Here is a 144,179-nt window from a genome sequence, read left to right as displayed (position 1 = left end):
ATCTCGGGGTGCTGCCTGATCTCGGGGTGCTGCCTGATCTCGGGGTGCTGTCTGATCTCGGGGTGCTGCCTGATCTCGGGGTGCTGTCTGATCTCGGGGTGCTGTCTGATCTTGGGGTGCTGCCTGATCTCAGGGTGCTGTCTGATATCAGGGTGCTGTCTGATCTCAGGGTGCTGTCTGATCTCAGGGTGCTGTCTGATATCGGGGAGCTGTCTGATCTCAGGGTGCTGTCTGATCTCAGGGTGCTGTCTGATATCGGGGTGCTGTCTGATCTCGGGGTGCTGCCTGATCTCGGGGTGCTGACTGATCTCGGGGTGCTGCCTGATCTCGGGGTGCTGCCTGATCTCGGGGTGCTGCCTGATCTCGGGGTGCTGTCTGATCTCGGGGTGCAGTCTGATCTCGGGGTGCAGTCTGATCTCGCGGTGCTGCCTGATCTCGGGGTACAGTCTCTGTAGAGTCTTGGGGTGCTGTCTGATCTCGGGGTGCTGTCTGATCTCGGGGTGCTGCCTGATCTCGGGGTGCTGTCTGATCCCGGGGTGCTGCCTGATCTCGGGGTACAGTCTCTGTAGAGTCTCGGGGTGCTGTCTGATCTCGGGGTGCTGCCTGATCTCGGGGTGTTGTCTGATCTCGGGGTGCTGCCTGATCTCGGGGTGCTGTCTGATCTCGGGGTGCTGCCTGATCTCGGGGTGCTGCCTGATCTCGGGGTGCTGCCTGATCTCGGGGTACAGTCTCTATAGAGTCTCGGGGTGCTGTCTGATCTCGGGGTGCTGCCTGATCTCGGGGTGCTGCCTGATCTCGGGGTGCTGCCTGATCTCGGGGTGCTGTCTGAGCTCGGGGAGCTGTCTGATCTCGGGGTGCTGCCTGATCTCGGGTGCTGCCTGATCTCGGGGTGCTGTCTGATCTCGTGGTACAGTCCATGTAGAGTCTCGGGGTGCTGTCTGATCTCGTGGTGCTGTCTGATCTCGGGGTGCTGTCTGTTCTCGGGATACAGTCTATGTAGAGTCTCGGGGTGCTGCCTGATCTCGGGGTGCTGCCTGATCTCGGGGTGTTGTCTGATCTCGGGGTACAGTCTCTGTAGAGTCTCTGGGTGCTGTCTGATCTCGGGGTACAGTCTCTGTAGAGTCTCGGGGTGCTGCAAGATCTCGGGGTACAGTCTCTGTAGAGTCTCGTGGTGCTGCCTGATCTCGGGGTGCTGCCTGATCTCGGGGTGCTGCCTGATCTCGGGGTACTGTCTGATCCCGGGGTGCTGCCTGATCTCGGGGTAGTCTCTGTAGAGTCTCGGGGTGTTGTCTGATCTCGGGGTGCTCTGTGATCTCGGGGTGCTGCCTGATCTCGGGGTACAGTCTCTGTAGAGTCTCGGGGTGCTGTCTGATCTCGGGGTACAGTCTCTGTAGAGTCTCGGGGTGCTGTCTGATCTCGGGGTGCTGCCTGATCTCGGGGTGCTGTCTGATCTCGGGGTGCTGCCTGATCTCAGGGTGCTGTCTGATCTCGGGGTGCTGTGTGATCTCGGGGTATAGTCTCTGTAGAGTCTCAGGGTGCTGCCTGATCTCGGGGTGCTGCCTGATCTCGGGGTGCTGCCTGATCTCGGGGTGCTGCCTGATCTCGGGATGCTGTCTGATCTCGGGGTACAGTCTCTGTAGAGTCTCGGGGTGCTGCCTGATCTCGGGGTGCTGCCTGAACTCGGGGTGCTGCCTGATCTCGGGGTGCTGCCTGATCTCGGGGTACAGTCTCTGTAGAGTCTCGGAGTGCTGCCTGATCTCGGGGTGCTGCCTGATCTCGGGGTACAGTCTCTGTAGAGTCTCGGGGTGCTGCCTGATCTCGGGGTGCTGCCTGATCTCGGGGTGCTGCCTGATCTCATGGCGCTGCCTGATCTCGGGGTGCTGCCTGATCTCGGGGTACAGTCTCTGTAGAGTCTCGGGGTTCTGCCTGATTTCGGGGTGCTGCCTGATCTCGGGGTACAGTCTCTGTAGAGTCTCGGGGTGCTGCCTGATCTCGGGGTGCTGCCTGATCTCGGGGTGCTGCCTGATCTCGTGGCGCTGCCTGATCTCGGGGCGCTGCCTGATCTCGGGGTGCTGCCTGATCTCGGGGTGCTGCCTGATCTCGGGGTACAGTCTCTGTAGAGTCTCGGGGTGCTGCCTGATCTCGGGGTGCTGCCTGATCTCGGGGTACAGTCTCTGTAGAGTCTCGGGGTGCTGCCTGATCTCGGGGTGCTGCCTGATCTCGGGGTGCTGTCTGATCTCGGGGTGCTGTCTGATCTCAGGGTACAGTCTCTGTAGAGTCTCGGGGTGCTGCCTGATCTCGGGGTGCTGTCTGATCTCGGGATGCTGTCTGATCTCGGGTTGCTGCCTGATCTCGGGGTGCTGCCTGATCTCGGGGTGCTGTCTGATCTCGGGGTACAGTCTCTGTAGAGTCTCGGGGTGCTGCCTGATCTCGGGGTGCTGCCTGATCTCGGGGCGCTGCCTGATCTCGGGGTGCTGCCTGATCTCGGGGTACAGTCTCTGTAGAGTCTCGGGGTGCTGCCTGATCTCGTGACGCTGCCTGATCTCGGGGTGCTGCCTGATCTCGGGGTGCTGCCTGATCTCGGGGTGCTGTCTGATCTCGGGGTACAGTCTCTGTAGAGTCTCGGGGTGCTGCCTGATCTCGGGGTGCTGCCTGATCTCGGGGTGCTGCCTGATCTCGGGGTGCTGCCTGATCTCGGGGTACAGTCTCTGTAGAGTCTTGGGGTGCTGCCTGATCTCGGGGTACAGTCTCTGTAGAGTCTCGGGGTGCTGCCTGATCTCGGGGTACAGTCTCTGTAGAGTCTCGGGGTGCTGCCTGATCTCGGGGTGCTGCCTGATCTCGGGGTGCTGTCTGATCTCGGGGTACAGTCTCTGTAGAGTCTCGGGGTGCTGCCTGATCTCGGGGTACAGTCTCTGTAGAGTCTCGGGGTGCTGCCTGATCTCGGGGTACAGTCTCTGTAGAGTCTCGGGGTGCTGCCTGATCTCGGGGTGCTGCCTGATCTCGGGGTGCTGCCTGATCTCTGGGTGCTGCCTGATCTCGGAGTACAGTCTCTGTAGAGTCTCGGGGTGCTGCCTGATCTCGGGGTGCTGCCTGATCTCGGGGTGCTGCCTGATCTCGGGGTGCTGTCTGATCTCGGGGTACAGTCTCTGTAGAGTCTCGGGGTGCTGCCTGATCTCGGGGTACAGTCTCTGTAGAGTCTCGGGGTGCTGCATGATCTCGGGGTACAGTCTCTGTAGAGTCTCGGGGTGCTGCCTGATCTCGGGGTGCTGCCTGATCTCGGGGTGCTGCCTGATCTCGGGGTTCTGCCTGATCTCGGGGTGCTGTCTGATCCCGGGGTGCTGCCTGATCTCGGGGTAGTCTCTGTAGAGTCTCAGGGTGCTGTCTGATCTCGGGGTGCTGTGTGATCTCGGGGTGCTGCCTGATCTCGGGGTACAGTCTCTGTAGAGTCTCGGGGTGCTGTCTGATCTCGGGGTACAGTCTCTGTAGAGTCTCGGGGTGCTGTCTGATCTCGGGGTGCTGCCTGATCTCGGGGTGCTGTCTAATCTCGGGGTGCTGCCTGATCTCAGGGTGCTGTCTGATCTCGGGGTGCTGTCTGATCTCGGGGTGCTGCCTGATCTCAGGGTGCTGTCTGATCTCGGGGTGCTGTCTGATCTCGGGGTGCTGTCTGATCTCGGGGTGCTGCCTGATCTCGGGGTGCTGCCTGATCTCGGGGTACAGTCTCTGTAGAGTCTCGGGGTGCTGTCTGATCTCGGGGTGCTGTCTGATCTCGGGGTGCTGTCTGATCTCGGGGTGCTGCCTGATCTCGGGGTGCTGCCTGATCTCGGGGTACTGTCTGATATCGGGGTGCTGCCTGATCTCGGGGTGCTGCCTGATCTCGGGGTGCTGCCTGATCTCGGGGTGCTGCCTGATCTCGGGGTACAGTCTCTGTAGAGTCTCGGGGTGCTGTCTGATCTCGGGGTGCTGCCTGATCTCAGGGTGCTGCCTGATCTCAGGGTGCTGTCTGATCTCGGGGTGCTGTCTGATCTCGGGGTATAGTCTCTGTAGAGTCTCGGGGTGCTGCCTGATCTCGGGGTGCTGCCTGATCTCGGGGTGCTGCCTGATCTCGGGATGCTGTCTGATCTCGGGGTACAGTCTCTGTAGAGTCTCGGGGTGCTGCCTGATCTCGGGGTGCTGCCTGATCTCGGGGGCGCTGTCTGATCTCGGGGTGCTGTCTGATCTCGGGGTACAGTCTCTGTAGAGTCTCGGGGTGCTGCCTGATCTCGGGGTGCTGCCTGATCTCGGGGTACAGTCTCTGTAGAGTCTCGGGGTGCTGCCTGATCTCGGGGTGCTGCCTGATCTCGGGGTGCTGCCTGATCTCGTGGCGCTGCCTGATCTCGGGGTGCTGCCTGATCTCGGGGTACAGTCTCTGTAGAGTCTCGGGGTTCTGCCTGATCTCGGGGTGCTGCCTGATCTCGGGGTACAGTCTCTGTAGAGTCTCGGGGTGCTGCCTGATCTCGGGGTGCTGCCTGATCTCGGGGTGCTGCCTGATCTCGTGGCGCTGCCTGATCTCGGGGTGCTGCCTGATCTCGGGGTGCTGTCTGATCTCGGGATGCTGCCTGATCTCGGGATGCTGCCTGATCTCGGGATGCTGTCTGATCTCGGGGTACAGTCTCTGTAGAGTCTCGGGGTGCTGCTTGATCTCGGGGTGCTGCCTGATCTCGGGGTGCTGTCTGATCTCGGGGTGCTGTCTGATCTCGGGGTACAGTCTCTGTAGAGTCTCGGGGTGCTGCCTGATCTCGGGGTGCTGCCTGATCTCGGGGTGCTGCCTGATCTCGTGGCGCTGCCTGATCTCAGGGTGCTGCCTGATCTCGGGGTACAGTCTCTGTAGAGTCTCGGGGTGCTGCCTGATCTCGTGGCGCTGCCTGATCTCGGGGTGCTGCCTGATCTCGGGGTGCTGCCTGATCTCGGGGTACAGTCTCTGTAGAGTCCTGGGGTGCTGCCTGATCTCGGGGTGCTGCCTGATCTCGGGGTACAGTCTCTGTAGAGTCTCGGGGTGCTGCCTGATCTCGGGGTGCTGCCTGATCTCGGGGTGCTGCCTGATCTCGTGGCGCTGCCTGATCTCGGGGTGCTGCCTGATCTCGGGGTACAGTCTCTGTAGAGTCTCGGGGTTCTGCCTGATCTCGGGGTGCTGCCTGATCTCGGGGTACAGTCTCTGTAGAGTCTCGGGGTGCTGCCTGATCTTGGGGTGCTGCCTGATCTCGGGGTGCTGCCTGATCTCGTGGCGCTGCCTGATCTCGGGGTGCTGCCTGATCTCGGGGTGCTGCCTGATCTCGGGGTGCTGTCTGATCTCGGGGTACAGTCTCTGCAGAGTCTCGGGGTGCTGCCTGATCTCGGGGTGCTGCCTGATCTCGGGGTACAGTCTCTGTAGAGTCTCGGGGTGCTGCCTGATCTCGGGGTGCTGCCTGATCTCGGGGTGCTGTCTGATCTCGGGGTGCTGTCTGATCTCAGGATACAGTCTCTGTAGAGTCTCGGGGTGCTGCCTGATCTCGGGGTGCTGCCTGATCTCGGGGTACAGTCTCTGTAGAGTCTAGGGGTGCTGCCTGATCTCGGGGTGCTGCCTGATCTCGGGGTGCTGCCTGATCTCAGGGTACAGTCTCTGTAGAGTCTCGGGGTGCTGCCTGATCTCGGGGTGCTGTCTGATCTCGGGATGCTGTCTGATCTCGGGGTGCTGCCTGATCTCGGGGTGCTGCCTGATCTCGGGATGCTGCCTGATCTCGGGGTACAGTCTCTGTAGAGTCTCGGGGTGCTGCTTGATCTCGGGGTGCTGCCTGATCTCGGGGTGCTGTCTGATCTCGGGGTGCTGTCTGATCTCGGGGTACAGTCTCTGTAGAGTCTCGGGGTGCTGCCTGATCTCGGGGTGCTGCCTGATCTCGGGGTGCTGCCTGATCTCGTGGCGCTGCCTGATCTCGGGGTGCTGCCTGATCTCGGGGTACAGTCTCTGTAAAGTCTCGGGGTGCTGCCTGATCTCGTGGCGCTGCCTGATCTCGGGGTGCTGCCTGATCTTGGGGTACAGTCTCTGTAGAGGCTCGGGGTGCTGCCTGAACTCGGGGTGCTGCCTGATCTCAGGGTACAGTCTCTGTAGAGTCTCGGGGTGCTGCCTGATCTCGGGGTGCTGCCTGATCTCGTGGTGCTGCCTGATCTCGGGGTGCTGCCTGATCTCGGGGTACAGTCTCTGTAGAGTCTCGGGGTGCTGCCTGATCTCGGGGTACAGTCTCTGTAGAGTCTCGGGGTGCTGCCTGATCTCGGGGTACAGTCTCTGTAGAGTCTCGGGGTGCTGCCTGATCTCGGGGTGCTGCCTGATCTCGGGGTGCTGTCTGATCTCGGGGTACAGTCTCTGTAGAGTCTCGGGGTGCTGCCTGATCTCGGGGTACAGTCTCTGTAGAGTCTCGGGGTGCTGCCTGATCTCGGGGTACAGTCTCTGTAGAGTCTCGGGGTGCTGCCTGATCTCGGGGTGCTGCCTGATCTCGGGGTGCTGCCTGATCTCTGGGTGCTGCCTGATCTCGGAGTACAGTCTCTGTAGAGTCTCGGGGTGCTGCCTGATCTCGGGGTGCTGCCTGATCTCGGGGTGCTGCCTGATCTCGGGGTACAGTCTCTGTAGAGTCTCGGGGTGCTGCCTGATCTCGGGGTGCTGCCTGATCTCGGGGTGCTGCCTGATCTCGGGGTTCTGCCTGATCTCGGGGTGCTGTCTGATCCCGGGGTGCTGCCTGATCTCGGGGTAGTCTCTGTAGAGTCTCGGGGTGCTGTCTGATCTCGGGGTGCTGTGTGATCTCGGGGTGCTGCCTGATCTTGGGGTACAGTCTCTGTAGAGTCTCGGGGTGCTGTCTGATCTCGGGGTACAGTCTCTGTAGAGTCTCGGGGTGCTGTCTGATCTCGGGGTGCTGCCTGATCTCGGGGTGCTGCCTGATCTCGGGGTGCTGCCTGATCTCGGGGTACAGTCTCTGTAGAGTCTCGGGGTGCTTTCTGATCTCGGGGTGCTGCCTGATCTCGGGGTGCTGCCTGATCTCGGGGTGCTGCCTGATATCGGGGTGCTGCCTGATCTCGGGGTGCTGCCTGATCTCGGGGTGCTGCCTGATCTCGGGGTGCTGCCTGATCTCGGGGTACAGTCTCTGTAGAGTCTCAGGGTGCTGTCTGATCTCGGGGTACAGTCTCTGTAGAGTCTCGGGGTGCTGCCTGATCTCGGGGTACAGTCTCTGTAGAGTCTCGGGGTGCTGCATGATCTCGGGGTACAGTCTCTGTAGAGTCTCGGGGTGCTGCCTGATCTCGGGGTGCTGCCTGATCTCGGGGTGCTGCCTGATCTCGGGGTTCTGCCTGATCTCGGGGTGCTGTCTGATCCCGGGGTGCTGCCTGATCTCGGGGTAGTCTCTGTAGAGTCTCGGGGTGCTGTCTGATCTCGGGGTGCTGTGTGATCTCGGGGTGCTGCCTGATCTCGGGGTACAGTCTCTGTAGAGTCTCGGGGTGCTGTCTGATCTCGGGGTACAGTCTCTGTAGAGTCTCGGGGTGCTGTCTGATCTCGGGGTGCTGCCTGATCTCGGGGTGCTGTCTGATCTCGGGGTGCTGCCTGATCTCGGGGTGCTGCCTGATCTCGGGGTGCTGCCTGATCTCGGGGTACAGTCTCTGTAGAGTCTCGGGGTGCTGTCTGATCTCGGGGTGCTGTCTGATCTCGGGGTGCTGCCTGATCTCGGGGTGCTGCCTGATCTCGGGGTACTGTCTGATATCGGGGTGCTGCCTGATCTCGGGGTGCTGCCTGATCTCGGGGTGCTGCCTGATCTCGGGGTGCTGCCTGATCTCGGGGTACAGTCTCTGTAGAGTCTCGGGGTGCTGTCTGATCTCGGGGTGCTGCCTGATCTCAGGGTGCTGTCTGATCTCGGGGTGCTGTCTGATCTCGGGGTATAGTCTCTGTAGAGTCTCGGGGTGCTGCCTGATCTCGGGGTGCTGCCTGATCTCGGGGTGCTGCCTGATCTCGGGATGCTGTCTGATCTCGGGGTACAGTCTCTGTAGAGTCTCGGGGTGCTGCCTGATCTCGGGGTGCTGCCTGATCTCGGGGTGCTGTCTGATCTCGGGGTGCTGTCTGATCTCGGGGTACAGTCTCTGTAGAGTCTCGGGGTGCTGCCTGATCTCGGGGTGCTGCTTGATCTCGGGGTACAGTCTCTGTAGAGTCTCGGGGTGCTGCCTGATCTCGGGGTGCTGCCTGATCTCGGGGTGCTGCCTGATCTCGTGGCGCTGCCTGATCTCGGGGTGCTGCCTGATCTCGGGGTACAGTCTCTGTAGAGTCTCGGGGTTCTGCCTGATCTCGGGGTGCTGCCTGATCTCGGGGTACAGTCTCTGTAGAGTCTCGGGGTGCTGCCTGATCTCGGGGTGCTGCCTGATCTCGGGGTGCTGCCTGATCTCGTGGCGCTGCCTGATCTCGGGGTGCTGCCTGATCTCGGGGTGCTGCCTGATCTCGGGGTGCTGTCTGATCTCGGGATGCTGTCTGATCTCGGGATGCTGCCTGATCTCGGGATGCTGCCTGATCTCGGGATGCTGCCTGATCTCGGGGTACAGTCTCTGTAGAGTCTCGGGGTGATGCTTGATCTCGGGGTGCTGCCTGATCTCGGGGTGCTGTCTGATCTCGGGGTGCTGTCTGATCTCGGGGTACAGTCTCTGTAGAGTCTCGGGGTGCTGCCTGATCTCGGGGTGCTGCCTGATCTCGTGGCGCTGCCAGATCTCAGGGTGCTGCCTGATCTCGGGGTACAGTCTCTGTAGAGTCTCGGGGTGCTGCCTGATCTCGTGGCGCTGCCTGATCTCGGGGTGCTGCCTGATCTCGGGCTGCTGCCTGATCTCGGGGTACAGTCTCTGTAGAGTCCTGGGGTGCTGCCTGATCTCGGGGTGTTGCCTGATCTCGGGGTACAGTCTCTGTAGAGTCTCGGGGTGCTGCCTGATCTCGGGGTGCTGCCTGATCTCGGGGTGCTGCCTGATCTCGTGGCGCTGCCTGATCTCGGGGTGCTGCCTGATCTCGGGGTACAGTCTCTGTAGAGTCTCGGGGATCTGCCTGATCTCGGGGTGCTGCCTGATCTCGGGGTACAGTCTCTGTAGAGTCTCGGGGTGCTGCCTGATCTCGGGGTGCTGCCTGATCTCGGGGTGCTGCCTGATCTCGTGGCGCTGCCTGATCTCGGGGTGCTGCCTGATCTCGGGGTGCTGCCTGATCTCGGGGTGCTGTCTGATCTCGGGGTACAGTCTCTGTAGAGTCTCGGGGTGCTGCCTGATCTCGGGGTGCTGCCTGATCTCGGGGTGCTGCCTGATCTCAGGGTACAGTCTCTGTAGAGTCTCGGGGTGCTGCCTGATCTCGGGTTGCTGTCTGATCTCGGGATGCTGTCTGATCTCGGGGTGCTGCCTGATCTCGGGGTGCTGCCTGATCTCGGGATGCTGCCTGATCTCGGGGTACAGTCTCTGTAGAGTCTCGGGGTGCTGCTTGATCTCGGGGTGCTGCCTGATCTCGGGGTGCTGTCTGATCTCGGGGTGCTGTCTGATCTCGGGGTACAGTCTCTGTAGAGTCTCGGGGTGCTGCCTGATCTCGGGGTGCTGCCTGATCTCGGGGTGCTGCCTGATCTCGTGGCGCTGCCTGATCTCGGGGTGCTGCCTGATCTCGGGGTACAGTCTCTGTAAAGTCTCGGGGTGCTGCCTGATCTCGTGGCGCTGCCTGATCTCGGGGTGCTGCCTGATCTTGGGGTACAGTCTCTGTAGAGTCTCGGGGTGCTGCCTGAACTCGGGGTGCTGCCTGATCTCAGGGTACAGTCTCTGTAGAGTCTCGGGGTGCTGCCTGATCTCGTGGCGCTGCCTGATCTCGGGTTGCTGCCTGATCTCGTGGCGCTGCCTGATCTCGGGGTGCTGCCTGATCTCGGGGTACAGTCTCTGTAGAGTCTCGGGGTGCTGCCTGAGCTCGGGGTACAGTCTCTGTAGAGTCTCGGGGTGCTGCCTGATCTCGGGGTGCTGCCTGATCTCGGGGTACAGTCTCTGTAGAGTCTCGGGGTGCTGCCTGATCTCGTGGCGCTGCCTGATCTCGGGGTGCTGCCTGATCTCGGGGTGCTGCCTGATCTCGGGGTACAGTCTCTGTAGAGTCCTGGGGTGCTGCCTGATCTCGTGGAGCTGCCTGATCTCGGGGTACACTCTCTGTAGAGTCTCGGGGTGCTGCCTGATCTCGGGGTGCTGCCTGATCTCGGGGTGCTGCCTGATCTCGTGGCGCTGCCTGATCTCGGGGTGCTGCCTGATCTCGGGGTACAGTCTCTGTAGAGTCTCGGGGTTCTGCCTGATCTCGGGGTGCTGCCTGATCTCGGGGTACAGTCTCTGTAGAGTCTCGGGGTGCTGCCTGATCTCGGGGTGCTGCCTGATCTCGGGGTGCTGCCTGATCTCGTGGCGCTGCCTGATCTCGGGGTGCTGCCTGATCTCGGGGTGCTGCCTGATCTCGGGGTGCTGTCTGATCTCGGGGTACAGTCTCTGTAGAGTCTCGGGGTGCTGCCTGATCTCGGGGTGCTGCCTGATCTCGGGGTACAGTCTCTGTAGAGTCTCGGGGTGCTGCCTGATCTCGGGGTGCTGCCTGATCTCGGGGTGCTGTCTGATCTCGGGGTACAGTCTCTGTAGAGTCTCGGGGTGCTGCCTGATCTCGGGTTGCTGTCTGATCTCGGGATGCTGTCTGATCTCGGGGTGCTGCCTGATCTCGGGGTGCTGCCTGATCTCGGGGTGCTGCCTGATCTCGGGGTACAGTCTCTGTAGAGTCTCGGGGTGCTGCTTGATCTCGGGGTGCTGCCTGATCTCGGGGTGCTGTCTGATCTCGGGGTGCTGTCTGATCTCGGGGTACAGTCTCTGTAGAGTCTCGGGGTGCTGCCTGATCTCGGGGTGCTGCCTGATCTCGGGGTGCTGCCTGATCTCGTGGCGCTGCCTGATCTCGGGGTGCTGCCTGATCTCGGGGTACAGTCTCTGTAAAGTCTCGGGGTGCTGCCTGATCTCGTGGCGCTGCCTGATCTCGGGGTGCTGCCTGATCTTGGGGTACAGTCTCTGTAGAGTCTCGGGGTGCTGCCTGAACTCGGGGTGCTGCCTGATCTCAGGGTACAGTCTCTGTAGAGTCTCGGGGTGCTGCCTGATCTCGTGGCGCTGCCTGATCTCGGGTTGCTGCCTGATCTCGTGGCGCTGCCTGATCTCGGGGTGCTGCCTGATCTCGGGGTACAGTCTCTGTAGAGTCTCGGGGTGCTGCCTGAGCTCGGGGTACAGTCTCTGTAGAGTCTCGGGGTGCTGCCTGATCTCGGGGTGCTGCCTGATCTCGGGGTACAGTCTCTGTAGAGTCTCGGGGTGCTGCCTGATCTCGTGGCGCTGCCTGATCTCGGGGTGCTGCCTGATCTCGGGGTGCTGCCTGATCTCGGGGTACAGTCTCTGTAGAGTCCTGGGGTGCTGCCTGATCTCGGGGAGCTGCCTGATCTCGGGGTACAGTCTCTGTAGAGTCTTGGGGTGCTGCCTGATCTCGGGGTGCTGCCTGATCTCGGGGTGCTGCCTGATCTCGTGGCGCTGCCTGATCTCGGGGTGCTGCCTGATCTCGGGGTACAGTCTCTGTAGAGTCTCGGGGTTCTGCCTGATCTCGGGGTGCTGCCTGATCTCGGGGTACAGTCTCTGTAGAGTCTCGGGGTGCTGCCTGATCTCGGGGTGCTGCCTGATCTCGGGGTGCTGCCTGATCTCGTGGCGCTGCCTGATCTCGGGGTGCTGCCTGATCTCGGGGTGCTGCCTGATCTCGGGGTGCTGTCTGATCTCGGGGTACAGTCTCTGTAGAGTCTCAGGGTGCTGCCTGATCTCGGGGTACAGTCTCTGTAGAGTCTCGGGGTGCTGCCTGATCTCGGGGTACAGTCTCTGTAAAGTCTCGGGGTGCTGCCTGATCTCGTGGCGCTGCCTGATCTCGGGGTGCTGCCTGATCTTGGGGTACAGTCTCTGTAGAGTCTCGGGGTGCTGCCTGATCTCGGGGTGCTGCCTGATCTCAGGGTACAGTCTCTGTAGAGTCTCGGGGTGCTGCCTGATCTCGTGGCGCTGCCTGATCTCGGGGTGCTGCCTGATCTCGTGGCGCTGCCTGATCTCGGGGTGCTGCCTGATCTCAGGGTACAGTCTCTGTAGAGTCTCGGGGTGCTGCCTGAGCTCGGGGTACAGTCTCTGTAGAGTCTCGGGGTGCTGCCTGATCTCGTGGCGCTGCCTGATCTCGGGGTGCTGCCTGATCTCGGGGTACAGTCTCTGTAGAGTCTCGGGGTGCTGCCTGATCTCGGGGTACAGTCTCTGTAGAGTCTCGGAGTGCTGCCTGATCTCGGGGTGCTGCCTGATCTCGGGGTGCTGCCTGATCTCGGGGTACAGTCTCTGTAGAGTCTCGGGGTGCTGCCTGATCTCGGGGTACAGTCTCTGTAGAGTCTCGGGGTGCTGCCTGATCTCGGGGTACAGTCTCTGTAGAGTCTCGGGGTGCTGCCTGATCTCGGGGTGCTGTCTGATCTCGGGGTACAGTCTCTGTAGAGTCTCGGGGTGCTGCCTGATCTCGGGGTGCTGCCTGATCTCGGGGTGCTGTCTGATCTCGGGGTGCTGTCTGATCTCAGGGTATATTCTCTGTAGAGTCTCGGGGTGCTGCCTGATCTCGGGGTGCTGCCTGATCTCGGGGTGCTGCCTGATCTCGGGGTACAGTCTCTGTAGAGTCTCGGGGTGCTGCCTGATCTCGGGGTACAGTCTCTGTAGAGTCTCGGGGTGCTGCCTGATCTCGGGGTGCTGCCTGATCTCGGGGTGCTGCCTGATCTCGGGGTGCTGCCTGATCTCGGGGTACAGTCTCTGTAGAGTCTCGGGGTGCTGCTTGATCTCGGGGTGCTGCCTGATCTCGGGGTACAGTCTCTGTAGAGTCTCGGGGTGCTGCCTGATCTCGGGGTGCTGCCTGATCTCAGGGTACAGTCTCTGTAGAGTCTCGGGGTGCTGCCTGATCTCGGGGTGCTGCCGGATCTCGGGATGCTGTATGATCTCGGGGTGCTGCCTGATCTCGGGGTGCTGCCTGATCTCGGGGTACAGTCTCTGTAGAGTCTCGGGGTGCTGCCTGATCTCGGGGTGCTGCCTGATCTCGGGATGCTGTCTGATCTCGGGGTACAGTCTCTGTAGAGTCTCGGGGTGCTGCCTGATCTCGGGGTACAGTCTCTGTAGAGTCTCGGGGTGCTGCCTGATCTCGGAGTGCTGCCTGATCTCGGGGTGCTGTCTGATCTCGGGGTGCTGTCTGATCTCGGGGAACAGTCTCTGTAGAGTCTCGGGGTGCTGCCTGATCTCGGGGTGCTGCCTGATCTCGGGGTACAGTCTCTGTAGAGTCTCGGGGTGCTGCCTGATCTCGGGGTACAGTCTCTGTAGAGTCTCGGGGTGCTGCCTGATCTCGGGGTACAGTCTCTGTAGAGTCTCGGGGTGCTGCCTGATCTCGGGGTGCTGTCTGATCTCGGGGTACAGTCTCTGTAGAGTCTCGGGGTGCTGCCTGATCTCGGGGTACAGTCTCTGTAGAGTCTCGGGGTGCTGCCTGATCTCGGGGTGCTGCCTGATCTCGGGGTGCTGTCTGATCTCGGGGTGCTGTCTGATCTCGGGGTACAGTCTCTGTAGAGTCTCGGGGTGCTGCCTGATCTCGGGGTGCTGCCTGATCTCGGGGTGCTGCCTGATCTCGGGGTACAGTCTCTGTAGAGTCTTGGGGTGCTGCCTGATCTCGGGGTGCTGCCTGATCTCGGGGTACAGTCTCTGTAGAGTCTCGGGGTGCTGCCTGATCTCGGGGTGCTGCCTCATCTCGGGGTACAGTCTCTGTAGAGTCTCGGGGTGCTGCCTGATCTCGGGGTGCTGCCTGATCTCGGGGTACAGTCTCTGTAGAGTCTCGGGGTGCTGCCTGATCTCGGGGTGCTGCCTGATCTCGGGATGCTGTCTGATCTCGGGGTACAGTCTCTGTAGAGTCTCGGGGTGCTGCCTGATCTCGGGGTGCTGCCTGATCTCGGGGTACAGTCTCTGTAGAGTCTCGGGGTGCTGCCTGATCTCGGGGTGCTGCCTGATCTCGGGGTGCTGCCTGATCTCGGGGTGGTGTCTGATCTCGGGGTACAGTCTCTGTAGAGTCTCGGGGTGCTGCCTGATCTCGGGGTGCTGCCTGATCTCGGGGTACACTCTCTGTAGAGTCTCGGGGTGCTGCCTGATCTCGGGGTGCTGCCTGATCTCGGGGTGCTGCCTGATCTCGGGGTGCTGTCTGATCTCGGAGTGCTGCCTGATCTCGGGGTGCTGTCTGATCTCGGGGTGTTGCCTGATCTCGGGGTGCAGTCTGATCTCGGGGTGTTGCCTGATCTCGGGGTGCTGTCCGATCTCGGGGTGCTGCCTTATCTCGGGGTGCTGTCTGATCTCGGGGTGCTGCCTGATCTCGGGGTGCTGCCTGATCTCGGGGTGCTGCCTGATCTCGGGGTACAGTCTCTGTAGAGTCTCGGGGTGCTTCCTGATCTCGGGGTACAGTCTCTGTAGAGTCTCGGGGTGCTGCCTGATCTCGGGGTGCTGCCTGATCTCGGGGTGCTGCCTGATCTCGGGGTACAGTCTCTGTAGAGTCTCGGGGTGCTGCCTGATCTCGGGGTGCTGCCTGATCTCGGGGTACAGTCTCTGTAGAGTCTCGGGGTGCTGCCTGATCTCGCGGTGCTGCCTGATCTCGGGATGCTGTCTGATCTCGGGGTACAGTCTCTGTAGAGTCTCGGGGTGCTGCCTGATCTCGGGGTGCTGCCTGATTTCGGGGTGCTGCCTGATCTCGGGGTGCTGCCTGATCTCGGGGTACAGTCTCTGTAGAGTCTCGGGGTGCTGCTTGATCTCGGGGTGCTGCCTAATCTCGGGGTACAGTCTCTGTAGAGTCTCGGGGTGCTGCCTGATCTCGGGGTGCTGCCTGATCTCAGGGTACAGTCTCTGTAGAGTCTCGGGGTGCTGCCTGATCTCGGGGTGCTGCCTGATCTCGGGATGCTGTATGATCTCGGGGTGCTGCCTGATCTCGGGGTGCTGCCTGATCTCGGGGTACAGTCTCTGTAGAGTCTCGGGGTGCTGCCTGATCTCGGGGTGCTGCCTGATCTCGGGATGCTGTCTGATCTCGGGGTACAGTCTCTGTAGAGTCTCGGGGTGCTGCCTGATCTCGGGGTACAGTCTCTGTAGAGTCTCGGGGTGCTGCCTGATCTCGGGGTGCTGCCTGATCTCGGGGTGCTGTCTGATCTCGGGGTGCTGTCTGATCTCGGGGTACAGTCTCTGTAGAGTCTCGGGGTGCTGCCTGATCTCGGGGTGCTGCCTGATCTCGGGGTACAGTCTCTGTAGAGTCTCGGGGTGCTGCCTGATCTCGGGGTACAGTCTCTGTAGAGTCTCGGGGTGCTGCCTGATCTCGGGGTACAGTCTCTGTAGAGTCTCGGGGTGCTGCCTGATCTCGGGGTGCTGTCTGATCTCGGGGTACAGTCTCTGTAGAGTCTCGGGGTGCTGCCTGATCTCGGGGTACAGTCTCTGTAGAGTCTCGGGGTGCTGCCTGATCTCGGGGTGCTGCCTGATCTCGGGGTGCTGTCTGATCTCGGGGTGCTGTCTGATCTCGGGGTACAGTCTCTGTAGAGTCTCGGGGTGCTGCCTGATCTCGGGGTGCTGCCTGATCTCGGGGTGCTGCCTGATCTCGGGGTACAGTCTCTGTAGAGTCTCGGGGTGCTGCCTGATCTCGGGGTGCTGCCTGATCTCGGGGTGCTGCCTGATCTCGGGGTACAGTCTCTGTAGAGTCTCGGGGTGCTGCCTGATCTCGGGGTGCTGCCTCATCTCGGGGTACAGTCTCTGTAGAGTCTCGGGGTGCTGCCTGATCTCGGGGTGCTGCCTGATCTCGGGGTACAGTCTCTGTAGAGTCTCGGGGTGCTGCCTGATCTCGGGGTGCTGCCTGATCTCGGGATGCTGTCTGATCTCGGGGTACAGTCTCTGTAGAGTCTCGGGGTGCTGCCTGATCTCGGGGTGCTGCCTGATCTCGGGGTACAGTCTCTGTAGAGTCTCGGGGTGCTGCCTGATCTCGGGGTGCTGCCTGATCTCGGGGTGCTGCCTGATCTCGGGGTGGTGTCTGATCTCGGGGTACAGTCTCTGTAGAGTCTCGGGGTGCTGCCTGATCTCGGGGTGCTGCCTGATCTCGGGGTACAGTCTCTGTAGAGTCTCGGGGTGCTGCCTGATCTCGGGGTGCTGCCTGATCTCGGGGTGCTGCCTGATCTCGGGGTGCTGTCTGATCTCGGGGTGCTGCCTGATCTCGGGTGCTGTCTGATCTCGGGGTGTTGCCTGATCTCGGGGTGCAGTCTGATCTCGGGGTGTTGCCTGATCTCGGGGTGCTGTCCGATCTCGGGGTGCTGCCTTATCTCGGGGTGCTGTCTGATCTCGGGGTGCTGCCTGATCTCGGGGTGCTGCCTGATCTCGGGGTGCTGCCTGATCTCGGGGTACAGTCTCTGTAGAGTCTCGGGGTGCTTCCTGATCTCGGGGTACAGTCTCTGTAGAGTCTCGGGGTGCTGCCTGATCTCGGGGTGCTGCCTGATCTCGGGGTGCTGCCTGATCTCGGGGTACAGTCTCTGTAGAGTCTCGGGGTGCTGCCTGATCTCGGGGTGCTGCCTGATCTCGGGGTACAGTCTCTGTAGAGTCTCGGGGTGCTGCCTGATCTCTCGGTGCTGCCTGATCTCGGGATGCTGTCTGATCTCGGGGTACAGTCTCTGTAGAGTCTCGGGGTGCTGCCTGATCTCGGGGTGCTGCCTGATCTCGGGGTGCTGCCTGATCTCGGGGTGCTGCCTGATCTCGGGGTACAGTCTCTGTAGAGTCTCGGGGTGCTGCCTGATCTCGGGGTGCTGTCTGATCTCGGGGTACAGTCTCTGTAGAGTCTCGGGGTGCTGTCTGATCTCGGGGTACAGTCTCTGTAGAGTCTCGGGGTGCTGCCTGATCTCGGGGTGCTGCCTGATCTCGGGGTGCTGTCCGATATCGGGGTGCTGTCCGATATCGGGGTGCTGTCTGATCTCGGGGTGTTGCCTGATCTCGGGGTGCTGCCTTATCTCGGGGTGCTGTCTGATCTCGGGGTGCTGCCTTATCTCGGGGTGCTGTCTGATCTCGGGGTGCTGCCTGATCTCGGGGTGCTGCCTGATCTCGGGGTGCTGTCCGATCTCGGGGTGCTGTCTGATCTCGGGGTGCTGCCTGATCTCGGGGTCTTGCCTGATCTCGGGGTGCTGCCTTATCTCGGGGTGCTGCCTGATCTCGGGGTGCTGCCTGATCTCGGGGTGCTGCCTGATCTCGGGGTACAGTCTCTGTAGAGTCTCGGGGTGCTGCCTGATCTCGGGGTGCTGGCTGATCTCGGGGTGCTGTCCGATCTCGGGGTGCTGTCTGATCTCGGGGTGTTGCCTGATCTCGGGGTGCTGCCTTATCTCGGGGTGCTGTCTGATCTCGGGGTGCTGCCTGATCTCGGGGTGCTGTCCGATCTCGGGGTGCTGCCTGATCTCGGGGTGCTGTCTGATCTCGGGGTTCTGTCTGATCTCGGGGTGCTGTCCGATCTCGGGATGCTGTATGATCTCGGGGTGCTGCCTGATCTCGGGGTGCTGCCTGATCTCGGGGTACAGTCTCTGTAGAGTCTCGGGGTGCTGCCTGATCTCGGGGTGCTGCCTGATCTCGGGATGCTGTCTGATCTCGGGGTACAGTCTCTGTAGAGTCTCGGGGTGCTGCCTGATCTCGGGGTACAGTCTCTGTAGAGTCTCGGGGTGCTGCCTGATCTCGGGGTGCTGCCTGATCTCGGGGTGCTGTCTGATCTCGGGGTGCTGTCTGATCTCGGGGTACAGTCTCTGTAGAGTCTCGGGGTGCTGCCTGATCTCGGGGTGCTGCCTGATCTCGGGGTACAGTCTCTGTAGAGTCTCGGGGTGCTGCCTGATCTCGGGGTACAGTCTCTGTAGAGTCTCGGGGTGCTGCCTGATCTCGGGGTACAGTCTCTGTAGAGTCTCGGGGTGCTGCCTGATCTCGGGGTGCTGTCTGATCTCGGGGTACAGTCTCTGTAGAGTCTCGGGGTGCTGCCTGATCTCGGGGTACAGTCTCTGTAGAGTCTCGGGGTGCTGCCTGATCTCGGGGTGCTGCCTGATCTCGGGGTGCTGTCTGATCTCGGGGTGCTGTCTGATCTCGGGGTACAGTCTCTGTAGAGTCTCGGGGTGCTGCCTGATCTCGGGGTGCTGCCTGATCTCGGGGTGCTGCCTGATCTCGGGGTACAGTCTCTGTAGAGTCTCGGGGTGCTGCCTGATCTCGGGGTGCTGCCTGATCTCGGGGTGCTGCCTGATCTCGGGGTACAGTCTCTGTAGAGTCTCGGGGTGCTGCCTGATCTCGGGGTGCTGCCTCATCTCGGGGTACAGTCTCTGTAGAGTCTCGGGGTGCTGCCTGATCTCGGGGTGCTGCCTGATCTCGGGGTACAGTCTCTGTAGAGTCTCGGGGTGCTGCCTGATCTCGGGGTGCTGCCTGATCTCGGGATGCTGTCTGATCTCGGGGTACAGTCTCTGTAGAGTCTCGGGGTGCTGCCTGATCTCGGGGTGCTGCCTGATCTCGGGGTACAGTCTCTGTAGAGTCTCGGGGTGCTGCCTGATCTCGGGGTGCTGCCTGATCTCGGGGTGCTGCCTGATCTCGGGGTGGTGTCTGATCTCGGGGTACAGTCTCTGTAGAGTCTCGGGGTGCTGCCTGATCTCGGGGTGCTGCCTGATCTCGGGGTACAGTCTCTGTAGAGTCTCGGGGTGCTGCCTGATCTCGGGGTGCTGCCTGATCTCGGGGTGCTGCCTGATCTCGGGGTGCTGTCTGATCTCGGGGTGCTGCCTGATCTCGGGGTGCTGTCTGATCTCGGGGTGTTGCCTGATCTCGGGGTGCAGTCTGATCTCGGGGTGTTGCCTGATCTCGGGGTGCTGTCCGATCTCGGGGTGCTGCCTTATCTCGGGGTGCTGTCTGATCTCGGGGTGCTGCCTGATCTCGGGGTGCTGCCTGATCTCGGGGTGCTGCCTGATCTCGGGGTACAGTCTCTGTAGAGTCTCGGGGTGCTTCCTGATCTCGGGGTACAGTCTCTGTAGAGTCTCGGGGTGCTGCCTGATCTCGGGGTGCTGTCTGATCTCGGGGTGTTGCCTGATCTCGGGGTGCAGTCTGATCTCGGGGTGTTGCCTGATCTCGGGGTGCTGTCCGATCTCGGGGTTCTGCCTTATCTCGGGGTGCTGTCTGATCTCGGGGTGCTGCCTGATCTCGGGGTGCTGCCTGATCTCGGGGTGCTGCCTGATCTCGGGGTACAGTCTCTGTAGAGTCTCGGGGTGCTGCCTGATCTCGGGGTACAGTCTCTGTAGAGTCTCGGGGTGCTGCCTGATCTCGGGGTGCTGTCTGATCTCGGGGTACAGTCTCTGTAGAGTCTCGGGGTGCTGCCTGATCTCGGGGTACAGTCTCTGTAGAGTCTCGGGTTGCTGCCTGATCTCGGGGTGCTGCCTGATCTCGGGGTGCTGTCTGATCTCGGGGTGCTGTCTGATCTCGGGGTACAGTCTCTGTAGAGTCTCGGGGTGCTGCCTGATCTCGGGGTGCTGCCTGATCTCGGGGTGCTGCCTGATCTCGGGGTACAGTCTCTGTAGAGTCTCGGGGTGCTGCCTGATCTCGGGGTGCTGCCTGATCTCGGGGTGCTGCCTGATCTCGGGGTACAGTCTCTGTAGAGTCTCGGGGTGCTGCCTGATCTCGGGGTGCTGCCTCATCTCGGGGTACAGTCTCTGTAGAGTCTCGGGGTGCTGCCTGATCTCGGGGTGCTGCCTGATCTCGGGGTACAGTCTCTGTAGAGTCTCGGGGTGCTGCCTGATCTCGGGGTGCTGCCTGATCTCGGGATGCTGTCTGATCTCGGGGTACAGTCTCTGTAGAGTCTCGGGGTGCTGCCTGATCTCGGGGTGCTGCCTGATCTCGGGGTACAGTCTCTGTAGAGTCTCGGGGTGCTGCCTGATCTCGGGGTGCTGCCTGATCTCGGGGTGCTGCCTGATCTCGGGGTGGTGTCTGATCTCGGGGTACAGTCTCTGTAGAGTCTCGGGGTGCTGCCTGATCTCGGGGTGCTGCCTGATCTCGGGGTACAGTCTCTGTAGAGTCTCGGGGTGCTGCCTGATCTCGGGGTGCTGCCTGATCTCGGGGTGCTGCCTGATCTCGGGGTGCTGTCTGATCTCGGGGTGCTGCCTGATCTCGGGGTGCTGTCTGATCTCGGGGTGTTGCCTGATCTCGGGGTGCAGTCTGATCTCGGGGTGTTGCCTGATCTCGGGGTGCTGTCCGATCTCGGGGTGCTGCCTTATCTCGGGGTGCTGTCTGATCTCGGGGTGCTGCCTGATCTCGGGGTGCTGCCTGATCTCGGGGTGCTGCCTGATCTCGGGGTACAGTCTCTGTAGAGTCTCGGGGTGCTTCCTGATCTCGGGGTACAGTCTCTGTAGAGTCTCGGGGTGCTGCCTGATCTCGGGGTGCTGCCTGATCTCGGGGTGCTGCCTGATCTCGGGGTACAGTCTCTGTAGAGTCTCGGGGTGCTGCCTGATCTCGGGGTGCTGCCTGATCTCGGGGTACAGTCTCTGTAGAGTCTCGGGGTGCTGCCTGATCTCGCGGTGCTGCCTGATCTCGGGATGCTGTCTGATCTCGGGGTACAGTCTCTGTAGAGTCTCGGGGTGCTGCCTGATCTCGGGGTGCTGCCTGATCTCGGGGTGCTGCCTGATCTCGGGGTGCTGCCTGATCTCGGGGTACAGTCTCTGTAGAGTCTCGGGGTGCTGCTTGATCTCGGGGTGCTGCCTGATCTCGGGGTACAGTCTCTGTAGAGTCTCGGGGTGCTGCCTGATCTCGGGGTGCTGCCTGATCTCAGGGTACAGTCTCTGTAGAGTCTCGGGGTGCTGCCTGATCTCGGGGTGCTGCCTGATCTCGGGATGCTGTATGATCTCGGGGTGCTGCCTGATCTCGGGGTGCTGCCTGATCTCGGGGTACAGTCTCTGTAGAGTCTCGGGGTGCTGCCTGATCTCGGGTTGCTGCCTGATCTCGGGATGCTGTCTGATCTCGGGGTACAGTCTCTGTAGAGTCTCGGGGTGCTGCCTGATCTCGGGGTACAGTCTCTGTAGAGTCTCGGGGTGCTGCCTGATCTCGGGGTGCTGCCTGATCTCGGGGTGCTGTCTGATCTCGGGGTGCTGCCTGATCTCGGGGTGCTGCCTGATCTCGGGGTACAGTCTCTGTAGAGTCTCGGGGTGCTGCCTGATCTCGGGGTACAGTCTCTGTAGAGTCTCGGGGTGCTGCCTGATATCGGGGTACAGTCTCTGTAGAGTCTCGGGGTGCTGCCTGATCTCGGGGTGCTGTCTGATCTCGGGGTACAGTCTCTGTAGAGTCTCGGGGTGCTGCCTGATCTCGGGGTACAGTCTCTGTAGAGTCTCGGGGTGCTGCCTGATCTCGGGGTGCTGCCTGATCTCGGGGTGCTGTCTGATCTCGGGGTGCTGTCTGATCTCGGGGTACAGTCTCTGTAGAGTCTCGGGGTGCTGCCTGATCTCGGGGTGCTGCCTGATCTCGGGGTGCTGCCTGATCTCGGGGTACAGTCTCTGTAGAGTCTCGGGGTGCTGCCTGATCTCGGGGTGCTGCCTGATCTCGGGGTACAGTCTCTGTAGAGTCTCAGGGTGCTGCCTGATCTCGGGGTGCTGCCTCATCTCGGGGTACAGTCTCTGTAGAGTCTCGGGGTGCTGCCTGATCTCGGGGTGCTGCCTGATCTCGGGGTACAGTCTCTGTAGAGTCTCGGGGTGCTGCCTGATCTCGGTGTGCTGCCTGATCTCGGGATGCTGTCTGATCTCGGGGTACAGTCTCTGTAGAGTCTCGGGGTGCTGCCTGATCTCGGGGTGCTGCCTGATCTCGGGGTACAGTCTCTGTAGAGTCTCGGGGTGCTGCCTGATCTCGGGGTGCTGCCTGATCTCGGGGTGCTGCCTGATCTCGGGGTGGTGTCTGATCTCGGGGTACAGTCTCTGTAGAGTCTCGGGGTGCTGCCTGATCTCGGGGTGCTGCCTGATCTCGGGGTACAGTCTCTGTAGAGTCTCGGGGTGCTGCCTGATCTCGGGGTGCTGCCTGATCTCGGGGTGCTGCCTGATCTCGGGGTGGTGTCTGATCTCGGGGTACAGTCTCTGTAGAGTCTCGGGGTGCTGTCCGATCTCAGGGTGCTGTCCGATCTCGGGGTGCTGTCTGATCTCGGGGTGTTGCCTGATCTCGGGGTGCTGCCTTATCTCGGGGTGCTGTCTGATCTCGGGGTGCTGCCTGATCTCGGGGTGCTGCCTTATCTCGGGGTGCTGTCTGATCTCGGGGTGCTGCCTGATCTCGGGGTGCTGCCTGATCTCGGGGTGCTGCCTGATCTCGGGGTGCTGTCCGATCTCGGGGTGCTGTCTGATCTCGGGGTGCTGCCTGATCTCGGGGTCTTGCCTGATCTCGGGGTGCTGCCTTATCTCGGGGTGCTGCCTGATCTCGGGGTGCTGCCTGATCTCGGGGTGCTGCCTGATCTCGGGGTACAGTCTCTGTAGAGTCTCGGGGTGCTGCCTGATCTCGGGGTGTTGCCTGATCTCGGGGTGCTGCCTTATCTCGGGGTGCTGTCTGATCTCGGGGTGCTGCCTGATCTCGGGGTGCTGTCCGATCTCGGGGTGCTGCCTGATCTCGGGGTGCTGTCTGATCTCGGGGTTCTGTCTGATCTCGGGGTGCTGTCCGATGTCGGGATGCTGTATGATCTCGGGGTGCTGCCTGATCTCGGGGCGCTGCCTGATCTCGGGGTACAGTCTCTGTAGAGTCTCGGGGTGCTGCCTGATCTCGGGGTGCTGCCTGATCTCGGGATGCTGTCTGATCTCGGGGTACAGTCTCTGTAGAGTCTCGGGGTGCTGCCTGATCTCGGGGTACAGTCTCTGTAGAGTCTCGGGGTGCTGCCTGATCTCGGGGTGCTGCCTAATCTCGGGGTGCTGTCTGATCTCGGGGTGCTGTCTGATCTCGGGGTACAGTCTCTGTAGAGTCTCGGGGTGCTGCCTGATCTCGGGGTGCTGCCTGATCTCGGGGTACAGTCTCTGTAGAGTCTCGGGGTGCTGCCTGATCTCGGGGTACAGTCTCTGTAGAGTCTCGGGGTGCTGCCTGATCTCGGGGTACAGTCTCTGTAGAGTCTCGGGGTGCTGCCTGATCTCGGGGTGCTGTCTGATCTCGGGGTACAGTCTCTGTAGAGTCTCGGGGTGCTGCCTGATCTCGGGGTACAGTCTCTGTAGAGTCTCGGGGTGCTGCCTGATCTCGGGGTGCTGCCTGATCTCGGGGTGCTGTCTGATCTCGGGGTGCTGTCTGATCTCGGGGTACAGTCTCTGTAGAGTCTCGGGGTGCTGCCTGATCTCGGGGTGCTGCCTGATCTCGGGGTGCTGCCTGATCTCGGGGTACAGTCTCTGTAGAGTCTCGGGGTGCTGCCTGATCTCGGGGTGCTGCCTGATCTCGGGGTGCTGCCTGATCTCGGGGTACAGTCTCTGTAGAGTCTCGGGGTGCTGCCTGATCTCGGGGTGCTGCCTCATCTCGGGGTACAGTCTCTGTAGAGTCTCGGGGTGCTGCCTGATCTCGGGGTGCTGCCTGATCTTGGGGTACAGTCTCTGTAGAGTCTCGGGGTGCTGCCTGATCTCGGGGTGCTGCCTGATCTCGGGATGCTGTCTGATCTCGGGGTACAGTCTCTGTAGAGTCTCGGGGTGCTGCCTGATCTCGGGGTGCTGCCTGATCTCGGGGTACAGTCTCTGTAGAGTCTCGGGGTGCTGCCTGATCTCGGGGTGCTGCCTGATCTCGGGGTGCTGCCTGATCTCGGGGTGGTGTCTGATCTCGGGGTACAGTCTCTGTAGAGTCTCGGGGTGCTGCCTGATCTCGGGGTGCTGCCTGATCTCGGGGTACAGTCTCTGTAGAGTCTCGGGGTGCTGCCTGATCTCGGGGTGCTGCCTGATCTCGGGGTGCTGCCTGATCTCGGGGTGCTGTCTGATCTCGGGGTGCTGCCTGATCTCGGGGTGCTGTCTGATCTCGGGGTGTTGCCTGATCTCGGGGTGCAGTCTGATCTCGGGGTGTTGCCTGATCTCGGGGTGCTGTCCGATCTCGGGGTGCTGCCTTATCTCGGGGTGCTGTCTGATCTCGGGGTGCTGCCTGATCTCGGGGTGCTGCCTGATCTCGGGGTGCTTCCTGATCTCGGGGTACAGTCTCTGTAGAGTCTCGGGGTGCTGCCTGATCTCGGGGTGCTGCCTGATCTCGGGGTGCTGCCTGATCTCGGGGTACAGTCTCTGTAGAGTCTCGGGGTGCTGCCTGATCTCGGGGTGCTGCCTGATCTCGGGGTACAGTCTCTGTAGAGTCTCGGGGTGCTGCCTGATCTCGCGGTGCTGCCTGATCTCGGGATGCTGTCTGATCTCGGGGTACAGTCTCTGTAGAGTCTCGGGGTGCTGCCTGATCTCGGGGTGCTGCCTGATCTCGGGGTGCTGCCTGATCTCGGGGTGCTGCCTGATCTCGGGGTACAGTCTCTGTAGAGTCTCGGGGTGCTGCTTGATCTCGGGGTGCTGCCTGATCTCGGGGTACAGTCTCTGTAGAGTCTCGGGGTGCTGCCTGATCTCGGGGTGCTGCCTGATCTCAGGGTACAGTCTCTGTAGAGTCTCGGGGTGCTGCCTGATCTCGGGGTGCTGCCTGATCTCGGGATGCTGTATGATCTCGGGGTGCTGCCTGATCTCGGGGTGCTGCCTGATCTCGGGGTACAGTCTCTGTAGAGTCTCGGGGTGCTGCCTGATCTCGGGGTGCTGCCTGATCTCGGGATGCTGTCTGATCTCGGGGTACAGTCTCTGTAGAGTCTCGGGGTGCTGCCTGATCTCGGGGTACAGTCTCTGTAGAGTCTCGGGGTGCTGCCTGATCTCGGGGTGCTGCCTGATCTCGGGGTGCTGTCTGATCTCGGGGTGCTGCCTGATCTCGGGGTGCTGCCTGATCTCGGGGTACAGTCTCTGTAGAGTCTCGGGGTGCTGCCTGATCTCGGGGTACAGTCTCTGTAGAGTCTCGGGGTGCTGCCTGATCTCGGGGTACAGTCTCTGTAGAGTCTCGGGGTGCTGCCTGATCTCGGGGTGCTGTCTGATCTCGGGGTACAGTCTCTGTAGAGTCTCGGGGTGCTGCCTGATCTCGGGGTACAGTCTCTGTAGAGTCTCGGGGTGCTGCCTGATCTCGGGGTGCTGCCTGATCTCGGGGTGCTGTCTGATCTCGGGGTGCTGTCTGATCTCGGGGTACAGTCTCTGTAGAGTCTCGGGGTGCTGCCTGATCTCGGGGTGCTGCCTGATCTCGGGGTGCTGCCTGATCTCGGGGTACAGTCTCTGTAGAGTCTCGGGGTGCTGCCTGATCTCGGGGTGCTGCCTGATCTCGGGGTAAAGTCTCTGTAGAGTCTCGGGGTGCTGCCTGATCTCGGGGTGCTGCCTCATCTCGGGGTACAGTCTCTGTAGAGTCTCGGGGTGCTGCCTGATCTCGGGGTGCTGCCTGATCTCGGGGTACAGTCTCTGTAGAGTCTCGGGGTGCTGCCTGATCTCGGGGTGCTGCCTGATCTCGGGATGCTGTCTGATCTCGGGGTACAGTCTCTGTAGAGTCTCGGGGTGCTGCCTGATCTCGGGGTGCTGCCTGATCTCGGGGTACAGTCTCTGTAGAGTCTCGGGGTGCTGCCTGATCTCGGGGTGCTGCCTGATCTCGGGGTGCTGCCTGATCTCGGGGTGGTGTCTGATCTCGGGGTACAGTCTCTGTAGAGTCTCGGGGTGCTGCCTGATCTCGGGGTGCTGCCTGATCTCGGGGTACAGTCTCTGTAGAGTCTCGGGGTGCTGCCTGATCTCGGGGTGCTGCCTGATCTCGGGGTGCTGCCTGATCTCGGGGTGGTGTCTGATCTCGGGGTACAGTCTCTGTAGAGTCTCGGGGTGCTGCCTGATCTCGGGGTGCTGCCTGATCTCGGGGTACAGTCTCTGTAGCGTCTCGGGGTGCTGCCTGATCTCGGGGTGCTGCCTGATCTCGGGGTGCTGCCTGATCTCGGGGTGCTGTCTGATCTCGGGGTGTTGCCTGATCTCGGGGTGCAGTCTGATCTCGGGGTGTTGCCTGATCTCGGGGTGCTGTCTGATCTCGGGGTGCTGCCTGATCTCGGGGTGCTGCCTGATCTCGGGTTGCTGCCTGATCTCGGGGTACAGTCTCTGTAGAGTCTCGGGGTGCTTCCTGATCTCGGGGTACAGTCTCTGTAGAGTCTCGGGGTGCTGCCTGATCTCGGGGTGCTGCCTGATCTCGGGGTGCTGCCTGATCTCGGGGTACAGTCTCTGTAGAGTCTCGGGGTGCTGCCTGATCTCGGGGTGCTGCCTGATCTCGGGGTACAGTCTCTGTAGAGTCTCGGGGTGCTGCCTGATCTCGCGGTGCTGCCTGATCTCGGGATGCTGTCTGATCTCGGGGTACAGTCTCTGTAGAGTCTCGGGGTGCTGCCTGATCTCGGGGTGCTGCCTGATCTCGGGGTGCTGTCTGATCTCGGGGTACAGTCTCTGTAGAGTCTCGGGGTGCTGCCTGATCTCGGGGTGCTGCCTGATCTCGGGGTACAGTCTCTGTAGAGTCTCGGGGTGCTGCCTGATCTCGGGGTGCTGCCTGATCTCGGGATGCTGTCTGATCTCGGGGTACAGTCTCTGTAGAGTCTCGGGGTGCTGCCTGATCTCGGGGTGCTGCCTGATCTCGGGATGCTGTCTGATCTCGGGGTACAGTCTCTGTAGAGTCTCGGGGTGCTGCCTGATCTCGGGGTGCTGCCTGATCTCGGGGTGCTGTCTGATCTCGGGGTACAGTCTCTGTAGAGTCTCGGGGTGCTGCCTGATCTCGGGGTGCTGCCTGATCTCGGGATGCTGTCTGATCTCGGGGTACAGTCTCTGTAGAGTCTCGGGGTGCTGCCTGATCTCGGGGTGCTGCCTGATCTCGGGATGCTGTCTGATCTCGGGGTACAGTCTCTGTAGAGTCTCGGGGTGCTGCCTGATCTCGGGGTGCTGCCTGATCTCGGGGTGCTGCCTGATCTCGGGGTGCTGTCTGATCTCGGGGTACAGTCTCTGTAGAGTCTCGGGGTGCTGCCTGATCTCGGGGTGCTGTCTGATCTCGGGGTACAGTCTCTGTAGAGTCTCGGGGTGCTGTCTGATCTCGGGGTACAGTCTCTGTAGAGTCTCGGGGTGCTGCCTGATCTCGGGGTGCTGCCTGATCTCGGGGTGCTGTCCGATCTCGGGGTGCTGTCCGATCTCGGGGTGTTGCCTGATCTCGGGGTGCTGCCTTATCTCGGGGTGCTGTCTGATCTCGGGGTGCTGCCTGATCTCGGGGTGCTGTCTGATCTCGGGGTGCTGCCTGATCTCGGGGTGCTGCCTGATCTCGGGGTTCTGTCTGATCTCGGGGTGCTGTCCGATCTCGGGGTGCTGCCTGATCTCGGGGTGCTGTCTGATCTCGGGGTGCTGCCTTATCTCGGGGTGCTGTCTGATCTCGGGGTGCTGCCTGATCTCGGGGTGCTGCCTGATCTCGGGGTGCTGCCTTATCTCGGGGTGCTGTCTGATCTCGGGGTGCTGTCTGATCTCGGGGTGCTGCCTGATCTCGGGGTGCTGTCCGATCTCGGGGTGCTGCCTGATCTCGGGGTGCTGCCTGATCTCGGGGTGCTGTCTTATCTCGGGGTGCTGTCTGATCTCGGGGTGCTGTCTGATCTCGGGGTGCTGTCTGATCTCGGGGTGCTGTCTGATCTCGGGGTGCTGTCTGATCTCGGGGTGCTGTCTGATCTCGGGGTGCTGCCTGATCTCGGGGTGCTGTCTGATCTCGGGGTGCTGTCTGATCTCGGGGTGCTGTCTGATCTCGGGGTGCTGTCTGATCTCGGGGTGCTGTCTGATCTCGGGGTGCTGTCTGATCTCGGGGTGCTGTCTGATCTCGGGGTGCTGCCTGATCTCGGGGTGCAGTCTGATCTCGGGGTGCTGTCTGATCTCGGGGTGCTGCCTGATCTCGGGGTGCAGTCTGATCTCGGGGTGCTGCCTGATCTCGGGGTGCTGCCTGATCTCGGGGTGCTGCCTGATCTCGGGGTGCTGTCTGATCTCGGGGTGCTGCCTTATCTCGGGGTGCTGTCTGATCTCGGGGTGCTGTCTGATCTCGGGGTGCTGTCTGATCTCGGGGTGCTGCCTGATCTCGGGGTGCTGTCTGATCTCGGGGTGCTGCCTGATCTCGGGGTGCAGTCTGATCTCGGGGTGCTGTCTGATCTCGGGGTGCTGCCTGATCTCGGGGTGCAGTCTGATCTCGGGGTGCTGTCTGATCTCGGGGTGCTGCCTGATCTCGGGGTGCAGTCTGATCTCGGGGTGCTGTCTGATCTCGGGGTGCTGCCTGATCTCGGGGTGCTGTCTGATCTCGGGGTGCTGTCTGATCTCGGGGTGCTGCCTTATCTCGGGGTGCTGTCTGATCTCGGGGTGCTGTCTGATCTCGGGGTGCTGTCTGATCTCGGGGTGCTGTCTGATCTCGGGGTGCTGCCTGATCTCGGGGTGCTGTCTGATCTCGGGGTGCTGTCTGATCTCGGGGTGCTGCCTGATCTCGGGGTGCAGTCTGATCTCGGGGTGCTGTCTGATCTCGGGGTGCTGCCTGATCTCGGGGTGCTGTCTGATCTCGGGGTGCTGTCTGATCTCGGGGTGCTGCCTTATCTCGGGGTGCTGTCTGATCTCGGGGTGCTGTCTGATCTCGGGGTGCTGTCTGATCTCGGGGTGCTGCCTGATCTCGGGGTGCTGTCTGATCTCGGGGTGCTGCCTGATCTCGGGGTGCTGCTGTCCGTGTTCTGCCTGTTGCTCGCTCTGATGCTCTGGTTCCTGCTCAGCTGCCGCCTCCTACGTGCTGGTTTCTGCCCCTCCCCTGACTCCGCCCCTCGGCTGTTTGCTGCCCCTCCCCTGATTCCGCCCCGGTGCTGGTTTCCGCCCCTGACTCCGCCCCGTTGCTGGATCTCGCACCTCCCCTGACTCCGCCCTGCTGTGGAGCTGTCCCCTCCCCCAGTGCTGATCCGCCGCCGCCGCCGCTGCTCTCGCCGTATTCGGGGCTTCTTCTCCCGCCGGGCGGACATGCGGCTTTGTGCTCTGGGCTCCGTGTGATCTTGTGTCCGGGGAACAAAAGGGTCGTCCAGCTGCTACCAGGGACCCCCGCGGCTGCTCCATGAGGGGCTTCTCCCATCCACCCATGCACAGAGGGGAGGAAAGTTTTGGTATGTGTTATTATATATGTGTATATATATAGTGTGTGTATATAGTGTGTATATAGTGTGTATATAGTGTGTATATAGTGTGTATATAGTGTATATATATATAGTGTGTATATAGTGTGTATATAGTGTGTGTATAGTGTGTGTATATAGTGTGTATATATAGTGTGTATATATAGTGTGTGTATATAGTGTGTGTATATAGTGTGTGTATATAGTGTGTATATATAGTGTGTGTATATAGTGTGTGTATAGTGTGTGTGTATATATAGTGTATATAGTGTGTATATAGTGTGTATATAGTGTGTATATAGTGTGTATATAGTGTATGTATAGTGTATATATATATAGTGTGTATATAGTGTGTGTATAGTGTATATATATATATAGTGTGTATATAGTGTGTGTATATAGTGTGTGTATATAGTGTGTGTATAGTGTATATATATATAGTGTGTATATAGTGTGTGTATAGTGTATATATATATAGTGTGTATATAGTGTGTATATATAGTGTGTATATAGTGTGTATATAGTGTGTATATAGTGTGTATATAGTGTGTATATAGTGTGTATATAGTGTGTATATAGTGTGTATATAGTGTGTATATAGTGTGTATATAGTGTGTATATAGTGTATGTATAGTGTATATATATATATAGTGTGTATATAGTGTGTATATAGTGTGTGTATATAGTGTGTATATAGTGTGTGTATAGTGTATATATATATATATAGTGTGTATATAGTGTGTATATAGTGTGTGTATATAGTGTGTGTATAGTGTATATATATATAGTGTGTATATAGTGTGTGTATATAGTGTGTGTATATAGTGTGTGTATAGTGTATATATATATATATATATAGTGTGTATATAGTGTGTATATAGTGTGTGTATATAGTGTGTGTATAGTGTATATATATAGTGTGTATATAGTGTGTATATAGTGTGTATATAGTGTGTGTATATAGTGTGTGTATAGTGTATATATATATAGTGTGTATATAGTGTGTATATAGTGTGTGTATATAGTGTGTGTATATAGTGTGTGTATAGTGTATATATATATATAGTGTGTATATAGTGTGTATATAGTGTGTGTATATAGTGTGTGTATAGTGTATATATATAGTGTGTATATAGTGTGTATATAGTGTGTATATAGTGTGTATATAGTGTATATATATAGTGTGTATATAGTGTGTATATAGTGTGTGTATATATATAGTGTGTATATAGTGTGTATATAGTGTGTGTATATAGTGTGTGTATAGTGTATATATATATAGTGTGTATATAGTGTGTATATAGTGTGTATATAGTGTATATATATAGTGTGTATATAGTGTGTATATAGTGTGTGTATATATAGTGTGTATATAGTGTGTATATAGTGTGTGTATAGTGTATATATATATAGTGTGTATATAGTGTGTGTATATAGTGTGTGTATAGTGTATATATATATAGTGTGTATATAGTGTGTATATAGTGTGTGTATATAGTGTGTGTATAGTGTATATATATATAGTGTGTATATAGTGTGTATATAGTGTGTATATAGTGTATATATATAGTGTGTATATAGTGTGTATATAGTGTGTGTATATATAGTGTGTATATAGTGTGTATATAGTGTGTGTATATAGTGTGTGTATAGTGTATATATATATAGTGTGTATATAGTGTGTATATAGTGTATATATATAGTGTGTATATAGTGTGTATATAGTGTGTATATATATAGTGTGTATATAGTGTGTGTATAGTGTATATATATATATAGTGTGTATATAGTGTGTATATAGTGTGTGTATATAGTGTGTGTATAGTGTATATATATATAGTGTGTATATAGTGTGTATATAGTGTGTGTATATAGTGTGTGTATAGTGTATATATATATATAGTGTGTATATAGTGTGTATATAGTGTGTGTATATAGTGTGTGTATAGTGTATATATATATAGTGTGTATATAGTGTGTATATAGTGTGTGTATATAGTGTGTATATATAGTGTGTATATAGTGTGTATATAGTGTGTGTATATAGTGTGTGTATAGTGTATATATATATATAGTGTGTATATAGTGTGTATATAGTGTGTGTATAGTGTATATATATATATAGTGTGTATATAGTGTGTATATAGTGTGTGTATATAGTGTGTGTATAGTGTATATATATATAGTGTGTATATAGTGTGTATATAGTGTGTGTATATAGTGTGTGTATAGTGTATATATATATAGTGTGTATATAGTGTGTATATAGTGTGTGTATATAGTGTGTGTATAGTGTATATATATAGTGTGTATATAGTGTGTATATAGTGTGTGTATATAGTGTGTGTATAGTGTATATATATATAGTGTGTATATAGTGTGTATATAGTGTGTGTATATAGTGTGTGTATAGTGTATATATATATAGTGTGTATATAGTGTGTGTATATAGTGTGTGTATAGTGTATATATATATAGTGTGTATATAGTGTGTATATAGTGTGTGTATATAGTGTGTGTATAGTGTATATATATATATAGTGTGTATATAGTGTGTGTATATAGTGTGTGTATATAGTGTGTGTATAGTGTATATATATATAGTGTGTATATAGTGTGTATATAGTGTGTGTATATAGTGTGTGTATAGTGTATATATATATAGTGTGTATATAGTGTGTATATAGTGTGTGTATATAGTGTGTGTATAGTGTATATATATAGTGTGTATATAGTGTGTATATATAGTGTGTATATAGTGTGTGTATATAGTGTGTATATATAGTGTGTATATATAGTGTGTATATATAGTGTGTATATATAGTGTGTGTATATATAGTGTGTATATAGTGTGTATATAGTGTGTATATATAGTGTGTATATAGTGTGTGTATATAGTGTATATATAGTGTGTATATATAGTGTGTATATAGTGTGTATATAGTGTGTGTATATAGTGTGTGTATATATAGTGTGTATATAGTGTGTATATATAGTGTGTATATAGTGTGTGTATATAGTGTGTATATAGTGTGTGTATATAGTGTGTGTATATAGTGTGTATATATAGTGTGTATATAGTGTGTGTATATAGTGTGTATATATAGTGTGTATATAGTGTGTATATAGTGTGTGTATATAGTGTGTGTGTATATAGTGTGTATATAGTGTGTATATATAGTGTGTATATAGTGTGTGTATATAGTGTGTATATAGTGTGTGTATATAGTGTGTGTATATAGTGTGTATATATAGTGTGTATATAGTGTGTATATAGTGTGTATATATAGTGTGTATATAGTGTGTATATAGTGTGTGTATATAGTGTGTGTATAGTGTATATATATAGTGTGTGTATATAGTGTGTATATATAGTGTGTATATAGTGTGTGTATATAGTGTGTATATATAGTGTGTATATAGTGTGTATATAGTGTGTGTATATAGTGTGTGTATATAGTGTGTATATAGTGTGTATATAGTGTGTGTATATAGTGTGTATATAGTGTGTATATAGTGTGTATATAGTGTGTATATAGTGCGTATATAGTGTGTGTATATAGTGTATATAGTGTGTATATAGTGTGTGTATATAGTGTGTATATAGTGTGTATATATATATAGTGTGTGTATATAGTGTGTATAGGTTGTATATAGTGTGTGTATATAGTGTGTATATAGTGTGTATATATAGTGTGTATATAGTGTGTATATATATATAGTGTGTGTATATAGTGTGTATATAGTGTGTACATATAGTGTGTGTATATAGTGTATATAGTGTGTATATAGTGTGTGTATATAGTGTATATAGTGTGTATATAGTGTGTGTATATAGTGTGTATATAGTGTGTATATATATATATAGTGTGTGTATATAGTGTGTATAGTGTGTATATAGTGTGTGTATATAGTGTGTATATAGTGTGTATATATAGTGTGTGTATATAGTGTGTATATAGTGTGTACATATAGTGTGTGTATATAGTGTATATAGTGTGTATATAGTGTGTGTATATAGTGTGTATATATAGTGTGTGTATATAGTGTGTATATAGTGTGTATATAGTGTATATAGTGTGTGTATAGTGTGTATATAGTGTATATATAGTGTGTATATAGTGTGTGTATATAGTGTATATAGTGTGTGTATATAGTGTATATATAGTGTGTATATAGTGTGTATAGTGTGTATATAGTGTGTGTATATAGTGTGTGTATATAGTGTATATAGTGTGTATATATAGTGTGTATATATAGTGTGTATAGTGTGTATATATAGTGTGTATATAGTGTATATAGTGCGTGTATATAGTGTGTATATATAGTGTGTGTATATAGTGTATATAGTGTGTATATATAGTGTGTGTAGTGTGTATATATAGTGTGTATATAGTGTGTATATAGTGTATATAGTGCGTGTATATAGTGTGTATATATAATGTGTGTATATAGTGTATATAGTGTGTATATAGTGTGTATATATAGTGTGTGTATATAGTGTGTGTATATAGTGTGTATATAGTGTGTATATATAGTGTGTATATAGTGTGTATATATATAGTGTGTATATAGTGTGTACATATAGTGTGTGTATATAGTGTGTATATAGTGTGTGTATATAGTGTGTATATACTGTATATAGTGTGTGTATATAGTGTGTATATAGTGTGTGTGTATATAGTGTATATATATAGTGTGTATATAGTGTGTATATAGTGTATATATAATGTGTGTATATAGTGTATATAGTGTGTATATATAGTGTGTGTATATAGTGTGTATATATAGTGTATATAGTGTGTATATAGTGTGTGTATATAGTGTGTGTATATAGTGTGTGTATATAGTGTGTGTATATAGTGTGTGTATAGTGTGTATATAGTGTGTATATAGTGTGTATATAGTGTGTATATATAGTGTGTATATAGTGTGTGTATATATATATAGTGTGTGTATATAGTGTGTATATATAGTGTGTGTATATAGTGTATATAGTGTGTATATAGTGTGTATATATAGTGTGTGTATATAGTGTGTGTATATAGTGTGTATATAGTGTGTATATATAGTGTGTATATAGTGTGTATATATATAGTGTGTATATAGTGTGTACATATAGTGTGTGTATATAGTGTGTATATAGTGTGTGTATATAGTGTGTATATACTGTATATAGTGTGTGTATATAGTGTGTATATAGTGTGTGTGTATATAGTGTGTATATATATATAGTGTGTATATAGTGTGTATATAGTGTATATATAATGTGTGTATATAGTGTATATAGTGTGTATATATAGTGTGTGTATATAGTGTGTATATATAGTGTATATAGTGTGTATATAGTGTGTGTATATAGTGTGTGTATATAGTGTGTGTATATAGTGTGTGTATAGTGTGTGTATAGTGTGTATATAGTGTGTATATAGTGTGTATATAGTGTGTATATAGTGTGTATATAGTGTGTGTATATATATATAGTGTGTGTATATAGTGTGTATATATAGTGTATATAGTGTGTATATAGTGTGTGTATATAGTGTGTATATATATATAGTGTGTATATAGTGTGTATATATAGTGTGTGTATATAGTGTGTATATAGTGTGTATATAGTGTGTGTATATAGTGTGTATATATAGTGTGTATATAGTGTATATATAATGTGTATATAGTGTATGTATATAGTGTATATAGTGTGTATATATAGTGTGTGTGTATATAGTGTGTATATATAGTGTGTATATATAGTGTGTATATAGTGTGTATATATAGTGTGTGTATATAGTGTGTATATAGTGTGTCTATAGTGTGTCTATAGTGTGTATATAGTGTGTATATAATGTGTGTATATAGTGTATATATAATGTGTGTATATAGTGTGTATATAGTGTGTGTATATAGTGTGAAGACACAAAAGAGAATAGTAAAACCAAAAACACTCAGTTTGAAAAAATGTTGCAGTAATCCGCAAGTGCTAGTAAAAGATGTAAAAAACAGGGTATTTGGTTGATACGTTTTTTGCAAAAAATGTATACTAAGCTGCTCTACCAATCTTCACGGTATACCCTTATCAGAGCAGTCCTAACTAATGTATGCAATCCCTATCTGATGTATTTAAAAACCTGATCATCTGTATATTACCTGTGTATATGTAGCCCATGTGTTCCTGTGTATATAGTGTGTGTATATAGTGTGTGTATATAGTGTGTGTATAGTGTGTATATAGTGTGTATATATAGTGTGTATATAGTGTGTATATATAGTGTGTGTATATAGTGTGTGTATATAGTGTATATATAATGTGTGTATATAGTGTGTATATAGTGTGTATATAGTGTGTATATATAGTGTGTGTATATAGTGTATATAGTGTGTATACAGTGTGTGTATATAGTGTGTATATATAGTGTGTATATAGTGTGTATATATAGTGTGTGTATATAGTGTATATAGTGTGTATATAGTGTATATAGTGTGTATATAGTGTGTATATATAATGTGTATATAGTGTGTATATAGTGTATAAAGTGTGTGTATATAGTGTGTATATAGTGTGTATATAGTGTGTATATAGTGTGTATATATAGTGTGTGTATATAGTGTATATATAATGTGTGTATATAGTGTGTATATAGTGTATATAGTGTGTATATATAGTGTGTGTGTATATAGTGTGTATATATAGTGTATATAGTGTGTATATAGTGTGTGTATATAGTGTGTATATAGTGTGTGTGTATAGTGTGTGTATATAGTGTGTGTATATAGTGTGTGTATATAGTGTATATAATGTGTATATAGTGTGTGTATATAGTGTGTGTATATAGTGTGTATATAGTGTATATATAGTGCGTGTATATAGTGTGTATATAGTGCGTGTATATAATGTGTGTATATAGTGTATATATAATGTGTATATATAGTGTATATAGTGTTTATATAGTGCGTGTATATAGTGTGTATATAGTGTGTGTATAGTGTGTGTATATAGTGTGTATATAGTGTGTATATAGTGTGTATATATAGTGTGTGTATATAGTGTGTATATATAGTGTGTATATAGTGTGTATATATAGTGTGTATAGTGTGTGTATATAGTGTATATATAATGTGTGTATATAGTGTGTATATATATAGTGTATATATAATGTGTGTATATATAGTGTGTATAGTTTGTGTATATAGTGTGTATATAGTGTGTATATAGTGTGTGTATATAGTGTGTATATAGTGTGTATAGTGTGTGTATAGTGTGTGTATATAGTGTGTGTATATAGTGTGTATATATAGTGTGTATAGTGTGTGTATATAGTGTGTATATAGTGTGTATAGTGTGTGTATATAGTGTGTGTATATATATATAGTGTGTGTATATATAGTGTGTATATAGTGTGTACATTTTGTGTGTATATAGTGTGTGTATATAGTGTGTGTATAGTGTGTGTTATGGCATGTTAGGTTAGGCTATGGGTTGAACTAGATGGACATATAGTCTTCCTTCAACCTTAATAACTATGTAACTATGTAACTATGTATATAGTGTGTATATAGTGTGTATATAGTGTGTGTATATAGTGTGTATATAGTGTGTATATAGTGTGTATATAGTGTGTATATATAGTGTGTATATAGTGTGAATATAGTGTGTATATAGTGTGTGTATATAGTGTGTATATATAGTGTGTATATAGTGCGTGTATATAGTGCGTGTATATAGTGCGTGTATATAGTGTGTGTATATAGTGTGTGTATATAGTGTGTATATAGTGTGTGTATATAGTGTGTATATAGTGTGTGTATATAGTGTGTATATATATAGTGTGTATATATAGTGTGTGTATATATAGTGTGTGTATATATAGTGTGTATATAGTGTGTGTATAGTGTGTGTATATAGTGTGTGTATATAGTGTGTATATATAGTGTGTATATATAGTGTGTATAGTGTGTGTATATAGTGTGTATATAGTGTGTGTATATAGTGTGTGTATATAGTGTGTATATAGTGTGTATATATATAGTGTGTGTATATATAGAGTGTATATAGTGTGTATATAGTGTGTGTATATAGTGTGTGTATATAGTGTGTGTATATAGTGTGTGTATATAGTGTGTATATATAGTGTGTATATATAGTGTGTATAGTGTGTGTGTGTATATAATGTGTATATAATGTGTATATAGTGTGTATATAGTGTATATAGTGTGTATATTGTGTGTATAGTGTGTGTGTGTATAGTGTGTGTATATAGTGTATATAGTGTGTATATATAGTGTGTATATAGTGTGTGTATATAGTGTGTATATAGTGTGTATATATAGTGTGTGTATATAGTGTGTATATAGTGTGTATATATAGTGTGTGTATATAGTGTGTATAGTGTGTATATATAGTGTGTATATAGTGTGTGTATATAGTATATATATAGTGTATGTATAGTGTGTATATAGTGTGTATATAGTGTGTATATATATATATATTGTGTGTGTATATATAGTGTATATATAGTGTGTATATAGTGTGTATATAGTGTGTATATAGTGTATATATATAGTGTGTGTATATATAGTGTATATATATAATGTGTGTATATAGTGTGTATATATATATATTGTGTGTGTATATATAGTGTATATATAGTGTGTATATAGTGTGTATATAGTGTATATAGTGTGTATATATAGTGTGTATATATAGTGTGTATATATAGTGTGTATATATAGTGTGTATATATAGTGTATATATAGTGTGTATATAGTGTATATAGTGTGTATATATAGTGTGTATATAGTGTGTATATAGTGTATATATTGTGTGTATATATACTGTGTATATATAGTGTGTGTATATAGTGTGTATATAGTGTGTATATATAGTGTGTATATATAGTGTGTATATAGTGTGTATATATAGTGTGTATATAGTGTGTATATATAGTGTGTGTATAGTGTGTATAGTGTGTATATATAGTGTGTATATATAGTGTGTGTATAGTGTGTATAGTGTGTATATATAGTGTGTATATAATGTGTATATAGTGTATATATAGTGTGTATAGTGTGTATATAATGTGTATATAGTGTGTGTATATATAGTGTGTATAGTGTGTATATAGTGTGTATATATAATGTGTATATAGTGTGTATATAGTGTGTATATATAGTGTGTATATAGTGTGTGTATATAGTGTGTGTATATAGTGTGTGTATATAGTGTGTGTATATAGTGTGTGTATATAGTGTGTATATAGTGTGTGTATATAGTGTGTATATAGTGTGTATATAGTGTGTATATAGTGTGTATATAGTGTGTGTATATAGTTTGTGTTTATAGTGTGTATATAGTGTGTGTATATAGTATATATAGTGTGTATATATAGTGTGTATATAGTGTGTGTATATATATATATAGTGTATATATAATGTGTGTATATAGTGTGTATATAGTGTGTATATATAGTGTGTATATAGTGTGTATATAGTGTATATAGTGTGTATATAGTGTGTATATAGTGTGTATATATAGTGTGTATAGTGTGTATGTAATGTGTATATAGTGTATGTATAGTGTGTATATAGTGTGTATATAGTGTATATAATATGTATATAGTGTGTATATATAGTGTGTATATAGTGTGTATATAGTGTGTATAGTTTGTATATAATGTGTATATAGTGTGTATATATAGGGTGTATATAGTGTGTATAGTGTGTGTATATAGTGTGTATATAGTGTGTATAGTGTGTATATAGTGTGTATAGTGTGTGTATATAGTGTGTATACGGGGCAGCACGGTGGCACAGTGGTTAGCACTACAGCCTTGCAGTTCTGGGGTCCTGGGTTCTAGTCCCACCCAGGACAACATCTGCAAAGAGTTTGTATGTTCTCTCCGTGTTTGCGTGGGTTTCCTCCGGGCACTCCGGTTTCCTCCCACATTCCAAAGACATACTGATAGGGATTCTAGATTGTGAGCCCCATCAGGGACAGTCATGATGATGTGTGCAAAACTGTAAAGCGCTGCGGAATATGTTAGCGCTATATAAAAATAAAGATTATTATTATATATAATGTGTATATATAGTGTGTATATAGTGTGTATATAGTGTGTATATAGTGTGTGTATATATAATGTGTATATAGTGTGTGTATATAGTGTATATATAGTGTGTATAGTGTGTATATATAATGTGTATATAGTGTGTGTATAGTGTGTGTATATATAATGTGTATATATAATGTGTATATAGTATGTGTGTATAGTGTGTATATAGTGTGTATAGTGTGTATATATAATGTGTATATAGTGTGTGTGTAGTGTGTATAGTGTGTATATAGTGGGTGTATATAGTGTGTATAGGGTGTATATAGTGTGTGATATTGTGTATAGTGTGTATATATAATGTGTGTATATAGTGTATATATAGTGTGTATATATAATGTGTATATAGTGTGTGTATAGTGTGTATAGTGTGTATATAGTGTGTGTATAGTGTGTTTATAGTGTATATAGTGTATATATAGTGTGTGTATATAGTGTGTGTATATAGTGTGTATATAGTGTGTGTATATAGTGTGTATATAGTGTGTGTATAGTGTGTTTATATAGTGTGTATATATAGTGTGTGTATATAGAGTGTATATAGTGTGTGTATATAGTGTGTATATAATGTGTGTATATAGTGTGTGTATATAGTGTGTATATAGTGTGTGTATAGTGTGTGTATATAGTGTATATATAATGTGTGTATATAGTGTGTGTATATATATAGTGTGTGTATATAGTGTGTACATAGTGTGTATAGTGTGTATATAGTGTATTTAGTGTATATATAATGTGTGTATATAGTGTGTATAGTGTATGTATAGTGTGTGTATATAGTGTGTATATAGTGTGTGTATATAGTGTGTATATAGTGTGTATATATAGTGTGTATAGTGTATATAGTGTGTATATATAGTGTGTGTGTATATAGTGTGGATATATAGTGTGTATAGTGTATATATATAATGTGTGTATATAGTGTGTATAGTGTATATAGTGCGTGTGTATAGTGTGTATAGTGTGTATATATAGTGTGTATATAGTGTGTATATATAGTGTGTATAGTGCGTGTGTATATAGTGTGTATATAGTGTGTATAGTGTATATAGTGCATGTGTATAGTGTGTATAGTGTGTATATATAGTGTGTATAGTGTATATATAGTGTGTATATAGTGTGTGTATATAGTATGTGTGTATAGTGTATATAGTGTGTATATATAGTGTGTGTATAGTGTGTATATAGTGTGTATATATAGTGTGTATATAGTGTGTGTATAGTGTGTATATAGTGTGTATATAGTGTGTATATATAGTGTGTGTATATAGTGTGTATATAGTGCATGTGTATAGTGTATATAGTGTGTATATAGTGTGCATATATAGTGTGTATATAGTGTGTGTATATAGTGCGTGTGTATAGTGTATATAGTGTGTATATATAGTGTATATATAGTGTGTGTATAGTGTGTACATAGTGTGTATATATAGTGTGTATATAGTGTGTGTATAGTAGGAATATAGTGTGTATATAGTGTGTATATAGTGCGTGTGTATAGTGTATATAGTGTGTATATAGTGTGCATATATAGTGTGTATATAGTGTGTGTATATAGTGTGTATATATAGTGTGTATAGTGTATATAGTGCGTGTGTATATAGTGTGTATATATAGTGTGTATATAGTGTGTATAGTGTGTCTATATAGTGTGTATATAGTTTGTGTATATAGTGTGTATATATAGTGTGTATAGTGTATATAGTGCGTGTGTATATAGTGTGTATATATAGGGTGTATAGTGTGTGTATATATAATGTATATATGGTGTGTATAGTGTGTGTATATAGTGTGTATATAGTGTGTGTATAGTGTGTTTATATAGTGTATATAGTGTATATATAGTGTGTGTATATAGTGTGTGTATATAGGGTGTATATAGTGTGTATATAGTGTGTACATATATAGTGTGTATATAGTGTGTGTATATAGTGTGTATATAGTGTGTATATATAGTGTATATAGTGTGTGTATAGTGTGTTTATATAGTGTATATAGTGTATATATAGTGTGTGTATATTGTGTGTGTGTATATAGGGTGTATATAGTGTGTATATAATGTGTGTATATAGTGTATATACAGTGTGTGTATATAGTGTATATATAGTGTGTGTATATAGTGTGTATATAGAGTGTATATAATGTGTGTATATAGTGTGTGTATATAGTGTGTGTATATAGTGTGTATATAGTGTGTGTATAGTGTGTGTATATATAATGTGTATATATATAGTGTGTGTATATAGTGTGTATATAGTGTATATAGTGTGTGTATATATAGTGTGTATATAGTGTGTATAGTGTGTATATATAGTGTGTATATATAGTGTGTGTATAGTGTGTACATAGTGTGTATATATAGTGTGTATATAGTGTGTGTGTATAGTGTATATAGTGTGTATATAGTGTGCATATATAGTGTGTATATAGTGTGTGTATAGTAGGAATATAGTGTGTGTATAGTGTATATATAGTGTGTATATAGTGCGTGTGTATAGTGTATATAGTGTGTATATAGTGTGCATATAGTGTGTATATAGTGTGTGAATATAGTGTGTATATAGTGTGTATAGTGTATATAGTGCGTGTGTATATAGTGTGTATATATAGTGTGTATAGTGTGTGTATATATAATGTGTATATAGTGTGTATATATAGTGTGTGTATATAGTGTGTATATAGTGTATATAGTGTGTGTATAGTGTGTTTATATAGTGTATATAGTGTATATATAGTGTGTGTATATAGGGTGTATATAGTGTGTATATAGTGTGTATACATAGTGTGTATATAGTGTGTGTATATAGTGTGTATATAGTGTATATAGTGTGTGTATAGTGTGTTTATATAGTGTATATAGTGTATATATTGTCTGTATATAGTGTGTGTATATAGGGTGTATATAGTGTGTATATAGTGTGTGTATATAGGGTGTATATAGTGTGTATATAGGGTGTATATAGTGTGTGTATATAGTGTGTATATAGTGTGTATATACAGTGTGTGTATATAGTGTATATATAGTGTGTGTATATAGTGTGTATATAGGGTGTATATAGTGTGTGTATAGTGTGTGTATATATAATGTGTATATATATAGTGTGTGTATATAGTGTGTGTATATATAGTGTGTGTATATAGTGTATATAGTGTGTGTATATAGTGTGTGTATATAGTGTGTATATAGTGTGTGTATATAGTGTGTGTATATAGTGTGTGTATATATAATGTGTATATATATATAGTGTGTGTATATAGTGTGTGTATATATAGTGTGTATATAGTGTGTATATAGTGTATATAGTGTGTGTACATAGTGTGTATATATAGTGTGTGTATATAGTGTGTATATAGGGTGTATATAGTGTGTATATAATGTGTGTATATAGTGTGTATATAGTGTGTGTATATAGTGTGTGTATATAGTGTGTGTATATATATATATATATATATAGTGTGTGTATATAGTGTGTACATAGTGTGTGTATAGTGTGTATATAGTGTATTTAGTGTATATATAATGTGTGTATATAGTGTGTATAGTGTATGTATAGTGTGTGTATATAGTGTGTATATAGTGTGTGTATATAGTGTGTATATAGTGTGTGTATAGTGTGTATATAGTGTGCATATATAGTGTGTATATATAGTGTGTATAGTGTATATAGTGCGTGTGTATATAGTGTGTATATAGTGTGTATAGTGTATATAGTGCGTGTGTATAGTGTGTATATAGTGTGTATATAGTGTGTATATATAGTGTGTATATAGTGTATATATAGTGTGTATATATAGTGTGTATATAGTGTGTGTATAGTGTGTATATAGTGTGCATATATAGTGTGTATATATAGTGTGTATAGTGTATATAGTGCGTGTGTATATAGTGTGTATATAGTGTGTATAGTGTATATAGTGCGTGTGTATAGTGTGTATATAGTGTGTATATAGTGTGTATATATAGTGTGTATAGTGTATATAGTTATATGTTATATACAGATGATCAGGTTTTTAAATACATCAGATAGGGATTGCATACATTAGTTAGGACTGCTCTGATAAGGGTATACCGTGAAGATTGGTAGAGCAGCTTAGTATACATTTTTTGCAAAAAACGTATCAACCAAATACCCTGTTTTTTACATCTTTTACTAGCACTTGCGGATTACTGCAACATTTTTTCAAACTGAGTGTTTTTGGTTTTACTATTCTCTTTTGTGTCTTCAGGTTTCTTGGTGGTGTGTGAACATGATCATACAGACTTGTTCACTGTGCAAGTAGCCCATGTGTTCCTGTTTCCATGCGTGTGTATATAGTGTGTATATAGTGTGTATAGTGTATATAGTGCGTGTGTATAGTGTGTATAGTGTGTATATATAGTGTGTATAGTGCGTGTGTATATAGTGTGTATAGTGTATATAGTGCATGTGTATAGTGTGTATATATAGTGTGTATAGTGTACCCAACATCCCCTCAGTCCCTATCCCTATTGCCTCTATACACTTGCTTTGGCAAAACTGATGTGTATTTGGTCCTGCCAATAAAGCTTCTTTGAATCTTGAATCTTGAATCTTTGAATCTTGTGTATATATAGTGTGTATATAGTGTGTGTATATAGTATGTGTGTATAGTGTATATAGTGTGTATATATAGTGTGTGTATATAGTGTGTATATATAGTGTGTATATAGTGCGTGTGTATAGTGTATATAGTGTGTATATAGTGTGCATATATAGTGTGTATATAGTGTGTGTATATAGTGCGTGTGTATAGTGTATATAGTGTGTATATATAGTGTGTGTATAGTGTGTACATAGTGTGTATATATAGTGTGTATATAGTGTGTGTATAGTAGGAATATAGTGTGTATATAGTGTATATATAGTGTGTATATATAGTGTGTGTATATAGTGTGTATATAGTGCGTGTGTATAGTGTATATAGTGTGTATATAGTGTGCATATATAGTGTGTATATAGTGTGTGTATATAGTGTGTATAGTGTATATAGTGCGTGTGTATATAGTGTGTATATATAGTGTGTATAGTGTGTGTATATATAGTGTGTGTATAGTGTGTATGTATAGTGTGTGTATATAGTGTGTATATAGTTTGTGTATATAGTGTGTATATATAGTGTGTATAGTGTATATAGTGCGTGTGTATATAGTGTGTATATATAGTGTGTATAGTGTGTGTATATATAATGTGTATATAGTGTGTATATATAGTGTGTATATAGTGTGTATATAGTGTGTATATATAGTGTGTATAGTGTATATAGTGCGTGTGTATATAGTGTGTATATATAGTGTGTATAGTGTGTATATATAATGTGTATATAGTGTGTATATATAGTGTGTATATAGTGTGTATATAGTGTGTATATATAGTGTGTATAGTGTATATAGTGCGTGTGTATATAGTGTGTATATATAGTGTGTATATATAGTGTGTATATATAGTGTGTATAGTGTGTATATATAATGTGTATATAGTGTGTATATATAGTGTGTGTATAGTGTGTGTATATAGTGTATATAGTGTGTATAATGTATATAGTGTATATAGTGTATAGTGTAAACAGAAATCCCAACTGCATAATGTGAGAAAACGAGATCTGGCGAAAATACCGCCAACCACCCCCGAACTCACTAAATCCGCTCAAAACATATCATGATACACGGAGAAAAATACAGAGCATTGATGAACATTCCATTAAACAAATTTTATTCCAGAAATGGTACAAGGACATATAATTTAATATTAAATATCGTAAATTAGTAATAAGAGCAAGAATGAATGCCTGAAACATGCTGCGCAAAAGGCCCCCCTACCACCCACCCCGCCCCCACAGGTGTAACTGCCAAAACGGGAGCTCAAAAGACACCCCTGCACCACCCCCTCCAAGAAGGGGAAGAGGAAAGTAATAAATATCCCAACACTGATTACAGGCAGATCCAGGCACCAGTGCGCCTAACCTGAGAAGCACACACCCATGTATACAGCAAAAACATCTCCATATTAGGACTCCATAGTGGCACCAAAAGTCGTGGTGGCTGACATGGGGGCAGAGACTTACCAGGTACGAGGGCAGGGTGGGGAGACAGTCAGGAGGTGGTCCCCGACGTGCGTTTCGCGGCCGCATGGTGCCGCTTCCTCAAGGGGATAGCTGTATTGTGCCGAAAAGGACCTTAAAATAGCCCCTGACCCCGGTCACATGATACCCGGCGGCCAGTTACAGTGGCGCTGTCGGCGCATGCGCACTGCGTCCGGCAGGTCCCGGCTGTGAAACACAGCGTCAAGACAAGTGCACACCCCTGGGAAAAACCCAGGCGTGCGGACGAGCCCTAGAGACGCCAGTTCACACCGAGGCATGACAGACCGCAGCGCGACACGCACGGCCACCAATGAAAGAAGGTATAATTATGGGAAATAGACACATAATTATTATTAAATCTACAAGCCGCCCCGTGGATAAGCTGGAGACCCATCAAATATAATTCTCATGAACCACATACATGAAAAAAAAGCGCGCATATAAACAAATACATAATTAGAAAAACAAGAGAGATAATCCAGTCGCTGTACAACAAATCCACGCTGTAGTAAGCGTATTCCTCATTCGTAAAGATGATGTCCACAATAATAGACTGGAATTATCCCATTCATTTTCTTAGTGGTATTTATTGGCGGGTCCCCATTACACCAACTGGGGTGGTATCCGTGATGGATGTTTAACGAGGCCAAGGACACATTTGCAAGGAACACCTTAGGGCATGACATCAATTCAAATCACTAATAATGATACAAACAAAAGAAACAAGAATTAAAATCACAAACACAAAATTACAAAAAATAAAATGCATAAAAACAACATCCCGACTGCTATCAGGTATAGAGGACCGGATAGGGGGAGGGGAAAAGATTTTTAAGGATGCCATATTCAAAAGAGAAAGAGGCGGGAGGTAAAATGTATCCCAAACACGCCATGAACAGTTCTGGAGCATATACTTATAGGTAGGAGGCGAAACTCAATGCCTCATTAAGGCCATTTGGTGACATTGTACCAAGTTGCACTATCCATTTTGTTTCTTTTTGCGCCAGTAACTTTTTATTGTCCCCACCCCGAATACCCAGATGCAAGGCATCAATGCCTCTCACCTTGAGTAATTTTGCGTCACACTTATGGCGTGACCTAAAGTGGCGTGGAATTGATTTAAGATCAGAAATGTCAGGCACTGTCCTGGCCGCACCAATGTCCCGCACATGCTCACGGACCCTGACTCTCAGTTCCCGAGTTGTTAGCCCCACATAAACCATGGGGCAGGGACACGTAGCGTAATAAATTACGTTGGTTGTACTGCAGGAAATCCGTTCCTTAATGTCAAATTTTCTCATTCCATCTGTGGACATAAAACTAGAACAGCGCAGGACATTGGTGCAGGCAAGACAGTGCCCACACGGGAAACACCCCAGATTGGGACCCCTCGTACCAAATGGGTTATTCGGGGTGGGGACATAATGGCTGCGTACTAGTAAATCATTTAAATTTTTACACCTCCTAGAGGTCATCTGTGGACCAGGGCCAAGGGAGGCCGCCAGGGAGGGCTCGGTCCCCAGAAAGGACCAATGTTTAGCAAGGATAAAGCGCATATTGCTCCACTCGTGATTATAAGTTGAAATAAAACGAATGGGACCAGCCGCATCCTTGTTGGTCCGTTTACTGAGTGAATGTAATAGAGTCTCACGTGGGGTTTTTCTGGCACGGTTATAGCCGTATTTGATAGATCTCCGGCAATAACCCCGGGCCAGAAAACGGTCTTTCAGATCCGAGGCCTGTGCCTCGAATCTGGACTCAGAAGAGCAGATTCGCCGCATCCTGAGGAACTGTCCGACCGGGACGGCCCTAACCGTGGATGGGTCATGTGCCGATGAGGCATGTAGCAGTGAATTAACAGAGGTCGATTTTCTGAAGACATCCGCCTGGATACGCCGACAATTGTCGACCTCCAGACGGATGTCCAGAAAATCGACCGTAACATCACTATATGTATGTGTTAATCTTATATTTAGAGTATTATTGTTCAAAATACCCATAAAATCCTCGAGCTGCTGGACGGTCCCGTCCCATAAAAAGAAAATATCATCAATGAAGCGATACCAGCACAGCACATGGGAAGCGGCCGGCGGGCCCCCGTCGCCAAAAAGGGATCTCTCCCAGTGACCCAGGAAGAGATTGGCGTACGAGGGTGCGCAGGCCGCACCCATGGCCGTGCTTCTGTAAATAAAAAACGTCTTTGAAGACGAAAAAATTATGGGTAAGGACATAGTCCAGCAGCTCGAGGATTAATCCACGTATCGGGCCGTCCAGGTCGGAGGTCCCCAAGAAGAAGCGAGCTGCCTCTATCCCACAAGAATGTGCTATACAGGTATACAAACCCTCCACGTCAGCAGTGACGAGGAGGGTTGTATTGTCCACAAGGATGCCATCAACCCGCGCCAGGACGTCGGTAGTGTCACGAACATACGAAGGTAATGTTTGGACCAGGGGTTTTAGATAAAAATCTATAAATTGATACACATGGTCACATAGACCCCCGATCCCGGACACAATAGGACGTCCCGGAGGGTTGAGGGCATCCTTGTGGACGTTAGGTAACAAATAAAAGGTTGGAGTCCTGGGGGACCTGATCATCAAACCATCGAAAACATTTTTGGGGATAATACCCCCCTCCAAAGCTCCAACAAGGATCTGCTCCAACTCCCGCAAATAAGTGCCCATCGGATTGAAGGACAACTTGAGGTAGGTATTAGAATCCCGAAGCTGGCGAAATGCCTCACGCTCATATTTCTCACTTGGCCAGACCACAATGTTCCCCCCCTTGAACGCAGGTTTAAACACAACATCTCGCAGTGATTGCAGTTGCGAGATGGCCGGACGCTGTTTGGCGGTTAAATTATCAAAGGTCCGTCTAGTGGACAATTTTTTGAAGTCTTCACTCACCAGTTTCGTAAATATCTCAACTGCCGGACTGAGGGACAAGGGGGGAACCTGGTGGATCTGGGCAAGACAGAGGGCGGAAACTTACTGGCATTCGGGTGCTCTCGTTGGAGAGAAGGTCAGGCCCCTAGTCAGGACATCCAATTGAGACTCAGTAAGTACATATGATGACAAATTTAGTACCTGGAGTCCTCCCTGGCGGCCAGCCCGAGCTGTAGCTCCCCCGGCTCCCTTGCTCCTGGCGTGTTGTCTAGTAGTCATCCTTTTATTATTGGACTCAGACGTGGAAACCAATTCAGATTGGGATACATTGGACCTTGTGTCTTCATCATAATTAGATCTGCCCGAGAGTACTGAAGTAGATCTAGACCCGGAATAGGACGTATTCCTGGACCTCGGACGTGATCGGCCCCATGGATTCTGCCATCTGTAAACCCTGGACTGTTGTTTGTCCTGGATATCTCGATTACATTTTTTTATTTTAGTCATTTGGATATCATGGGCCCATTTTTGTAGGTCCACATCAATTTCTTCATTTAATTTCTTTAATGCATCACTTGACATATCCAGTGTGTATAGTGTGTATATAGTGTGTATATAGTGTGTGTATAGTGTGTGTATATAGTGTGTGTATAGTGTGTATATAGCGTGTGTATATAGTGTGTGTATATCGTGTGTATATAGTGTATATATAGTGTGTGTATATAGTGTGTATATAGTGTGTATATAGTGTGTGTATAGTGTGTGTATATAGTGTGTGTATATCGTGTGTATATAGTGTATATATAGTGTGTATATAGTGTGTATATAGTGCGTGTATATAGTGTGTATATAGTGTGTGTATAGTGTGTGTGTATATAGTGTGTGTATAGTGTGTATATAGTGCGTGTATATAGTGTGTATATAGTGTGTGTATAGTGTGTGTATAGTGTGTATATAGCGTGTGTATATAGTGTGTGTATATCGTGTGTATATAGTGTATATATAGTGTGTGTGTATATAGTGTGTATATAGTGCGTGTATATAGTGTGTATATAGCGTGTGTATATAGTGTGTGTATATAATGTATATATAGTGTGTGTATATAGTGTGTATATAGTGTGTGTTTAGTGTGTATATAGTGCGTGTATATAGTGTGTGTATATAGTGTGTGTATATAGTGTGTATATAGTGTATATATAGTGTGTGTATATAGTGTGTATATAGCGTGTATATAGTGTGTGTATATAGTGTGTATATAGTGTATATATAGTGTGTGTATATAGTGTGTGTTTAGTGTGTATATAGTGTGTGTATATAGTGTGTATATAGTGTGTGTTTAGTGTGTATATAGTGTGTATATAGTGTGTGTATATAGTGTGTGTATATAGTGTGTGTATAGTGTGTATATAGCGTGTGTATATAGTGTGTGTATATAGTGTGTATATAGTGTATATATAGTGTGTGTATATAGTGTGTATATAGTGCGTGTATATAGTGTGTATATAGCGTGTGTATATAGTGTGTGTATATAGTGTGTATATAGTGTATATATAGTGTGTGTATATAGTGTGTATATAGTGTGTGTATAGTGTGTATATAGTGCGTGTATATAGTGTGTATATAATGTGTATATAGTGTGTATATAGTGTGTGTATAGTGTATATATAGTGTGTGTATATAGTGTGTATATAGTGTGTGTATATAGTGTGTATATATAGTGTGTATAGTGTGTATATAGTGCATGTGTATAGTGTGTATATAGTGTGTATAGAGTGTGTATATAGTGTGTGTATAGTGTGTATATAGTGTGTGCATAGTGTGTATATAGCGTGTGTATATAGCGTGTGTATATAGTGTGTGTATATAGTGTGTGTATATAGTGTGTATATAGTGTGTGTATATAGTGTGTATATAGTGTGTATAGAGTGTGTATATAGTGTGTGTATATAGTGTGTGTATAGTGTGTATATAGTGTGTGCATAGTGTGTATATAGCATGTGTATATAGTGTGTATAGTGTGTATATAGTGCATGTGTATAGTGTGTATATAGTGTGTCTAGTGTGTATATAGTGTGTGCATAGTGTGTATATAGCGTGTGTATATAGTGTGTGTATATAGTGTGTGTATATAGTGTGTATATAGTGTGTGTATAGTGTGTGTATAGTGTGTATATAGTGTGTGCATAGTGTGTATATAGCGTGTGTATATAGTGTGTGTATATAGTGTGTATATAGTGTGTGTATATAGTGTGTATATAGTGCGTGTATATAGTGTGTATATAGCGTGTGTATATAGTGTGTATAGTGTGTATATAGTGCATGTGTATAGTGTGTATATAGTGTGTCTAGTGTGTATATAGTGTGTGCATAGTGTGTATATAGCGTGTGTATATAGTGTGTGTATATAGTGTGTGTATATAGTGTGTATATAGTGTGTGTATAGTGTGTGTATAGTGTGTATATAGTGTGTGCATAGTGTGTATATAGCGTGTGTATATAGTGTGTGTATATAGTGTGTATATAGTGCGTGTATATAGTGTGTATATAGCGTGTGTATATAGTGTGTGTATATAGTGTGTATATAGTGTATATATAGTGTGTGTATATAGTGTGTATATAGTGTGTATATAGTGTGTGTATAGTGTGTATATAGTGCGTGTATATAGTGTGTATATAATGTGTATATAGCGTGTATATAGCGTGTGTATATAGTGTGTGTATATAGTGTGTATATAGTGTATATATAGTGTGTGTATATAGTGTGTATATAGTGTGTGTATATAGTGTGTATATATAGTGTGTATAGTGTGTATATAGTGCATGTGTATAGTGTGTATAGAGTGTGTATATAGTGTGTGTATAGTGTGTATATAGTGTGTGCATAGTGTGTATATAGCGTGTGTATATAGTGTGTGTATATAGTGTGTGTATATAGTGTGTATATAGTGTGTGTATATAGTGTGTATATAGTGTGTATAGAGTGTGTATATAGTGTGTGTATAGTGTGTATATAGTGTGTGCATAGTGTGTATATAGCGTGTGTATATAGTGTGTATAGTGTGTATATAGTGCATGTGTATAGTGTGTATATAGTGTGTCTAGTGTGTATATAGTGTGTGCATAGTGTGTATATAGCGTGTGTATATAGTGTGTGTATATAGTGTGTGTATATAGTGTGTATATAGTGTGTGTATAGTGTGTGTATAGTGTGTATATAGTGTGTGCATAGTGTGTATATAGCGTGTGTATATAGTGTGTGTATATAGTGTGTATATAGTGTGTGTATATAGTGTGTATATAGTGTGTGTATATAGTGTGTATATAGTGTGTGTATAGTGTGTATATAGTGTGTGTATATAGTGTGTGTATATATAGTGTGTATATAGTGTGTATATAGTGTGTGCATAGTGTGTATATAGCGTGTGTATATAGTGTGTATATATAGTGTGTGTATAGTGTGTGTATATAGTGTGTATATAGTGTGTGTATAGTGTGTGTATATAGTCTATAGTGTGTGTATATAGTGTGTGTATATAGTCTGTATAGTGTGTGTATATAGTGTGTATATAGTGTGTATAGTGTGTGTGTGTATATAGTGTGTATATAGTGTGTGTATATAGTGTGTATAGTGTGTGTATATATATAGTGTGTATATAGTGTGTACATTTTGTGTATATAGTGTGTGTATATAGTGTGTGTATAGTGTGTATATAGTGTGTATATATAGTGTGTATATAGTGTGTGTATATAGTGTGTACATTTTGTGTATATATAGTGTGTGTATATAGTGTGTGTGTATAGTGTGTATATAGCGTGTGTATATAGTGTGTATATAGTGTGTACATTTTGTGTGTATATAGTGTGTATATATAGTGTGTGTGTATAGTGTGTATATAGTGTGTGTATATAGTGTGTGTGTATAGTGTGTATATATTTTGGGTTCTGTCTTAGGCTCAGTCTCGAGTTCCGTCTCAGGCTCAGTCTTGGGTTCAGACTTGCTATTTCCTCCTGAGTGTTGGGAGAGCTATCAGTATTGGGGGCTCTCTGCTATTTGTGGGTGCTGTAGCTTAGCAGTGCCTGTCTCGGGCTCTATCAGTATTGGGGGCTCTGTGCTATTTGTGGGTGCTGTAGCTTAGCAGTGCCTGTCTCGGGCTCAGCCTCAGGCTCTATCTTAGACCCAGTTTTGGGATCAGTCTCAGGCTCAGTCTTGGGTTCAGACTTGCTATTCCCTCCTGAGTGTTGGGAGAGCTATCAGTATTGGGGGCTCTGTGCTATTTGTGGGTGCTGTATCTTAGCAGTGCCTGTCTCGGGCTCTATCAGTATTGGGGGCTCTGTGCTATTTGTGGGTGCTGTATCTTAGCAGTGCCTGTCTCGGGCTCAGCCTCAGGCTCTATCTTAGACCCAGTTTTGGGTTCAGTCTCAGGCTCAGTCTCGAGTTCCGTCTCAGGCTCAGTCTTGGGTTTAGACTTGCTATTCCCTCCTGAGTGTTGGGAGAGCTATCAGTATTGGGGGCTCTCTGCTATTTGTGGGTGCTGTATCTTAGCAGTGCCAGTCTTGGGATTAGCCTGAGGCTCTGTCTTAGTATCAGTTTTGGGTTCAGTCTCAGGCTGAGTCTCAAGTTCCATCTCAGGCTCAGTCTTGGGTTCAGACTTGCTATTCCCTCCTGAGTGTTGAGGGAGCTATCAGTATTGGGGGCTCTGTGCTATTTGTGGGTGCTGTATCTTAGCAGTGCCAGTCTTGGGATTAGCCTGAGGCTCTGTCTTAGTATCAGTTTTGGGTTCAGTCTCAGGCTGAGTCTCAAGTTCCATCTCAGGCTCAGTCCTGGGTTCAGACTTGCTATTCCCTCCTGAGTGTTGGGAGAGCTATCAGTATTGGGGGCTCTCTGCTATTTGTGGGTGCTGTATCTTAGCAGTGCCAGTCTTGGGATTAGCCTGAGGCTCTGTCTTAGTATCAGTTTTGGGTTCAGTCTCAGGCTGAGTCTCAAGTTCCATCTCAGGCTCAGTCTTGGGTTCAGACTTGCTATTCCCTCCTGAGTGTTGGGAGAGCTATCAGTATTGGGGGCTCTCTGCTATTTGTGGGTGCTGTATCTTAGCAGTGCCAGTCTTGGGATTAGCCTGAGGCTCTGTCTTAGTATCAGTTTTGGGTTCAGTCTCAGGCTCAGTCTCGAGTTCCGTCTCAGGCTCAGTCTTGGGTTTAGACTTGCTATTCCCTCCTGAGTGTTGGGAGAGCTATCAGTATTGGGGGCTTTCTGCTATTTGTGGGTGCTATATCTCAGCAGTGCCTGTCTTGGGCTCAGCCTCAGGCTCTATCTTAGACCCAGTTTTGGGATCAGTCTTAGGCTCAGTCTCGAGTTCCGTCTCAGGCTCAGTCTTGGGTTTAGACTTGCTATTCCCTCCTGAGTGTTGGGAGAGCTATCAGTATTGGGGGCTCTCTGCTATTTGTGGTGCTGTATCTTAGCAGTGCCAGTCTTGGGATTAGCCTGAGGCTCTGTCTTAGTATCAGTTTTGGGTTCAGTCTCAGGCTGAGTCTCAAGTTCCATCTCAGGCTCAGTCTTGGGTTCAGACTTGCTATTCCCTCCTGAGTGTTGAGGGAGCTATCAGTATTGGGGGCTCTGTGCTATTTGTGGGTGCTGTATCTTAGCAGTGCCAGTCTTGGGATTAGCCTGAGGCTCTGTCTTAGTATCAGTTTTGGGTTCAGTCTCAGGCTGAGTCTCAAGTTCCATCTCAGGCTCAGTCCTGGGTTCAGACTTGCTATTCCCTCCTGAGTGTTGGGAGAGCTATCAGTATTGGGGGCTCTCTGCTATTTGTGGGTGCTGTATCTTAGCAGTGCCAGTCTTGGGATTAGCCTGAGGCTCTGTCTTAGTATCAGTTTTGGGTTCAGTCTCAGGCTGAGTCTCAAGTTCCATCTCAGGCTCAGTCTTGGGTTCAGACTTGCTATTCCCTCCTGAGTGTTGGGAGAGCTATCAGTATTGGGGGCTCTCTGCTATTTGTGGGTGCTGTATCTTAGCAGTGCCAGTCTTGGGATTAGCCTGAGGCTCTGTCTTAGTATCAGTTTTGGGTTCAGTCTCAGGCTCAGTCTCGAGTTCCGTCTCAGGCTCAGTCTTGGGTTTAGACTTGCTATTCCCTCCTGAGTGTTGGGAGAGCTATCAGTATTGGGGGCTTTCTGCTATTTGTGGGTGCTATATCTCAGCAGTGCCTGTCTTGGGCTCAGCCTCAGGCTCTATCTTAGACCCAGTTTTGGGATCAGTCTTAGGCTCAGTCTCGAGTTCCGTCTCAGGCTCAGTCTTGGGTTCAGACTTGCTATTTCCTCCTGAGTGTTGGGAGAGCTATCAGTATTGAGGACTCTGCTATTTGTGGGTGCTATATCTTAGCAGTGCCTGTCTCGGGCTCAGCCTCAGGCTCTATCTTAGACCCAGTTTTGGGATCAGTCTCAGGCTCAATCTCGAGTTCTGTCTCAGGTTCAGTCTTGGGTTCAGACTTGCTATTCCCTCCTGAGTGTTGGGGGAGCTATCAGTATTGGGGGCTCTGTGCTATTTGTGGGTGCTGTATCTTAGCAGTGCCTGCCTCGGGCTCAGCCTCAGGCTCTATCTTAGACCCAGTTTTGGGTTCAGTCTCAGGCTCAGTCTCGAGTTCCGTCTCAGGCTCAGTCTTGGGTTTAGACTTGCTATTCCCTCCTGAGTGTTGGGAGAGCTATCAGTATTGGGGGCTCTCTGCTATTTGTGGGTGCTATATCTTAACAGTGCCTGTCTTGGGCTCAGCCTCAGGCTCTATCTTAGACCCAGTTTTGGGATCAGTCGTAGGCTCAGTCTCGAGTTCCGTCTCAGGCTCAGTTTTGGGTTTAGACTTGCTATTTCCTCCTCAGTGTTGGGAGAGCTATCAGTATTGAGGACTCTGCTATTTGTGGGTGCTATATCTTAGCAGTGCCTGTCTCGGGCTCAGCCTCAGGCTCTATCTTAGAGCCAGTTTTGGGTTCACTCTAAGGGTCAGTCTCGAGTTCTGTCTCAGGCTCAGTCTTGGGTTCAGACTTGCTATTCCCTCCTGAGTGTTGGGGGAGCTTTCAGTATTGGGGGCTCTCTGCTGTTTGTGGGTGCTGTAGCTTAGCAGTGCCTGTCTTGGGCTCAGCCTCAGGCTCTATCTTAGACCCAGTTTTGGGATCAGTCTCAGGCTCAGTCTCGAGTTCTGTCTCAGGCTCAGTTTTGGGTTCAGACTTGCTATTCCTTCCTGAGTTTTGGGGGAGCTATCAGTATTTGGGGCTCTCTGCTATTTGTGGTGCTGTATCTTAGCAGTGCCAGTCTCGGGCTCAGTTTTTAGCTCAGTCTTGAGTTCACTCTCGGGTTCTGTCTCAGGCTCAGTCTTGCTCTTTTCTCCTGAGTGTTGTGGGGAACGTCCATATTGCGGGCTGTCTTCTTTGTGTATGTGTCGTATCTCATACTTGAGCTCACGCATAAGTTCATTCTCAGTCTGTCTCGCTCTTCTCTCCTGAATGTTGGGGTACTGTCAGCATTGGGAATTCTCTGCTATTTGTGGGTACAGTATCTCAGCAGTGTCATTCTTTAGCTCAGTCTCTGGTTCAGGCTCAGTCATGGGATCAGTCTTGCGCTTCTCTCCTGAATGTTGGGGGCTGCCTGTACCGGAGGCTCTCTTATATTTGTGGGCACCGTATCTGCAGCGATGTCAGTCTTATGATTAGTCTCTGATTCTGTCACAGTCTTGAGCTCAGTCTTGGGATCCGTCTTGGGCTCAGTTTTAGTCTTGAGCTCATTCTCGTGCTTAGTCTCTGGATCATTCTCAGGTTTAGTCTTGAGTCCAGTCTCAGTCTTGCTCTTCTCTCCTGAGTGTTGGAGGCTGTCTGTAGCGGAGGCTCCCTGCTATTTGTTGGTAGCGTGTCTCAGCGGTGTCAGTCTTATGCTTAGTCTCTGGCTCTGTTGCAGTCTTGGACTCAGTCTCGGTTACAGTCTTGGGCTCAGTCTCTGGACCATTCTCAGGTTTAGTCTTGGGTCCAGTCTCAGGCTCAGTCTTGCTCTCCTCTCCTGAGTTTTGGGGGCTGTCAGTAGTGGGGGCTCTCTGCTATTTGTGGGTACCTTTTCTTAGCAGTGCCAGTCTTGGGCTCAGTCTCGGGCTCAGTCTTGCTTTTCTCTAATGAGTGTTGGGGGCTGTCAATATTGGGGGCTCTCTACTATTTATGGGTGCTGTATCTTAGCTGTGCCAGTCTTGGTCTCAGTCTCGAGTTCACTCTTGGATTCATTCTCAGGATCAGTCTTTGGTTCATTATCAGGGTCAGTCTTGAATTCATTCTCGAGGTCACTCTCTGGCTCAGTCTTGGGCTCAGTCTCAGACAGAGACTGAACCCAAGACTGAGCCTAAGTCTTAAGCCCAGTATTGCTTTTTTCTTCTTACTGTTGGGGAGCTGTCAGCATTGGGGGCTGTCTGCTATTTGTGGGTGCCTTATCTCAGCAGTACCAGTCGCAGGCTCAGTTTTGGGTTCATTCTCGGGGCCAGTCTTGGGTTAATTCTCAAGGTCAGTCTCGAGCTTAGTCTCAGGCTCAGTCTTGCTCTGCTCTCCTGACTATTGGGGGGGGGCTGTCAGTATTGGGGGCTCCCTGCTATTTGTAGGTGCCGTATCTCAGCAGTACCAATCTCGGTTTCATTTTTCGGCTCATTCTCTGGCTCAGCCTCTGGTTCAGTCTCAGGCTGAGTTTTGGGCTCAGTTAGTCTTGAGCTCAGTCTTGCTCTTTTCTCCTGACTGTTTGGGGGGCTGTCAGTATTGGGGGCTCTCTGCTATTTGTAGGTGCCGTAGCTCAGCAGTACCAATCTCGGTTTCATTTTTGGGCTCATTCTCTGGCTCAGCCTCTGGTTCAGTCTCAGGCTGAGTTTTGGGCTCAGTCTCTGTCTAAGTCTTGAGCTCAGTCTTGCTCTTTTCTCCTGACTGTTTGGGGGCTGTCAGTATTGGGGGCTGTCTACTATTTTTGGGTGCCTTATCTCAGTAGTGCAAGTCTTAGGTCCAGTCTCGGGTTCAGTTTTGGGTTCATTCTCAGGGTGAGTCTTGGGTTCTTCCTGAGGGTCAGTCTGGGGCTCAGTCTTGTTCTTCTCTCCTAAGTGTTGGGTGGCTGTCAGTATTGGAGGCTCTATCTATTTGTGTGTGTGGTATTTCAGCAGTGCCAGTCTCTGGCCCAGTTTCAGGCCTAGTCTTGGGTTCAGTCTTACTCTTCTCTCTTGAGTGTTTGGGGGCTGTCAGTATTGCGGGCGCATTGCTGTTTATGGGTGCTGTATTTTAGCAGTGCCTGTCTTTGGGTCATTCTTGGGCTCAGTCTCGTGCTCAGTCTTGCTCTTCTCTCCTGAGTGTTGGGGGCTGTCAGTATTGGGGTCTCTTTGCTATTTGTGGGTGCCGTATCTCAGCAGTGAAAGCCTTGAGCTTGGTCTCAGTCTCTGGCTCAGTCTCGGGCTCATTCTTGCTCTTCTCTCCTGAGTGTTGGAGGCTGTTAGTATTGGGGCTCTTTGATATTTGTGGGCGCTGTATCTCAGCAGTGCCAGGCTCGGTCTCGGGCTCAGTTTGGGATCACTCACGCTCAGTCTCTGGCTCACTCTCGGAACCAGTCTATCTCTTCTCTCTTGAGTATTGAGGGCTCTCTGCTATATGTGGGTGCCTCATCTTAGCAGGGCCCAGTGTCACATTCAGGTTCGGGCTCAGTGTCATCCTCAGTCTCGTCCTCAGGCTTAGGCTTAGTCTTCCTCTTCTCTCCTGAGTCTTGGAGGCTGTCAGTATTGGGGGCTCTCTGCTATTTGTGGGTGCTGTATCTCAGCAGTGCCAGTCTCGGGCCCAGTCTCGGGCCTAGTCCTGGGCTCAGTTTTTCGCTTTCCTCCTGAGTATTGGGGGCTCTCTGCTATATGTGGGTGTCGTATGTCAGCAGTGCCAGTCTCGGTGCAGCCTTGTGTTCAGTTTCGGGCCCAGTCTTGCTCTTCCCTCCTGAGTATTGGGGGCTCTCTGCTATGTGTGGGTGTCCTATCTCAGCAGTGCCAGTCTCGGGCCCAGTTTCTCGCTCATTCTCGGGCTCAGTCTCGGGCCCAGTCTCGGGCTCAGTTTCAGGCTCATTCTCGGACCCAGTCTTGGGTTCAGCCTTGTGCCCAGTCTTGTGCCCAGTCTTTCTCTTCTCTCCTGAGTATTGGGGGGCTGTCAGTATTGGGGGCTCTCTGCTATATGTGGGTGTCCTATCTCAGCAGTGCCAGTCTCGGGCCCAGTTTCTCGCTCATTCTCGGGCCCAGTCTCGGGCTCAGTCTCGGGCCCAGTCTCGGGCTCAGTTTCAGGCTCGTTCTCGGACCCAGTCTTGGGTTCAGCCTTGTGCCCAGTCTTGGGCACAGTCTTTCTCTTCTCTCCTGAGTATTGGGGGGCTGTCAGTATTGGGGGCTCTCTGCTATATGTGGGTGTCCTATGTCAGCAGTGCCAGTCTTGGGCTCAGTCCTGCTCACCCGCTCTTGGCCTTAGCCAGGCGACCGCACTTTGCTGCTATGGAAACAGTAATTAAACTGATAAGAGTGGAGAAATGTCAGAATCTCGCACTCCGCAGCTGCACAGAGGAAGGGGGGAAGCAAATTGGTTCCCAGCTTCAGTGCTCAAAAAAGGAGGAGGTTTAGGGGTGGCTGAGGAGGGGGCTGCTCAGCGCTGGGGACCTGGATTAGCACTGGGGGCTGCAAGGGTCTCTGGGCCGCTGAGCAGAGGAAAACAAGGCCCAGAATGAGAGGGGACAAGGAGGCTTTGTCCGCCCTCCCCGGGGTGTGAATGGCTGCCGGCACCCATGCTCTGACTCCAGCACCGAGCACAGGTAGGTTGTCACTGCGGTGGGGGTGCTGTGCTTGGAGGTAATTATGGGGGGTGGTGCGTGTAAGTCGCCACCTGTAGGTGAGATGATGGGTGTTGTAGTTAGCACAGTGAGGGTACTTTGTAGTGTTGATGCTGGGACTGTGCAGATGAATGGAACCAAGCAAGGGGATAATGGGGGCACTCAAGCAAGCGGAGACCCCACAATGCGATCCGGGCAATTAACAGCACAGATCAGTGTGTGCCGACCCATCCTCAGACTCCACTGTCACACCCCACTGTAAGATCCTGCTGTCAGACCCACTCCTCTTAACCCTTGATGTTCTGCTTCCAGGCGCCTCCTCATCGACTCCACATCTGTCCAATCCCAAGAGCAGATCTTGTGGAGCGGCATTTGGTGGTGCCGCATTTAGCGGAGAAGCAGGTGGTGCAGCGGCATGTACTAGAGCGGCATGTGGTGCAGCGGCATGTGGTGGAGCAGCATGTACAAGAGCAGCATGTACAAGAGCAGCATGTGGTGCAGCGGCATGTGGTGGAGCATCATGTGGTGGAGCAGCATGTGGTGCAGCGGCATGTGGTGGAGCAGCATGTGGTGCAGCGGCATGTGGTGGAGCAGCATGTACTAGAGCAGCATGTGGAGGAGCGGCATGTGGTGGAGCAGCATGTGGTGCAGCGGCATGTGGTGGAGCGGCATGTGGTAGAGCAGCATGTGGTGCAGCGGCATGTGGTGGAGCATCATGTGGTGGAGCAGCATGTGGTGCAGCGGCATGTGGTGGAGCAGCATGTACTAGAGCAGCATGTGGAGGAGCGGCATGTGGTGGAGCAGCATGTGGTGGAGCAGCATGTACAAGAGCAGCATGTGGTGCAGCGGCATGTGGTGGAGCATCATGTGGTGGAGCAGCATGTGGTGGAGCATCATGTGGTGGAGCAGCATGTGGTGCAGCGGCATGTGGTGGAGCAGCATGTACTAGAGCAGCATGTGGAGGAGCGGCATGTGGTGGAGCATCATGTGGTGGAGCAGCATGTGGTGCAGCGGCATGTGGTGGAGCAGCATGTACTAGAGCAGCATGTGGAGGAGCGGCATGTGGTGGAGCAGCATGTGGTGCAGCGGCATGTTGTGGAGCGGCATGTGGTAGAGCAGCATGTGGTGCAGCAGCATGTGGTGGAGCGGCATGTGGTGGAGCGGCATGTGGTGGAGCGGCATGTGGTGCAGCGGCATGTGGTGCAGCGGCATGTGGTGGAGCGGCATGTGGTGGAACGGCATGTGGTGGAGCGGCATGTGGTGGAGCGGCATGTGGTGGAACGGCATGTGGTGGAACGGCATTTGGTGCAGCGGCATGTAGTGGAGCAGCATGTTGTGCAGCGGCATGTGGTGCAGCGGCATGTGGTGGAGCGGCATGTGGTGGAGCGGCATGTGGTGCAGCAGCATGTACTGGATTGGTAAGTAGTGGAACGCCATGTGGTGGAGCAGCATGTGGTGCAGTGGCATGTAGTGGAGCAGCCTGTGGTGCAGCGGCATGTGGTCGAGCAGCATGTGGTGCAACAGCATGTACTGGAGTGGCAAGTAGTGGAGCACCATGTGGAGGAGCGGCATGTGTTGCAGCGGCATGTGGTGGAGCGGCATGTGGGGCAGCAGCATGTGGTGGAGTGGCATGTGGTGGAGCAGCATGTGGTGCAACAGCATGTACTGGAGTGGCAAGTAGTGGAGCGCGATGTGGTGGAGCAGCATGTGGCATGTGGTGCAGTAGCATGTGGTGGAGCGGCATGTGGTGGAGCGGCATGTGGTGGAGCAGCATGTACTGGAGTGGCAAGTAGTGGAGCGCCATGTGGTGCAGCGGCATGTGGTGGAGCAGCATGTGGTGCAGCAGCATGTACTGGATTGGTAAGTAGTGGAACGCCATGTGGTGGAACGGCATGTGTTGCAGCGGCATGTGGTGGAGCGGCATGTGGGGCAACAGCATGTGGTGGAGCGGCATGTGGTGCAACAGCATGTACTGGAGTGGCAAGTAGTGGAGCGCCATGTGGTGGAGCAGCATGTGTTGCAGTGGCATGTGGTGCAGTGGCATGTGATGGAGCGGCATGTGGTGGAGCGGCATGTGGTGGAGCGACATGTACTGGAGAGGCAAGTAGTGGAGCGCCATGTGGTGGAGTGGCATGTGGTGCAGCGGCATGTGGTGGAGTGGCATTTTGTGCAGCGGCATGTGATGCAGTGGCATGTGGTGGAGTGGCAAGTAGTGGAGCGCTGTTATGATCCGGTGACCTTGGAGCAGCATGAAAACTTTCACTGGAGTAGGTGGTAACTATACTGACCGCAAATCCTGATCTTAACACCGCAACTAGAAGTAGCCGTGGGGTGTGCCTAACAAAACCTAGACACCTCGACACTGCGGCAGGACTAAATACCCCTATAGATGGAAATAGGAATACTATCTTGCCTCAGAGCAGAACCCCAAAGGATAGGCAGCCCCCCACAAATATTGACTGTGAGTAGTAGAGGAAAAGACACACGCAGGCAGGAAACAGGATTTAGCAAATGAGGCCACACTAGCTAAATAGGAAAGGATAGGACAGGATACTAGGCGGTCAGTAATAAAAATCCTTCCAAAAATATCCACAGCAGAAAATACAAAAATTCCACCATCTAACTAAAGATGTGGAGCGTATATCTGCAACTCCAGAGAATCCAACAAGACTGAGAAAACACTGACACAGTCTAAGCTGGACAAGAGAAAAACAAATGAATAGCACAAAATATAAGCACACTGCATGTGTGCCACAGAAAAAGAAACAGACACTTATCTTTGCTGAATTGGCAGCTAAGCAGGAGAAGCCAGAAAGTGATCCAACACTTCACAAGAAACATTGACAACTGGCAAGGACTAATGAATCCTGCACACCTAAATTTCCCCAGTCAGAACTGCAATCAGCAGATACACCTGGCCAGGACTGTGACTCAGAGACAACTGCATTCCCACCTACAACCACTGGAGGGAACCCAAAAGCAGAATTCACAACAGAAGATGCCATGTGGTGGAGCGGCATGTGGTGGAGCAGCATGTGGTGGAGCAGCATGTAGAGGTGCGGCATTTGGCGGAGCAGCATGTACTAGAGTGCCAAATAGTGAAGCGGCATGTGGTGGAACAGCATGTGGTGTAGCGGGATGTGATGGAGCAGCATGTGGTGTAGCGGGATGTACTGAGGCGGCATGTAGTAGGGCAGCATTTAATGGAGCAGCATGTGGTGGAGCAGTATGTAGTGGGGTGACGTGTAATGGGGCAGCATGTGGTGGAGCTTCATGTGGTGTAGCGGGATGTGATGGAGCAGCATGTGGTGTAGCGGGATGTACTGAGGCGGCATGTAGTAGGGCAGCATTTAATGGAGCAGCATGTGGTGGAGCAGTATGTAGTGGGGTGACGTGTAATGGGGCAGCATGTGGTGGAGCTTCATGTGGTGGAGCAGCATGTGGTGGAGCAGTATGTAGTGGGGTGACATGTAATGGGGCAGCATGTGGTGGAGCTTCATGTGGTGGAGCGGCATGTGGTGGAGCAGCATGTGGTGGAGCGGCATGTGGTGAAGCGGCATGTGGTGGAGCAGCATATGGTGCAGCGGCATGTGGTGAAGCGGCATGTGGTGGAGCAGCATGTGGTGCAGCAGCATGTGGTGGAGCGGCATGTGGTGCAGCGGCATGTACTGGAGTGGAAAGTAGTGGAGCGCCATGTGGTGGAGCGGCACGTGGTGCAGCGGCATGTGGTGGAGCAGCATGTGGTGGAGCGGCATGTGCTATAGTGGCAAGTAGTGGAGCAGCATGTTGTGCAGCAACATGTGGTGCAGCAGCATATGGTGGAGCGGCATGTGGTGCAGCGGCATGTTGTGGAGCGGCATGTGGTGGAGCGGCATATGGTGCAGCGGCATGTAGTGGAGCAGCATGTGGTGAAGCGGCATATACTGGAATGGCAAGTAGTGGAGCGCCATGTGGTGGAGCAGCATGTAGTGGACGGCATACGGTGCAGCAGCATGTGGTGGAGCAGCATGTGATGGAGTGGCATGTAGTGGGGCAGCATGCGGTAGGGCAGCATGCAGTGGGGCAGTATGTGGTGAAGCAGCATGTAGTGGGGCAGCATTTAGTGGGGCAGCATGCGATGGCGGGCAGCACGGTGGCGCAGTGGATAGCACAGCAGCCTTGCAGCGCTGGAGTCCTGGGTTCAAGCCCCACTAAGGACAACATCCTTCTCTCCGTGTTTGCGTGGGTTTCCTCCGGGTTCTCCGGTTTCCTCCCACATTCCAAAGACTGAATTTAGATTGTGAGCCCCATCGGGGACAGCGATGATAATGTGTGTAAAGCGCTGCGGAATATGTTAGCGCTATATAAAACTAAAGATTATTATTATGTGGTGGGGCAGCATTTAGTGAGGCGGTATGTAGTGGAGCCGGGTGGAGCGGCATTTGGTGCCACCATTCCGACCATTCTACTTCCTACCTGAATCACAGCGAACATAAGAAAAGGCCAAAATGACATAAAGTGACGTGTGATACGATGTATCCGGTGTGATATGATGTATCCGGTGTGACGTGTGATACGATGTATCCGGTGTGACGTGTGATACGATGTATCCGCTGTGACGTGTGATACGATGTATCCGGTGTGAGGTGTGATACGATGTATCCGCTGTGACGTGTGATACGATGTATCCGCTGTGACGTGTGATACGATGTATCCGGTGTGAGGTGTGATACGATGTATCCGGTGTGACGTGTGATATGATGTATCCGCTGTGACGTGTGATACGATGTATCCGGTGTGAGGTGTGATACGATGTATCCGGTGTGACGTGTGATACGATGTATCCGCTGTGACGTGTGATACGATGTATCCGGTGTGAGGTGTGATACGATGTATCCGGTGTGAGGTGTGATACGATGTATCCGCTGTGACGTGTGATACGATGTATCCGGTGTGAGGTGTGATACGATGTATCCGGTGTGACGTGTGATACGATGTATCCGCTGTGACGTGTGATACGATGTATCCGGTGTGAGGTGTGATACGATGTATCCGGTGTGAGGTGTGATACGATGTATCCGGTGTGATACGATGTATCCGGTGTGACGTGTGATACGATGTATCCGGTGTGACGTGTGATACGATGTATCCGGTGTGACGTGTGATACGATGTATCCGGTGTGATACGATGTACCCGGTGTGACGTGTGATACGATGTATCCGCTGTGACGTGTGATACGATGTATCCGGTGTGACGTGTGATGCGATGTATCCGGTGTGATACGATGTATCCGGTGTGACGTGTGATACGATGTATCCGGTGTGACGTGTGATACGATGTATCCGGTGTGATACGATGTACCCGGTGTGACGTGTGATACGATGTACCCGGTGTGACGTGTGATACGATGTATCCGGTGTGACGTGTGATACGATGTACCCGGTGTGACGTGTGATACGATGTACCCGGTGTGACGTGTGATACGATGTATCCGGTGTGACGTGTGATACGATGTACCCGGTGTGACGTGTGATGCGATGTATCCGGTGTAACATAGTAACATAGTAACATAGTTAGTAAGGCCGAAAAAAGACATTTGTCCATCCAGTTCAGCCTATATTCCATCATAATAAATCCCCAGATCTACGTCCTTCTACAGAACCTAATAATTGTATGATACAATATTGTTCTGCTCCAGGAAGACATCCAGGCCTCTCTTGAACCCCTCGACTGAGTTCGCCATCACCACCTCCTCAGGCCAGCAATTCCAGATTCTCACTGCCCTAACAGTAAAGAATCCTCTTCTATGTTGGTGGAAAAACCTTCTCTCCTCCAGACGCAAAGAATGCCCCCTTGTGCCCGTCACCTTCCTTGGTATAAACAGATCCTCAGCGAGATATTTGTATTGTCCCCTTATATACTTATACATGGTTATTAGATCGCCCCTTTCTTTTTTCTAGACTAAATTATCCTAATTTCGCTAATCTATCTGGGTATTGTAGTTCTCCCATCCCCTTTATTAATTTTGTTGCCCTCCTTTGTACTCTCTCTAGTTCCATTATATCCTTCCTGAGCACCGGTGCCCAAAACTGGACACAGTACTCCATGTGCGGTCTAACTAGGGATTTGTACAGAGGCAGTATAATGCTCTCATCATGTGTATCCAGACCTCTTTTAATGCACCCCATGATCCTGTTTGCCTTGGCAGCTGCTGCCTGGCACTGGCTGCTCCAGGTAAGTTTATCATTAACTAGGATCCCCAAGTCCTTCTCACTGTCAGATTTACCCAGTGGTTTCCCGTTCAGTGTGTAATGGTGATATTGATTCCCTCTTCCCATGTGTATAACCTTACATTTATCATTGTTAAACCTCATCTGCCACCTTTCAGCCCAAGTTTCCAACTTATCCAGATCCATCTGTAGCAGAATACTATCTTCTCTTGTATTAACTGCTTTACATAGTTTTGTATCATCTGCAAATATCGATATTTTACTGTGTAAACCTTCTACCAGATCATTAATGAATATGTTGAAGAGAACAGGTCCCAATACTGACCCCTGCGGTACCCCACTGGTCACAGCGACCCAGTTAGAGACTATACCATTTATAACCACCCTCTGCTTTCTATCACTAAGCCAGTTACTAACCCATTTACTCACATTTTCCCCCAGACCAAGCATTCTCATCCGGTGTGATGCGATGTATCCGGTGTGACGTGTGATGCGATGTATCCGGTGTGACGTGTGATATGATGTATCCGGTGTGATATGATGTATCCGCTGTGACGTGTGATGCGATGTATCCGCTGTGACGTGTGATATGATGTATCCGGTGTGATACGATGTACCCGGTGTGACGTGTGATACGATGTATCCGGTGTGACGTGTGATATGATGTATCCGCTGTGACGTGTGATGCGATGTATCCGGTGTGACGTGTGATACGATGTATCCGGTGTGACGTGTGATGCGATGTATCCGGTGTGACGTGTGATATGATGTATCCGGTGTGATATGATGTATCCGCTGTGACGTGTGATGCGATGTATCCGGTGTGACGTGTGATATGATGTATCCGGTGTGACGTGTGATACGATGTATCCGGTGTGATATGATGTATCCGCTGTGACGTGTGATACGATGTATCCGGTGTGATATGATGTATCCGCTGTGACGTGTGATATGATGTATCCGGTGTGACGTGTGATATGATGTATCCGCTGTGACGTGTGATGCGATGTATCCGGTGTGACGTGTGATATGATGTATCCGGTGTGACGTGTGATACGATGTATCCGGTGTGATACGATGTATCCGGTGTGACGTGTGATACGATGTATCCGGTGTGACGTGTGATATGATGTATCCGGTGTGACGTGTGATGCGATGTATCCGGTGTGATACGATGTATCCGGTGTGACGTGTGATACGATGTATCCGGTGTGACGTGTGATACGAAGTATCCGGTGTGACGTGTGATATGATGTATCCGGTGTGACGTTTGATGCGATGTATCCGGTGTGATACGATGTATCCGGTGTGACGTGTGATGCGATGTATCCGGTGTGATACGATGTATCCGGTGTGACGTGTGATACGATGTATCCGGTGTGACGTGTGATACGATGTATCCGGTGTGACGTGTGATATGATGTATCCGGTGTGACGTGTGATGCGATGTATCCGGTGTGATACGATGTATCCGGTGTGACGTGTGATATGATGTATCCGGTGTGACGTGTGATGCGATGTACCCGGTGTGATACGATGTATCCGGTGTGACGTGTGATACGATGTATCCGGTGTGATGTGTGATATGATGTATCCGGTGTGACGTGTGATGCGATGTATCCGGTGTGACGTGTGATATGATGTATCCGGTGTGATGTGTGATACGATGTATCCGGTGTGATACGATGTACCCGGTGTGACGTGTGATATGATGTATCCGGTGTGACGTGTGATACGATGTATCCGGTGTGACGTGTGATATGATGTATCCGGTGTGACGTGTGATACGATGTATCCGGTGCGACGTGTGATACGATGTATCCGGTGTGACGTGTGATACGATGTATCCGCTGTGACGTGTGATACGATGTATCTGCTGTGACGTGTGATGCGATGTATCCGGTGTGACGTGTGATGCGATGTATCCGATGTGATGTGTGATGCGATGTATCCGGTGTGACGTGTGATGCGATGTATCCGATGTGATGTGTGATGCGATGTATCCGGTGTGACGTGTGATACGATGTATCCGATGTGATGTGTGATACGATGTATCTGCTGTGACGTGTGATGCGATGTATCCGGTGTGACGTGTGATGCGATGTATCCGATGTGATGTGTGATGCGATGTATCCGGTGTGACGTGTGATACGATGTATCCGGTGTGACCTGTGATACAATGTATCCGGTGTGACCTGTGATGCGATGTATCCGGTGTGACGTGTGATATGATGTATCCGGTGTGACGTGTGATACGATGTATCCGGTGTGACGTGTGATACGATGTATCCGGTGTGACGTGTGATATGATGTATCCGGTGTGACGTGTGATACGATGTATCCGGTGTGACGTGTGATACGATGTATCCGGTGTGATACGATGTATCCGGTGTGACGTGTGATACGATGTATCCGGTGTGACCTGTGATACGATGTATCCGGTGTGACGTGTGATATGATGTATCCGGTGTGACGTGTGATACGATGTATCCGGTGTGACGTGTGATATGATGTATCCGGTGTGACGTGTGATACGATGTATCCGGTGTGACGTGTGATACGATGTATCCGGTGTGACGTGTGATGCGATGTATCCGGTGTGATACGATGTATCCGGTGTGACGTGTGATACGATGTATCCGCTGTGACGTGTGATATGATGTATCTGCTGTGACGTGTGATACGATGTATCCGGTGTGACGTGTGATACGATGTATCCGCTGTGACGTGTGATACGATGTATCCGGTGTGACGTGTGATACGATGTATCCGGTGTGACGTGTGATACGATGTATCCGGTGTGACGTGTGATACGATGTATCCGGTGTGACGTGTGATACGATGTATCCGGTGTGACGTGTGATACGATGTATCCGGTGTGACGTGTGATACGATGTATCCGGTGTGACGTGTGATACGATGTATCCGCTGTGACGTGTGATATGATGTATCTGCTGTGACGTGTGATACGATGTATCCGGTGTGACGTGTGATACGATGTATCCGGTGTGACCTGTGATACGATGTATCCGGTGTGACGTGTGATATGATGTATCCGGTGTGACGTGTGATACGATGTATCCGGTGTGACGTGTGATACGATGTATCCGGTGTGACGTGTGATACGATGTATCCGCTGTGACGTGTGATGCGATGTATCCGGTGTGACGTGTGATACGATGTATCCGGTGTGACGTGTGATATGATGTATCCGGTGTGACCTGTGATACGATGTATCCGGTGTGACGTGTGATACGATGTATCCGGTGTGACGTGTGATACGATGTATCCGCTGTGACGTGTGATGCGATGTATCCGGTGTGACGTGTGATATGATGTATCCGGTGTGACGTGTGATACGATGTATCCGCTGTGACGTGTGATACGATGTATCCGGTGTGACGTGTGATACGATGTATCCGCTGTGACGTGTGATGTGATGTATCCGATGTGATGTGTGATGCGATGTATCCGGTGTGACGTGTGATATGATGTATCCGGTGTGACGTGTGATACGATGTATCCGCTGTGACGTGTGATACGATGTATCCGCTGTGACGTGTGATGCGATGTATCCGGTGTGACGTGTGATATGATGTATCCGGTGTGACGTGTGATACGATGTATCCGCTGTGACGTGTGATACGATGTATCCGGTGTGACGTGTGATACGATGTATCCGCTGTGACGTGTGATGTGATGTATCCGATGTGATGTGTGATGCGATGTATCCGGTGTGACCTGTGATACGATGTATCCGGTGTGACGTGTGATATGATGTATCCGGTGTGACGTGTGATGCGATGTATCCGGTGTGACGTGTGATACGATGTATCCGCTGTGACGTGTGATACGATGTATCCGGTGTGACGTGTGATACGATGTATCCGGTGTGACGTGTGATACGATGTATCCGCTGTGACGTGTGATACGATGTATCCGGTGTGACGTGTGATACGATGTATCCGGTGTGACGTGTGATACGATGTATCCGGTGTGATACGATGTATCCGGTGTGATGTGTGATATGATGTATCCGGTGTGATACGATGTATCCGGTGTGACGTGTGATACGATGTATCCGGTGTGATACGATGTATCCGGTGTGACGTGTGATACGATGTATCCGGTGTGACGTGTGATGCGATGTATCCGGTGTGACGTGTGATGCGATGTATCCGATGTGATGTGTGATGCGATGTATCCGGTGTGACGTGTGATATGATGTATCCCGTGTGATACGATGTATCCGGTGTGACGTGTGATACGATGTATCCGGTGTGACGTGTGATACGATGTATCCGGTGTGACGTGTGATATGATGTATCCGGTGTGACGTGTGATATGATGTATCCCGTGTGATACGATGTATCCGGTGTGACGTGTGATATGATGTATCCGGTGTGACGTGTGATATGATGTATCCGGTGTGACGTGTGATATGATGTATCCGGTGTGACGTGTGATACGATGTATCCGGTGTGACGTTTGATACGATGTATCCGGTGTGACGTGTGATACGATGTATCCGGTGTGCCGTGTGATACGATGTATCCGGTGTGCCGTGTGATACGATGTATCCGGTGTGACGTGTGATACGATGTATCCGGTGTGACGTGTGATACGATGTATCCGGTGTGCCGTGTGATACGATGTATCCGGTGTGACGTGTGATACGATGTATCCGGTGTGACGTGTGATACGATGTATCCGGTGTGATACGATGTATCCGGTGTGACGTGTGATACGATGTATCCGGTGTGACGTGTGATACGATGTATCCGGTGTGACGTGTGATGCGATGTACCCGGTGTGATGTGTGATATGATGTATCTGGTGTGACGTGTGATGCGATGTATCCGGTGTGATACGATGTATCCGGTGTGACGTGTGATACGATGTATCCGGTGTGACGTGTGATACGATGTATCCGGTGTGATGTGTGATATGATGTATCTGGTGTGACGTGTGATGCGATGTATCCGGTGTGATACGATGTATCCGGTGTGACGTGTGATACGATGTATCCGGTGTGACGTGTGATACGATGTATCCGGTGTGATGTGTGATATGATGTATCTGGTGTGACGTGTGATACGATGTATCCGGTGTGACGTGTGATACGATGTATCCGGTGTGACGTGTGATACGATGTATCCGGTGTGACGTGTGATGCGATGTATCCGATGTGACGTGTGATATGATGTATCCGGTGTGACGTGTGATATGATGTATCCGGTGTGACGTGTGATATGATGTATCCCGTGTGATACGATGTATCCGGTGTGACGTGTGATACGATGTATCTGGTGTGACGTGTGATATGATGTATCCCGTGTGATACGATGTATCTGGTGTGACGTGTGATATGATGTATCCCGTGTGATGCGATGTATCCGATGTGATGTGTGATGCGATGTATCCGGTGTGACGTGTGATACGATGTATCCGGTGTGATGTGTGATATGATGTATCTGGTGTGACGTGTGATATGATGTATCCCGTGTGATACGATGTATCCGGTGTGACGTGTGATACGATGTATCCGGTGTGACGTGTGATGCGATGTATCCGATGTGATGTGTGATATGATGTATCTGGTGTGACGTGTGATACGATGTATCCGGTGTGACGTGTGATGCGATGTATCCGGTGTGACGTGTGATATGATGTATCCCGTGTGATACGATGTATCCGGTGTGACGTGTGATACGATGTATCCGGTGTGACGTGTGATATGATGTATCCGGTGTGACGTGTGATATGATGTATCCGGTGTGACGTGTGATATGATGTATCCCGTGTGATACGATGTATCCGGTGTGACGTGTGATACGATGTATCCGGTGTGACGTGTGATACGATGTATCCGGTGTGACGTGTGATATGATGTATCCGGTGTGACGTGTGATATGATGTATCCCGTGTGATACGATGTATCCGGTGTGACGTGTGATAAGATGTATCCGGTGTGACGTGTGATACGATGTATCCGGTGTGACGTTTGATACGATGTATCCGGTGTGAGGTGTGATACGATGTATCCGGTGTGAGGTGTGATACGATGTATCCGGTGTGACGTGTGATGCGATGTATCCGCTGTGACGTGTGATGCGATGTATCCGGTGTGACGTTTGATACGATGTATCCGGTGTGACGTGTGATACGATGTATCCGCTGTGACGTGTGATGCGATGTATCCGCTGTGACGTGTGATACGATGTATCCGCTGTGACGTGTGATGCGATGTATCCGGTGTGACGTGTGATACGATGTATCCGCTGTGACGTGTGATACGATGTATCCGGTGTGACCTGTGATACGATGTATCCGGTGTGCCGTGTGATACGATGTATCCGGTGTGACGTGTGATACGATGTATCCGGTGTGACGTGTGATACGATGTATCCGGTGTGCCGTGTGATACGATGTATCCGGTGTGACGTGTGATACGATGTATCCGGTGTGACGTGTGATACGATGTATCCGGTGTGACGTGTGATGCGATGTATCCGGTGTGCCGTGTGATACGATGTATCCGGTGTGACGTGTGATACGATGTATCCGGTGTGACGTGTGATGCGATGTATCCGGTGTGACGTGTGATGCGATGTATCCGGTGTGACGTGTGATACGATGTATCCGGTGTGACGTGTGATACGATGTATCCGGTGTGCCGTGTGATACGATGTATCCGGTGTGACGTGTGATACGATGTATCCGGTGTGACGTGTGATATGATGTATCCGCTGTGACGTGTGATGCGATGTATCCGATGTGATGTGTGATGCGATGTATCCGGTGTGACGTGTGATACGATGTATCCGGTGTGATGTGTGATGCGATGTATCCGGTGTGACGTGTGATGCGATGTATCCGGTGTGACGTGTGATACGATGTATCCGGTGTGATGTGTGATGCGATGTATCCGGTGTGAGGTGTGATACGATGTATCCGGTGTGACGTGTGATACGATGTATCCGGTGTGACGTGTGATACGATGTATCCGGTGTGCCGTGTGATACGATGTATCCGGTGTGACGTGTGATACGATGTATCCGGTGTGACGTGTGATATGATGTATCCGCTGTGACGTGTGATGCGATGTATCCGATGTGATGTGTGATGCGATGTATCCGGTGTGACGTGTGATACGATGTATCCGGTGTGATGTGTGATGCGATGTATCCGGTGTGACGTGTGATGCGATGTATCCGGTGTGACGTGTGATACGATGTATCCGGTGTGATGTGTGATGCGATGTATCCGGTGTGACGTGTGATACGATGTATCCGGTGTGACGTGTGATACGATGTATCCGGTGTGATGTGTGATGCGATGTATCCGGTGTGACGTGTGATGCGATGTATCCGGTGTGACGTGTGATACGATGTATCCGGTGTGATGTGTGATGCGATGTATCCGGTGTGACGTGTGATACGATGTATCCGGTGTGACGTGTGATGCGATGTATCCGATGTGATGTGTGATGCGATGTATCCGGTGTGACGTGTGATGCGATGTATCCGGTGTGACGTGTGATACGATGTATCCGGTGTGATGTGTGATGCGATGTATCCGGTGTGACGTGTGATGCGATGTATCCGGTGTGACGTGTGATGCGATGTATCCGGTGTGACGTGTGATGCGATGTATCCGGTGTGAGGTGTGATACGATGTATCCGATGTGATGTGTGATGCGATGTATCCGGTGTGAAGTGTGATGCGATGTATCCGGTGTGACGTGTGATACGATGTATCCGGTGTGACGTGTGATGCGATGTATCCGATGTGACGTGTGATGCGATGTATCCGGTGTGACGTGTGATGCGATGTATCCGGTGTGACGTGTGATGCGATGTATCCGATGTGACGTGTGATATGATGTATCCCGTGTGATACGATGTATCCGGTGTGACGTGTGATACGATGTATCCGGTGTGACGTGTGATACGATGTATCCGGTGTGACGTGTGATACGATGTATCCGGTGTGATACGATGTATCCGGTGTGACGTGTGATACGATGTATCCGGTGTGACATGTGATACGATGTATCCGGTGTGACGTGTGATATGATGTATCCGCTGTGACGTGTGATACGATGTATCCGGTGTGAGGTGTGATACGATGTATCCGGTGTGACGTGTGATATGATGTATCCCGTGTGATACGATGTATCCGCTGTGACGTGTGATATGATGTATCCGGTGTGACCTGTGATACGATGTATCCGGTGTGACGTGTGATATGATGTATCCGGTGTGACGTGTGATATGATGTATCCGGTGTGACGTGTGATACGATGTATCCGGTGTGACGTGTGATATGATGTATCCGGTGTGACGTGTGATGCGATGTATCCGGTGTGACGTGTGATACGATGTATCCGATGTGACCTGTGATACGATGTATCCGGTGTGACGTGTGATACGATGTATCCGATGTGACCTGTGATACGATGTATCCGGTGTGACGTGTGATACGATGTATCCGGTGTGACCTGTGATACGATGTATCCGGTGTGACGTGTGATATGGTGTATCCGCTGTGACGTGTGATGCGATGTATCCGGTGTGACGTGTGATACGATGTATCCGGTGTGACCTGTGATACGATGTATCCGGTGTGACGTGTGATACGATGTATCCGGTGTGACCTGTGATACGATGTATCCGGTGTGACGTGTGATACGATGTATCCGCTGTGACGTGTGATGCGATGTATCCGGTGTGACGTGTGATACGATGTATCCGGTGTGATACGATGTATCCGGTGTGACGTGTGATACGATGTATCCGGTGTGACCTGTGATACGATGTATCCGGTGTGACGTGTGATACGATGTATCCGGTGTGACCTGTGATACGATGTATCCGGTGTGACGTGTGATACGATGTATCCGCTGTGACGTGTGATGCGATGTATCCGGTGTGACGTGTGATACGATGTATCCGGTGTGACGTGTGATACGATGTATCCGGTGTGACGTGTGATACGATGTATCCGGTGTGACGTGTGATACGATGTATCCGGTGTGACGTGTGATACGATGTATCCGCTGTGACGTGTGATACGATGTATCTGCTGTGACGTGTGATACGATGTATCCGGTGTGACGTGTGATACGATGTATCCGGTGTGACCTGTGATACGATGTATCCGGTGTGACGTGTGATACGATGTATCCGCTGTGACGTGTGATACGATGTATCCGGTGTGACGTGTGATACGATGTATCCGGTGTGACGTGTGATACGATGTATCCGGTGTGACCTGTGATACGATGTATCCGGTGTGACGTGTGATACGATGTATCCGCTGTGACGTGTGATACGATGTATCCGGTGTGACGTGTGATACGATGTATCCGGTGTGACGTGTGATACGATGTATCCGCTGTGACGTGTGATGCGATGTATCCGGTGTGACGTGTGATACGATGTATCCGGTGTGACGTGTGATACGATGTATCCGCTGTGACGTGTGATGCGATGTATCCGGTGTGACGTGTGATACGATGTATCCGGTGTGACGTGTGATACGATGTATCCGGTGTGACGTGTGATACGATGTATCCGGTGTGATACGATGTATCCGGTGTGACCTGTGATACGATGTATCCGGTGTGACGTGTGATACGATGTATCCGGTGTGACGTGTGATACGATGTATCCGGTGTGACGTGTGATACGATGTATCCGGTGTGACGTGTGATACGATGTATCCGGTGTGACGTGTGATACGATGTATCCGCTGTGACGTGTGATATGATGTATCTGCTGTGACGTGTGATACGATGTATCCGGTGTGACGTGTGATACGATGTATCCGGTGTGACGTGTGATACGATGTATCCGGTGTGACGTGTGATACGATGTATCCGCTGTGACGTGTGATATGATGTATCTGCTGTGACGTGTGATACGATGTATCCGGTGTGACCTGTGATACGATGTATCCGGTGTGACGTGTGATACGATGTATCTGCTGTGACCTGTGATACGATGTATCCGGTGTGACGTGTGATACGATGTATCCGGTGTGACGTGTGATGCGATGTATCCGGTGTGACGTGTGATACGATGTATCCGCTGTGACGTGTGATGCGATGTATCCGGTGTGACGTGTGATACGATGTATCCGGTGTGACGTGTGATACGATGTATCCGGTGTGACGTGTGATACGATGTATCCGGTGTGACGTGTGATGCGATGTATCCGCTGTGACGTGTGATGCGATGTATCCGGTGTGACGTGTGATACGATGTATCCGGTGTGACGTGTGATACGATGTATCCGCTGTGACGTGTGATACGATGTATCCGGTGTGACGTGTGATACGATGTATCCGGTTTGACGTGTGATGCGATGTATCCGGTGTGACGTGTGATACGATGTATCCGGTGTGACGTGTGATACGATGTATCCGCTGTGACGTGTGATGCGATGTATCCGGTGTGACGTGTGATACGATGTATCCGCTGTGACGTGTGATACGATGTATCCGGTGTGACGTGTGATACGATGTATCCGGTGTGACGTGTGATACGATGTATCCGGTGTGACGTGTGATACGATGTATCCGCTGTGACGTGTGATACGATGTATCCGCTGTGACGTGTGATACGATGTATCCGATGTGACGTGTGATACGATGTATCCGCTGTGACGTGTGATACGATGTATCCGGTGTGACGTGTGATACGATGTATCCGCTGTGACGTGTGATACGATGTATCCGGTGTGACGTGTGATACGATGTATCCGGTGTGACGTGTGATGCGATGTATCCGGTGTGACGTGTGATACGATGTATCCGGTGTGACGTGTGATACGATGTATCCGCTGTGACGTGTGATGCGATGTATCCGGTGTGACGTTTGATACGATGTATCCGCTGTGACGTGTGATACGATGTATCCGGTGTGACGTGTGATACGATGTATCCGGTGTGACGTGTGATGCGATGTATCCGGTGTGACGTGTGATGCGATGTATCCGCTGTGACGTGTGATACGATGTATCCGCTGTGACGTGTGATACGATGTATCCGATGTGATGTGTGATGCGATGTATCCGGTGTGACATGTGATACGATGTATCCGCTGTGACGTGTGATGCGATGTATCCGGTGTGACGTGTGATACGATGTATCCGCTGTGACGTGTGATGCGATGTATCCGGTGTGACGTGTGATACGATGTATCCGCTGTGACGTGTGATACGATGTATCCGGTGTGACGTGTGATACGATGTATCCGGTGTGACGTGTGATACGATGTATCCGGTGTGACGTGTGATACGATGTATCCGCTGTGACGTGTGATACGATGTATCCGATGTGATGTGTGATGCGATGTATCCGGTGTGACGTGTGATACGATGTATCCGGTGTGACGTTTGATACGATGTATCCGCTGTGACGTGTGATACGATGTATCCGGTGTGACGTGTGATACGATGTATCCGGTGTGACGTGTGATGCGATGTATCCGGTGTGACGTGTGATACGATGTATCCGCTGTGACGTGTGATACGATGTATCCGGTGTGACGTGTGATACGATGTATCCGGTGTGACGTGTGATACGATGTATCCGGTGTGACGTGTGATACGATGTATCCGGTGTGACGTGTGATACGATGTATCCGCTGTGACGTGTGATACGATGTATCCGGTGTGACGTGTGATACGATGTATCCGCTGTGACGTGTGATACGATGTATCCGGTGTGACGTGTGATACGATGTATCCGGTGTGACGTGTGATACGATGTATCCGGTGTGACGTGTGATGCGATGTATCCGGTGTGATACGATGTATCCGGTGTGACGTGTGATACGATGTATCCGGTGTGACGTGTGATGCGATGTATCCGGTGTGACGTGTGATACGATGTATCCGGTGTGACGTGTGATACGATGTATCCGGTGTGACGTGTGATACGATGTATCCGCTGTGACGTGTGATGCGATGTATCCGGTGTGAGGTGTGATACGATGTATCCGGTGTGACGTGTGATGCGATGTACCCGGTGTGACGTGTGATACGATGTATCCGGTGTGACGTGTGATACGATGTATCCGCTGTGACGTGTGATGCGATGTATCCGGTGTGACGTGTGATACGATGTATCCGGTGTGACGTGTGATACGATGTATCCGGTGTGACGTGTGATACGATGTATCCGCTGTGACGTGTGATACGATGTATCCGGTGTGACGTGTGATACGATGTATCCGGTGTGACGTGTGATACGATGTATCCGCTGTGACGTGTGATGCGATGTATCCGGTGTGACGTGTGATACGATGTATCCGGTGTGACGTGTGATACGATGTATCCGCTGTGACGTGTGATACGATGTATCCGGTGTGACGTGTGATACGATGTATCCGGTGTGATACGATGTATCCGGTGTGATGTGTGATATGATGTATCCGGTGTGACGTGTGATGCGATGTATCCGGTGTGACGTGTGATACGATGTATCCGCTGTGACGTGTGATGCGATGTATCCGGTGTGACGTGTGATACGATGTATCCGGTGTGACGTGTGATACGATGTATCCGCTGTGACGTGTGATGCGATGTATCCGGTGTGACGTGTGATATGATGTATCCGGTGTGACGTGTGATACGATGTATCCGCTGTGACGTGTGATACGATGTATCCGGTGTGACGTGTGATACGATGTATCCGCTGTGACGTGTGATACGATGTATCCGGTGTGCCGTGTGATACGATGTATCCGGTGTGACGTGTGATACGATGTATCCGGTGTGACGTGTGATATGATGTATCCGGTGTGCCGTGTGATACGATGTATCCGGTGTGACGTGTGATACGATGTATCCGGTGTGACGTGTGATACGATGTATCCGGTGTGATGTGTGATATGATGTATCTGGTGTGACGTGTGATGCGATGTATCCGATGTGATGTGTGATGCGATGTATCCGATGTGATGTGTGATACGATGTATCCGGTGTGACGTGTGATACGATGTATCCGGTGTGATGTGTGATATGATGTATCTGGTGTGACGTGTGATACGATGTATCCGATGTGATGTGTGATGCGATGTATCCGGTGTGACGTGTGATATGATGTATCCCGTGTGATACGATGTATCCGGTGTGACGTGTGATACGATGTATCCGGTGTGACGTGTGATACGATGTGTCCGGTGTGACGTGTGATGCGATGTATCCGATGTGATGTGTGATGCGATGTATCCGGTGTGACGTGTGATGCGATGTATCCGGTGTGACGTGTGATGCGCTGTATCCGGTGTGACGTGTGATACGATGTATCCGGTGTGACGTGTGATATGATGTATCCCGTGTGACGTGTGATGCGATGTATCCGGTGTGACGTGTGATACGATGTATCCGGTGTGACGTTTGATACGATGTATCCGGTGTGACGTGTGATACGATGTATCCGGTGTGCCGTGTGATACGATGTATCCGGTGTGACGTGTGATACGATGTATCCGGTGTGACGTGTGATATGATGTATCCGGTGTGCCGTGTGATACGATGTATCCGGTGTGACGTGTGATACGATGTATCCGGTGTGACGTGTGATACGATGTATCCGGTGTGATGTGTGATATGATGTATCTGGTGTGACGTGTGATGCGATGTATCCGGTGTGACGTGTGATATGATGTATCCGGTGTGACGTGTGATGCGATGTATCCGATGTGATGTGTGATGCGATGTATCCGGTGTGACGTGTGATGCGATGTATCCGGTGTGACGTGTGATATGATGTATCCGGTGTGACGTGTGATGCGATGTATCCGGTGTGACGTGTGATATGATGTATCCGGTGTGACGTGTGATGCGATGTATCCGATGTGACGTGTGATATGATGTATCCCGTGTGATACGATGTATCCGGTGTGAGGTGTGATACGATGTATCCGGTGTGACGTGTGATACGATGTATCCGGTGTGACGTGTGATATGATGTATCCGGTGTGACGTGTGATATGATGTATCCGGTGTGATACGATGTACCCGGTGTGACGTGTGATACGATGTATCCGGTGTGACGTGTGATACGATGTATCCGGTGTGACATGTGATACGATGTATCCGGTGTGATACGATGTATCCGGTGTGACGTGTGATACGATGTATCCGGTGTGACGTGTGATATGATGTATCCGGTGTGATACGATGTATCCGGTGTGACGTGTGATACGATGTATCCGGTGTGACGTGTGATATGATGTATCCGGTGTGACGTGTGATATGATGTATCCGGTGTGATACGATGTACCCGGTGTGACGTGTGATACGATGTATCCGGTGTGACGTGTGATACGATGTATCCGGTGTGACATGTGATACGATGTATCCGGTGTGATACGATGTATCCGGTGTGACGTGTGATACGATGTATCCGGTGTGACGTGTGATATGATGTATCCGCTGTGACGTGTGATACGATGTATCCGGTGTGACGTGTGATACGATGTATCCGGTGTGACGTGTGATACGATGTATCCGGTGTGACGTGTGATACGATGTATCCGGTGTGACGTGTGATACGATGTATCCGGTGTGACGTGTGATACGATGTATCCGGTGTGACGTGTGATATGATGTATCCGGTGTGACGTGTGATGCGATGTATCCGGTGTGACGTGTGATATGATGTATCCGGTGTGACGTGTGATATGATGTATCCGGTGTGACGTGTGATACGATGTATCCGGTGTGAGGTGTGATACGATGTATCTGCTGTGACGTGTGATATGATGTATCCGGTGTGACGTGTGATACGATGTATCTGCTGTGACGTGTGATGCGATGTATCCGCTGTGACGTGTGATATGATGTATCCGGTGTGACGTGTGATATGATGTATCCGGTGTGACGTGTGATACGATGTATCCGGTGTGACGTGTGATACGATGTATCCGGTGTGACGTGTGATATGATGTATCCGGTGTGACGTGTGATGCGATGTATCCGGTGTGACGTGTGATATGATGTATCCGGTGTGACGTGTGATATGATGTATCCGGTGTGACGTGTGATACGATGTATCCGGTGTGAGGTGTGATACGATGTATCTGCTGTGACGTGTGATATGATGTATCCGGTGTGACGTGTGATACGATGTATCTGCTGTGACGTGTGATGCGATGTATCCGCTGTGACGTGTGATATGATGTATCCGGTGTGACGTGTGATATGATGTATCCGGTGTGACGTGTGATACGATGTATCCGGTGTGACGTGTGATGCGATGTATCTGCTATGACGTGTGATATGATGTATCCGGTGTGATGTGTGATACGATGTATCCGGTGTGACGTGTGATACGATGTATCCGGTGTGACGTGTGATACGATGTATCCGGTGTGACGTGTGATACAATGTATCCGCTGTGACGTGTGATACGATGTATCCGGTGTGACGTGTGATACGATGTATCCGGTGTGACGTGTGATACGATGTATCCGGTGTGACGTGTGATACAATGTATCCGCTGTGACGTGTGATGCGATGTATCCGGTGTGACGTGTGATACGATGTATCCGGTGTGACGTGTGATACGATGTATCCGGTGTGACGTGTGATACGATGTATCCGGTGTGACGTGTGATACGATGTATCCGCTGTGACGTTTGATGCAATGTATCCGCTGTGACGTTTGATGCGATGTATCCGCTGTGACGTGTGATACGATGTATCCGCTGTGATGTGTGATACGATGTATCCGGTGTGAGGTGTGATACGATGTATCCGGTGTGAGGTGTGATACGATGTATCCGGTGTGAGGTGTGATACGATGTATCCGGTGTGACGTGTGATACGATGTATCCGGTGTGAGGTGTGATACGATGTATCCGGTGTGAGGTGTGATACGATGTATCCGGTGTGACGTGTGATACGATGTATCCGCTGTGACGTGTGATACGATGTATCCGCTGTGACGTTTGATGCGATGTATCCGCTGTGACGTGTGATACGATGTATCCGCTGTGATGTGTGATACGATGTATCCGGTGTGAGGTGTGATACGATGTATCCGGTGTGAGGTGTGATACGATGTATCCGGTGTGAGGTGTGATACGATGTATCCGGTGTGACGTGTGATACGATGTATCCGGTGTGAGGTGTGATACGATGTATCCGGTGTGAGGTGTGATACGATGTATCCGGTGTGACGTGTGATACGATGTATCCGCTGTGACGTGTGATACGATGTATCCGGTGTGACGTGTGATACGATGTATCCGGTGTGACGTGTGATACGATGTATCCGGTGTGACGTGTGATACGATGTATCCGCTGTGACGTTTGATGCAATGTATCCGCTGTGACGTTTGATGCGATGTATCCGCTGTGACGTTTGATGCGATGTATCCGCTGTGACGTGTGATACGATGTATCCGCTGTGACGTGTGATACGATGTATCCGCTGTGATGTGTGATACGATGTATCCGGTGTGAGGTGTGATACGATGTATCCGGTGTGAGGTGTGATACGATGTATCCGGTGTGAGGTGTGATATGATGTATCCGGTGTGAGGTGTGATACGATGTATCCGGTGTGAGGTGTGATACGATGTATCCGCTGTGACGTTTGATGCGATGTATCCGCTGTGACGTGTGATACGATGTATCCGGTGTGAGGTGTGATACGATGTATCCGGTGTGACGTGTGATACGATGTATCCGCTGTGACGTGTGATGCGATGTATCCGGTGTGAGGTGTGATACGATGTATCCGCTGTGACGTTTGATGCGATGTATCCGCTGTGACGTGTGCTATGATGTATCCGCTGTGAGGTGTGATACGATGTATCCGGTGTGACGTGTGATACGATGTATCCGGTGTGACGTGTGATACGATGTATCCGGTGTGAGGTGTGATACGATGTATCCGGTGTGAGGTGTGATACGATGTATCCGCTGTGACGTGTGATATGATGTATCCGGTGTGACGTGTGATATGATGTATCCGGTGTGACGTGTGATACGATGTATCCGGTGTGAGGTGTGATATGATGTATCCGGTGTGACGTGTGATACGATGTATCCGGTGTGAGGTGTGATACGATGTATCCGCTGTGACGTGTGATATGATGTATCCGGTGTGACGTGTGATATGATGTATCCGGTGTGACGTGTGATATGATGTATCCGGTGTGACGTGTGATATGATGTATCCGGTGTGACGTGTGATACGATGTATCCGGTGTGAGGTGTGATATGATGTATCCGGTGTGACATGTGATACGATGTATCCGGTGTGACATGTGATACGATGTATCCGGTGTGAGGTGTGATACGATGTATCCGCTGTGACGTTTGATACGATGTATCCGCTGTGAGGTGTGATACGATGTATCCGCTGTGAGGTGTGATGCGATGTATCCGGTGTGAGGTGTGATACGATGTATCCGCTGTGACGTGTGATACGATGTATCCGCTGTGAGGTGTGATACGATGTATCCGCTGTGAGGTGTGATGCGATGTATCCGGTGTGAGGTGTGATACGATGTATCCGCTGTGACGTGTGATACGATGTATCCGCTGTGACGTGTGCTATGATGTATCCGCTGTGAGGTGTGATACGATGTATCCGGTGTGACGTGTGATACGATGTATCCGGTGTGAGGTGTGATACGATGTATCCGGTGTGACATGTGATACGATGTATCCGGTGTGAGGTGTGATACGATGTATCCGCTGTGACGTTTGATGCGATGTATCCGCTGTGACGTTTGATGCGATGTATCCGATGTGACGTTTGATGCGATGTATCCGCTGTGACGTTTGATACGATGTATCCGCTGTGACGTTTGATGCGATGTATCCGCTGTGACGTTTGATGCGATGTATCCGGTGTGAGGTGTGATACGATGTATCCGGTGTGACGTGTGATACGATGTATCCGCTGTGACGTTTGATGCGATGTATCCGCTGTGACGTTTGATGCGATGTATCCGCTGTGACGTTTGATGCGATGTATCCGCTGTGACGTTTGATACGATGTATCCGGTGTGAGGTGTGATACGATGTATCCGCTGTGACGTTTGATACGATGTATCCGGTGTGAGGTGTGATACGATGTATCCGCTGTGACGTTTGATACGATGTATCCGCTGTGAGGTGTGATACGATGTATCCGGTGTGAGGTGTGCTATGATATATCCCGTGTGATTCGTGTACCTGATCTCTGGCGGTCTCGCCTCCTCTCGGGACCCCATTTTTCTTCGCCTTCTGCCACCTCTAACACCTTTTCTCCGTTTCTCTCAGGAATACAAATGCTTTCTGTTCAGCCGGACACGAAGGCGAAGGGTTGTGCTGGCTGCAGCCGCAAGATCAAGGACCGCTACCTGCTGAAGGCGCTGGACAAGTACTGGCACGAGGACTGCCTGAAGTGCGCCTGCTGCGACTGCCGCCTGGGGGAGGTGGGCTCCACGCTGTACACCAAGGCCAACCTCATCCTGTGCCGGAGGGACTACCTGAGGTGAGGGCCACGCTGCCCACCCCAGCTCAGAGCTGCCTGTGTATTCCGCCCTCACAGTGTAACCCTGCCCTAGCTCCGAGCTACCTGTATAACCCCGCCCTCACCGTGTAACCCCGCCCTCAAAGTGTAACCCCGCCCTAGCTCCAAGCCACTTGTATAACCCCGCCCTCACCGTGTAACCCCGCCGTAGCTACATGCATAGCCCTGCCCTCACCGTGTAACCCCGCCCTCAAAGTGTAACCCCGCCCTAGCTCCAAGCCACTTGTATAACCCCGCCCTCACCGTGTAACCCCGCCCTAGCTCAGAGCTACATGAATAGCCCCGCCCTCACCGTGTAACCCCGCCCTCACAGTGTAACCCCACCCTAGCTCCGAGCTACCTGTATAACCCCGCCCTCACCGTGTAACCCCGCCCTAGCTCTGAGCTACATGCATAGCCCCGCCCTCACCGTGTAACCCCGCCCTCAAAGTGTAACGCCGCCCTAGCTCCGAGCTACCTGTATAACCCCGCCCTTACCGTGTAACCCCGCCCTAGCTCTGAGCTACCTGTGTAACCCCGCCCTCACCGTGTAACCCCGCCCTAGCTCTGAGCTACATGCATAGCCCCGCCCTCACCGTGTAACCCCGCCCTCAAAGTGTAACGCCGCCCTAGCTCCGAGCTACCTGTATAACCCCGCCCTTACCGTGTAACCCCGCCCTAGCTCCGAGCTACCTGTATAACCCGGCCCTCACCGTGTAACCCCGCCCTAGCTCCGAGCTACATGCATAGCCCCGCCCTCACCGTGTAACCCCGCCCTCACAGTGTAACCCCACCCTAGCTCCGAGCTACCTGTATAACCCCGCCTACACCGTGTAACCCCGCCCAATCTGTGAGCTACATGCATAGCCCCGCCCTCACCGTGTAACCCCGCCCTCAAAGTGCAACCCCGCCCTAGCTCCGAGCTACCTGTATAACCCCGCCCTCACCCTGTAACCCCACCCTAGCTCTGAGCTACATGCATAGCCCCACCCTCACCGTTTAACCCCACCCTCACAGTGTAACCCCCGCCCTAGCTCCGAGCTACCTTATAACCCCGCCCTCAATGTGTAACCCCGCCCTCAAAGTGTAACCCCGCCCTCACAGTGTAACCCCACCCTAGCTCCGAGCTACCTGTATAACCCCGCCCTCACCGTGTAACCCCGCCCTAGCTCTGAGCTACATGCATAGCCCCACCCTCACCATGTAACCCCGCCCTCAAAGTGTAACGCCGCCCTAGCTCCGAGCTACCTGTATAACCCGGCCCTCACCGTGTAACCCCGCCCTAGCTCCGAGCTACATGCATAGCCCCGCCCTCACCATGTAACCCCGCCCTCACAGTGTAACCCCACCCTAGCTCCGAGCTACCTGTATAACCCCGCCCACACCGTGTAACCCCGCCCTATCTATGAGCTACATGCATAGCCCCGCCCTCACGTGTAACCCCGCCCTCAAAGTGTAACCCCGCCCTAGCTCCGAGCTACCTGTATAACCCCGCCCTCACCCTGTAACTCCACCCTAGCTCTGAGCTACATGCATAGCCCCGCCCTCACCGTGTAACCCCACCCTCACAGTGTAACCCCCGCCCTAGCTCCGAGCTACCTGTATAACTCCGCCCTCAATGTGTAACCCCGCCCTCAAAGTGTAACACCGCCCTAGCTCTGAGCTACCTGTGTAACCCCGCCCTCAATGTGTAACCCCGCCCTCACAGTGTAACCCCACCCTAGCTCCGAGCTACCTGTATAACCCCGCCCTCACCGTGTAACCCCGCCCTAGCTCTGAGCTACATGCATAGCCCCGCCCTCACCATGTAACCCCGCCCTCAAAGTGTAACGCCGCCCTAGCTCCGAGCTACCTGTATAACCCGGCCCTCACCGTGTAACCCCGCCCTCAATGTGTAACCCCGCCCTCACAGTGTAACCCCACCCTAGCTCCGAGCTACCTGTATAACCCCGCCCTCACCGTGTAACCCCACCCTAGCTCCGAGCTACATGCATAGCCCCGCCCTCACCATGTAACCCCGCCCTCAAAGTGTAACGCCGCCCTAGCTCCGAGCTACCTGTATAACCCCGCCCTTACCGTGTAACCCCGCCCTAGCTCCGAGCTACCTGTATAACCCGGCCCTCACCGTGTAACCCCGCCCTAGCTCCGAGCTACATGCATAGCCCCGCCCTCACCGTGTAACCCCGCCCTCACAGTGTAACCCCACCCTAGCTCCAAGCTACCTGTATAACCCCGCCCACACCGTGTAACCCCGCCCTATCTATGAGCTACATGCATAGCCCCGCCCTCACGTGTAACCCCGCCCTAGCTCCGAGCTACCTGTATAACCCCGCCCTCACCCTGTAACTCCACCCTAGCTCTGAGCTACATGCATAGCCCCGCCCTCACCGTGTAACCCCACCCTCACAGTGTAACCCCCGCCCTAGCTCCGAGCTACCTGTATAACCCCGCCCTCAATATGTAACCCTGCCCTAGCTCTGAGCTACCTGTATAACCCCGCCCTCACCGTTTAACGCCGCCCTCACAGTGTAACCCCGCCCTAGCTCCGAGCTACCTGTATAACCCCACCCTCAACGTGTAACCCCACCCTAGCTCCGAGCTACATTTATAGCCCCGCCCTCACCAAGTAACCCCGCCTTCACAGTGTAACACCGCCCTAGCTCCAAGCTGCCTGTATAACCCCGCCGTCACCGTGTTACCCCGCCCTCAAAGTGTAACCCAGTCCTAGCGCAGAGCTACCTGTATAACCCCGCCCTCACCATGTAACCCCGCCCTAGCTCTAAGCTACCTGCATAGCCCCGCCCTCACCATGTAACCCCACCCTCACCGTGTAACCCCGCCCTAGCTCCGAGCTACCTGTATAACCCCACCCTCAACATGTAACCCCGCCCTAGCTCTGAGCTACCTGTATAACCCCGCCCTCACCGTTTAACGCCGCCCTCACAGTGTAACCCCGCCCTAGCTCCGAGCTACCTGTATAACCCCACCCTCAACATGTAACCCCGCCCTAGCTCCTAGCTGCATGCATAGCCCCGCCCTCACCGTGTAACACCGCCCTCAAAGTGTAACACCGCCCTAGCTCCGAGCTACCTGTATAACCCCGCCGTCAATGTGTAACCCCGCCCTCAAAGTGTAACCCCACCCTCAAAGTGTAACACCGCCCTAGCTCTGAGCTACCTGTGTAACCCCGCCCTCACCGTGTAACCCCGCCCTAGCTCTGAGCTACATGCATAGCCCCGCCCTCACCATGTAACCCCGCCCTCAAAGTGTAACCCCGCCCTAGCTCCGAGCTACCTGTATAACCCCACCCTCAACATGTAACCCCGCCCTAGCTCCTAGCTGCATGCATAGCCCCGCCCTCACCGTGTAACACCGCCCTCAAAGTGTAACACCGCCCTAGCTCCAAGCTGCCTGTATAACCCCGCCGTCAATGTGTAACCCCGCCCTCAAAGTGTAACCCCACCCTCAAAGTGTAACACCGCCCTAGCTCTGAGCTACCTGTGTAACCCCGCCCTCACCGTGTAACCCCGCCCTAGCTCTGAGCTACATGCATAGCCCCGCCCTCACCATGTAACCCCGCCCTCAAAGTGTAACCCCGCCCTAGCTCCGAGCTACCTGTATAACCCCACCCTCAACATGTAACCCCGCCCTAGCTCCTAGCTGCATGCATAGCCCCGCCCTCACCGTGTAACACCGCCCTCAAAGTGTAACACCGCCCTAGCTCCAAGCTGCCTGTATAACCCCGCCGTCACCGTGTAACCCCGCCCTCAAAGTGTAACCCAGTCCTAGCGCAGAGCTACCTGTATAACCCCGCCCTCACCATGTAACCCCGCCCTAGCTCTGAGCTACCTGCATAGCCCCACCATCACCGTGTAACCCCACCCTCACCGTGTAACCCCGCCCTAGCTCCGAGCTACCTGTATAACCCCGCCCTCACCGTGTAACCCCGCCCTAGCTCCGAGCTACCTGTATAACCCCGCCCTCACCGTGTAACCCCGCCCTAGCTCCGAGCTACCTGTATAACCCCGCTCTCAATGTGTAACCCCGCCCTAGCTGCATGCATAGCCCCACCCTCACCGTGTAACACCGCCCTCAAAGTGTAACACCGCCTTAGCTCCAAGCTACCTGTATAACCCCGCCCTCAACGTGTAATCCCGCCCTAGCTCCAAGCTACATGCATAGCCCCGCCCTCACAGTGTAACCCCACCCTCACCATGTAACCCCGGCATTAAAGTGTAACCCAGTCCTAGCGCAGAGCTACCTGCATAGCCCCGCCCTCACATTGTAACCCCACCTCAGCTCAGAGTTGCCTGTGTAACACCCCTCACAGTGTAACCCCACCCTCAAAGTGTATCCCTACCCTAGCTCCGAGCTACCTTTATAACCCCGCCCTCACGTGTAACCACGCCCTCAAAGTGTAACCCAGTCCTAGCTCAGAGCTACCTGCTTAGCCCCACCCTCACACTGTAACCCCATCCCAGCTTAGAGCTGCCTGTGTAACCCGCCCTCAAAGTAACCCCGCCCTCAAAGTAACCCCGCCCTAGCTCAGAGCTACCTGTATAGCCCCACCCTCACATTGTAACTCCGCTCCAGCTCAGTGCTGCCTGTGTAACCGGCCCTCACAGTGTAACCATGCCCCACCTCACAGCTGCCTGCGTAACCCCACCCTCAGTGTAATCCCGCCTCAGCTCAGAGCTGCCTCTGTAACCCCGCCCTCACAGTGATACCCTTCCTGAACTCAAAGCTGCCACTGTAACCCTGCCCTCAGTGTAACCCCGCACTATATCAGAGCTGCCTGTGTAACCCCTCCTTCACAGTGTAACCCAGATCAGAGCTGCCTGTGTAACCCTGCCCCAGATCAGAGCTGCCTGTGTAACCCTGCCCACACTGTGTAACCCTGCCCCAGATCAGTGCTGCCTGTGTAACCCCGCCCACACTGTGTAACCCAGATCAGAGCTGCCTGTGTAACCCCTCCTTCACAGTGTAACCCAGATCAGAGCTGCCTGTGTAACCCTGCCCCAGATCAGGGCTGCCTGTGTAACCCCGCCCACACTGTGTAACCCTGCCCCAGATCAGTGCTGCCTGTGTAACCCCGCCCACACTGTGTAACCCAGATCAGAGCTGCCTGTGTAACCCCGCCCACACTGTATAACCCTGCCCCAGATCAGTGCTGCCTGTGTAACCCTGCCCACACTGTATAACCCTGCCCCAGATCAGGGCTGCCTGTGTAACCCCGCCCACACTGTATAACCCTGCCCCAGATCAGGGCTGCCTGTGTAACCCTGCCCACACTGTATAACCCTGCCCCAGATCAGTGCTGCCTGTGTAACCCCGCCCACACTGTATAACCCTGCCCCAGATCAGAGCTGCCTGTGTAACCCCGCCCACACTGTATAACCCTGCCCCAGATCAGGGCTGCCTGTGTAACCCTGCCCACACTGTATAACCCTGCCCCAGATCAGTGCTGCCTGTGTAACCCCGCCCACACTGTGTAACCCAGATCAGAGCTGCCTGTGTAACCCCGCCCACACTGTATAACCCTGCCCCAGATCAGTGCTGCCTGTGTAACCCCGCCCACACTGTATAACCCTGCCCCAGATCAGTGCTGCCTGTGTAACCCTGCCCACACTGTGTAACCCTGCCCCAGATCAGTGCTGCCTGTGTAACCCCGCCCACACTGTGTAACCCAGATCAGAGCTGCCTGTGTAAGCCCGCCCACACTGTATAACCCTGCCCCAGATCAGTGCTGCCTGTGTAACCCCGCCCACACTGTGTAACCCTGCCCCAGATCAGTGCTGCCTGTGTAACCCTGCCCACACTGTGTAACCCTGCCCCAGATCAGGGCTGCCTGTGTAACCCCGCCCACACTGTGTAACCCTGCCCCAGATCAGAGCTGCCTGTGTAACCCCGCCCACACTGTATAACCCTGCCCCAGATCAGTGCTGCCTGTGTAACCCCGCCCACACTGTGTAACCCTGCCCCAGATCAGTGCTGCCTGTGTAAACCTGCCCACACTGTATAACCCTGCCCCAGATCAGTGCTGCCTGTGTAACCCCGCCCACACTGTGTAACCCTGCCCCAGATCAGAGCTGCCTGTGTAACCCCGCCCACACTGTGTAACCCTGCCCCAGATCAGTGCTGCCTGTGTAACCCCGCCCACACTGTGTAACCCTGCCCCAGATCAGAGCTGCCTGTGTAACCCTGCCCACACTGTGTAACCCTGCCCCAGATCAGTGCTGCCTGTGTAACCCTGCCCACACTGTGTAACCCTGCCCCAGATCAGTGCTGCCTGTGTAACCCTGCCCACACTGTGTAACCCTGCCCCAGATCAGTGCTGCCTGTGTAACCCTGCCCACACTGTGTAACCCTGCCCCAGATCAGTGCTGCCTGTGTAACCCCTCCTTCACAGTGTAACCCAGATCAGAGCTGCCTGTGTAACCCTGCCCCAGATCAGAGCTGCCTGTGTAACCCTGCCCACACTGTGTAACCCTGCCCCAGATCAGTGCTGCCTGTGTAACCCCGCCCACACTGTGTAACCCAGATCAGAGCTGCCTGTGTAACCCCGCCCACACTGTATAACCCTGCCCCAGATCAGTGCTGCCTGTGTAACCCTGCCCACACTGTGTAACCCTGCCCCAGATCAGGGCTGCCTGTGTAACCCCGCCCACACTGTGTAACCCTGCCCCAGATCAGAGCTGCCTGTGTAACCCCGCCCACACTGTATAACCCTGCCCCAGATCAGTGCTGCCTGTGTAACCCCGCCCACACTGTGTAACCCTGCCCCAGATCAGTGCTGCCTGTGTAAACCTGCCCACACTGTATAACCCTGCCCCAGATCAGTGCTGCCTGTGTAACCCCGCCCACACTGTGTAACCCTGCCCCAGATCAGAGCTGCCTGTGTAACCCCGCCCACACTGTGTAACCCTGCCCCAGATCAGTGCTGCCTGTGTAACCCTGCCCACACTGTGTAACCCTGCCCCAGATCAGTGCTGCCTGTGTAACCCCGCCCACACTGTATAACCCTGCCCCAGATCAGTGCTGCCTGTGTAACCCTGCCCACACTGTATAACCCTGCCCCAGATCAGTGCTGCCTGTGTAACCCCGCCCACACTGTATAACCCTGCCCCAGATCAGTGCTGCCTGTGTAACCCCGCCCACACTGTATAACCCTGCCCCAGATCAGAGCTGCCTGTGTAACCCCGCCCACACTGTGTAACCCTGCCCCAGATCAGAGCTGCCTGTGTAACCCTGCCCACACTGTGTAACCCTGCCCCAGATCAGTGCTGCCTGTGTAACCCTGCCCTCAGTGTAACCCTGCCCCCACCCTCACCCTCACCACTGATTGTCACCTCTGTGTAACCACGCCCACACGGTATAACCCCACCCACAATAACCCCGCCTCACCTCAGCGCTGCGTTGTTACCCCGCCTACACGGTATTAACACGCACACTATGTAACCTCATCTACACTGTGTAACCCCACCCCAGCTCTGTGCCGCCTGTGTAGCCCCGCCCACACAATGTTACTCCACCCACACCACTGATTTGCAGATTTCTCTGTGGTCCTTACACTGTGATGGTTCTGGTCCTTACACTGTGCTGCTCCCGGCCAGTGTTCCCCCATGTCTGCTGCTCCCGGCCAGTGTTCGCCCATGTCTGCTGCTCCCGGCCAGTGTTCGCCCATGTCTGCTGCTCCCGGCCAGTGTTCCCCCATGTCTGCTGCTCCCGGCCAGTGTTCGCCCATGTCTGCTGCTCCCGGCCAGTGTTCCCCCATGTCTGCTGCTCCCGGCCAGTGTTCCCCCATGTCTGCTGCTCCCGGCCAGTGTTCCCCCATGTCTGCTGCTCCCGGCCAGTGTTCCCCCATGTCTGCTGCTCCCGGCCAGTGTTCCCCCATGTCTGCTGCTCCCGGCCAGTGTTCCCCCATGTCTGCTGCTCCCGGCCAGTGTTCCCCCATGTCTGCTGCTCCCGGCCAGTGTTCCCCCATGTCTGCTGCTCCCGGCCAGTGTTCCCCCATGTCTGCTGCTCCCGGCCAGTGTTCCCCCATGTCTGCTGCTCCCGGCCAGTGTTCCCCCATGTCTGCTGCTCCCGGCCAGTGTTCCCCCATGTCTGCTGCTCCCGGCCAGTGTTCCCCCATGTCTGTTACTCCCGGCCAGTGTTCCCCCATGTCTGCTGCTCCCGGCCAGTGTTCGCCCCATGTCTGCTGCTCCCGGCCAGTGTTCCCCCATGTCTGCTGCTCCCGGCCAGTGTTCCCCCATGTCTGCTGCTCCCGGCCAGTGTTCGCCCATGTCTGCTGCTCCCAGCCAGTGTTCCCCCATGTCAGCTGCTCCCGGTCAGTGTTCCCCCATGTATGCTGCTCCCGGCCAGTGTTCCCCCATGTCTGCTGCTCCCGGCCAGTGTTCCCCCATGTCTGCTGCTCCCGGCCAGTGTTCCCCCATGTCTGCTGCTCCCGGCCAGTGTTCCCCCCATGTCTGCTGCTCCCGGCCAGTGTTCCCCCATGTCTGCTGCTCCCGGCCAGTGTTCCCTCATGTCTGCTGCTCCCGGCCAGTGTTCCCCCATGTCTGCTGCTCCCGGCCAGTGTTCCCCCATGTTTGCTGCTCCCGGCCAGTGTTCCCCCATGTCTGCTGCTCCCGGCCAGTGTTCCCCCATGTCTGCTGCTCCCGGCCAGTGTTCCCCCATGTCTGCTGCTCCCGGCCAGTGTTCCCCCATGTCTGCTGCTCCCGGCCAGTGTTCCCCCATGTCTGCTGCTCCCGGCCAGTGTTCCCCCATGTCTGCTGCTCCCGGACAGTGTTCCCTCATGTCTGCTGCTCCCGGCCAGTGTTCCCCCATGTCTGCTGCTCCCGGCCAGTGTTCCCCCATGTCTGCTGCTCCCGGCCAGTGTTCCCCCATGTCTGCTGCTCCTGGCCAGTGTTCCCCCATGTCTGCTGCTCCCGGCCAGTGTTCCCTCATGTCTGCTGCTCCCGGCCAGTATTCCCCCATGTCTGCTGCTCCCGGCCAGTGTTCCCTCATGTCTGCTGCTCCCGGCCAGTGTTCCCTCATGTCTGCTGCTCCCGGCCAGTGTTCCCCCATGTCTGCTGCTCCCGGACAGTGTTCCCCCATGTCTGCTGCTCCCGGCCAGTGTTCCCCCATGTCTGTTACTCCCGGCCAGTGTTCCCCCATGTCTGCTGCTCCCGGCCAGTGTTCCCTCATGTCTGCTGCTCCCGGCCAGTGTTCCCCCATGTCTGCTGCTCCCGGCCAGTGTTCGCCCATGTCTGCTGCTCCCGGCCAGTGTTCCCCCCATGTCTGCTGCTCCCGGCCAGTGTTCCCCCATGTCTGCTGCTCCCGGCCAGTGTTCCCCCATGTCTGCTGCTCCCGGCCAGTATTCCCCCATGTCTGCTGCTCCTGGCCAGTGTTCCCCCATGTCTGCTGCTCCCGGCCAGTGTTCCCCCATGTCTGCTGCTCCCGGCCAGTATTCCCCCATGTCTGCTGCTCCCGGCCAGTGTTCCCCCATGTCTGCTGCTCCCGGCCAGTATTCCCCCATGTCTGCTGCTCCCGGCCAGTATTCCCCCATGTCTGCTGCTCCCGGCCAGTGTTCCCCCATGTCTGCTGCTCCCGGCCAGTGTTCCCCCATGTCTGCTGCTCCCGGCCAGTGTTCCCCCATGTCTGCTGCTCCCGGACAGTGTTCCCCCATGTCTGCTGCTCCCGGCCAGTGTTCCCCCATGTCTGCTGCTCCCGGCCAGTATTCCCCCATGTCTGCTGCTCCCGGCCAGTATTCCCCCATGTCTGCTGCTCCCGGCCAGTGTTCCCCCATGTCTGCTGCTCCCGGCCAGTGTTCCCCCATGTCTGCTGCTCCCGGCCAGTGTTCCCCCATGTCTGCTGCTCCCGGCCAGTATTCCCCCATGTCTGCTGCTCCCGGCCAGTGTTCCCCCATGTCTGTTACTCCCGGCCAGTGTTCCCTCATGTCTGCTGCTCCCGGCCAGTGTTCCCCCATGTCTGCTGCTCCCGGCCAGTGTTCGCCCCATGTCTGCTGCTCCCGGCCAGTGTTCCCTCATGTCTGCTGCTCCCGGCCAGTGTTCGCCCCATGTCTGCTGCTCCCGGCCAGTGTTCGCCCATGTCTGCTGCTCCCGGCCAGTGTTCCCCCATGTCTGCTGCTCCCGGCCAGTGTTCCCCCATGTCTGCTGCTCCCGGCCAGTGTTCCCCCATGTCTGCTGCTCCCGGACAGTGTTCCCTCATGTCTGCTGCTCCCGGCCAGTGTTCCCCCATGTCTGCTGCTCCCGGCCAGTGTTCCCCCATGTCTGCTGCTCCCGGCCAGTGTTCCCCCATGTCTGCTGCTCCCGGCCAGTGTTCCCCCATGTCTGCTGCTCCCGGCCAGTGTTCCCCCATGTCTGCTGCTCCCGGCCAGTGTTCCCTCATGTCTGCTGCTCCCGGCCAGTATTCCCCCATGTCTGCTGCTCCCGGCCAGTGTTCCCTCATGTCTGCTGCTCCCGGCCAGTGTTCCCTCATGTCTGCTGCTCCCGGCCAGTGTTCCCCCATGTCTGCTGCTCCCGGACAGTGTTCCCCCATGTCTGCTGCTCCCGGCCAGTGTTCCCCCATGTCTGTTACTCCCGGCCAGTGTTCCCCCATGTCTGCTGCTCCCGGCCAGTGTTCCCTCATGTCTGCTGCTCCCGGCCAGTGTTCCCCCATGTCTGCTGCTCCCGGCCAGTGTTCGCCCATGTCTGCTGCTCCCGGCCAGTGTTCCCCCCATGTCTGCTGCTCCCGGCCAGTGTTCCCCCATGTCTGCTGCTCCCGGCCAGTGTTCCCCCATGTCTGCTGCTCCCGGCCAGTGTTCGCCCATGTCTGTTACTCCCGGCCAGTGTTCCCCCATGTCTGCTGCTCCCGGCCAGTGTTCCCCCATGTCTGCTGCTCCCGGCCAGTATTCCCCCATGTCTGCTGCTCCCTGCCAGTGTTCCCCCATGTCTGCTGCTCCCGGCCAGTATTCCCCCATGTCTGCTGCTCCTGGCCAGTGTTCCCCCATGTCTGCTGCTCCCGGCCAGTGTTCCCCCATGTCTGCTGCTCCCGGCCAGTATTCCCCCATGTCTGCTGCTCCCGGCCAGTGTTCCCCCATGTCTGCTGCTCCCGGCCAGTATTCCCCCATGTCTGCTGCTCCCGGCCAGTATTCCCCCATGTCTGCTGCTCCCGGCCAGTGTTCCCCCATGTCTGCTTCTCCCGGCCAGTGTTCCCCCATGTCTGCTGCTCCCGGCCAGTATTCCCCCATGTCTGCTGCTCCCGGCCAGTGTTCCCCCATGTCTGTTACTCCCGGCCAGTGTTCCCTCATGTCTGCTGCTCCCGGCCAGTGTTCCCCCATGTCTGCTGCTCCCGGCCAGTGTTCGCCCCATGTCTGCTGCTCCCGGCCAGTGTTCCCTCATGTCTGCTGCTCCCGGCCAGTGTTCGCCCCATGTCTGCTGCTCCCGGCCAGTGTTCGCCCATGTCTGCTGCTCCCGGACAGTGTTCGCCCATGTCTGCTGCTCCCAGCCAGTGTTCCCCCATGTCTGCTGCTCCTGGCCAGTGTTCGCCCCATGTCTGCTGCTCCCGGCCAGTGTTCCCCCATGTCTGCTGCTCCCGGCCAGTGTTCGCCCATGTCTTCTCCCGGCCAGTGTTCGCCCATGTCTGCTGCTCCCAGCCAGTGTTCCCCCATGTCTGCTGCTCCTGGCCAGTGTTCGCCCCATGTCTGCTGCTCCCGGCCAGTGTTCCCCCATGTCTGCTGCTCCCGGCCAGTGTTCGCCCCATGTCTGCTGCTCCCGGACAGTGTTCCCCCATGTCTGCTGCTCCCGGCCAGTGTTCCCTCATGTCTGCTGCTCCCGGCCAGTGTTCCCCCATGTCTGCTGCTCCCGGCCAGTGTTCCCCCATGTCTGCTGCTCCCGGCCAGTGTTCCCCCATGTCTGCTGCTCCCGGCCAGTGTTCCCCCATGTCTGCTGCTCCCGGCCAGTGTTCCCCCATGTCTGCTGCTCCCGGCCAGTGTTCCCCCATGTCTGCTGCTCCCGGCCAGTGTTCCCCCATATCTGCTGCTCCCGGCCAGTGTTCCCCCATGTCTGCTGCTCCCGGCCAGTGTTCCCCCATGTCTGCTGCTCCCGGCCAGTGTTCCCCCATGTCTGCTTCTCCCGGCCAGTGTTCCCCCATGTCTGCTGCTCCCGGCCAGTATTCCCCCATGTCTGTTACTCCCGGCCAGTGTTCCCTCATGTCTGCTGCTCCCGGCCAGTGTTCCCCCATATCTGCTGCTCCCGGCCAGTGTTCCCCCATGTCTGCTGCTCCCGGCCAGTGTTCCCCCATGTCTGCTGCTCCCGGCCAGTGTTCCCCCATGTCTGCTGCTCCCGGCCAGTGTTCCCCCATGTCTGCTGCTCCCGGCCAGTGTTCCCCCATGTCTGCTGCTCCTGGCCAGTGTTCCCCCATGTCTGCTGCTCCCGGCCAGTGTTCCCCCATGTCTGCTGCTCCCGGCCAGTGTTCCCCCATGTCTGCTGCTCCCGGCCAGTGTTCCCCCATATCTGCTGCTCCCGGCCAGTGTTCCCCCATGTCTGCTGCTCCCGGCCAGTGTTCCCCCATGTCTGCTGCTCCCGGCCAGTGTTCCCCCATGTCTGCTTCTCCCGGCCAGTGTTCCCCCATGTCTGCTGCTCCCGGCCAGTGTTCCCCCATGTCTGTTACTCCCGGCCAGTGTTCCCTCATGTCTGCTGCTCCCGGCCAGTGTTCCCCCATGTCTGCTGCTCCCGGCCAGTGTTCCCCCATGTCTGCTGCTCCCGGCCAGTGTTCGCCCCATGTCTCCTGCTCCCGGCCAGTGTTCCCTCATGTCTGCTGCTCCCGGCCAGTGTTCGCCCCATGTCTGCTGCTCCCGGCCAGTGTTCGCCCATGTCTGCTGCTCCCGGACAGTGTTCGCCCATGTCTGCTGCTCCCGGCCAGTGTTCCCCCATGTCTGCTGCTCCCGGCTAGTGTTCCCCCATGTCTTCTCCCGGCCAGTGTTCGCCCATGTCTGCTGCTCCCAGCCAGTGTTCCCCCATGTCTGCTGCTCCTGGCCAGTGTTCGCCCCATGTCTGCTGCTCCCGGCCAGTGTTCCCCCATGTCTGCTGCTCCCGGCCAGTGTTCGCCCATGTCTTCTCCCGGCCAGTGTTCGCCCATGTCTGCTGCTCCCAGCCAGTGTTCCCCCATGTCTGCTGCTCCCGGCCAGTGTTCCCTCATGTCTGCTGCTCCCGGCCAGTGTTCCCCCATGTCTGCTGCTCCCGGCCAGTGTTCCCCCATGTCTGCTGCTCCCGGCCAGTGTTCCCCCATGTCTGCTGCTCCCGGCCAGTGTTCCCCCATGTCTGCTGCTCCTGGCCAGTGTTCCCCCATGTCTGCTGCTCCCGGCCAGTGTTCCCCCATGTCTGCTGCTCCCGGCCAGTGTTCCCCCATGTCTGCTGCTCCCGGCCAGTGTTCCCCCATATCTGCTGCTCCCGGCCAGTGTTCCCCCATGTCTGCTGCTCCCGGCCAGTGCTCCCCCATGTCTGCTGCTCCCGGCCAGTGTTCCCCCATGTCTGCTTCTCCCGGCCAGTGTTCCCCCATGTCTGCTGCTCCCGGCCAGTATTCCCCCATGTCTGCTGCTCCCGGCCAGTGTTCCCCCATGTCTGTTACTCCCGGCCAGTGTTCCCTCATGTCTGCTGCTCCCGGCCAGTGTTCCCCCATGTCTGCTGCTCCCGGCCAGTGTTCCCCCATGTCTGCTGCTCCCGGCCAGTGTTCGCCCCATGTCTGCTGCTCCCGGCCAGTGTTCCCTCATGTCTGCTGCTCCCGGCCAGTGTTCGCCCCATGTCTGCTGCTCCCGGCCAGTGTTCGCCCATGTCTGCTGCTCCCGGACAGTGTTCGCCCATGTCTGCTGCTCCCGGCCAGTGTTCCCCCATGTCTGCTGCTCCCGGCCAGTGTTCCCCCATGTCTTCTCCCGGCCAGTGTTCGCCCATGTCTGCTGCTCCCAGCCAGTGTTCCCCCATGTCTGCTGCTCCCGGCCAGTGTTCCCCCATGTCTGCTGCTCCCGGCCAGTGTTCCCCCATGTCTGCTGCTCCCGGCCAGTGTTCCCCCATGTCTGCTGCTCCCGGCCAGTGTTCGCCCATGTCTTCTCCCGGCCAGTGTTCGCCCATGTCTGCTGCTCCCAGCCAGTGTTCCCCCATGTCTGCTGCTCCTGGCCAGTGTTCGCCCCATGTCTGCTGCTCCCGGCCAGTGTTCCCCCATGTCTGCTGCTCCCGGCCAGTGTTCGCCCCATGTCTGCTGCTCCCGGACAGTGTTCCCCCATGTCTGCTGCTCCCGGCCAGTGTTCCCTCATGTCTGCTGCTCCCGGCCAGTGTTCCCCCATGTCTGCTGCTCCCGGCCAGTGTTCCCCCATGTCTGCTGCTCCCGGCCAGTGTTCCCCCATGTCTGCTGCTCCCGGCCAGTGTTCCCCCATGTCTGCTGCTCCTGGCCAGTGTTCCCCCATGTCTGCTGCTCCCGGCCAGTGTTCCCCCATGTCTGCTGCTCCCGGCCAGTGTTCCCCCATGTCTGCTGCTCCCGGCCAGTGTTCCCCCATATCTGCTGCTCCCGGACAGTGTTCCCTCATGTCTGCTGCTCCCGGCCAGTGTTCCCCCATGTCTGCTGCTCCCGGCCAGTGTTCCCCCATGTCTGCTGCTCCCGGCCAGTGTTCCCCCATATCTGCTGCTCCCGGACAGTGTTCCCTCATGTCTGCTGCTCCCGGCCAGTGTTCCCCCATGTCTGCTGCTCCCGGCCAGTGTTCCCTCATGTCTGCTGCTCCCGGCCAGTGTTCCCCCATGTCTGCTGCTCCCGGCCAGTGTTCGCCCCATGTCTGCTGCTCCCGGCCAGTGTTCCCCCATGTCTGCTGCTCCCGGCCAGTGTTCCCCCATGTCTGCTTCTCCCGGCCAGTGTTCCCCCATGTCTGCTGCTCCCGGCCAGTGTTCCCCCATGTCTGCTGCTCCCGGCCAGTGTTCCCCCATGTCTGCTGCTCCCGGACAGTGTTCCCCCATGTCTGCTGCTCCCGGCCAGTGTTCCCCCATGTCTGCTGCTCCCGGCCAGTGTTCCCCCATGTCTGCTGCTCCCGGCCAGTGTTCCCCCATGTCTGCTGCTCCCGGCCAGTGTTCCCCCATGTCTGCTGCTCCCGGCCAGTGTTCCCCCATGTCTGCTGCTCCCGGCCAGTGTTCCCCCATGTCTGCTGCTCCCGGCCAGTGTTCCCCCATGTCTGCTGCTCCTGGCCAGTGTTCCCCCATGTCTGCTGCTCCCGGCCAGTGTTCCCCCCATGTCTGCTGCTCCCGGCCAGTGTTCCCCCCATGTCTGCTGCTCCCGGCCAGTGTTCCCCCATGTCTGCTGCTCCCGGCCAGTGTTCCCCCATGTCTGCTACTCCCGGCCAGTGTTCGCCTCATGTCTGCTGCTCCCGGCCAGTGTTCCCCCATGTCTGCTGCTCCCGGCCAGTGTTCCCCCATGTCTGCTGCTCCCGGCCAGTGTTCCCCCATGTCTGCTGCTCCCGGCCAGTGTTCCCCCATGTCAGCTGCTCCCGGCCAGTGTTCCCCCATGTCTGCTGCTCCCGGCCAGTGTTCGCCCCATGTCTGCTGCTCCCGGCCAGTGTTCCCCCATGTCTGCTGCTCCCGGATAGTGTTCCCCCATGTCTGCTGCTCCCGGCCAGTGTTCCCCCCATGTCTGCTTCTCCCGGCCAGTGTTCCCCCATGTCTGCTGCTCCCGGCCAGTGTTCCCCCATGTCAGCTGCTCCCGGCCAGTGTTCCCCCATGTCAGCTGCTCCCGGCCAGTGTTCCCCCCATGTCTGCTTCTCCCGGCCAGTGTTCCCCCATGTCTGCTGCTCCCGGCCAGTGTTCGCCCCATGTCTGCTGCTCCTGGCCAGTGTTCCCCCATGTCTGCTGCTCCCGGCCAGTATTCCCCCATGTCTGCTGCTCCCGGCCAGTGTTCCCCCATGTCTGCTTCTCCCGGCCAGTGTTCCCCCATGTCTGCTGCTCCCGGCCAGTGTTCCCCCATGTCAGCTGCTCCCGGCCAGTGTTCCCCCCATGTCTGCTGCTCCCGGCCAGTGTTCCCCCATGTCTGCTGCTCCTGGCCAGTGTTCCCCCATGTCTGCTGCTCCCGGCCAGTGTTCCCCCATGTCTGCTGCTCCCGGCCAGTGTTCCCCCATGTCTGCTGCTCCTGGCCAGTGTTCCCCCATGTCAGCTGCTCCCAGCCAGTGTTCCCCCATGTCTGCTGCTCCTGGCCAGTGTTCCCCCATGTCTGCTGCTCCCGGCCAGTGTTCGCCCATGTCAGCTGCTCCCGGCCAGTGTTCCCCCATGTCTGCTGCTCCCGGCCAGTGTTCCCCCATGTCAGCTGCTCCCGGCCAGTGTTCCCCCATGTCTGCTGCTCTTGGCCAGTGTTCCCCCATGTCAGCTGCTCCCGGTCAGTGTTCCCCCATGTTTGCTGCTCCCGGCCAGTATTCCCCCATGTCTGCTGCTCCCGGCCAGTGTTCCCCCATGTCTGCTGCTCCCGGCCAGTGTTCCCTCATGTCTGCTGCTCCCGGCCAGTATTCCCCCATGTCTGCTGCTCCCGGCCAGTGTTCCCCCATGTCTGCTTCTCCCGGCCAGTGTTCCCCCATGTCTGCTGCTCCCGGCCAGTGTTCCCCCATGTCTGCTGCTCCCGGCCAGTGTTCCCCCATGTCTGCTGCTCCCGGCCAGTGTTCGCCCATGTCTGCTGCTCCCGGCCAGTGTTCGCCCCATGTCTGCTGCTCCCGGCCAGTGTTCCCCCATGTCTGCTGCTCCCGGCCAGTGTTCCCCCATGTCTGCTGCTCCCGGCCAGTGTTCCCTCATGTCTGCTGCTCCCGGCCAGTGTTCGCCCCATGTCTGCTGCTCCTGGCCAGTGTTCCCCCATGTCTGCTGCTCCCGGCCAGTATTCCCCCATGTCTGCTGCTCCCGGCCAGTGTTCCCCCATGTCTGCTGCTCCCGGCCAGTGTTCCCCCATGTCTGCTGCTCCCGGCCAGTGTTCGCCCCATGTCTGCTGCTCCCGGCCAGTGTTCCCCCATGTCTGCTGCTCCCGGCCAGTGTTCCCCCATGTCTGCTGCTCCCGGCCAGTGTTCCCTCATGTCTGCTGCTCCCGGCCAGTGTTCCCTCATGTCTGCTGCTCCTGGCCAGTGTTCCCCCATGTCTGCTGCTCCTGGCCAGTGTTCGCCCCATGTCTGCTGCTCCCGGCCAGTGTTCCCCCATGTCTGCTTCTCCCGGCCAGTGTTCCCCCATGTCTGCTGCTCCCGGCCAGTGTTCCCCCATGTCTGCTGCTCCCGGACAGTGTTCCCCCATGTCTGCTGCTCCCGGCCAGTGTTCCCCCATGTCTGCTGCTCCCGGACAGTGTTCCCCCATGTCTGCTGCTCCCGGCCAGTGTTCCCCCATGTCTGCTGCTCCCGGCCAGTGTTCCCCCATGTCTGCTGCTCCCGGCCAGTGTTCCCCCATGTCTGCTGCTCCCGGCCAGTGTTCCCCCATGTCTGCTGCTCCTGGCCAGTGTTCCCCCATGTCTGCTGCTCCCGGCCAGTGTTCCCCCCATGTCTGCTGCTCCCAGCCAGTGTTCCCCCCATGTCTGCTGCTCCCGGCCAGTGTTCCCCCATGTCTGCTACTCCCGGCCAGTGTTCGCCCCATGTCTGCTGCTCCCGGCCAGTGTTCCCCCATGTCTGCTGCTCCCGGCCAGTGTTCCCTCATGTCTGCTGCTCCCGGACAGTGTTCCCCCATGTCTGCTGCTCCCGGCCAGTGTTCCCCCATGTCTGCTGCTCCCGGCCAGTGTTCCCCCCATGTCTGCTGCTCCTGGACAGTGTTCCCCCATGTCTGCTGCTCCCGGCCAGTGTTCCCCCATGTCTGCTGCTCCCGGCCAGTGTTCCCCCATGTCTGCTGCTCCCGGCCAGTGTTCCCCCCATGTCTGCTGCTCCCGGACAGTGTTCCCCCATGTCTGCTGCTCCCGGCCAGTGTTCCCCCATGTCAGCTGCTCCCGGCCAGTGTTCCCCCATGTCTGCTGCTCCCGGCCAGTGTTCCCCCATGTCTGCTGCTCCCGGCCAGTGTTCCCCCATGTCTGCTGCTCCCGGCCAGTGTTCCCCCATGTCTGCTGCTCCCGGCCAGTGTTCCCCAATGTCTGCTGCTCCTGGCCAGTGTTCCCCCATGTCTGCTGCTCCCGGCCAGTATTCCCCCATGTCTGCTGCTCCCGGCCAGTGTTCCCCCATGTCTGCTGCTCCCGGCCAGTGTTCCCTCATGTCTGCTGCTCCCGGCCAGTGTTCCCCCATGTCTGCTGCTCCCGGCCAGTGTTCCCCCATGTCTGCTGCTCCCGGCCAGTGTTCCCCCATGTCTGCTGCTCCCGGCCAGTGTTCCCCCATGTCTGCTTCTCCCGGCCAGTGTTCCCCCATGTCTGCTGCTCCCGGCCAGTGTTCCCCCATGTCTGCTTCTCCCGGCCAGTGTTCCCCCATGTCTGCTGCTCCCGGCCAGTGTTCCCCCATGTCTGCTTCTCCCGGCCAGTGTTCCCCCATGTCTGCTGCTCCTGGCCAGTGTTCCCCCCATGTCTGCTGCTCCCGGCCAGTGTTCCCCCCATGTCTGCTGCTCCCGGCCAGTGTTCCCCCATGTCTGCTGCTCCCGGCCAGTGTTCCCCCATGTCAGCTGCTCCCGGCCAGTGTTCGCCCATGTCTGCTGCTCCCGGCCAGTGTTCCCTCATGTCTGCTGCTCCCGGCCAGTGTTCCCCCCATGTCTGCTGCTCCCAGCCAGTGTTCCCCCATGTCTGCTGCTCCCGGCCAGTGTTCCCCCCATGTCTGCTGCTCCCGGCCAGTGTTCCCCCCATGTCTGCTGCTCCCAGCCAGTGTTCCCCCATGTCTGCTGCTCCCGGCCAGTGTTCGCCCCCATGTCTGCTGCTCCCGGCCAGTGTTCCCCCATGTCTGCTGCTCCCGGCCAGTGTTCCCCCATGTCTGCTGCTCCCGGCCAGTGTTCCCCCATGTCTGCTGCTCCCGGCCAGTGTTCCCCCCATGTCTGCTGCTCCCGGCCAGTGTTCCCCCATGTCTGCTGCTCCCGGCCAGTGTTCCCCCATGTCAGCTGCTCCCGGCCAGTGTTCTCCCATGTCTGCTGCTCCCGGCCAGTGTTCGCCCATGTCTGCTGGTCCCGGCCAGTGTTCGCCCATGTCTGCTGCTCCCAGCCAGTGTTCCCCCATGTCTGCTGCTCCCGGCCAGTGTTCCCCCATGTCTGCTGCTCCCGGACAGTGTTCGCCCCATGTCTTCTCCCGGCCAGTGTTCCCCCATGTCTGCTGCTCCCGGCCAGTGTTCCCCCATGTCTGCTGCTCCCGGCCAGTGTTCCCCCATGTCAGCTGCTCCCGGCCAGTGTTCGCCCATGTCTGCTGCTCCCAGCCAGTGTTCCCCCATGTCTGCTGCTCCTGGCCAGTGTTCCCCCATGTCTGCTGCTCCCGGCCAGTGTTCCCCCATGTCTGCTGCTCCCGGCCAGTGTTCGCCCATGTCTGCTGCTCCCGGCCAGTGTTCGCCCATGTCTGCTGCTCCCAGCCAGTGTTCCCCCATGTCTGCTGCTCCCGGCCAGTGTTCCCCCATGTCTGCTGCTCCCGGACAGTGTTCGCCCCATGTCTTCTCCCGGCCAGTGTTCCCCCATGTCTGCTGCTCCCGGCCAGTGTTCCCCCATGTCTGCTGCTCCCGGCCAGTGTTCCCCCATGTCAGCTGCTCCCGGCCAGTGTTCCCCCATGTCTGCTGCTCCCGGCCAGTGTTCCCCCATGTCTGCTGCTCCTGGCCAGTGTTCCCTCATGTCTGCTGCTCCCAGCCAGTGTTCCCCCATGTCTGCTGCTCCCGGCCAGTGTTCCCCCATGTCAGCTGCTCCCGGCCAGTGTTCCCCCATGTCTGCTGCTCCCGGCCAGTGTTCCCCCATGTCTGCTGCTCCCAGCCAGTGTTCGCCCATGTCTGCTGCTCCCAGCCAGTGTTCCCCCATGTCTGCTGCTCCCGGCCAGTGTTCCCCCATGTCTGCTGCTCCCGGACAGTGTTCGCCCCATGTCTTCTCCCGGCCAGTGTTCCCCCCATGTCTGCTGCTCCCGGCCAGTGTTCCCCCATGTCAGCTGCTCCCGGCCAGTGTTCCCCCCATGTCTGCTGCTCCCGGCCAGTGTTCCCCCATGTCTGCTGCTCCCGGCCAGTGTTCCCCCATGTCTGCTGCTCCCAGCCAGTGTTCGCCCATGTCTGCTGCTCCCAGCCAGTGTTCCCCCATGTCTGCTGCTCCCGGCCAGTGTTCCCCCATGTCTGCTGCTCCCGGCCAGTGTTCCCCCATGTCTGCTGCTCCCGGACAGTGTTCGCCCCATGTCTTCTCCCGGCCAGTGTTCCCCCATGTCTGCTGCTCCCGGCCAGTGTTCCCCCATGTCAGCTGCTCCCGGCCAGTGTTCCCCCATGTCTGCTGCTCCCGGCCAGTGTTCCCCCATGTCAGCTGCTCCCGGCCAGTGTTCCCCCATGTCTGCTGCTCCCGGCCAGTGTTCCCCCATGTCTGCTGCTCCCGGCCAATGTTCCCCCATGTCTGCTGCTCCCGGCCAGTATTCCCCCATGTCTGCTGCTCCCGGCCAGTGTTCCCTCATGTCTGCTGCTCCCGGCCAGTGTTCCCCCATGTCTGCTGCTCCCGGCCAGTGTTCCCCCATGTCTTCTGCTCCCGGACAGTGTTCCCCCATGTCTTCTGCTCCCGGCCAGTTTTCCCCCATGTCTGTTGCTCCCGGCCAGTGTTCCCCCATGTCTGCTGCTCCCCGCCAGTGTTCGCCCCATGTCTGCTGCTCCCGGCCAGTGTTCTCCCATGTCTGCTGCTCCCGGCCAGTGTTCCCCCATGTCTGCTGCTCCCGGCCAGTGTTCGCCCCATGTCTGCTGCTCTGTTATGATGCGGTGGTTTAGGAGCAACATGGAACAAGCTCTGAAGGAAGTGGTAACTGTACTGACCGCAGTCCCTAAGCTCAACACAACATTAGAAGTAGCCGTGGAATGCTCCTAACTCTCCCTAGGCATCTCGTCACAGCCTAAGAGCTAACTACCCCTAAAGATAGAAGCAGGAAAACTATCTTGCCTCAGAGAAAATCCCCAAAGGATAGATTAGCCCCCCACAAATAATGACTGTGAGTGGAGAGGGAAAATACATATACAGGATGAAACTAGGATGAGCACAGGAGGCCAGTCTAGCTTGATAGATAGGACAGGATGGAATACTGTGCGGTCAGTAAAAAAAAACACTACAAAAATCCACGCAGAGTTTACAAAAAATCTCCACACCTGACTAAAGGTGTGGAGGGCAAATCTGCCTCCCAGAGCTTCCAGCAAGACAGAATTAATTCATACTGATAACACTGGACAAACATGGAAGCACTGAACGGATAAGTCCACAATCTGTAAACAGAACAGAGCAAGCAAGAACTTAGCTTTGCTGAACTGGTCAGGAAAACAGGGAAATCCAAAGAGATGTGAATCCAACCAGAAACTATTTACAAGTGGCACTGGCTGAAGGAACAGCCAGGCCTAAATAGCCGAGCAGAAGAGACGATAAGTGGAGGCAGCTGATGACAGCTAACTCCAAGGAGCAGCCATACCACTTGAAACCACAAGAGGGAGCCCAAGAGCAGAACTCACAAAAGTGCCACTTACAACCACCGGAGGGAGCCCAAGAGCGGAATTCACAACACTGCTCCCGGCCAGTGTTCTCCCATGTCTGCTGCTCCCGGCCAGTGTTCCCCCATGTCTGCTGCTCCCGGCCAGTGTTCCCCCATGTCTGCTGCTCCCGGACAGTGTTCGCCCCATGTCTGCTGCTCCCGAACAGTGTTCCCCCATGTCTGCTGCTCCCGCACAGTGTTCCACCTTGTCTGCTGCTCCCGGACAGTGTTCCCCCATGTCTACTGCTCTCGGACAGTGTTCCTCCTTGTCTGCTGCTCCCGGACAGTGTTCCCCCATGTCTGCTGCTCCCGGCCAGTGTTTGCCCCATGTCTGCTTCTCCCGGCCAGTGTTCCCCCATGTCTGCTGCTCCCGGACAGTGTTCGCCCCCATGTCTGCTGCTCCCGGCCAGTGTTCCCCCATGTCTGCTGCTCCCGGCCAGTGTTCGCCCATGTCTGCTGCTCCCGGCCAGTGTTCGACCCATGTCTGCTGCTCCCAGCCAGTGTTCGCCCCATGTCTGCTGCTCCCGGCCAGTGTTCCCCCATGTCTGCTGCTCCCGGCCAGTGTTCCCCCATGTCTGCTGCTCCCGGCCAGTGTTCGCCCCATGTCTGCTGCTCCCGGCCAGTGTTCCCCCATGTCTGCTGCTCCCGGCCAGTGTTCCCCCATGTCTGCTGCTCCCGGCCAGTGTTCCCCCATGTCTGCTTCTCCCGGCCAGTGTTCCCCCATGTCTGCTGCTCCCGGCCAGTGTTCCCCCATGTCTGCTGCTCCCGGCCAGTGTTCCCCCATGTCTGCTGCTCCCGGCCAGTGTTCCCCCATGTCTGCTGCTCCCGGCCAGTGTTCCCCCATGTCTTCTCCCGGCCAGTGTTCCCCCATGTCTGCTGCTCTTGGCCAGTGTTCCCCCATGTCTGCTGCTCCCGGCCAGTGTTCCCCCATGTCTGCTGCTCCTGGCCAGTGTTCCCTCATGTCTGCTGCTCCCGGCCAGTGTTCCCCCATGTCTGCTGCTCCCGGCCAGTGTTCGCCCCATGTCTGCTGCTCCCGGCCAGTATTCCCCCATGTCTTCTGCTCCCGGCCAGTGTTCGCCCCATGTCTGCTGCTCCCGGCCAGTGTTCCCCCATGTCTGCTGCTCCCGGCCAGTATTCCCCCATGTCTGCTGCTCCCGGCCAGTGTTCCCCCATGTCTGCTGCTCCCGGCCAGTGTTCCCCCATGTCTGCTGCTCCTGGCCAGTGTTCCCTCATGTCTGCTGCTCCCGGCCAGTGTTCCGCCATGTCTGTTACTCCCGGCCAGTGTTCCCCCATGTCAGCTGCTCCCGGCCAGTGTTCCACCATGTCTGCTGCTCCTGGCCAGTATTCCCCCATGTCTGCTGCTCCCGGCCAGTGTTCGCCCCATGTCTGCTGCTCCCGGCCAGTGTTCCCCCATGTCTGCTGCTCCCGGCCAGTGTTCCCCCATGTCTTCTGCTCCCGGCCAGTGTTCCCCCATGTCTGCTGCTCCCGGCCAGTGTTCCCCCATGTCTGCTGCTCCCGGCCAGTGTTCCCCCATGTCTGCTGCTCCCGGCCAGTGTTCCCTCATGTCTGCTGCTCCCGGCCAGTGTTCCCCCATGTCTGCTGCTCCCGGCCAGTGTTCCCCCATGTCTGCTGCTCCCGGCCAGTGTTCCCTCATGTCTGCTGCTCCCGGCCAGTGTTCCCCCATGTCTGCTGCTCCTGGCCAGTGTTCCCTCATGTCTGCTGCTCCCGGCCAGTGTTCCCCCATGTCAGCTGCTCCCGGCCAGTATTCCCCCATGTCTGCTGCTCCCGGCCAGTGTTCCCCCATGTCAGCTGCTCCCGGCCAGTGTTCCCCCATGTCTGCTGCTCCCGGCCAGTGTTCCCCCATGTCTGCTGCTCTCGGCCAGTGTTCCCCCATGTCTGCTGCTCCCGGCCAGTGTTCCCTCATGTCTGCTGCTCCCGGCCAGTGTTCCCTCATGTCTGCTGCTCCCGGCCAGTGTTCCCCCATGTCTGTTACTCCCGGCCAGTGTTCCCCCATGTCAGCTGCTCCCGGCCAGTGTTCCCCCATGTCTGCTGCTCCCGGCCAGTGTTCCCCCATGTCTGCTGCTCCCGGCCAGTGTTCCCCCATGTCTGCTGCTCCCGGCCAGTGTTCCCCCATGTCTGCTGCTCCCGGCCAGTGTTCCCCCATGTCTGCTGCTCCCGGCCAGTGTTCCCCCATGTCTGCTGCTCCCGGCCAGTGTTCCCCCATGTCTGCTGCTCCCGGCCAGTGTTCCCTCATGTCTGCTGCTCCTGGCCAGTGTTCCCTCATGTCTGCTGCTCCCGGCCAGTGTTCCCCCATGTCAGCTGCTCCCGGCCAGTGTTCCCCCATGTCTGCTGCTCCCGGCCAGTGTTCCCCCATGTCAGCTGCTCCCGGCCAGTGTTCGCCCATGTCTGCTGCTCCCGGCCAGTGTTCCCCCATGTCTGCTACTCCCGGCCAGTGTTCCCCCATGTCTGCTGCTCTCAGCCAGTGTTCCCCCATGTCTGCTGCTCCCGGCCAGTGTTCCCCCATGTCTGCTGCTCCCGGCCAGTGTTCCCCCATGTCTGCTGCTCCCGGCCAGTGTTCCCTCATGTCTGCTGCTCCCGGCCAGTGTTCCCCCATGTCTGCTGCTCCTGGCCAGTGTTCCCTCATGTCTGCTGCTCCCGGCCAGTGTTCCCCCATGTCTGCTGCTCCCGGCCAGTGTTCCCTCATGTCTGCTGCTCCCGGCCAATGTTCCCCCATGTCTGCTGCTCCCGGCCAGTGTTCCCTCATGTCTGCTGCTCCCGGCCAGTGTTCCCTCATGTCTGCTGCTCCCGGCCAGTGTTCCCCCATGTCTGCTGCTCCCGGCCAGTGTTCCCTCATGTCTGCTGCTCCCGGCCAGTGTTCCCCCATGTCTGCTGCTCCTGGCCAGTGTTCCCTCATGTGTGCTGCTCCCGGCCAGTGTTCGCCGATGTCAGCTGCTCCCGGCCAGTATTCCCCCATGTCTGCTGCTCCCGGCCAGTGTTCGCCCCATGTCTGCTGCTCCCGGCCAGTGTTCCCCCATGTCTGCTGCTCCCGGCCAGTGTTCCCCCATGTCTGTTACTCCCGGCCAGTATTCCCCCATGTCTGCTGCTCCCGGCCAGTGTTCCCCCATGTCTGCTGCTCCCGGCCAGTGTTCCCCCATGTCTGCTGCTCCTGGCCAGTGTTCCCTCATGTCTGCTGCTCCCGGCCAGTGTTCCCCCATGTCTGCTGCTCCCGGCCAGTGTTCGCCCCATGTCTGCTGCTCCCGGCCAGTGTTCCCCCATGTCTGCTGCTCCCGGCCAGTGTTCCCCCATGTCTGTTACTCCCGGCCAGTGTTCCCCCATGTCTGCTGCTCCCGGCCAGTGTTCCCCCATGTCTGCTGCTCCCGGCCAGTGTTCCCCCATGTCTGCTGCTCCTGGCCAGTGTTCCCTCATGTCTGCTGCTCCCGGCCAGTGTTCCCCCATGTCTGCTGCTCCTGGCCAGTGTTCCCTCATGTCTGCTGCTCCCGGCCAGTGTTCGCCCATGTCAGCTGCTCCCGGCCAGTATTCCCCCATGTCTGCTGCTCCCGGCCAGTGTTCGCCCCATGTCTGCTGCTCCCGGCCAGTGTTCCCCCATGTCTGCTGCTCCTGGCCAGTGTTCCCTCATGTCTGCTGCTCCCGGCCAGTGTTCCCCCATGTCTGCTGCTCCCGGCCAGTGTTCCCTCATGTCTGCTGCTCCCGGCCAGTGTTCGCCCATGTCAGCTGCTCCCGGCCAGTATTCCCCCATGTCTGCTGCTCCCGGCCAGTGTTCGCCCCATGTCTGCTGCTCCCGGCCAGTGTTCCCCCATGTCTGTTACTCCCGGCCAGTATTCCCCCATGTCTGCTGCTCCCGGCCAGTGTTCCCCCATGTCTGCTGCTCCCGGCCAGTATTCCCCCATGTCTGCTGCTCCCGGCCAGTGTTCCCCCATGTCTGCTGCTCCCGGACAGTGTTCCCCCATGTCTGCTGCTCCCGGCCAGTGTTCCCCCATGTCTGCTGCTCCTGGCCAGTGTTCCCTCATGTCTGCTGCTCCCGGCCAGTGTTCCCCCATGTCTGCTGCTCCCGGCCAGTGTTCGCCCCATGTCTGCTGCTCCCGGCCAGTGTTCCCCCATGTCTGCTGCTCCCGGCCAGTGTTCCCCCATGTCTGTTACTCCCGGCCAGTGTTCCCCCATGTCTGCTGCTCCCGGCCAGTGTTCCCCCATGTCTGCTGCTCCCGGCCAGTGTTCCCCCATGTCTGCTGCTCCTGGCCAGTGTTCCCTCATGTCTGCTGCTCCCGGCCAGTGTTCCCCCATGTCTGCTGCTCCTGGCCAGTGTTCCCTCATGTCTGCTGCTCCCGGCCAGTGTTCGCCCATGTCAGCTGCTCCCGGCCAGTATTCCCCCATGTCTGCTGCTCCCGGCCAGTGTTCGCCCCATGTCTGCTGCTCCCGGCCAGTGTTCCCCCATGTCTGCTGCTCCTGGCCAGTGTTCCCTCATGTCTGCTGCTCCCGGCCAGTGTTCCCCCATGTCTGCTGCTCCCGGCCAGTATTCCCCCATGTCTGCTGCTCCCGGCCAGTGTTCCCCCATGTCTGCTGCTCCCGGACAGTGTTCCCCCATGTCTGCTGCTCCCGGCCAGTGTTCCCCCATGTCTGCTGCTCCTGGCCAGTGTTCCCTCATGTCTGCTGCTCCCGGCCAGTGTTCCCCCATGTCTGCTGCTCCCGGCCAGTGTTCGCCCCATGTCTGCTGCTCCCGGCCAGTGTTCCCCCATGTCTGCTGCTCCCGGCCAGTGTTCCCCCATGTCTGCTGCTCCCGGCCAGTGTTCCCCCATGTCTGCTGCTCCCGGCCAGTGTTCCCCCATGTCTGCTGCTCCCGGCCAGTGTTCCCCCATGTCTGCTGCTCCCGGCCAGTGTTCCCCCATGTCTGCTGCTCCCGGCCAGTGTTCCCCCATGTCTGCTGCTCCTGGCCAGTGTTCCCTCATGTCAGCTGCTCCCGGCCAGTGTTCCCCCATGTCTGCTGCTCCCGGCCAGTGTTCCCTCATGTCTGCTGCTCCCGGCCAGTGTTCCCCCATGTCTGCTGCTCCCGGCCAGTGTTCCCCCATGTCTGCTGCTCCCAGCCAGTGTTCCCCCATGTCTGCTGCTCCTGGCCAGTGTTCCCTCATGTCTGCTGCTCCCGGCCAGTGTTCCCCCATGTCTGCTGCTCCTGGCCAGTGTTCCCTCATGTCTGCTGCTCCCGGCCAGTGTTCCCCCATGTCTGCTGCTCCTGGCCAGTGTTCCCTCATGTCTGCTGCTCCCGGCCAGTGTTCCCCCATGTCTGCTGCTCCCGGCCAGTGTTCCCCCATGTCTGCTGCTCCCGGCCAGTGTTCCCCCATGTCTGCTGCTCCCAGCCAGTGTTCCCCCATGTCTGCTGCTCCTGGCCAGTGTTCCCTCATGTCTGCTGCTCCCGGCCAGTGTTCCCCCATGTCTGCTGCTCCTGGCCAGTGTTCCCTCATGTCTGCTGCTCCCGGCCAGTGTTCCCCCATGTCTGTTACTCCTGGCCAGTGTTCCCCCATGTCTGCTGCTCCCGGCCAGTGTTCCCCCATGTCTGTTACTCCCGGCCAGTGTTCCCCCATGTCTGCTGCTCCCGGCCAGTGTTCCCCCATGTCTGCTGCTCCCGGCCAGTGTTCCCCCATGTCTGCTGCTCCCGGACAGTGTTCCCCCATGTCTGCTGCTCCCGGCCAGTGTTCCCCCATGTCTGCTGCTCTTGGCCAGTGTTCCCTCATGTCTGCTGCTCCCGGCCAGTGTTCCCCCATGTCTGCTGCTCCCGGGCAGTGTTCGCCCCATGTCTGCTGCTCCCGGCCAGTGTTCCCCCATGTCTGCTGCTCCCAGCCAGTGTTCCCCCATGTCTGCTGCTCCTGGCCAGTGTTCCCTCATGTCTGCTGCTCCCGGCCAGTGTTCCCCCATGTCTGCTGCTCCTGGCCAGTGTTCCCTCATGTCTGCTGCTCCCGGCCAGTGTTCCCCCATGTCTGCTGCTCCTGGCCAGTGTTCCCTCATGTCTGCTGCTCCCGGCCAGTGTTCCCCCATGTCTGCTGCTCCTGGCCCGCTTACGCCCCATGTCTGTGTATACCTTTTTTTTTGCTCCTGGCCTGTTTTTGCTACCCCAGTCCATAGTCACCCCCATTCTTCCCACGCCGGCTCCTGGCCTGTGTTCACCCTTTTTTTTTCTCCCGGCCTTTGCTCGCCCCCGTCTGGTCGCGGCACTTCTTTGCCCCCCCCCCCTTCATCTCATGATCTTCAGGTTTGAAGATTAAGAAGCGCCATGATTTCCAGTTAATTAGATGAGCTTTCCGCTGCCTCGGTCTGGCAGTTCACTAAAATGTTCCTGTGTAAGGGGTGATAATTCATCATTAGGGCTTCAGAGTCCAGGTGCAGATGAAAACTGATGGAGCCTCCAGCGCGGCGGCACCACCACGTGTGGTAAGCCCAATTCCCCGGCCCTGCAATGCCTAGCAATCGCATATGCAGAATGTATGGACAGCAGACGCTGCAGCCGCCCGTCTCGTGCTGGAAGGTTCCTGGCAGCCGCGTGGTGCAGCTGACAGGCGCCAAGGACCAGGCCGCATCCAAGGACTTTGTTTAGGTGCAACAAATCATTTGTCTGTTATTAACCCAGAGCTTGTAATTATGCAGATTGCATAGATCCCAGCCCGGAGTGCGGCGGCCGAGCATTGCGGAGCGCAACCCATTCATCATGCTGACTGATGGCCGCTGCGCGAGTCCCAGTGCTTAATGTACTGGGTAATTAACTGTCATCTGCCCGGTAATAGGCGGATGATCAATGGTTTTTGCGTAAGAAATTCTAATCAGGAGCTGATAAATGTCTGCAGCTCAGAGGAGAGTGCTCCCAGGTGACAGGGGAAATCCTCACGTCGCCCCAGTGCAGAGAGTGGAAAGTGTGAGAGATCAGGCAGAGCGCCCCCTGTGCCCTGAGGTGACAGCCACAGTGTGCGAAACATGGCTGCAAATATCTCCTCACCCTCTGCTCTGCTGAGAAAGGTCTGCTGCTCAGAGGAGAGCGCTGACGTCTGAACTCCCAGGTGACAGGGGAATGTTGTGAATTCTGCTTTTGGGCTCCCTCCGGTGGTTGTAGGTGGTAATGCAGTTGTCCCTGGGCTGCAGTCTTGGACAGGTATATCTGCTGATTGCAATTCTGACTGGGGTATTTAGGTTTGCAGGACTCATTAGTCCTTGCCAGTTGTCAATGTTTCTTGGGAAGTGTTGGATCTTTGTCTGGTTCCTCCTGCCTTGCTGCCATTTCAGCAAAGATAAGTGTCTGTTTCTTTTTCTGTGGCACACAAGCTGTGTGCTTATATTCTGTGCTATTCTTTTGTTTTCTCTTGTCCAGCTTAGACTGTGTCAGTGTTTTCTCAGTCTTGTTGGATTCTCTGGAGTTGCAGATATACACTCCACATCTTTAGTTAGATGGTGGAATTTTTTGTATCATCTGCTGTGGATATTTTTGGAAGGGTTTTAATACTGACCGCTTAGTATCCTGTCCTATCCTGTCCTATTTTAGCTAGAGTGGCCTCTTTTGCTACATCCTGTTTCCTGCCTGCGTGTGTCTTTTCCTCTACTACTCACAGTCAATATTTGTGGGGGGCTGCCTATCCTTTGGGGTTCTGCTCTGAGGTAGAATTCCTATTTCCATCTATTTAGTATTTAGTCCTCCGGCTGTGTCGAGGTGTCTTGGATTTGTTAGGCACACCCCACGGCTACTTCTAGTTGCGATGTTAAGATCAGGATTTGCGGTCAGTATAGTTACCACCTTTTCCAGTGAAAGTTTTCATGCTGCTCCAAGGTCACCTGATCATAACAGGGGAAATCCTCACATCGCCCCAGTGCAGAGAGTGGAAAGTGTGAGAGATCAGGCAGAGCGCCTCCCGTGCCCTGAGGTGACAGCCGCAGTGTGCGAAACAAGGCTGCAAATATCTCCTTACCCTCTGCTCTGCCGAGAGAGGTCTGCTGCTCAGAGGAGAGCGCTGACGTCTGAACTCCCAGGTGACAGGGGAAATCCTCACATCGCCCCAGTGCAGAGAATGGAAAGTGTGAGAGATCAGGCAGAGCGCCCCCTGTGCCCTGAGGTGACAGCCGCAGTGTGCGAAACAAGGCTGCAAATATCTCCTCACCCTCTGCTCTGTCGAGAAAGGTCTGCTGCTCAGAGGAGAGCACTGACGTCTGAACTCCCAGGTGACAGGGGAAATCCTCACATCGCCCCAGTGCAGGGAGTGGAAAGTGTGAGAGATCAGGTAGAGCGCCCCCTGTACCCTGAGGTGACAGCCGCAGTGTGCGAAACAAGGCTGCAAATATCTCCTTATCTTCTGCTCTGTCGAGAAAGGTCTGCTGCTCAGAGGAGAGCGCTGACGTCTGAACTCCCAAGTGACAGGGGAAATCCTCACGTCGCCCCAGTGCAGGGAGTGGAAAGTGTGAGAGATCAGGCAGAGCGCCCCCTGTGCCCTGAGGTGACAGCCACAGTGTGTGAAACATGGCTGCAAATATCTCCTCACCCTCTGCACTGCTGAGAAAGGTCTGCTGCTCAGAGGAGAGCGCTGACGTCTGAACTCCCAGGTGACAGGGGAAATCCTCACGTCGCCCCAGTGCAGGGAGTGGAAAGTGTGAGAGATCAGGCAGAGCGCCCCCTGTACCCTGAGGTGACAGCCACAATGTGCGAAACATGGCTGCAAATATCTCCTCACCCTCTGCTCTGCCGAGAAAGGTCTGCTGCTCAGAGGAGAGCGCTGACGTCTGAACTCCCAGGTGACAGGGGAAATCCTCACGTCGCCCCAGTGCAGGGAGTGGAAAGTGTGAGAGATCAGGCAGAGCAGCCCCTGTGCCCTGAGGTGACAGCCACAGTGTGTGAAACATGGCTGCAAATATCTCCTCACCCTCTGCACTGCTGAGAAAGGTCTGCTGCTCAGAGGAGAGCACTGACGTCTGAACTCCCAGGTGACAGGGGAAATCCTCACGTCGCCCCAGTGCAGGGAGTGGAAAGTGTGAGAGATCAGGCAGAGCAGCCCCTGTGCCCTGAGGTGACAGCCACAATGTGCGAAACATGGCTGCAAATATCTCCTCACCCTCTGCTCTGCTGAGAAAGGTCTGCTGCTCAGAGGAGAGCGCTGACGTCTGAACTCCCAGGTGACAGGGGAAATCCTCACGTCGCCCCAGTGCAAGGAATGGAAAGTGTGAGAGATCAGGCAGAGCAGCCCCTGTACCCTGAGGTGACAGCCACAGTGTGCGAAACATGGCTGCAAATATACAGGGACGTGACAGGGATCGGGCCCTGTATACAGGGACGTGGCAGGGATCGGGCCCTTTATACAGGGACGTGGCAGGGATTGGGCCCTGTATACAGGGACCGGGCCCTGTATACAGCGACGTGGCACGGAGCGGGCCCTGTATACAGGGACGTGGCAGGGAGCGGGCCCTGTATACAGGGACGTGGCAGGGAGCAGGCCCTGTATACAGGGACGTGGTAGGGAGCGGGCCCTGTATACAGGGACGTGGCCGGGATCGGGCCCTGTATACAGGGACATGGCAGGGATCGGGCCCTTTATATAGGGACGTGGCAGGGATCGGGCCCTGTATTCAGGGACTGGGCCCTGTATACAGGGACGTGGCAGGGAGCGGGCCCTTTATATAGGGACGTGTATTATATAACACAGAAGTTACCACGGAATATCACAAAATCTATGTCTATGCCACATATACCATAAATTATTTAAAGTAGTGATTCCAGGTACTCTGTGAAAAGATGTGTGTTTACCACCACCACACGGAGTAAAGAAAACACTCCTACCCCGTGACCATAGACCTACCAGAGATTAACACCACACCAGGATCTTAATCATTAAAAATTAATTTTTATTATACAATTCAAAATAGCAACATTACAACAACATATAAAATCAAATACCAGTATGCACCACAGGACAATAATATAATAATAATATAATATACAATATAATAGCAGCAATACCCAGAGCAATATAGATCCCTACCAATGTTATATGCAGTATCCAAATTTAATATATAGCAAAAGGAGCAATTTTTACAGAAAATATTAATATGAAACAATTTAACTGTCGAAGTATTAAAAAGAAGACTGGATTAAATAATTAAAGTGTTTATATGCTACAAAAATCTATTCTATCACAGAATGATCAAACCAAGGTAAAAAAAATATATATACACAAAAATCCGTGAAAAAACTAAAAATCATAAAAAAAATATATATATATAAATATATGATATATATAAAAAAGATGTGCCCATAAGACAGTCAATACATATTATGCCACACACTAGTGTATATAAAAAAATGTGCTGAAGTGCTGTAAACCAAAGAAGAAATGCCACATGCAGGAGTATGCAAGACCCAGCTGATTACTATTACCAAATATTGCTTCCTCACTTAAATGAGTAAAGATCACATGAAAAGTGCTATGTGCTGTGCATATGAAGACTATATATCTGTGCCACAGAAAATAGGTAATTGCTCAGCTGTAGGTGATGCACTGAATACAATAGAGCGCTGTGATACCTGGGATACAATAAAGCGCACACTGAAAGTGCTATGTGCTGTGCATATAAAAAGTCTATGTATGTGCCACAGAAGTACTACTAAATCTAGTGCTAAAAAAGATAATTCGCTCAGCTACGAGGGATGCATGGGATGCAATAGAGCACCGTGCTATCAGGGATACAATGAGGTGCACACAGAAAGTGCTATGTATATAAAGAGTCTGTATGTGCCACAAAAGGTTCTGCTATATATAGTGCTCAGCTGCGGGGGATACACGGAATACAATAGACCGCTGTGCTACCAGGGTTACAATGAGGTACTATATACTTATAACAAATGCAGAAGGGGATCTAAAAATATATTGCCAATATATACCTTGGGTTGCTGAGTCCTGTGGGAAACGCACCCCGACGCGCGTTTCGGAAGAATTCCTTCGTCAGGGGAAATCCTCACGTCGCCCCAGTGCAGGGAGTGGAAAGTGTGAGAGATCAGGCAGAGCGCCCCCTGTGCCCTGAGGTGACAGCCACAGTGTGCGAAACATGGCTGCAAATATCTCCTCACCCTCTGCTCTGCTGAGAAAGGTCTGCTGCTCAGAGGAGAGCGCTGACGTCTGAACTCCCAGGTGACAGGGGAAATCCTCACGTCGCCCCAGTGCAGGGAGTGGAAAGTGTGAGAGATCAGGCAGAGCGCCCCCTGTACCCTGAGGTGACAGCCACAGTGTGCGAAACATGGCTGCAAATATCTCCTCACCCTCTGCTCTGCCGAGAAAGGTCTGCTGCTCAGAGGAGAGCACTAACGTCTGAACTCCCAGGTGACAGGGGAAATCCTCACGTCGCCCCAGTGCAAGGAATGGAAAGTGTGAGAGATCAGGCAGAGCGGCCCCTGTACCCTGAGGTGACAGCCACAGTGTGCGAAACATGGCTGCAAATATACAGGGACGTGGCAGGGATCGGGCCCTGTATACAGGGACGTGGCAGGGATCGGGCCCTTTATACAGGGACGTGGCAGGGATTGGGCCCTTTATATAGGGACGTGGCAGAGATCGGGCCCTTTATACAGGGACATGGCAGGGATCGGGCCCTTTATACAGGGACGTGGCAGGGAGCGGGCCCTGTATACAGGGACGTGGCAGGGAGCGGGCCCTGTATACAGGGACGTGGCAGGGAGCGGGCCCTGTATACAGGGACGTGGCAGGGAGCGGGCCCTTTATATAGGGACGTGGCAGAGATCGGGCCCTTTATATAGGGACGTGGCAGGGATCGGGCCCTGTATACAGGGACGTGGCAGGGATCGGGCCCTGTATACAGGGACGTGGCAGGGAGCGGGCCCTGTATACAGGGACGTGGCAGGGAGCGGGCCCTGTATACAGGGACGTGGCAGGGAGCGGGCCCTTTATATAGGGATGTGGCAGAGATCGGGCCCTTTATATAGGGACGTGGCAGGGAGCGGGCCCTGTATACAGGGACGTGGCAGGGAGCGGGCCCTTTCTATAGGGACGTGGCAGGGATCGGGCCCTGTATACAGGGACGTGGCAGGGAGCGGGCCCTTTATATAGGGACGTGGCAGGGATGGGGCCCTTTATATAGGGACCTGGCAGGGAGCGGGCCCTGTATACAGGGACGTGGCAGGGATCGGGCCCTTTATATAGCGACACGGCAGGGATCGGGCCCTTTATATAGGGACCTGGCAGGGATCGGGCCCTGTATACAGGGACCTGGCAGGGATCGGGCCTTGTATACAGGGATGTGGCAGGGATCGGGCCCTGTATACAGGGACGTGGCAGGGATCGGGCCCTGTATACAGTGATGTGGCAGGGATCGGGCCCTTTATATAGCGACACGGCAGGCAGCGGGCCGTTTATACAGGGATGTGGCAAGGAGCGGGCCCTGTATATAGGGATGTGGCAGGGAGCTGGCCCTTTATATAGCGACACGGTAGGGAGCGGGCCCTTTATACAGGGACGTGGCAGGGATCGGGCCCTTTATACAGGGATGTGGTAGGGATCGGGCCCTGTATACAGGGACGTGGCAGGGACCGGGACCTGTATACAGGGATGTGGCAGGGATCGGGCCCTGTATACAGGGACGTGGCAGGGAGCGGGCCCTTTATATAGGGACGTGGCAGGGATCGGGCCCTGTATACAGGGACGTGGCAGGGAGCGGGCCCTTTATATAGGGACGTGGCAGGGAGCGGGCCCTTTATATAGAGACGTGGCAGGGATCGGGCCCTGTATACAGGGACGTGGCAGGGATCGGGCCCTGTATACAGGGACGTGGCAGGGAGCGGGCCCTGTATACAGGGATGTGGCAGGGAGCGGGACCTGTATACAGGGACGTGGCAGGGATCGGGACCTGTATACAGGGACGTGGCAGGGATCGGGCCCTGTATACAGGGATGTGGCAGGGAGGGGGCCCTTTATATAGTGACACGGCAGGGAGCGGGCCCTTTATATAGGGACACGGCAGGGAGCGGGCCCTTTATATAGGGACGTGGCAGGGAGCTGGCCCTGTATACAGGGACGTGACAGGGATCGGGCCCTGTATACAGGGACATGGCAGGGAGCTGGCCCTGTATACAGGGACGTGGCAGGGATCGGGCCCTGTATACAGGGACGTGGCAGGGATCGGGCCCTGTATACAGGCACATGGCAGGGAGTGGGCCCTTTATATAGGGACGTGGCAGGGAGCGGGCCCTGTATACAGGGATGTGGCAGGGAACTGGCCCTGTATACAGGGACGTGGCAGGGACGGGCCCTGTATACAGGGACGTGGCAGGGAGCGGGCCCTGTATACAGGGATGTGGCAGGGATCGGGCCCTGTATACAGGGACGTGGCAGGGATCGGGCCCTGTATACAGGGACGTGGCAGGGATCGGGCCCTTTATACAGGGACGTGGCAGGGAGCGGGCCCTGTATACAGGGACGTGGCAGGGAGCGGGCCCTTTCTATAGGGACGTGGCAGGGATCGGGCCCTGTATACAGGGACGTGGCAGGGAGCGGGCCCTTTATATAGGGACGTGGCAGGGATGGGGCCCTTTATATAGTTACCTGGCAGGGAGCGGGCCCTGTATACAGGGACGTGGCAGGGATCGGGCCCTTTATATAGCGACACGGCAGGGATCGGGCCCTTTATATAGGGACCTGGCAGGGATCGGGCCCTGTATACAGGGACCTGGCAGGGATCGGGCCCTGTATACAGGGATGTGGCAGGGATCGGGCCCTGTATACAGGGACGTGGCAGGGATCGGGCCCTGTATACAGTGATGTGGCAGGGATCGGGCCCTTTATATAGCGACACGGCAGGCAGCGGGCCCTTTATACAGGGATGTGGCAGGGAGCTGGCCCTTTATTTAGCGACACGGTAGGGAGCGGGCCCTTTATACAGGGACGTGGCAGGGATCAGGACCTTTATACAGGGATGTGGTAGGGATCGGGCCCTGTATATAGGGATGTGGCAGGGAGCTGGCCCTTTATATAGCGACACGGTAGGGAGCGGGCCCTTTATACAGGGACGTGGCAGGGATCGGGCCCTTTATACAGGGATGTGGTAGGGATCGGGCCCTGTATACAGGGACGTGGCAGGGACCGGGACCTGTATACAGGGATGTGGCAGGGATCGGGCCCTGTATACAGGGACGTGGCAGGGAGCGGGCCCTTTATATAGGGACGTGGCAGGGATCGGGCCCTGTATACAGGGACGTGGCAGGGAGCTGGCCCTGTATACAGGGACGTGGCAGGGATCGGGCCCTGTATACAGGGACGTGGCAGGGAGCGGGCCCTGTATACAGGGATGTGGCAGGGATCGGGACCTGTATACAGGGACGTGGCAGGGATCGGGACCTGTATACAGGGATGTGGCAGGGAGTGGGCCCTTTATATAGTGACACGGCAGGGAGCGGGCCCTTTATATAGGGACACGGCAGGGAGCGGGCCCTTTATATAGGGACGTGGCAGGGAGCTGGCCCTGTATACAGGGACGTGGCAGGGATCGGGCCCTGTATACAGGGACATGGCAGGGAGCTGGCCCTGTATACAGGGACGTGGCAGGGATCGGGCCCTGTATACAGGGACGTGGCAGGGAGCTGGCCCTTTATATAGCGACACGGTAGGGAGCGGGCCCTTTATACAGGGACGTGGCAGGGATCGGGCCCTTTATACAGGGATGTGGTAGGGATCGGGCCCTGTATACAGGGACGTGGCAGGGACCGGGACCTGTATACAGGGATGTGGCAGGGATCGGGCCCTGTATACAGGGACGTGGCAGGGAGCGGGCCCTTTATATAGGGACGTGGCAGGGATCGGGCCCTGTATACAGGGACGTGGCAGGGAGCTGGCCCTGTATACAGGGACGTGGCAGGGATCGGGCCCTGTATACAGGGACGTGGCAGGGAGCGGGCCCTGTATACAGGGATGTGGCAGGGATCGGGACCTGTATACAGGGACGTGGCAGGGATCGGGACCTGTATACAGGGACGTGGCAGGGATCGGGCCCTGTATACAGGGATGTGGCAGGGAGTGGGCCCTTTATATAGTGACACGGCAGGGAGCGGGCCCTTTATATAGGGACACGGCAGGGAGCGGGCCCTTTATATAGGGACGTGGCAGGGAGCTGGCCCTGTATACAGGGACGTGGCAGGGATCGGGCCCTGTATACAGGGACGTGGCAGGGATCGGGCCCTGTATACAGGGACATGGCAGGGAGTGGGCCCTTTATATAGGAACGTGGCAGGGAGCGGGCCCTGTATACAGGGACGTGGCAGGGAGCTGGCCCTGTATACAGGGACGTGGCAGGGACGGGCCCTGTATACAGGGACGTGGCAGGGATCGGGCCCTGTATACAGGGACGTGGCAGGGAGCGGGCCCTGTATACAGGGACGTGGCAGGGATCGGGCCCTGTATACAGGGACGTGGCAGGGATCGGGCCCTGTATACAGGGACGTGGCAGGGATCGGGCCCTGTATACAGGGACGTGGCAGGGAGCGGGCCCTTTATATAGGAAGGTGGCAGGGAGCGGGCCCTGTATACAGGGACATGGCAGGGAGCTGGCCCTGTATACAGGGACGTGGCAGGGATCGGGCCCTGTATACAGGGACGTGGCAGGGATCGGGCCCTGTATACAGGGACGTGGCAGGGATCGGGCCCTGTATACAGGGACGTGGCAGGGAGCGGGCCCTTTATATAGCGACACGGCCGGGAGCGGGCCCTGTATACAGGGACGTGGCAGGGATCGGGCCCTATATACAGGGACGTGGCAGGGATCGGGCCCTTTATATAGGGAACTGGCAGGGGTCTGCTACTGACCTGATCTGCAGGAAACTTCTGCTTTTCCTGCGATTTCCTGTGGCTCTGGGGTGGATCAGGACTATAAACACCATCATCCTCATCATTACCAGTGTAACCACCATCCTCTCCCCAGAGGAGTCTGCCCATGCACTCAGCACTTGTGATCTTTGCGCAGGTTGTTTGGCGTGACTGGGAATTGCGCGGCGTGCAGTAAGCTGATCCCGGCCTTCGAGATGGTGATGCGCGCAAAGGACAACGTCTACCACCTGGACTGCTTCGCCTGCCAGCTGTGCAACCAGAGGTGGGTGGCGCCTGCACTGCTAGGACACGCCCCTGCTCAGGTGTCCAGAGGGGTCCACACTTTGCATCATGGGGGGGTCCGCACGTTGCATCATGGGGGGCTGCACAAACCTACACAAGAGGAAGAACTGAGCCCAAAAGGTAAGATTCAATAATATTTATTGGTATAAACAAACAAAAAAAGGAAAAGCAAAAAATGTTTTACAAATTACTATTAACAAGCTACTGCAAGGTATGTAAGTGACAGGAAGGCATCCATAATGTGATTAACCTGCAGAAATGCATATAAACCACAGCTAGCTAGCTATGAACGCCATCCAATAATGGGCAATAGCCACAATATTAGCACACAGTGTGCAGAGAGCATAAAGTACAGTGCAATAACAACAACCAGGAAGGGTATGAGAATAAATACATCCTGATGGATTGTTTCCAAAAAATACAAAACCAACACCGAGCATAAAACAGAACAAGTACATAAAGGAGGATAGGGCAGAGTTGGGTAGACAACCTGCAGGACGTAGAGAGGACCCCGACGCGCGTTTCGCATTAGCTTCTTCCAAATGGGGGAGAGTAAAGACCACGACTATTTATGGTGGATCTCACCAATTCTGGCACAGAAGCAGTGCTCACACTGCTCAGATTAGCAACACAGATGTCCGGGGTTCGGCGTCTTACGTTCCCATCAGACACGTGATGAGAGCTGGGAGAGGGAGGCCGGAGAGATGTGTCACGATGGAGACCCGGTGCCAAGTGGTCAAGGTGAGCACATGCCGCACTTAATAGACTGGAGCACAGTATAAGAAGCAGTGAAGTCCAATCTTGTGATGCAAGGACATGGGTAACAAAGCAGAGGGAAGGTAGTGGAAAGGGGAATCAAAAATGATACACACAGTAAGCAACAATGTGGTAAGGGGATAGAAAAATAAAGTAAAATAGTGTATGGAAAAAATAATAGCTAAGGACTGAGGAGTATGAAAAGTGAGAGGTATGAATAAAGCCAAGTCTGTAATAAACAGTGTATAAAGTGCAAGTGCAAAATAGATAATAGAAATAATGTGAACACTCCATACTTTATATACCGACATGAAGAGACTGCAAAACGGAACGGATGGATGTGCTGTGGACACTATGTCTCTACATGAGCAGAATAGTGACGGTAAATGGGGAGGAAGTGTTCTATAAAGTGTAAAAAAAAATCTCTAAATATGAAATCATTATTATAATAGACGCAGAATGAGAAACAACGTGTAAGAAACATATTCTGAAGAAAATCCTTATATTCACAAAAAGGATCATATAGATTCTAATAAGAAAGGGTGATGTTTGTAGGTGACAAAACACATGAGAAGACACCTAACGAAGGCTGAAAAAAGTGCAAGTGCATCAATTGTACTGAATATACAAGATATATCATTCTCTATATTCATCTTTTAAAAAGAAATTCACTGCAGCTCCAATACCAGCCGTAACTCAACATGTACAAAACTGAGGAAACATTAATAGTTTGCAGAAAAGCAGCAAAACTAATAACCTCATTCAATCCAATCAGCCGGACACGATTCATCTTAGAAATCCATCTAGTTTCCAGCTGCACTAGGGTCTTCTTCCAATTACTGCCGCCACTATCTCTCTGGACCCGATCGATACATACAACTTTTAAAAACATTTACATCACTCTTCTGGGCAGTCCTGAAATGCCAGGGTACAGGTAGAGGCTGGAGCCCGGGCTACAGGTAGAGGCTGGAGCCCGGGCTACAGGTAGAGGCTGGAGCTGGGCTACAGGTAGAGGCTGGAGCCCGGGCTACAGGTAGAGGCTGGAGCCGGGCTACAGGTAGAGGCTGGAGCCCGGGCTACAGGTAGAGGCTGGAGCCCGGGCTACAGGTAGAGGCTGGAGCCCGGGCTACAGGTAGAGGCTGGAGCTGGGCTACAGGTAGAGGCTGGAGCTGGGCTACAGGTAGAGGCTGGAGCCCGGGCTACAGGTAGAGGCTGGAGCTGGGCTACAGGTAGAGGCTGGAGCCCGGGCTACAGGTAGAGGCTGGAGCCCGGGCTACAGGTAGAGGCTGGAGCTGGGCTACAGGTAGAGGCTGGAGCTGGGCTACAGGTAGAGGCTGGAGCCCGGGCTACAGGTAGAGGCTGGAGCCCGGGCTACAGGTAGAGGCTGGAATCTACACATTGCATCATGGGGCTACAAATTGTATAATTGGAGGGGCTACACATTGTATTATTGATGGTCTGCTCATTGCATCATGGGGTCTACAAATAGTTTTTTTGAGACAAAGGAGAGATCAACCCAGAAGAAGCTTTATAAAGGAGCATGCAGAAGGTTATGCCCACAGTCCGTGGATAGCTAGGCCTACATTCATTCATGGGTAGGTGTATGTGGCACCCCAGGAGTTCGGGTGCCACAGTGGTGCTGCCTTCCTCTCGGGGAGGGTAATGCCATGCCTGGAAGCAGGAGGGATCCCTTTGGCAGGTAATCTTACATTCAACACATTCTGACTCAAGGCCAGAAGGGGGAGCTCTAAACCCAGTTTAAGAGGAGCGTCCCTGATATACATCCTAGTCTGGAGGAGGAGTTAGACAGTTGGTAGCAGACAGTGAAGGAGCACAGAGGAACTTAGGAGTTAGAGGAGGGCTGCGACTGGGCCCCTCTAAGTAGAGTGCCGAAACCAAGCACCGGGAGTCCGAGGCTGTGGGGAACTGCAAGTCCCAGAGCAGAACGGGAGGGCAGGAAGCTAAAAGTGACTTGCCCACATTAAACCTGAGGTACAGCAGCATTCCAGAGTCACTGTGTATAGAGACCCCAGAGAAACGGCTCAAGTTGCCTACCATGCAAGTACTGTCCCAGGACAGACATTAACTGAGGACCTTGTTAGGACCCCACAGGCAGCAAAGGACTAGAAACCAGCGCATTGAGGAAGGCTCCAAACTGACCTGGCAAAGGGATTCCTGCCTGCTTTCAGGCTGCCTGGACTCCATCGACACCTATTGCCGGTAGCCTGGACTGAGGCTGACTACAACATCACTAAACCAGGTAAAGACTGCAACCTTGTGTCCTGCATTTATTTGCCAGCATTCACCATCCCTGCCAAACAAACCGGGAGCCCTTGGGACCCCGCTTCACCTGTGGAAAGCGTCGCCATCTTTGCTGCAGTAGCATCGCCCCAAAGGACCCCTTTAAGCAGCATTGGTCCCCTCTGACCGAGAACCACTGGTGGCTTCACGGACACAAACTTTATTAAAACTCTTTTAAAGACCTTTCCCCATTTACTTGAGTGCCCAGGGCTACGGACCGGGTCACTGCCACCGTGACCACCCAGTACCCTAGGCCCTGGCGGGCGACTCATGTACACTTACTGAATGGCTAAGTCTACTCTTGCTGGACGGCTGCCGATGCTTGATGGATGTCTCGGTCTACGCCAGATGGATGTCTTGGTCTGCGCTCAATAGGGAAACTAAATATTAGCTGGACAGCTAGGTCTATGCTTGATGGACAGTAGATGGCAAAGTCTACGGTCGGTAGGCAACTAGGTTTGCGCTTGGTAGATGACTTAAGTTTATGCTCAGCGGATAGGTCTATGCTCAGTAGATGATGGTCTACGCACGGTGGACAAAGCGTTGGACAGCTAGGTCTACACTCAGTGGACGGCTATATCTACACTTGGTAGATGGCAAACTCTACTCTGGATAGGCGGCCAAGTTTATGTTCTTTAACTGGCTGGATCTACGCTCGGTAGATGGCTGGGTCTATGCTCTGTAGATGGCTGGGTCTATGCTCTGTAGTTAGCAAAGTCTTTGCTCTGTGGGCGCCTAGGTCTACACTCAGTAGACGGCTGGCTCTACGCTTAGTGAGCGGCTGGGTTTACCCTTAGTGGCCAACTTGCTCTATGCTCAATAACCCAATACAAAAAGAAATGGAGAACTCTTATTAAAAAAAAAAAACAATACAATGATCTTTATTACATATAACAACAATTAAAAAACAAGGGTTGTGAGGTAGAACATGATAGGACAACACATGGTCCAATGTATGGTTCTATGTATAGTGCTGCACAACATATATATATATATATATATAATGTGTATATATATATACTAGCTATTGAACCCGTTCTACGCCCGGGTGGCGAGCATTTATATTGGTATATTGTCTCCATCATGGTATGTGCTGCTCCATCCTGCGTCCCCATCCTGTCATGCGCTGCTCCATCCTGCGTCCCCATCCTGTCATGTGCTGCTCCATCCTGCGTCCCCATCCTGTCATGTGCTGCTCCATCCTGCGTCCCCATCCTGTCATGCGCTGCTCCATCCTGCGTCCCCATCCTGTCATGTGCTGCTCCATCCTGCGTCCCCATCCTGTCATGCGCTGCTCCATCCTGCGCTCCCTTTCCTGTCATGCGCTGCTCCCATCCTGCGTCCCCATCCTGTTATGCGCTGCTCCCATCCTGCGTCCCCATCCTGTGATGCGCTGCTCCCATCCTGTGATGCGCTGCTCCCATCCTGCGTCCCCATCCTGTCATGTGCTGCTCCATCCTGCGTCCCCATCCTGTGATGCGCTGCTCCCATCCTGTGATGCGCTGCTCCCATCCTGCGTCCCCATCCTGTCATGTGCTGCTCCATCCTGCGTCCCCATCCTGTCATGCGCTGCTCCATCATGCATCCCCATCCTGTCATGCGCTGCTGCATCCTGCGTCCCCATCCTTATGTGCTGCTGCATCCTGCGTCCCCATCCTGTCATGCGCTGCTGCATCCTGCGTCCCCATCCTTATGTGCTGCTGCATCCTGCGTCCCCATCCTTATGTGCTGCTGCATCCTGCGTCCCCATCCTTATGTGCTGCTCCACCCTGCGTCCCCATCCTTATGTGCTGCTCCATCCTGCGTCCCCATCCTTATGTGCTGCTCCATCCTGCGTCCCCATCCTTATGTGCTGCTCGATCCTGCATCCCCATCCTTATGTGCTGCTCCATCCTGCGTCCCCATCCTTATGTCCTGCTCCATCCTGCGTCCCCATACTGTTATGTGCTGCTCCATCCTGCGTCCCCATCCTTATGTGCTGCTGCATCCTGCGTCCCCATCCTTATGTGCTGCTCCATCCTGCGTCCCCATCCTTATGTGCTGCTGCATCCTGCGTCCCCATCCTTATGTGCTGCTCCATCCTGTGTCCCCATTTTTATGTGCTGCTCCATCCTGCGTCCCCATCCTTATGTGCTGCTGCATCCTGCGTCCCCATCCTTATGTGCTGCTCCATCCTGCGTCCCCATCCTTATGTGCTGCTGCATCCTGCGTCCCCATCCTTATGTGCTGCTCCATCCTGTGTCCCCATTTTTATGTGCTGCTCCATCCTGCGTCCCCATCCTTATGTGCTGCTGCATCTTGCGTCCCCATCCTTATGTGCTGCTCCATCCTGTGTCCCCATTTTTATGTGCTGCTCCATCCTGCGTCCCCATCCTTATGTGCTGCTGCATCCTGCGTCCCCATCCTTATGTGCTGCTCCATCCTGCGTCCCCATCCTTATGTGCTGCTCCATCCTGCGTCCCCATCCTTATGTGCTGCTCCATCCTGCGTCCCCATCCTTAAGTGCTGCTCCATCCTGCGTCCCCATCCTTATGTGCTGCTCCATCCTGCGTCCCCATCCTTATGTGCTGCTGCATCCTGCGTCCCCATCCTTATGTGCTGCTCCATCCTGCGTCCCCATTTTTATGTGCTGCTCCATCCTGCGTCCCCATCCTTATGTGCTGCTGCATCCTGCGTCCCCATCCTTATGTGCTGCTCCATCCTGTGTCCCCATCCTTATGTGCTGCTGCATCCTGCGTCCCCATCCTTATGTGTTGCTCCATCCTGTGTCCCCATCCTTATGTGCTGCTGCATCCTGCGTCCCCATCCTTATGTGCTGCTGCATCCTGTGTCCCCATCCTTATGTGCTGCTCCATCCTGCGTCCCCATCCTTATGTGCTGCTCCATCCTGCGTCCCCATCCTTATGTGCTGCTCCATCCTGCGTCCCCATCCTTATGTGCTGCTCCATCCTGCGTCCCCATCCTTATGTGCTGCTGCATCCTGCGTCCCCATCCTTATGTGCTGCTCCATCCTGTGTCCCCATCCTTATGTGCTGCTCCATCCTGCGTCCCCATCCTTATGTGCTGCTCCATCCTGTGTCCCCATCCTTATGTGCTGCTGCATCCTGCGTCCCCATCCTTATGTGCTGCTCCATCCTGCGTCCCCATCCTTATGTGCTGCTCCATCCTGTGTCCCCATTTTTATGTGCTGCTCCATCCTGCGTCCCCATCCTTATGTGCTGCTCCATCCTGTGTCCCCATCCTTATGTGCTGCTGCATCCTGCGTCCCCATCCTTATGTGCTGCTCCATCCTGTGTCCCCATCCTTATGTGCTGCTGCATCCTGCGTCCACATCCTTATGTGCTGCTCCATCCTGTGTCCCCATCCTTATGTGCTGCTCCATCCTGCGTCCCCATCCTTATGTGCTGCTCCATCCTGTGTCCCCATCCTTATGTGCTGCTCCATCCTGCGTCCCCATCCTTATGTGCTGCTCCCATCCTGCGTCCCCATCCTTATGTGCTGCTGCATCCTGCGTCCCCATCCTTATGTGCTGCTCCATCCTGCGTCCTCATCCTTATGTGCTGCTCCATCCTGTGTCCCCATTTTTATGTGCTGCTCCATCCTGCATCCCCATCCTTATGTGCTGCTCCATCTTGCGTCCCCATCCTTATGTGCTGCTCCATCCTGCGTCCCCATCCTTATGTGCTGCTCCATCCTGCGTCCCCATCCTTATGTGCTGCTCCATCCTGCGTCCCCATCCTTATGTGCTGCTCCATCCTGCGTTCCCATCCTTATGTGCTGCTCCATCCTGCGTCCCCATCCTTATGTGCTGCTCCATCCTGCGTCCCCATCCTTATGTGCTGCTCCATCCTGCGTCCCCATACTGTTATGTGCTGCTCCATCCTGCGTCCCCATCCTTATGTGCTGCTCCATCCTGCGTCCCCATACTGTTATGTGCTGCTCTATCCTGCGTCCCCATACTGCCTCTGACCCGCTCGGCGCCGAGTGCTGGGGGGCCTGAGCAGGCGGGGACACCGGCGCGCTGTGGGGGTCAGGTACCGGTATCGCCGCCAGCTCAGGCCCCCCCAGCACTTACTATACTCACCTGTCCGGCGTTCCATCGCTGGGCGCCGCCATCTTCCCGGTCTCCTGGCTGTGACTGTTCAGTCAGAGGGCGGCGCCGGCGCGCATTAAGCGCGTCATCGCGCCCTCTGAACTGAAGGCCACAGACCGAAGACCGGGAAGATGGCGGCGCTCAGCGATGGAACGGGGACAGGTGAATATAGGCGATACCCTCCTGGCGGTCCCTGCTTCTGCGGTGGAGATCGCGGTGTGTGTTCAGTGTGAACGCACACCGCGATCTCCCGGGAGCGTCGCTCTGTGAGGCCCAGACTGCGCTTGCGCTTGCGCAGTCTATAGAGGCTTCGGACAGAGTGACGCTCCCAGCGTTATAGATATATATATATATAAACTCGGCCTAAGTACAACCAGGCTTCCCAGTGAATTTATTATAAAGAAGTAGCAGCAGCTTGTGCAGATTTTTGGATGAAGGAGGGAGTACGAGTCCCAGGCTGTACGGCCCGAGTCCAGGAATGGGCTTCCAGGTATTAGCACTCACATAGCGCAGTTATACCGCCATCCAGTGGTAGATATGGAGAAGTGTTCAAGAATTATTCCCAAGGAGCGATTCCTACTAAGAGAAGAAAATGTCTGTATATGAGAGGTGGAGACGCGCGGCACTAACGCTGTTCTGTAACTCACATTAGTGTGTGATATCAGCAGAACAATGAAGGCTCGTGTCACAGTGCGGCGTCCTATAAAGAGCAGAGCCGGATAATGAGTAGAGTCGGATAACGAGCAGAGCCCTAGAAAGAGCAGAGCCGGATAAAGGGCAGAATCCTATAAAGAGCAGAACCCTAGAAAGAGCAGAGCCCTAGAAAGAGCAGAGCCGGATAAAGAGCAGAGTCCTAGAAATAGCTGAGCAAGATAAAGAGCAGAGTCCTAGAAAGAGCAGAGCCCTAGAAAGGGCAGAATCCTATAAAGAGCAGAGCCAGATAAAGGGCAGAATCCTATAAAGAGCAGAACCCTATAAAGAGCAGAGCCCTAGAAAGAGCAGAGCCGGATAAAGGGCAGAATCCTATAAAGAGCAGAGCCCTAGAAAGAGCAGAGCCCTAGAAAGAGCAGAGCCGGATAAAGGGCAGAATCCTATAAAGAGCAGAGCCCTATAAAGAGCAGAGCCCTAGAAAGGGCAGAATCCTATAAAGAGCAGAGCCGGATAAAGGGCAGAATCCTATAAAGAGCAGAACCCTATAAAGAGCAGAGCCCTAGAAAGAGCAGAGCCCTAGAAAGAGCAGAGCCGGATAAAGGGCAGAATCCTATAAAGAGCAGAACCCTATAAAGAGCAGAGCCCTAGAAAGAGCAGAGCCGGATAATGGGCAGAATCCTATAAAGAGCAGAACCCTAGAAAGAGCAGAGCCCTAGAAAGAGCAGAGCCGGATAAAGGGCAGAATCCTATAAAGAGCAGAACCCTATAAAGAGCAGAGCCCTAGAAAGAGCAGAGCCGGATAAAGGGCAGAATCCTATAAAGAGCAGAGCCCTATAAAGAGCAGAGCCCTAGAAAGGGCAGAATCCTATAAAGAGCAGAGCCGGATAAAGGGCAGAATCCTATAAAGAGCAGAACCCTATAAAGAGCAGAGCCCTAGAAAGAGCAGAGCCGGATAAAGGGCAGAATCCTATAAAGAGCAGAACCCTATAAAGAGCAGAGCCCTAGAAAGAGCAGAGCCGGATAATGGGCAGAATCCTATAAAGAGCAGAGCCCTATAAAGAGCAGAGCCCTAGAAAGAGCAGAGCCGGATAAAGAGCAGAGTCCTAGAAATAGCTGAGCAAGATAAAGAGCAGAGTCCTAGAAAGAGCTGAGCCCTAGAAAGGGCAGAATCCTATAAAGAGCAGAGCCGGATAATGAGTAGAGTCGGATAACGAGCAGAGCCCTAGAAAGAGCAGAGCCGGATAAAGGGCAGAATCCTATAAAGAGCAGAACCCTATAAAGAGCAGAATCCTATAAAGAGCAGAACCCTATAAAGAGCAGAGCCCTAGAAAGAGCAGAGCCGGATAAAGGGCAGAATCCTATAAAGAGCAGAACCCTAGAAAGAGCAGAGCCGGATAATGGGCAGAATCCTATAAAGAGCAGAACCCTAGAAAGAGCAGAGTCCTAGAAAGAGCAGAGCCGGATAAAGAGCAGAGTCCTAGAAATAGCTGAGCAAGATAAAGAGCAGAGTCCTAGAAAGAGCAGAGCCCTAGAAAGGGCAGAATCCTATAAAGAGCAGAGCCAGATAAAGGGCAGAATCCTATAAAGAGCAGAGCCGGATAAAGGGCAGAATCCTATAAAGAGCAGAGCCGGATAAAGAGCAGAGTCCTATAAAGAGCAGAGCCCTATAAAGAGCAGGGCCAGATAACAAGCAGAGCCCTATAAAGGGCAGAATCCTATAAAGAGCAGAGCCCTATAAAGAACAGAGCCCTATAAAGAGCAGAGCCCTATAAAGACCAGAGCCCTATAAAGAGCAGAGCCCTATAAAAGAGCAGAGCCGGATAAAGGGCAGAATCCTATAAAGAGCAGAGCCCTATAAAGAGCAGAGCCGGATAAAGAGCAGAGCCGGATAACGAGCAGAGCCCTATAAAGGGCAGAACCCGATAAAGAGCAGAGTCCTATAAAGAGCAGCGTCCTATAAAGAATGGAGTACTATAAAGAGCAGAGTCCTATAAAGAGCAGAGTCCTATAAAGAGCTGAGTCCTATAAAGAGCAGAGTCCTATAAAGAGCAGAGTCTTATAAAGAGCAGAGTCCTATAAAGAGCAGAGTCCTATAAAGAGCAGAGTCCTATAAAGAGCAGAGTCCTATAAAGAGTGGAGTCCTATAAATTGGGCAGGCAGAGTCCGCCATCACAAGAGCCATAAATAGGGATTGGGAGGCAGAGTCCGCCATCACAAAAGCCATAAATAGGGATTGGGCAGGCAGAGTCCGCCATCACAAGAGCCATACATAGGGATTGGGCAGGCAGAGACCACCATCACAAGAGCCATACATAGGGATTGGGCAGGCAGAGACCACCATCACAAAAGCCATAAATAGGGATTGGGCAGGCAGAGTCCGCCATCACAAGAGCCATACATAGAGATTGGGCAGGCAGAGACCACCATCACAAAAGCCATAAATAGGGATTGGGCAGGCAGAGTCCGCCATCACAAGAGCCATACATTGGGATTGGGCAGGCAGAGACCACCATCACAAAAGCCATAAATAGGGATTGGGCAGGCAGGGTCCGCCATCACAAGAGCCATACATAGGGATTGGGCAGGCAGAGACCACCATCACAAGAGCCATAAATAGGGATTGGGCAGGCAGAGTCCGTCCTCACAAGAGCCATAAATAAGGATTGGGCAGGCAGAGTCCACCATCACAAGAGCCATACATAGGGATTGGGCAGGCAGAGTCCGTCCTCACAAGAGCCATAAATAGGGATTGGGCAGGCAGAGTCCACCATCACAAGAGCCATAAATAGGGATTGGGCAGGCAAAGTCCACCATCACAAGAGCCATAAATAGGGATTGGGCAGGCAGAGTCCGCCATCACAAGAGCCATAAATAGGGATTGGGCAGGCAGAGTCCGTCATCACAAGAGCCATACATAAGAACTGGGCAGGCAGAGTCCGATATCACAAGAGCCATACATAGGGATTGGGCAGGCAGAGTCCGTCATCACAAGAGCCATACATAGGGATTGGGCAGGCAGAGTCCGCCATCACAAGAGCCATACATAGGGATTGGGCAGGCAGAGTCCGCCATCACAAGAGCCATAAATAAGGATTGGGCAGGCAGAGTCCGTCATCACAAGAGCCATAAATAGAGATTGGGCAGGCAGAGTCCGCTATCACAAGAGCCATACATAGGGATTGGGCAGGCAGAGTCCGCCATCACAAGAGCCATACATAGGGATTGGGCAGGCAGAGTCCGCCATCACAAGAGCCATAAATAAGGATTGGGCAGGCAGAGTCCGCCATCACAAGAGCCATACATAGGGATTGGGCAGGCAGAGTCCGCCATCACAAGAGCCATACATAGGGATTGGACAGGCAGAGTCCGTCATCACAAGAGCCATACATAGGGATTGGGCAGGCAGAGTCCGCCATCACAAGAGCCATAAATAGGGATTGGGCAGGCAGAGTCCGATATCACAAGAGCCATACATAGGGATTGGGCAGGCAGAGTCCGATATCACAAGAGCCATACATAGAGATTGGGCAGGCAGAGTCCGCTATCACAAGAGCCATAAATAGGGATTGGGCAGGCAGAGTCCGCCATCACAAGAGCCATACATAGGGATTGGGCAGGCAGAGTCCACCATCACAAGAGCCATAAATAGGGATTGGGCAGGCAGAGTCCGTCATCACAAGAGCCATACATAGGGATTGGGCAGGCAGAGTCCACCATCACAAGAGCCATAAATAGGGATTGGGCAGGCAGAGTCCGTCATCACAAGAGCCATAAATAGGGATTGGGCAGGCAGAGTCCGTCATCACAAGAGCCATACATAGGGATTGGGCAGGCAGAGTCCACCATCACAAGAGCCATAAATACGGATTGGGCAGGCAGAGTCCGTCATCACAAGAGCCATACATAGGGATTGGACAGGCAGAGTCCGTCCTCACAAGAGCCATACATAGGGATTGGGCAGGCAGAGTCCACCATCACAAGAGCCATACATAGGGATTGGGCAGGCAGAGTCCGTCCTCACAAGAGCCATACATAAGAATTGGGCAGGCAGAGTCCACCATCACAAGAGCCATAAATAGGGATTGGGCAGGCAGAGTCCGTCATCACAAGAGCCATAAATAGGGATTGGGCAGGCAGAGTCCGTCATCACAAGAGCCATACATAGGGATTGGGCAGGCAGAGTCCACCATCACAAGAGCCATAAATACGGATTGGGCAGGCAGAGTCCGTCATCACAAGAGCCATACATAGGGATTGGACAGGCAGAGTCCGTCCTCACAAGAGCCATACATAGGGATTGGGCAGGCAGAGTCCACCATCACAAGAGCCATACATAGGGATTGGGCAGGCAGAGTCCGTCATCACAAGAGCCATACATAGGGATTGGGCAGGCAGAGTCCACCATCACAAGAGCCATAAATACGGATTGGGCAGGCAGAGTCCGTCATCACAAGAGCCATACATAGGGATTGGACAGGCAGAGTCCGTCCTCACAAGAGCCATACATAGGGATTGGGCAGGCAGAGTCCACCATCACAAGAGCCATACATAGGGATTGGGCAGGCAGAGTCCGCTATCACAAGAGCCATACATAGGGATTGGGCAGGCAGAGTCCACCATCACAAGAGCCATAAATAGGGATTGGGCAGGCAGAGTCCGTCATCACAAGAGCCATACATAGGGATTGGACAGGCAGAGTCCGTCATCACAAGAGCCATAAATAGGGATTGGGCAGGCAGAGTCCGCTATCACAAGAGCCATACATAGGGATTGGGCAGGCAGAGTCCACCATCACAAGAGCCATACATAGGGATTGGGCAGGCAGAGTCCGCCATCACAAGAGCCATACATAGAGATTGGGCAGGCAGAGTCCGCTATCACAAGAGCCATACATAGGGATTGGGCAGGCAGAGTCCGTCATCACAAGAGCCATACATAGGGATTGGACAGGCAGAGTCCGTCATCACAAGAGCCATACAAAGGGATTGGGCAGGCAGAGTCCGCCATCACAAGAGCCATAAATAGGGATTGGGCAGGCAGAGTCCGATATCACAAGAGCCATACATAGGGATTGGGCAGGCAGAGTCCGATATCACAAGAGCCATACATAGAGATTGGGCAGGCAGAGTCCGCTATCACAAGAGCCATAAATAGGGATTGGGCAGGCAGAGTCCGCCATCACAAGAGCCATACATAGGGATTGGGCAGGCAGAGTCCACCATCACAAGAGCCATAAATAGGGATTGGGCAGGCAGAGTCCGTCATCACAAGAGCCATACATAGGGATTGGGCAGGCAGAGTCCACCATCACAAGAGCCATAAATAGGGATTGGGCAGGCAGAGTCCGTCCTCACAAGAGCCATAAATAGGGATTGGGCAGGCAGAGTCCACCATCACAAGAGCCATAAATAGGGATTGGGCAGGCAGAGTCCGTCATCACAAGAGCCATACATAGGGATTGGACAGGCAGAGTCCGTCCTCACAAGAGCCATACATAGGGATTGGGCAGGCAGAGTCCGCCATCACAAGAGCCATACATAGAGATTGGGCAGGCAGAGTCCGTCATCACAAGAGCCATAAATAGGGATTGGGCAGGCAGAGTCCGCCATCACAAGAGCCATACATAGGGATTGGGCAGGCAGAGTCCGTCCTCACAAGAGCCATAAATAGGGATTGGGCAGGCAGAGTCCACCATCACAAGAGCCATACATAAGAATTGGGCAGGCAGAGTCCACCATCACAAGACCCATACATAGGGATTGGGCAGGCAGAGTCCGCTATCACAAGAGCCATACATAGGGATTGGGCAGGCAGAGTCCACCATCACAAGAGCCATAAATAGGGATTGGGCAGGCAGAGTCCGTCATCACAAGAGCCATACATAGGGATTGGGCAGGCAGAGTCCACCATCACAAGAGCCATAAATAGGGATTGGGCAGGCAGAGTCCACCATCACAAGAGCCATACATAGAGATTGGGCAGGCAGAGTCCGCTATCACAAGAGCCATACATAGGGATTGGGCAGGCAGAGTCCGCCATCACAAGAGCCATACATAGGGATTGGGCAGGCAGAGTCCGATATCACAAGAGCCATACATAGGGATTGGGCAGGCAGAGTCCGTCATCACAAGAGCCATACATAGGGATTGGGCAGGCAGAGTCCACCATCACAAGAGCCATACATAGGGATTGGGCAGGCAGAGTCCGCCATCACAAGAGCCATACATAGGGATTGGACAGGCAGAGTCCGCCATCACAAGAGCCATACATAGGGATTGGGCAGGCAGAGTCCGCCATCACAAGAGCCATAAATAGGGATTGGGCAGGCAGAGTCCGCCATCACAAGAGCCATACATAGGGATTGGGCAGGCAGAGTCCGTCATCACAAGAGCCATACATAGGGATTGGGCAGGCAGAGTCCGTCATCACAAGAGCCATACATAGAGATTGGGCAGGCAAAGTCCGCCATCACAAGAGCCATAAATAGGGATTGGGCAGGCAGAGTCCGTCCTCACAAGAGCCATACATAGGGATTGGGCAGGCAGAGTCCGCCATCACAAGAGCCATAAATAGAGATTGGGCAGGCAGAGTCCACCATCACAAGAGCCATAAATAGGGATTGGGCAGGCAGAGTCCGTCCTCACAAGAGCCATACATAGGGATTGGGCAGGCAGAGTCCACCATCACAAGAGCCATAAATAGGGATTGGACAGGCAGAGTCCGTCATCACAAGAGCCATACATAGGGATTGGGCAGGCAGAGTCCACCATCACAAGAGCCATAAATAGGGATTGGGCAGGCAGAGTCCACCATCACAAGAGCCATAAATAGGGATTGGGCAGGCAGAGTCCGCCATCACAAGAGCCATAAATAGAGATTGGGCAGGCAGAGTCCACCATCACAAGAGCCATAAATAGAGATTGGGCAGGCAGAGTCCACCATCACAAGAGCCATAAATAGGGATTGGGCAGGCAGAGTCCGCTATCACAAGAGCCATACATAGGGATTGGGCAGGCAGAGTCCGTCATCACAAGAGCCATACATAGAGATTGGGCAGGCAGAGTCCACCATCACAAGAGCCATAAATAGGGATTGGGCAGGCAGAGTCCACCATCACAAGAGCCATAAATAGGGATTGGGCAGGCAGAGTCCACCATCACAAGAGCCATAAATAGGGATTGGGCAGGCAGAGTCCGCCATCACAAGAGCCATACATAGAGATTGGGCAGGCAGAGTCCACCATCACAAGAGCCATACAAGAGCCATAAATAGGGATTGGGCAGGCAGAGTCCACCATCACAAGAGCCATACATAGGGATTGGGCAGGCAGAGTCCACCATCACAAGAGCCATAAATAGGGATTGGGCAGGCAGAGTCCACCATCACAAGAGCCATAAATAGGGATTGGGCAGGCAGAGTCCGTCATCACAAGAGCCATACATAGGGATTGGGCAGGCAGAGTCCGCCATCACAAGAGCCATACATAGGGATTGGGCAGGCAGAGTCCACCATCACAAGAGCCATACATAGGGATTGGGCAGGCAGAGTCCGCCATCATGCTTCTCACGTGTAGACCAATCACTGAAGGGAATGTCTGACTAAAAGAGGGCAATGAGCAGTATCCAAGTCCCAAACAAGGTGCCACACACAGTATTTGGTTTTGTCCTATGGGCGGGCAGAGTCCGCTCTCCAGGTCCATGGTGACTCTAGGTGGGCTAGCTTTTTCTTGATGTCCCTTCCCCAGTCGATCACATGGATCCTCTGTCCCCCTTACAATTAGGTGCCGACTATAAATGTTGGGGGATGGGTTTGAGTTGGGAGAAGTCTTTGATTTCAGACGCTGCCAATGTCGAGGATATGTGCCCTTACTCGGACTTTACGTTTTCTGGGTGTCAGTCCTATGTAAATAATTTTACAAGGGCAAATAGCGTAATAAACGACTCCTCCGGTCTCACACATTATGTGTCTTGTGATTTTAAAGGTTTTATCTCAATTAAAAGAGAGCTATAGTGCAGTCTTAAAGGGATAGCCCCCATATCAGTCATTCATGTCTTCATTTTTTGGCTACAAAACAATCCACTGGATTACACTCTGTGCATCTAATTCATTTCTATGGCAGAAATAGTGCAGTTCCGTCAGCATGGCTGCTTCTGTAGTTGCGACCACCGGATTTTGAACAGCTGAGGTGGATACCCCTTTAAGAGATGACACTTTGCGTGAACCTATGCATTTTTCACATCTTTCCCAGAATATTACCCTGATATAAGTACTCAGCTTGACTACTACTCACTGTTATCATCCATTACAAGCCTGGGCGGGGCGCATAGTGATCGTGGGCTCACGACGCTGCGTTGACGCGTTTTTCTCATTTGCTTGTGTTGTTTTCCAGGTTTTGTGTCGGAGATAAGTTTTTTCTGAAGAATAACATGATTCTGTGCCAGACGGACTATGAGGAGGGTCTGATGAAGGAGGGCTTCATGGCGCGCTGAGCGGACCACCCTGAGTGCTGTATATACAGACTGCGGACCATTATGCTGTTGTTTCTGGACCCCTTTCCTTTTGCTTGCTCCGGTCGGTTTTGCTCGGCATGAGACTGTACATAATGTATCGTACGACACAAATGGGATACAGTTTTATTGTGTTACGTTTGTGTCGCTGTCACTTACTTTGTAATTGTTGCATTTAGAACAATCAGTGTTTACACAACAAACAATTCTGCTCCGAGTCCGAGGGACTTTTCACATCACCCGGAACTTTCTACAAGAATAAAGAGCAGAACATTGGAATATAATGATGAGCGGCTTCTCCGTGACACATGAAGGTGGGGGCTGGGGTCACACGATGGTGGCGGGCTGGGGTCACACTGCTCTGATTACACAAGGTTGGGGGCTGGGGTCCCTCTACCTCTCCCGCTCCCACTCTTCTCCCCACACCCTTCCTCTCCCCCACACCCCACCCCTCCTCTCCCGTCCCCATACCCCCACCTCTTCCAAAACCCCACACTCCCTTCTTTTTCCACCCCCCACATTATACTTTCTACCTGCAGTAACCACTAGGTGGAGCTCACAGCACACAGTGTATACAGCTCCCATAGAGATACATTATACATTCTACCTGTAGTCACCACTAGGGGGAGCTCGCAGCACACAGTGTATGCAGCTCCCATAGAGATACATTATACATTCTACCTGTAGTCACCACTAGGGGGAGCTCACAGCACACAGTGTATACAGCTCCCATAGAGATACATTATACATTCTACCTGTAGTCACCACTAGGGGGAGCTCACAGCACACAGTGTATACAGCTCCCATAGAGATACATTATACATTCTATCTGTAGTCACCACTAGGAGGAGCTCACAGTACACATATACAGCTCCCATAGAGATACTTTATACTTTCTACCTGCAGTAACCACTAGGAGAAGCTCATATCACTCAGTGTATACAGCTCCCATAGAGATACATTATACATTCTACCTGCAGTCACCACTAGGAGGAGCTCACAGCACACAGTGTATACAGCTCCCATAGAGATATACATTATACATTCTACCTGTAGTCACCACTAGGAGGAGCTCACAGCACACAGTGTATACAGCTCCCATAGAGATACATTATACATTCTACCTGCAGTCACCACTAGGAGGAGCACACAGTGTATACAGCTCCCATAGAGATACATTATACTTTCTACCTGCAGTCACCACTAGGAGGAGCTCACAGCACACAGTGTATACAGCTCCCATAGAGATATACATTCTACCTGCAGTCATCAATAGGAGGAGATCACAGCACACAGTCTATACAGCTCCCATAGAGATACATTATACTTTCTACCTGCAGTCACCACTAGGAGGAGCTCACAGCACACAGTGTATACAGCTCCTATAGAGATACATTATACATTCTACCTGTAGTCACCACTAGGAGGAGCTCACAGCACACAGTGTATACAGCTCCCATAGAGATACATTATACATTCTACCTGCAGTCACCACTAGGAGGAGCACACAGTGTATACAGCTCCCATAGAGATACATTATACTTTCTACCTGCAGTCACCACTAGGAGGAGCTCACAGCACACAGTGTATACAGCTCCCATAGAGATACATTATACTTTCTACCTGCAGTCACCACTAGGGGGAGCTCACAGCACACAGTGTATACAGCTCCCATAGAGACACATTATACATTCTACCTGCAGTCATCACTAGGAGGAGATCACAGCACACAGTCTATACAGCTCCCATAGAGATACATTATACATTCTATCTGCAGTCACCACTAGGAGGAGCTCACAGCACACAGTCTATACAGGTCCCATAGAGATACATTATACATTCTATCTGCAGTCACCACTAGGAGGAGCTCACAGCACACAGTCTATACAGCTCCTATAGAGATACATTATACATTCTATCTGCAGTCACCACTAGGAGGAGCTCACAGCACACAGTGTACACAGCTCCCATAGAGATACATTATACATTCTACCTGCAGTCATCACTAGGAGGAGATCACAGCACACAGTCTATACAGCTCCTATAGAGACACATTATACATTCTACCTGCAGTCACCACTAGGAGGAGCTCACAGAACAGTGTATACAGCTCCCATAGAGATACATTATACATTCTATCTGCAGTCACCACTAGGAGGTGCTCACAGCACACAGTGTATACAGCTCCCATAGAAATACATTATGCATTCTACCTGCAGTCACCACTAGGAGGAGCTCATATCACTCAGTGTATACAGCTCCCATAGAGATACATTATTCATTCTACCTGCAGTCACCACTAGGAGGAGCTCACAGCACACAGTGTATACAGCTCCCATTGAGATACATTATACCTGCAGTCACCACTAAGAGGTGCTCACAGCACACAGTGTATACAGCTCCCATAGAGATACATTATACTTTCTACCTGCAGTCACCACTAAGAGGAGCTCACAGCACACAGTGTATACAGCTCCCATAGAGATATATTATACATTCTACCTGCAGTCAGCAATAGGAGAAGCTCACAGCACACAGTGTATATAGCTCCCATAGAGATATATTATACATTCTACCTGCAGTCACCACTCGGAGGAGCTCACAGCACACAGTGTATATAGCTCCCATAGAGATATATTATACATTCTACCTGCAGTCACCACTAGGAGGAGGTCACAGCACACTGTATACAGCTCCCATAGAGATACATTATTCATTCTACCTGCAGTCACCACTAGGAGGAGCTCACAGCACACAGTGTATACAGCTCCCATAGAGATACATTATACATTCACGCAATGATGGGGTCCTGGGGTCACAAAATGGTGGGTGCTGGGGTCCCTCTTCCTTCCCCACTCTCCCCACACCCCACCCCTCCTCTCCCCACAGATGATCATATGTTATACCCATCACCCCAAGCATTGTGTTGGCTGTGTCTGATCATCGCCCATCAGACTTCTGGTCTCAGATGAATACAAGAGATTAACAGAAAATTAGAGGAAAGAGTTCACTGGATGCATCACCAATGTTGCACATTATAATATTATCTGCTGTACAGTAGACTGCCTCTCCGTGCTGCACAGTCTTGTATTATCTGCTGTACAGTTAATAATCTTTATTTTTATATAGCCCTAACATATTCCGCAGCGCTTTACATTTTGCACACATAATCATCACTGTCCCAGATGGGGCTCACAATCTAGATTCCCTATCAGTATGTCTTTGGAATGTGGGAGGAAACCGGAGTGCCCGGAGGAAACCCACGCAAACACGGAGAGAACATACAAACTCTTTGCAGATGTTGTCCTGGGTGGGATTAGAACCCAGGACCCCAGCGCTGCAATGCTGCTGTGCTAACCACTGCGCCACCGTGCTGCCCAGTTGATTTATTATCTGCCATGAATCTATAATCTTTACAATTTCACTGTTTTCCTTTACACTGGAGTATTCAGAAGACTACATTTCCCAGGATCCTGTGGTCCTCATTGGCCTGCGCACCACTCCCCCTCCCTTCCCCCCCCCCCCCCAGGCAACACCTTTCCTCTGCCCGAACTCATCTGCAGACTTTCCGCTGAAATTTATTGACAGTTTCAGAGTGGAAGCTGTGAACCAAACACCGTCACTGATAAACTTCATATGTCGCCGCCTGGAGCTGCACTGAGTTCTGACACAATCATCATCTGCAAGATCGTCCGGAGCCGACACCAGTGTGAGGTCTGGAAACAGAATGAGAGAGACAGTCACCACTAGGGGGCACTCAAAACAAAATGTATACAGCTCTCATAGAGATACATTATACATTCTACCTGCAGTCGCTACTAGACGGAGCTCACAGCACACAGTGTATACAGCTCCCATAGAGATACATTATACATTCTACCTGCAGCCACCACTAGGAGGAGCTCACAGCACACAGTGTATACAGCTCCCATAGAGATACATTATACATTCTACCTGCAGTCACCACTAGGAGGAGCTCACAGCACACAGTGTATACAGCTCCCATAGAGATACATTATACATTCTACCTGCAGTCACCACTAGGAGGAGCTCACAGCACACAGTGTATATAGCTCCCATAGAGATACATTATACCTGCAGACACCACTAGGAGGAGCTCACAGCACACAATCTATACAGCTATCATAGAGATACATTATACATTCTACCTGCAGTCACCACTAGGAGGAGCTCACAGCACACAATGTATACAGCTCCCATAGAGATACATTATACATTCTACCTGCAGCTACCACTAGGAGGAGCTCACAGCACACAGTGTATACAGCTCCAATAGAGATACATTATACATTCTACCTGCAGTCGCTACTAGACGGAGCTCACAGCACACAGTGTATATAGCTCCCATAGAGATACATTATACATTCTACCTGCAGTCACCACTAGGAGGAGCTCACAGCACACAGTGTATACAGCTCCCATAGAGATATATTATACATTCTACCTGCAGTCACCACTAGGGGGAGCTCACAGCACACAGTGTATACAGCTCCCATAGAGATATATTATACATTCTACCTGCAGTCACCACTAGGGGGAGCTCACAGCACACAGTGTATACAGCTCCCATAGAGATATATTATACATTCTACCTGCAGTCACCACTAGGGGGAGCTCACAGCACACAGTGTATTCAGCTCCCATAGAGATACATTATACATTCTACCTGGGATCACCACTACGAGGAGCTCACAGCACACAGTGTATACAGCTCCCATAGAGATATATTATACATTCTACCTGCAGTCACCACTAGGGGGAGCTCACAGCACACAGTGTATACAGCTCCCATAGAGATATATTATACATTCTACCTGCAGTCACCACTAGGGGGAGCTCACAGCACACAGTGTATACAGCTCCCACAGAGATATATTGTACATTCTACCTGCAGTTACCACTAGGAGGAGCTCACTGCACACAATGTATACAGCTCCAATAGAGATACATTATACATTCTACCTGCAGTCGCTACTAGGAGGAGCTTACAGCACACAGTGTATACAGCTCCCATAGAGATATATTATACATTTTTTCTGCAGTCACCACTAGAAGGAGCTCACAGCACACAGTGTATACAGCTCCCATAGAGATATATTGTACATTCTACCTGCAGCTACCACTTGGAGGAGCTCACAGCGCACAATGTATACAGCTCCAATAGAGATACATTATACATTCTACCTGCAGTCACCACTAGGAGGAGCTCACAGCACACAGTCTATACAGCTCCCATAGAGATACATTATACTTTCTACCTGCAGTCACCACTAGGAGGAGCTCACAGCACACAGTGTATACAGCTCCTATAGAGATACATTATACATTCTACCTGTAGTCACCACTAGGAGGAGCTCACAGCACACAGTGTATACAGCTCCAATAGAGATACATTATACATTCTACCTGCAGTCGCTACTAGACGGAGCTCACAGCACACAGTGTATACAGGTCCCATAGAGATACATTATACCTGCAGACATCACTAGGAAGAGTTTCCAGCACACAGTGTACACAGCTCCCATAGAGATACATTATACATTCTACCTGCAGTCACCACTAGGAGGAGCTCACAGCACACAGTGTATACAGCTCCCATAGAGATACATTATACTTTCTACCTGCAGTCGCTACTAGACGGAGCTCACAGCACACAGTGTATATAGCTCCCATAGAGATACATTATACCTGCAGACACCACTAGGAGGAGCTCACAGCACACAGTCTATACAGCTCTCAGAGAGATACATTATACATTCTACCTGCAGCTACCCCTAGGAGGAGCTCACAGCACACAGTGTATACAGCTCCAATAGAGATACATTATACATTCTACCTGCAGTCGCTACTAGACGGAGCTCACAGCACACAGTGTATATAGCTCCCATAGAGATACATTATACATTCTACCTGCAGTCACCACTAAGAGGAGCTCACAGCACACAGTGTAATCAGCTCCCATAGAGATACATTATACATTCTACCTGGGATCACCACTACGAGGAGCTCACAGCACACAGTGTATACAGCTCCCATAGAGATATATTATACATTCTACCTGCAGTCAGCACTAGGGGGAGCTCACAGCACACAAGTGTATACAGCTCCCATAGAGATATATTATACATTCTCACTTGCAGTCACCACTAGGAGG

General features: G+C 52.4%; 2 protein-coding genes across 3 annotated transcripts; one reads left to right on the top strand and one right to left on the bottom strand.

The window, feature by feature from the left end:
• The first annotated feature begins 29,079 nt into the window (after nt 1-29,079).
• LMO3 (LIM domain only 3) lies at nt 29,080-138,118 on the top strand. 2 transcript variants are annotated; one of them, XM_069762749.1, is made up of 4 exons: nt 29,080-29,287; nt 83,729-83,942; nt 121,551-121,676; nt 137,887-138,118. In XM_069762749.1, the coding sequence occupies exons 1-4, from the start codon at nt 29,239-29,241 to the stop codon at nt 137,984-137,986; spliced, it is 489 nt and encodes a 162-aa protein (XP_069618850.1). In that variant the 5' UTR covers nt 29,080-29,238; the 3' UTR covers nt 137,987-138,118. The 2 variants fall into 2 exon arrangements, with proteins under 2 accessions (XP_069618850.1, XP_069618851.1); XM_069762750.1 differs by lacking the exon at nt 29,080-29,287 and adding an exon at nt 58,938-59,203.
• On the bottom strand, nt 62,718-83,679 carry LOC138674911 (keratin-associated protein 4-2-like). The gene is made up of 3 exons (XM_069762735.1): nt 83,642-83,679; nt 63,203-63,395; nt 62,718-63,050 (listed from the first exon to the last, which is right to left on the bottom strand). The coding sequence occupies exons 1-3, from the start codon at nt 83,677-83,679 to the stop codon at nt 62,718-62,720; spliced, it is 564 nt and encodes a 187-aa protein (XP_069618836.1).
• Nucleotides 138,119-144,179: the final 6,061 nt, after the last annotated feature.

Source organism: Ranitomeya imitator, chromosome 4 (genome assembly GCF_032444005.1).
Source record: "Ranitomeya imitator isolate aRanImi1 chromosome 4, aRanImi1.pri, whole genome shotgun sequence".
NCBI lineage: Eukaryota > Metazoa > Chordata > Amphibia > Anura > Dendrobatidae > Ranitomeya > Ranitomeya imitator.
Note: the sequence above shows the minus strand (reverse complement) of the source record. Positions and strands in the feature narration are given on the sequence as shown.

Excerpts from the sequence above, each read along its gene's own strand:
- LMO3 (XM_069762749.1), top strand. The coding sequence starts at position 29,239 with ATGAGGGGCTTCTCCCATCCACCCATGCACAGAGGGGAGGAAAGTTTT. Across the intron at positions 29,288-83,728 it reads CAGAGGGGAGGAAAGTTTTG|GAATACAAATGCTTTCTGTT; the intron begins GTATGTGTTATT and ends CGTTTCTCTCAG. Across the intron at positions 121,677-137,886 it reads TGCCAGCTGTGCAACCAGAG|GTTTTGTGTCGGAGATAAGT; the intron begins GTGGGTGGCGCC and ends GTTGTTTTCCAG.
- LOC138674911 (XM_069762735.1), bottom strand. The coding sequence starts at position 83,679 with ATGGGGTCCCGAGAGGAGGCGAGACCGCCAGAGATCAG. Across the intron at positions 63,396-83,641 it reads GCGAGACCGCCAGAGATCAG|GACTCCAGCGCTGCAAGGCT; the intron begins GTACACGAATCA and ends GCTTGAACCCAG. Across the intron at positions 63,051-63,202 it reads CCACCACATGCTGCTGCACC|TGCCGCTCCACCATATGCTG; the intron begins GTATGCCGTCCA and ends CGCTGCACCACA.